At 43.7% G+C, this 144,179-nt stretch overlaps 1 protein-coding gene across 1 annotated transcript; it reads right to left on the reverse strand.

Annotated features, from left to right (window-relative positions):
- Positions 1-3,644: 3,644 nt before the first annotated feature.
- On the reverse strand, positions 3,645-98,914 carry PASD1 (PAS domain containing repressor 1). The gene is given in 22 exon segments (XM_030209849.1): positions 3,645-7,221; positions 11,714-11,909; positions 14,232-14,509; positions 16,197-16,406; positions 21,879-22,010; positions 22,012-22,038; positions 23,041-23,127; positions 24,988-25,094; positions 25,990-26,113; positions 29,617-29,698; positions 35,384-35,531; positions 37,295-37,401; positions 47,504-47,586; positions 51,143-51,261; positions 53,997-54,110; positions 60,507-60,627; positions 62,338-62,427; positions 65,515-65,606; positions 65,922-66,076; positions 76,921-76,977; positions 83,067-83,229; positions 98,704-98,914. Coding segments are annotated over 22 exon segments (2,862 nt in total). The 3' UTR covers positions 3,645-7,062.
- Positions 98,915-144,179: the final 45,265 nt, after the last annotated feature.

Below are 144,179 nucleotides of genomic sequence, written 5' to 3' on the forward strand. Positions count from 1 at the left end.
CTTCTGTGTGCATGTGGGAGTGTGTGTGTCCGTGCCCTCTGGCCTCTCTCCCCTCCCCCCTCTGAGTCCTTCAGTGTTACAGAGCCAGCGATTTGATTTCGTGCTCTGCTGTTTTCCTTCACTGACTGTGTTACAGAGAGGGCGGGGCAGACACTCATAGGGAAACCGGATATCTCGCCCCCTTCACACTTCCGGCTGGAGGCTTCATAGAACGTTGGTGTTGCCTTTTATATAGAGAGATATACAATGGGTGTAGGCAGACCTTTAAAATGACTACTGCTAGTGTTTTGCTCCTGTCAAAGAAATTTGCAGTGATCGCGATGCATTGTTGAAATAGCAGTATTAAACACTATTCTAAATACACTCAATACATTTCAGACCAAGAACATGCATTATAAATGCTTTTCAAATTATTCTTTTATTTTCTGGCAAAATACTATGCAGAGTCTGTTAAAGCTTGTAAGGATGCAATAGATTGCATCCGTGGCTGAGTTAAAAAAACAATCTAATTGCCTTTCTTCATAAAATGAGATACTTTATTCATTACAAAATGTACAATAGCAACATTTATAAACAAAGCAATACTGGACATCATATAAAATAAACTAATATTCCTTTCTAGGTTTTTACAGCACTATCTTACACTATATACATTTGTGTTCTGCAACCAGTCAGATTTTACATATACAAATATGCTGAAAGTGCAAGGGTTTGTTAAAGCTTCCTCTACTTAAGGAGTCTAGAATTTTCTTTTTAACCTTTTATGCTTAAAAAAAAAAACCCCATAGCGAGTCTCTTAGCTTTTTTAAAAATCAGAGTGATGCAATTTGGCTATTTATCATAATAAACATATCCTGGTTTCAAGAACCAAACTAATCATCTGTCTGAGAACTATGCTGGAGCAATGGCCAGCGAACAACATACAAGATCTTAGGATTCGATGGGAAAATTAATATGACAGTGAACCTTGAGCCTTGGCCCCTTTGGATGGAAGCTCCAGCCTAATAGTCCAAACAAATGTATTACAATCTACACAATTCAAAACAGCAATACAACATAGAAAAATAAATAGAAATAAATCAACATTAAACGAATGGTTAGAGCAAAGGGCTGAGAACCATGGCAGCCTAGTTCAAATCCCATTGCTGTTCCTTATGGTTTTAGGGAAGTCACTTAACTCTCCATTACCTCAACTATAAACTCATATTGTAAGCCCTCTGGAAAAAAGACAATACCTACTGTACCCAAATGTAACTCACCTTGAACTACTGAGAAAGGCATGATCTAAATCCAAATCTGAATAAATACACACTAACATTACATTTCTCAATGATTGTCTAACATACAGAATCAAAGTGCAATGCTCTTGTGCAAACAGTTTTGAAGTCTACGTTAGCACAGGTCACTTCTTCATTATATTCTTGTATAAGTGACTTAACAAACCTACGTATTTCTCCTTCATTTTGTAATTATGTATTTATATCTGGATGAATATTTGAGAGGCAAGGCATGCCTCACTTCATTGCTTTGCCCTAAACAGGAAATAATATCAGATGTTGAGTTTGCCTGTACTCTAATTATTAGTGCAAGTAAAACTTGTTTTATGGTAGTAATTGCTGTGGCCATTATAATGTTCTTTGCTTTGCTGTAATGGATTCTTTCTGTCCCAGTCAGTGTTAAGTCAGGGATTCTCAAGTTTGCTCATTGAGAACTACAAACAGGTCAGATTTTCAAAGTAATCAAAATTGGCCAGATTTTTGTAGTTGGTAGACCCAATCCATGCAGATAAATCTGATGACTATTTCATTGTGGACATCCTGAAATCTAGGCCTGTTTGCATGCCTGCAGCATGGGAGTTGATGTCCTTGGAACAATTGACTCTGTTTGTATCCTGTGACAGCAGTGCATGCAGCCTCTCCCCTACAGCCAAACCTGGCACTTCTATACCACAGTGGCCGTTTGACTGGCCTGTTAAGGTGATAATGAAGGATTATTTGTTTAGCAAAGCAACAAGCAATGCAGTCATACTATGAATGTTACAAAAAGCACCAAGCCGGTGCAGGATCTGGCCACAAACACTTTTGGGACATTTGAATTACAGTCCGGAACTAAAGCAATCGTTTACTAAGGTGAACCAGCTGATTTTTAGCGTGAGCTAAAAAAAAAAAAAATCTAGTGCTCCGTAGTAAAAGACCCCCCCCCACAAGTCTTCCCTGTGGAAGCTGCATACTGTAGTGTGCTTTTCAAAGACTTTTGTTTTCACTGGATTATTGTAATTTATTATTCGTATTATAGGTACTCTTGGTCTAGAATATTTCCCTAATTATCAACAATTGTAATTTATTATTGTCAAAGAAAGAGTTTTAGAGTTCCCTTACTACCTAGTTTATACTAAAACACAAATAACCCACCAAAAAGAATGTGCATGTTTGTTTCTAGAATATCCAAGTAACTTTTTTTAAATGGCCAAGGTATACAGCTTGAATAATTAAACTCTAAAAGAAGTATGCACTGAACTTGACCAGACTGTTACGGAAGATTTACAAATCTTCAGGAAAGTAATTCTCACTATCTTACTGGTGCTTTTGTCAGTGAAACAAAAAAAACTTCTCTCCTGCAATCAGTAAGGTTCACTATTATAAAGAGAAAATTGGATTCATGAGGGCTGTGTGGTAGCCACCATCTGCTGTCATAATTGCTGCTTAATAGGGCCTGTAAATGGTTTCTAGAATACTGAGCTTACTGTGTAAATTGACAAAACCCTGAGTCTTGAGCCGAAGGCCAAGGCACATTCTGGATGTCAAAGGTCAGGTCAGAAATGAGTATGTCAGAACCGGATTTTTCAACTCCAGTTTCCAAGCATTGTGGGACCTCCTCAATAGGGAAATTTTAGAAATCTCAATTCAAATAGGATTCACTTGTTGTTTTTTTTTTTAAGAAGGTGGCCAACCTCCAGTAACGCTTGTAATTAATTGTACTGAAAGTTCTAGAAATAGACAAATGTCATTACCCCGCTTAATCTAGGCAGTGACTGCTGCTAATTTTGACCAACTCATTAAATGAATTAGTATTTTCTGATGCTCACTGTCAACTGCTGGCAGTGTTCTGGCAGCAGTGGCGTAGCGAGGGGGGCTGCCACCCAGGGCGGGGCAGTTCGCCATTGCACCCCCCCGGGTGATGACATACCCCCTCAGCGCATCGACAACCCCCCCCCCCCGACCCAGTGCCCACCCTCTTCCGTCCAACCAGCTCCCTACCTTTAAAAAAATATCGGAATCCGAAACGAGGCACAGCACCTCGCGCCTGCACGTAAAAGAAATATGCACCCTCATCGGGCCTTCCCTTGCTCTGTTTGTCCCGCCCTCCGCTGACACAACTTCCTATTTACGCAAGGGCGAGACAGACAGAGGGAGAGAAGGCCTGATGAGACGTGCACATTTCTTTTACGTGCAGGCGCGAGGCGCTGCGCCTCGCATCGGATTCCGATATTTTTTTAATGGTAGGGAGCTGGTTGGACGGAGGAGGGTGGGCACTGGGGGGGGTGTCGATGCGCCGAGGGGGGGGGAGCTGGCAGGGAGCACCCCCCGAGCTGCCACCCAGGGCGGACCGCCCCTCCTGCCCCCCCCCCTTGCTACGCCACTGTCTGGCAGTGCCATTTAAAAAGAGGGACTCAGAAAAATTTTCTCTATTACATAGATACCACCTTGCAAAGCACGGAATCTGCTGGACGTACACATTTCAAATATGCAGCCACCGGCTGAGGTTTCTTTCAACATTTCCATCTCAACATTACCATTAAGATTTTCCAGAGGAGGAAAGAAACATCTGCTACTAAACATGTCATCTGTGTACTGGCTTCAGCGATAAGGCAATTATGTTTTGTTTTTCTACATGGTATATTTGGAAAAGTATAAAACAATTAACTCATTTCCACACCCTTCACAATAAAGCCATCCATCCCAGGTCACTTATGTACAACTCATTGGAAAACCTGTGCATCTTAGACCTAATCAAAAGTAATAACAGACAGTTAACCCTTTGGTGCCTGGAGTCAAACCTTTCCAACTAGCAACATGCATTACATACACTGGTGAAAGAACAGAACCTACAGCAGGCCACATGCTACGCTCTGATAGGACGCTAAATTAGATTAACTTGATGAGATAGGATGGAATGCTTTGCCCCCAAGCTGGGGCACACTCAGAAAAGCCCTTTTATACCTGTTATTGCGTTGTGAATGAGACGTAAGATGAACATGTTCTGTTCTCTACAAGGAAAGACAGATCCCTTGTCTTAACAAGATTGTAATAGCCATATAAAATATCTTCTAAGTCTGGAATCTTATTTTTCCAATATCGAACACATTTTCTGAACACCTAGAAATTAAATAAGACATTTCCTTTGGAAAAATACAAACAGTAGGGACACCTGATTATATACCCACTGAAGAATAAATATATAGTTTATAAATATACAATAAAAAAGGGTAAAAGGGTCATGGATTTGATATACCACTTTTCTATGGTACAACCAAAACAGTTTACATGTGCAACAATTAAAAGAATGACAATTTACAAAAATAACAATTTATTGCTAACTCTATGGTCCTATAATATCATCCCTTGTGTCCACAGTGGATAGCAATGGGTGGGGGAGAAGAACAATGAAATCCATATCGCTGGATGTCTTGGAGGGGTTTGACTCCTGTTCCTTTCTGTTTCATGTGTATCACTACTCCTGGTAGGGTGCTTAGCTCAGACATCTCATTTGACGAATCTACAGAAGAAATGTGACTTTTAAGGACTGGGTAAAAGCACAAACACAAGGGTCAATATTCCACGGAACTTGTCTGGATAGCACCAGCTCCTACCCGGATTAACACTGCTCACCAGGGCTGACTGGTAATTTCCAGTGGCATTATCCAGATAATGCCTTCCAGCACGATCCAGATAGTTTTCTAAAATGCTGGCAGGTGTGGGTTCTTTATACTCGGCTGTACCAAGATACCAGTGCTCAATATCTGAAAGTAAAGCAGCTGCTGGCACTCATCCAGAGAGTGGAAAACAAATAGAGCAGATCAGTGGTAGATACAAACAAATCTTTAATGTAGAGTTTAAGCCTTATACACTACCCGACACAGGCCGTGTTTTTTGCCCAAAGGGGCTGCTTCAGGGGCTATGTTGTGATCGTCACCACCAGAAAACTAAATGGCGTATTAACTAATTTCCATCATACAAGCTCAATGCTCAGTGATACTGAGGTGTGTGTGAGAGCACGCTGCTATCTCCTGGAGAACGCCTTTGACTTTTGAGTAGAGATTGTACTGTTTTTTTAAATCTACTATGGTGCTTTATTCATTTGGGCATTGACCTTGTATGGTGGAAATTAGTAAATACACTATATAGTTTTCTGATGATGAGATCACAACATGGCCCCTGACGCAGCCCCTTTGGGTGAAACATGGCCCGTGTCGGGCACTGTATAAGGTTGAAACTCTACAATAAAGATTTGTTCATATCTACCACTGATCTGCTCGGTTTGCTTTCCACATTGGAGTTTGCGGATTGGCTGCCTTGTTGTTTTTTTGGGACTCATCCAGAAACTGCCAGGGAGGTCCAGGGGCACAGTCGGGTACCAGCAATTTTCAGACTGGTACTCAAATAACTTCCTGGGTAAAGGCTGTGCTAACTTTATCTGGACACTGGTTTAAATATAGGCACCAGCAGTCACTTTACACTCAAATATTCAGCACAGGTCTATGGATACTGCCCAACGCAGAATATCTAGCGATAAAGAATTCTCGGCGGCCAGCGTTAACCTCCCCCAACAAAAAAAATGTTGACTGCCATGGGATGAATATGGGGGCGGGGAGGTGGGGATAGAGTTCTCAAAAACCTCCTCAATAAAAATAGAAGTGTAAACAAGTCATTATTTCTTCCAATTTTTGATATAAAGTGAGGCCAGAGTGGTGTTACATTAATTAGCAGCATAATCTGATCAACTGAAACAAAATTAGGGGCCCAACGTACACAAAAAAAGATAAACAGATGATCCCCTACAACTAAACAACAGACAGGATTACGACAACATAACCATATGACCACTGTTATCCTGAATCCAGCTGACTGTTAAAACTTTAGTGATTCAAAGGTAGATTGTCAATTCACAGTGAATTTCAGTGAAAAAATTTAAAACTGTTCTTCAGCCTATGAAGGAGACCGATTTTTCATCTGAGTGGTTTATACTTTTCTGCTTATTAACACATTGATACAAAGACATCCGTATTCCAGTTCCAAAGGATACTAGCATGGTGGGGGATAATTTTAAGTCCATGGCTCCTGTTTACCCTGAATGAAAGATGTATGCTTCCACTTTGAAAGCCATCTAGGGAAAAATAGCCTGCACACAATTGTGCCAGTAGATTTCCCCCAGAAAAAAAAATGCATGTATACTTTTGAAAATCCAAAAGTACATGCATATTTCCAAACTTCACCTCAACCCTAGGAATGGCTCCCCCTTGCTGTGGGTGAGACTGCATTCGGAATGGACCTATGCACATATTGTTTAACCTGTGTATAGAGTGAGTGGTTTTCTAAAAGCCCATTTCCATGGGTAAAACAATTTTACCCATCGCAGATGGCTTTAAAATGATTGTCTGTATGTATGGCTTGAAACCAACACTATGCTGCTTGTGACATACCGCTGTGTATGTCCAGAATACAAGTCTCTGGTCAGCTCTTTTTACATACATTAGTTTTTGGAGAGAGAAGGTTCCAAAATCAATAAATCTCTCTCATCTTACACCTGTTCTTTACCATAAACCTTTTGTATAAAACTCTGTGCACTCATAGTTCTCCAGCTTCCAGACTACTGCATCCAGTGTTACTGCTGAACCGTATCCAACAATGTCGCTTTAACCATTGTGGGCCAAAGTGCTGGGCATCTTGATCTTTGACGAATTCTCCTCTGGGCACTGAGGCTCGGGCTCCCTGCAGAGTCTGGCTTCCTTTCCCTCCTGCAGTAACTTTTACATTCATGTTCAAGATTATTTCTTCTTTGGCATCATGGCAGCTGCATTTGTGGCAGGTCAGGGGGTAAACTGCTGCTCTGATTTTGCTGCTGCGGATGGAGGAAATAGTTCATGGTATTCTGTGGTGGTATATGAGGCTGCTGGAAAAGTCGAGGCGTTTGCCCTCTCTGGATAGATTCTGCTGCTGGCATCTGCACAAAGAAACGTGCATTTTTTAAAAAAATTGCAGTATGTCATCTCTTTTCCCTACGCTTCAGAATAGATAAATGAAATTCTCACATTTAACTGGAGTACCTGGTCCCGGGATTAAACGTTAAGTATGAGACAACGGTACTAATCTGAATGGTTCATTCTCAGTTTGTTGGGTCCTGCCTATTATTACACTTCTTGATAATTCTCTGGACTAAGTTGCTGAAGGCCCTGACTTCAAGCACAGCAAGGTACGATTGACCAGAGAAGAAGGTGATTACACTAAAGTTTATAACCTTTGTCTGTTTTCACGTTATTTCTTGACTTTAAGTTGTCCAGATTTGTTGAATAGTGTGTGAAAAATAACAAAATATCAACTGACAACAAAAACTATAAAAGACTATAAAAACTTAAAAACCCCTTATAGAGTAAAATAAAGCATACGCATTAATTATATCTTGTTTAGAAGTGGAGAGGGTTTTTTGAAACCAGTTTTTCTCCAATAGCAGTTTTTTTGCACTGGTTCTTTTTTTTTTTTTCCTCTAAGGCAGTGTTTCCCAAGTCCGGTCCTGGAGTACCCCCTTGCCAGTCAGGTTTTCAGGATATTCAAAATGAATACGCATGAAAGAGATTTGCATATAATGGAGGCAGTGTATGCAAATTAATTTCATGCATATTCATTGTGGATATCCTGAAAACCAGACTGGCAAGGGTTACTCCAGGACTGGATTTGGGAAACACTGCTCTAAGGAACCAATGATAGGAATTGATTCCCAGTGTGGTAGAAAATGTATTGTAAATTCCCCTATCAGGAAATTTGAGGTTCCAATTATTTAATATATTATATACAGGAAGAATGGATCTATAGTAGCTTTATTATTCATCAGATTTTGAAGTTTGTTATCCCTTTAGGTTGTGTGCCCTACCCTTCAACCATACAGCAAGATAATCTCTCTGCTCAGACAGCCTGGAATTTATATTTCTATCCATTCATATATGTAGGTGTCTTTACTACTATTTAAAAAGGGCTTGAAGTGTTTTCATGTTTCCTTCTGATTGTTAAGATGTGACTTTGTGTTTTCTAATTTCATATATACTACCTTGAATGGGGTTTCCCCAAAGAGAGGGTAAATAAAGTTTTAAAATAATATCTACGCGTTGTACAGAAATGTAAATAAAAGGGTGGAGAGAGGGTGGGCCAGAAAATTATCTGTATAGTGACAATATTCAGAAAGGATCAGTGATATATTTAGTTTAGAACTGTGAAGATGAGTGGATGATAAATGTTTTAAATAAAGTGTAATGCTGGGTTCATTTGTGATACTCTAAAAATATGCCTTATTCTTTGATCGTAAACCACCAGCTAGTTTTATCAACTATTCCAACAGGAAACAAACCTGCCATATTTGTGTAATTCTGAAGCTGTGCATTTATATATACTTTCCGTTGTGGAATACTAGCGTAATTTAATATATACACATATGTGCTTAAGCTTCAGCATTTATCTGGTGAAAGTAGTTCTTGTGATACGCACATAATGTTGTAATTCTATAAGTCACGTGTGTAAATGTGCGTCTCACCCACGAGCTTCCCAGACTCTCTGTCTGTACACTGTCCCTCCTCTCTCTCTTTCTCTGCACATACCAATAGACTTAAAACCTGTCGTTTCTTTCTCTAGAATATCACCAAAATTTGTCCCTTCCTTTCTGAGTACATTACCAAAACCCTTATCCACACGCTTATCACCTCTTGCTTAGACTACTGCAACTTGCTTCTCACAGATCTCCCACTGAGATATCTCTCTCCCCGTCAATCTGTTCAAAAATATGCTGCACAATTTATATGCCACCAGTGTCACTATGCTCATATTAGCCTTCTCAAGTCACTTCATTGGCTCCCTATCTGTTTCCATATACAATTCAAACTCCTCTTATTGACTTACAAGTGCCTTCACTCTGCAGCTCCTCAGCACCTCTCCACTCTTATCTCTCCCTACACTCCTCCCTGGGAACTCTGTTCATCAGGTAAATCTCTCTTATTTGTACCCTTCTCCTCCACTGCCAACTCCAGACTCCGTTTCTTTTATCTTGCTATACCATACACCTGGAATAAACTTCCTGAATCAGTATGTCAAGCGGACCAATGACTTCAGGACGCCAAGACTAAAGTGATATAAAGTAGAATAAACTTTATTGTAGACTTGACACAGTGCTGTGTTTTGGCCACAGGCCTAGGCCTGCCTCAGGAGTCTTGAGCAGTGTAAATAATTTTTTGAATCACTGACTCGTCTTGAATGTTACCGAAAAAAAATTTGTATCCAATGCTGGATGGTCTGAGCGTGCATACAATGTCTGGCATCTCACAATGGTCTGAAGGTTAGTTCTCTCTACACAGTAATCCTCTATTGTCAAAACTTTTAGTAGATATATGTGTGGGGTTTTCATCAATACATATATCTACTAAAAAGTTTGACAATAGAGGATTACTGTGTAGAAAGAACTAATATTCAGACCATCGTGAGATGCCAGATATTGTATGCACGCTCAGACCATCCAGCGTTGGATACAAATTTTTTTTGGTAATAGCCAAGACGAGACAGTGATTCAAAAAATCATTTACACTGCTCAAGACTCCTGAGGCAGGCCTGTGGCCGAAGCACATTACTGTGTCAAGTCTACAATAAAGTTTATTCTACTTTATATCAGTTTAGTCTCGGCGTCCTGAAGTCATTGGTCCACTTCCCACTTTGTTTTTCTATATTTGTATCCCGTGAGATTTTGTGTTCATCCACTCTGTGGAGAGCCTTCCTCAGTATGTCAAGCTCCAGCTCTGACCATCTTCAAATCTAGGCTAAAAGCTCACTTTTTTGAGGCTGCTTTTAACTCCTAACTCGTATTCACTTGTTCAGTACCCGTGTCTGTTTTATAATTTCAATCTTAAGTAATTCCCTTATCCCTTATTAGTCTTGTTTAGATTGTAAGCTCTGGCGATCAGGGACTGTCTCTTACATGTTCAGTGTACAGTGCTGTGTACGTCTAGTAGAGCTTTAGAAATGATTAGTAGTAGTATATAGTGCGACTTAAAGTTGTGCGTTCAAATTTGGTCATATCCCAGATTTGCGCACGCAACTTAATTAGCTAACTAGCCCATCGACACCGATTTAACTGCCACTTAACAAGCAATTATTGACACTAATTGACATTAGAATTGACAAGCACAATTGTCTAAGTGTATTCTGCAACATGATGAGCGTAAATTCTAAGTTGCATAGTTGAAAAGGGGGTCTGGCCATGAGTGTGGAACGGGTGGGTCACTGGTGTTTCTTAAATCTATGCACGTTGTTATAGAATACACCCAATCCGTGCCTAATTTAAGCGTAGGGATTTACACCAAGTTTTACATGGCGTAACTGCCTGCCACTAAGTTTAGTTGTGCGGACAGGGGCTTCATGAATTCTATATTCTGCACAGAAATTTAGGCTTATTCTATAAGGTACGCCTAAATTTAGTTGTAATTTATAGAATATGCTTAGGCATATTTTTTTCAGTGCATATTTTTCAGGCATAATATTTTTATTTTGTTACATTTGTACTCCGCACTTTCCCACTCATGGCAGGCTCAATGCGGCTTACATGGGGCAATGGAGGGTTAAGTGATTTGCCCAGAGTCACAAGGAGCTGCCTGTGCCTGAAGTGGGAATCAGTTCCTCAGGACCAAAGTCCACCACCCTAACCACTAGGCCACTCCTCCACTGTTGCTACTATTTGAGATTCTACAATGTGGCCACGCAGGCTTCTGCTTCTGTGAGTCTGACGTCCTGCACGTATGTGCAGGACGTCAGACTCACAGAAACAGAAGCCTGCGCAGCCTTCTACATGGAATGTTGCTAGTGGAATAGCAACATTCCATGTAGAATGTCCAATAGTAGCAACATTCCATGTAGAATCTCCAATAGTATCTATTTTATTTTGTTACATTTGTACCCTGCGCTTTCCCACTCATGGCAGGCTCAATGCGGCTTACATGGGGCAATGGAGGGTTAAGTGACTTGCCCAGAGTCACAAGGAGCTGCCTGTGCCTGAAGTGGGACTTGAACTCAGTTCCTCAGGACCAAAGTCCACCACCCTAACCACTAGGCCACTCCTCCACATAGAACGTAGCCCTGTACCTGTAAAATACACACTATTTAATATATACACATATTCACAGAAGAACATATAGGAGCATATCTGGCACATACACGCATATAGGCTAGTATTCTGAACAGTTGTATATGTAGCTGGTGCGTAAATATCACCTACTTTATAGAATTACCCTTATATTTCGTAAAAAAAAAACTAAAAATGCAGTACTGCACATGTGGCTTTTCTAGCGAGAGATGCATTCAATTTTGCATTTATGCATGAACTGATGGGTAGAACAGTGCGAATAGTTGGACAGATCACTGAACTGCCTGGCTGTAGGCCTCTATGAAGTGCTCCCTTTCTATGTTACCTGGAGGTAGAGCTGGTGCTGCTGCTGTTGAGACTGCAGGTGGACTGTGGGATGAGTCTGTTGGGAGGGGAAGGTGGAGCGCGGGAGCATGACGGAGGGCGTGTACGCAGGGGGTGGTGGAGGAGCTATGACTGTGCTACTGGTTATTGGCTGCATCTGTAACGAAGGGGTCAATAATGGCTGTTCTGGAACAAATCTGTAAAGGAATGAGATAAAAAAAAAATCAAACCATTCATCCCTCACAGCAGGGTCTGTGAAAAGACGTTCCTTCTTCCAACTGAATAACAAAGCCTCAGGGCATGACAGACGTAGAATCCACTGTGTTCAGAGCAGATTTACAGGGCTTTTTACCAGCCATCTAAGAAAGACCTACACATTGATAAACAAGCAGTATAACTTCCCTATCATGGATTTTCAGCTCTTATGGGGATAGTATAGGGTCAAATCTGAATAGCCTGCTACTATCTGTATAGTAAAAAGGCGGGTGAAGGCAGGCCACAAAATTATCAATAGAGTGGTAATATTCAGTCACCATATGGATAAAAGCAATATATTTAGCTTAGGCCTCCTAAATATCAGGCAGAAACCAAACGTATAGGGGGAAGTTCTATAAATGGTGCTATAGAAATCAGTGTTCAATGTTATTCCATAAAGGGTGTTCTTGGATGAGCTGCAAATTCCACACTCAACTTTGGGCACAAGGACTCACGCCAGCTGAAACTTGGTGTAAATGCTGGTGCAGATCACCGCTATTCTGGAACACTGCGTGCATCTTTTGCGAATGCCCCAATCCGCCTATGCCCCTCCCACAGCCACACCTCCTCTTGCGTTGTGTGTGATCAAATTTAGGTGCCCATTGTTACAGAATATACACAGCCAGATCGGCCCCCAAATCATAATTAGTGCCAATTAAGTGTTGTTAACTCCAATAATTGGAGCCCATTAATTAATTATTTTGGGCACTGATCTGGGATCTGCACCTAAATTTGGGTTCCCTTTTTAGAATCCAGGGGACAGTGACAGTGTGGTGACTGCATAGTACATATAATCAATAACACTCCTTATACGAACAGTGGCACTGACATTTAAATTATTATGGGGTCCTTTTACTAAGCTGCATAAGTGTCTATGCGCACCCAACATGTGCCAAAATGGAGTTATCACCCAGCTACCACATGGCTCTTGCGATAATTTCATTTTTGGTGCGTGTCAGGAAAATAATTTGTTTTTTTCGGACGCACGTAATGGCCATTTTACGCGCGTAGACCATTACTGCCCAGTTACCGCTTGAGACTTTACCACTAGGTCAATGGCTGGCAGTAAGGTCTCAGACCCAAAATGGTCGCACGGCAATTTTCATTTTGCCGCATGTCCATTTTCGTCAAAAATTTTAAAAAGGCATTTTTTGCAGTTGCGCCGAAAAATGATTCTGCGCGCGCCCAAAACATGCGTCTACACTACCACAGGCCATTTTTCAGTGCACCTTAGTAAAGGACTCCTATGGTTGTTGCCACTGTCCCTGAATATTGATCCTTATGGAGATAATCTTACAAGTAACCCTACCGCATTTAACCTAAGCAAATCAGACAAGCTTTATCAATTCTGAAGACTTTGGTTCTATTTCGAATTTTTGCAGGCCTTTTGAACTGTATCTGAGGTTCGTGCTATAGCATTAGCAATCACCAACTGCTGGTAAATCTATATACTTAAAATAATGCAGGGTTAACTCAGAAGGACCTATGTATGAAATGAGAAAGCCGGTGTCTCCTTCATACACTTCTTGTTGTGCTTGTTGCTCCACTGACTATGGCTGAAAATGCACCCCTGGAGACCCCAGTTCCAAATAGGCAGGTAGTTGACACTCGTGAATGTAGTTATCAACATGGGCTATTGTTAAGACGTGTTATTTTACCACTAACTCATGCTATTCTGGCACAGGTCACATTTTATGAAATGAGGCCTAATTACTAATAACAGGGGTTAACAGTAAAATAACAGTTTTTATGGTAGCCCACATTGACAACTTCCCCCCTAAATGGTACTGATCCAGATTATTTAGTATGTCATCTGAGTAATTAAGTTCCAAGAAATCAAAGAAGTAGGGAAGGGATGTAGGCCAACCAAAACACCAATGTGTTCCGTGTCGAGTCGGTATGTACCTTGATTCGTTGCAACCTCCTTCTGGAATACATTGGTGTTTTGGTTGGCCTACATGTAATGAGAGGAACAGTGTTTCGGCAACAAGATGCCTGCTTCACGAGTCAGTATATCTGATGTATGATATCTGTAAACATACATAGCTCAAGTAAACGTTCTATCTGTGCTTATTAAAGCCTTAGTGGCTATAAACGTTTACAGGAATTTGCCAATCGGTTTCCTTTCGAAAATAAGCTTCAGGTCAGCGAGTACAAAGTACCTGTGGGACTACAAGCTCCATATTCAATCTTAAAATAGCCCTCCCCATGTGAAAGCGTGAAACCTTCATCAATGGCACGATCGGTCTCTTCTTGTTACACACCTTAACTGCCCTTCTTGGCTGTAACTGGAAGAATGTTGCCCGTCATTAATCTCGGTCGGCATCTGAGCAGAGACTGTAGTGGGATGCGTTTGGGAGAGCATCATAGAGGTGCTGTAGAGTGGCATGGCAATGCTTGTGTGGGTCTGCACAGGCAGAGTTGCTTGCTGGGTCTGGTTTCCTCTCATTACATGTTGCTGGTGGTGTTGCTGTTGCAGCTGTTGATGCTGATGTTGCAGCTGTTGCTGTTGCAGCTGTTGCTGTTGTTGCTGTTGCTGTACCTAAGGTTAAGAGGAGTTATTAGTGATGGAATAAAACTTACAATTAACGATTCAAATTTTCTCCTGCTGCTTGGATTGTGAAGAGCAGCTCAGTGGTTACAGCAGTGGGTTATGAATTAGATAAAAAACAAAACAAACAAAAAATGTTCCACTCTAAAAAAAATAGAAAGCAAAACTTACATCAAAAAAGGAAGGAAAAGCCTCAAAGAGCTCCAAGCCAAAAAAAGACCTAAAGAGCTAGGTTGATCAAACAGATCTACTCTTCGTCATCGGAAGTGTACACGCAAAATGAAGAACACCCGCAAACAGTGGTGATTAATAACGTCCAACTTCTTCTTTTCAAAAATAATAATACTGTTCGCTAAAGCCATTAGCTTAGTGCACACTTACGTTACCAACTTTATTTTTCATTCCTCATATATGAACCAGCTTCTTAGTCACGGGGGATTTCTGCACTAAAAGCTGGCTTATATATGAGGAATGAAGAACAGAGTTGATAATTGTGCACTAAGCAAATGGTTTTAGCAAACAGTATTACTATTTTTGAAAAGAAGAAGTTGGACATTAGTTAACACTGTTTGTGGGTGTTTTCGATTTTGTGTGCACACTTTATTTTGGAAGGTTTTTGCCGACGATGAAGAGTAGATCTTGTTTGATCAACCTAACTCTTTAGGTCTTTGTTGACTTGGAGCTCTTTGAGGCTTTTCCTTCCTGTATTTGATTTACGTTCTGCTTTCACTTTTTCTGAGGGGAATGTTTTTTGTTTTTTGATTTAGATTTTGTATGTGTCCACAACCTAGTTTGAGTTGATTATGAATTAGATAAGCCAGGGATTAAATCACGCTTCTTTCACTAACACCCCTTGTGACCTCAGGCAAGTTACCTAACCCTCCATTGCTTCACTTATTAGCTTAGGAACAGTTTTACTAAGCTGCAGTAAGTACTAACATGTGCTTACCACAGCTCTAAAATGGCTTGCCACAGGATGTGCTCAGGTGTCCTGTGGTAAGTTCCAAATCTGCAAGCGCTAATGGTTGTTGGAGGAGGCGTGTCTGAGGATGGAGCGTGAGCATTCCTGCGCTACTTAGGACAGCTACATTACCGAACACTGTTAGCACAGGATTACCTCTGCAAAATAGGTGTCGGTAAGTGCTCACATGGTAATCTTTTTAATGGCTGTGCACTAATGGCAACATTAGAAAATCGTCAACCAAAAAAAAGCACCAAGGGCCTCCAAGATTGGGTAACCATCAAACCTTTAATGAAGGACTCGACACGGGCCGTGTTTCACTCCATGTGTCCCAAATAGGACAAGCGCAACACAAACTGATAGTAGCTTCTGTTGAGTTGCACTTGCCCTATTTGAGGCACATCACTAAACCTCACTTAAGATGTATCACGATGGCTGACCCCTGACGTAGATGCTATGCCAAACACAGCCTGGGTCGGGTCCTTCATTAAAGGATTGATGGTTACCCAATCTTGGAGGCCTCTGGTGCTAGATAAACACTTTTATGTACTGGTCCCTGTCTGTCTTAGTAAGAAAGAGGTGAGAGAAATTATTGATTCTTCATAGATTGAAATAAAAAGAATAGGCCATATAAAAATGATTCTCCTTTTTCCTCTTTTCCTCAAAATATAGTTTCTGTTTTTATAGTTGTTTTTTTTTTTTAATTATTATTATTACCTGGGAGGATGTCAAACAAGGTTCCCTGAGGAACTGATGTTGAGAGGCGATGTGAGGGCCACAAAACCGCTTGGATCCCATGTGGCCCGGAGATTGCTTGCCTAGGTCTGTACTTTGCCTGGTGGTCCCAGTTGGTTGTCGGGATGGCCGCCTTGGGTCCTGGTGCTGCACATTGTTAAAGCCTACAGACATAGGCTGAAGCAACAGCATCTTTAAAACAAAGAGAGAGGGGCTGTTAGTTTATAAGAATAATTATAACCTAATTTAACAGTAAACTCCAGCTCAATAAAGGATGTTCTCAAGAGGGATAAGGAAAAAGATCAGATCTCAAATGAAAATCCCAAAATACAGTTCTTTATTAAGAACTACCTGAATAAGAGACTGATACAGCATCGAAGTGCTCTTTAGAGAATTTTTGAAGACTTCAATTTTTTTTGTATTACAAAGACCTATTATCCCCTGGAGAGGAGGAGATGTTGACAAATTGTTGATAAGGATTGAACAGAAGGTGATCTTTGAATTCAGAACTGTGAGCCCTTGTGATTTAAATAAGAAGCTAGATCTTCTTGCTTTTTTCTGATATGCAAATTTTAAATCTGCTGTTTTTTTATATATGTACATTTGTTTTATTCATCCCTGCTTTTAGTTTATTCCGTCCCTCCATTTTACTCCTTTCCCCCTTTATTTATTCCCTTTTTATTTCTTATTTATTTTTATTGCTTATTTATTGATTTGTATTTCACAATAGTGCTTTGAGAGTCATGTTACATTTATTCCATCTATAAACAAAGTCCATCTAGGCTTTTATTTTGGGTTGGATTACCCACAGAATTTTTTAATTTTATGTGTTTTTATGCTTTAAATGCTGATTTTAAAACATTTTGGAGACGAGTCTGTGCTTTTCATACATTTTATACCTGTTTTATTGTCTTTCGTGCTTTTCATACATTTTATATCTGTTTTATTGTCTTTCTGGTTCTGCCAATTTTTGAGCAATCTGATTGGCTGATTCGTAGTATGACATCATTGGAACACAGATGCATTCTACCATGGAGTTAACACTTTTATATTTTTGCTATTTTGGAGGTATTTTGAGTGTTTTTAACAGTTTCTGCCTATCTATTAGAGCTCTGTCTTTTCCTCTTAGACAATCATGCTTGAACTTTGACCTGGAAGTTCCTTATAAACAGTCCTCCTGAGTCCCAGCACAAAGTGTTCTTGATGCTACTGGCTGGCAATGAGGTGGCTGTGTGGTTGTTGCTGCTAAATTTGGTGAGTCTGATATTGGGAATTTTGTTTCTCATTTTGTTTTTTTAAACTTATAAGTGTTGGTAATCTGCTTTAAAAAAAAAAAAAGGTTATTGGCTGTGTGATTTAACAGTTTTAACAGAACATAAGAAGCTATTTTTACACCTTTAAACCTTTGTTTGTGTTTTTAGAGCTCTACTGAGCATTTTCACAGTGACCCTGCAGGTCTGGTACATCTCCAAGTGTGGTATGCAATGTCTTAATATTTTGTTTGCTTGAATCAAGCAAAGGCATGCCTTTTAAATATATGAATACACTTAGGGTTACCATTTTTTGTCCTTAAAAAAAGAGGACACTTGCCCCGCCCTTGCCCTGCCCCTTTCATGCCCTATCCCTGCCCCTTGTCGCACCTTGCCCCGCCCCCTGTCGCATTTTCCCCTCCCCCTGGTCACCCCCTCACGTCACCTCCCCTCCGCCCGGCCCCGTCACCGCCACTCCCCTTACGATCTTCCCTGGTGGTCTAGTGACTTCGGGGCAGGAAAGAGCCCCCTCTTTCCTGCCCGGAGCGCTGCTCTGCATCCTGTATGCTGCCTGTGACGGTCTCGGCGAGATTCAAAATGGCCACCGAGAATTGAAGCGGCCTCGCAAGACTTCAGTTCTTGGTGGCCATTTTGAATCTCGCCGAGACCGTCACAGGCAGCATACAGGATGCAGAGCAGCGCGCCGGGCAGGAAAGAGGGGGCTCTTTCCTGCCCCAAAGTCACTAGACCACCAGGGAAGATCGTGAGTAAGGGGAGGGGAGGTCCGCCACCTGCACGCACGTCAGCGTCAGCCCGCCCATTTGTCCAGAAATCCGGACAAATGGGCAGGCTGGCCAAAACCCGTCCGGATGCCCGGACACGTCCTCAAAAAGAGGACATGTCCGGGTAAATCCGGACGTATGGTAACCCTAAGTACACTAAAACACTGATTTTAGATGAGTTGCCAGTTTGGGGTTTGTTTGTTTGTTTGTTTGTTTTTAGCATGTTCTTACAGAAGGATAGCAAACATCATTAGGAAATCCTTTTGCTTAGATAAACCCTGCTATGAGTGAGATCTGTGTTTTGAACTTTAAAAGCCAGTGGTCAGTGCACCAGAATCATTGCAAGAAGTGAAAAAAAATGGCCTTGACCTATGGACACAAGAGAATCACTGCTGAAATAATGGATCCAAAGGATTGGACAATAAAATAATTTGTGGAGAAAAACCTTGCTTGTTTAGAAAAGCAGTTCTGGAAAATATGTCCTTGTCAAAGTGGAAGTTGTGCTCATGAACCCATTTGTCCAAAAAAAAACAAAAACCCCAAACATTTTTCCTAGTTCTGTTTTGCCAAATATTCTTTTCTAATGTATCCAACTTGTTAAAGTCACTATTGGGCTCATTTTCAAAACAGAAAAACATTTAAAAAGTGGCATAAAGCAGCATTTGGATGTTTTTCTCACAAAAACGTCCAAATCAGTATTTTCGAAACCTATTTTTAGACGTTTTCTTTGAAGTCCGTCAGAAGTGCATCCAAATCTCAAGGGGCGTATCAGGGGCATGTTCAGAATGGGACAGGCGTTCCTGAGACTTAGACTTTTTCAGCCATAACGGAAGAAAACAAAACCGTCCAGGACTAAAACTAAGATGTTTTGAGCTAGACCTGTTTTTATAATGAATAAGGCACAAAACGGTGCCCTAAATAACCAGATGACCACTGAAGGGAATCAGGGATGACCTCCCCTTATTCCCCCAGTGGTCACTAACCTTCTCCCCCCCCCCCAAAAAAAATGTGATGAATAACATTACTTGCCAGCCTCTGTGCCAGCCTCAGATGTTATACTCAGGTCCATTAGAATAGCATGCAGGTCACTGGAGTAGTCTAGTGCTGGGTGCAGTGCACTGCAGACATGTGGACCCAGGTTCCTACCTCCACCTACCTGTTACACTTGTGGAGGAAACTGTGAGCCCTCCAAAACTCACCAGAAACCCACTGTACTCACATATAGGTGCCCCCTTCACATGTAAGGGCTATGATAGTGGTGTCCAGTTGGGGATAGTGGGTTTTGGGGGGCTCAGCACACAAGGTAAGGGAGCCATGGTAAGATGTCTACGCTGCCTGTAAAGAACAAATCATCAAGAAACTCCAAACAGCCCAGAATACCGCAGCCAGACTCATATTTGGAAGGAGAAAATATGAAAGCGCTAAAACCCTTACAAGAGAAATTACACTGGCTCCCACTTAAGGAACGTATCGCGTTCAAGATCTGCACGACTGTTGATAAAATCATTTACGGAGATGCCCCGACCTACATGCTAGATCTCGTGGACCTGCCGCCCAGAAACGCTAAAAGATCTTCTCGCACCTTTCTTAACCTATACTTCCCCAGCTGTAAAGGATTAAAATACAAACTACCGTATTTTTCGGACTATAAGATGCACTTTTTTCCCCCAAAATTTGGGAGGAAAATGGGGGGTGCATCTTATAGTCCGAAGGTAGAGATTTGGCTGGCTGGCTGGCCGGCTGGCAGGCCGCCCTTCCTCCCTCCCTCCAAGTTCGGGATCGCCCTCAGGGTTACCTCCTCCCCCCTCCCCCCCTGTCACCACCTGTCCCCTTACTCATGCGATCTTCCCTTGTGGTCTAGTGACGTCAGGGCAGGAAAGAGCCCCCTCTTTCCTGCCCAGCGCGCTGCTCTCCATCCTCCTGTATGCAGCCTGATGGTCTCGGCGAGATTCAAAATGGCCGCCGAGACTTCAATTCTCAGCGGCCATTTTGAATTTCGCCGAGACCGTCAGGCAGCAATGCATACAGGAGGATGGAGAGCAGCGCACTGGGCAGGAAAGAGGGGGCTCTTTCCTGCCCTGACGTCACTAGACCACAAGGGAAGATCGCATGAGTAAGGGGACAGGTGGTGACAGGGGGGGAGGGGGGAGGAGGTAACCCTGAGGGCGATCCCGAACTTGGAGGGAGGGATTCGGACAAGACGCACCGGAGCACCTAGGTTTTAGAGGAGGGAAAAAGCAAAGTTTTTTTTTTCCTATTTCCCTCCTCTAAAACCTAGGTGCGTCTTATGGTCCGGTGCGTCTTATAGTCTGAAAAATACGGTAATACATGCGACCAGCTTCTCCTACATGAGCACGCAGCTGTGGAATGGACTACCAACACACTTGAAAACGATCAACGAATTAACTAACTTCCGCAAATCTCTGAAAACCTATCTCTTTAACAAGGCCTACCACGATACTCATAACTAACTATAACACAACACCCACCTTTATTCAGAATGTCTTGTTCTATAAGTGCTCGACCAGATACGCTTGTTTTACTTGATTTCTTTGTAACACCGACTGTACTCTTTACCCTGATATGGCGATGCCATAACAGGTCTTTGTAAGGCACATTGAGCCTGCAAATAGGTGGGAAAATGTGGGATACAAGTGCAATAAATAAAAATAAAAAAAATGTGTACCTGGGAGCAGTTTATGAAGTCCATCGCAGTGCCCCCTAGGGCTTCCTATTGCTTTTCTGGGATGTCTGGGGGACCAGTGTACTAAAAATGCTGGCTCCTGCTACATCCCAATGGCTTGATTTTGTGCGTTTTGTACTTGGACTTTTTTTTTTTTTTTTTTTTGAAAATGGACCAAAAAATAAAACGTCCAAATCACAAAAACGTCTATTTTCGAACACAAAAGATAGACGTTTTTCTTTTTTGAAAATGACCTTCTTTGATATTCAGATTTTGGATGTTTTTTGCAAAATGTCTAAAGTCGGACTTAGACGTCATATCGAAAATGACCCTCTTTGTATTCTTGCCTGACATGAGTTCCATTAAACTGTAGTGATCTAGGTTTAAAGGTGCTCCACAATCCCAGGACTTCGGAAATAATCAGACTTTGCTGGTACGCCAACTGCTACATGTGGCTAAGCTTCACCTTAGCAGCTGCTTGGAAGACACCAGGGGTTTCACTTATAGCTAAGTGGGCTAACGGCTATCAGGCAAAATCCCTTTTAAGACCTGAGTAAAGGTTTGGGGATCTGTGCGTAATTTGAGTTTTGTGGCTAAGTGAGACCTGGCCTGGTTTTTCTTGTGTGGTTATACTTTTAGGGCTCCAGTGTCTGAGTTTTTCTTTATCTTTGTTTTCCCCTTTCCCCCTTCTCCTCCTTTCTATATTTTCCTTTTCTTTAGTACTGTTTAATTAAAACAAAACTATACATATTAAAGGTTTACTTAGCTTCGAGAATATGTTGTGTTTTTCCTTGAGCAGATTGTACATTGTATTTGGATGTATGCCTCTTTGTTCACTGTAATAAAGACCTCGTTAAAATAATAATAATAATAATAAAAAGGTGCTCTAAAGTCTACAGACATAGCTGAAAATTTCTTTGTTGAAGGTAACATTTATTACGATAGATACCTGCAGGTTGGAGTCTTGCACTAGCTGAAGTTGTTCTTTGATAACATCCAGCTCTTTTTGTTGCGTCTTGATGTCGGCCTGCAATATGCGAGTCCTTGCTTCTAGCTTCTCTTTCAGCTGGTTCATCATCCCCTAACTGAGCAGGGAAATGGTACACCGGCTGCACAGATCAGAAAGAAAATGACCTGTATTCAATGCCACAGCCCAACGCACTGACTTAAGAAAATTAGAACCAACAGGTAGTTGATTTTCAGCATATCTTATCTAAGAGAAGCCTTCAGTAAAAAGCAATAACAATGACGTTAGCGCTCGCTGAGTTCCAGTGATGGAAAACTGTGGTGTAGTAATTTGAGCTCATCATAAACCTTGCTGGATCCTTGCTTCCTGCTGCTCTTCCTTAATCCACTGAGCTGTTCGAGTGCTTAGCTTCCTCTCCTCCCCAACATGGAACTTGACATCTAAATATCAGTTGACTTGCTTCTAGAAACAGGGGTATCCACTTGGCTCTCACCAGGTCGGGTTTTCAGGATTTCCCCAATGAATATGCCTGAGTTCTATTTGCATACAATGGAGACAGTGCATGCACACTGACCTCATGCATATTCGTTGGAGAAATCGTGAAAACCTGACTGGATTGTGGCCCTAGTGGACCGAGGTTGGACAACCCCGTTCTAGAAGCTTAGGGGGTCGATATTTAACAGGTGCTGCTAATCAATTAAGTGTCAGTGAGAGAGACATTCAGTTGCAAATTGTCCTCCAACCAGCTTGCCATTTTCTGGACAATGCCGGGGCGGTCTGTGGGCGGAGTTTGGGCAGAGCCAGAGGTTATATGGTCAGCAACCATATTCAGTTTACTAATCGGATGACTATCCAGATAAAAAGACAGCAGAAAGGTTGTTAGCTATCTGGTTAGTGGTCTGAACATGGCCACTAACTGGATTGCACTTCGGATTGCTGCTGAATATTCCGTTTCAATTTAACCGCAGTGACTGGCATTTTGACTGAAGAATTGAACACTGACCACCACAATTCAATATCGGCCCCTTAATTTTAAACCATTTACATCCTCTAGAGGACCATGCTCTTAGTCTTGCTTTTTTATAATATGAAAGCTCTGAAAAATAAAATAAAACCGGTAATGCAGAGCTATTTGTAGACATACCATTAGCGTTTGCTGAGAGGAAATTGTCGGTTGAATCATGTGATGTTGAGGAAGATGCTCAGCAGGCGCTTGCGGTGTTATTATAGCCTTGGACAGAAAGGAACAGAGCAGGTGAACTAAATGCCACGGTGCTTAGGCACGATTCCACTCCCAAGTCAAGATGTTCCACAAGGGTGAACAAATAGAAGAGGGAAGTTGGAAAAATCAAAACATTCTGAGGTCCACATTCGGGTGCACTAATCCATGCAGGAGTGCTCCCACCTAGAGTAGAACCATTCACCAGGGCCAGCCACTGAAAATCTTTACTGACTGCCCTGACGTTACCTGGATAGAAATGGGGCGGAGCCATAAGCCGATATTCGGTGCCGGTACACGGATAACTGTCTGGAAAGGTTAAGCAGTACAGGAAGGTGGGCATTCCCATATGAACAAAAATGAAGAGAAAACCCAATGTGCACTGTCTTTATCACTGCAGGCTTTGCTTTTTTTTTTTTACACATTATCTATGCAAAAGTGAATGGGCGGCGTCAGCATTAGCATACGGCAGCCACTAGTGCGGCTTAGTAAACGTGGGGTGGGGGGGGGGGGGGGGGGGGGAAGCTTGCCTAAATCTACTCGGCTGGTTTTCCACAAATCAAGCATTTTCTCGCCCCTAGCTACTATAAGTTCACATTTCTATGACATTCCAAATATTTTGCTCAACTTAATAAGGCCTGTTACACATTTCCTTTGTTTACATCAGTTCCATAGGCTTCAATAAACAAATGAGTCTGAATTGCCCTATATCTACAGTCGTTCTAACTTTCATTGGTAGTTGATTCCACAGAATTGGGCCCGAACTGCAGCTCCTTCTGACCTGGGTAAGTCGCCTAACCTTCCATTAACCCCAGGTACAAAAACTCAGATTGTGGGGACAGAGAAAGCACCTGCCTATAATATGGAAAACCACTTTGGTTGTGCCACGGAAAGGGGTATGACCCTTACCTAAGTGCTATTCTACAAATACCGACTTAACTTACAGACGCGAGGGGGGGGTGTGCGGTACGTATGGGTAGGGCTATCACTTACGCTTGTAAATTATAGAGTGGAGGAATAGCCTAATGGTTAGAACAGTGGGTTAAGACCCAAGGGGAGCCCGGTTCCAATCCCACTAAAGCTCCTTGTGATCTTGGGGAAATCACTTAACCCTCTATATTGGCTCAGGTACAGGCTTCGATTGTGAGCCCTCCAGGGACTGAAAAATACCTATTCTTCCTGAATAAACACTGCTTCGATAGCTTTCCAGCTTGCAGGTGGCATATCAGGAACTAAATAATTTTGTTTTTTAAATTTGGTCATTATATGTGTCCCTGCTGCCTTAACCTCTTGCACTTACACCAGGTCTGTGGTTGATGTAAATATGAGGCACCCCGATACTGGGTTACATTTGTATTTTATAGTGTTATCAATAGAAATCAAACAAAATAAAACATGGAAAAGAAAATAAGATGATACCTTTTTTATTGGACATAACTTAATACATTTCTTGATTAGCTTTCGAAGGTTGCCCTTCTTCATCAGATCGGAAATAAGCAAAACAAGCTAATCAAGAAATGTATTAAGTTATGTCCAATAAAAAAGGTATCATCTTATTTTCTTTTCCATGTTTTATTTTGTTTGATTTCTATTGATAACCTTAAGAGTGGACTAACACGGCTACCACACTCCTCTATTTTATAGTGAAGCCTAGGTGCCAAGGTTCTGTTACAGAATGGGCATCTACCATGCAGCCTCAGGGGCCTAATTGGAGGTGCCCACTAATAGAAATGCTCGTCTTAATGTTTATCGTATACAGGCTGATTGAATGTTTTAATTTTAGAACCTTCGTGTTTCGTTTATCGCACATTATACACGGGATGCAAACCCTTGCAGCTGAAAATGAAGCTCAGTGCAGCACGTGAAAGGTACCTGTGTATTGCTTGTTGCCATCCTCATGGTTGTTTTATCTTGCTGGGTCATTGGCAGTGACTGTCTTGATGGGGTACTGGCTTCCGTAGGCCGCATTGATGATGTAGCTGCAAAGCAAATACATATATATATATATATACATAAAAACACGATCAGTATGTGGAATAAGGAATACTTATGTAAATCAATCTATACATGGTACCTCAGTGCAGGTAAACACCAAGAGAAAGAAAAATAAATAAATAAGGTAGCAGCAAAACTCAGAAGAGATGGATTCCAGTTTGATTCGCAACTAACATTCATAGTAACATAGTAACATAGTAGATGACGGCAGAAAAAGACCTGCATGGTCCATCCAGTCTGCCCAACAAGATAACTCATGTGTGCTACTTTTTGTGTATACCCTACTTTGATTTGTACCTGTGCTGTTCAGGGCACAGACCGTATAAGTCTGGCCAGCACTATCCCCGCCTCCCAACCACCAGCCCCGCCTCCCAACCACCGGCTCTGGCACAGACCGTATAAGTCTGCCCAGCACTATCCCTGCCTCCCAACCACCAGCCCCGCCTCCCAACCACCGGCTCTGGCACAGACCGTATAAGTCTGCCCAGCACTATCCCCGCCTCCCAACCACCAGCCCTGCCTCCCAACCACCGGCTCTGGCACAGACCGTATAAGTCTGCCCAGCACTATCCCCGCCTCCCAACCACCAGCCCCGCCTCCCACCACCGGCTCTGGCACAGGCCGTATAAGTCTGCTCAGCACTATCCCCGCCTCCTAACCACCAGCCCCGCCTCCCGATCTTGACTAAGCTCCTGAGGATCCATTCCTTCTGCACAGGATTCCTTTATGCTTATCCCACGCATGTTTGAATTCCGTTACCGTTTTCATTTCCACCACCTCCCGCCATGCCTTTGCTTTCACAGAAAAGCAAACATTTGCTAGTCAAGTGCATTGCCATTCAGCTCAGTAGGCAGACAGAGCTATCAATCTTATACGTACAGGCAGAATCCGAGAGCGCAGTGTGTGAAGACCTGCGGGAACTATGAGATGACACAGACACTCTGTCCCGGCTCGATTCTTGGTTTGTTGGACATGCTCTGATGTCAAGATAATTACTGTGTTTCTGGGGGGGGGGGGGGGGGGGGAGAAGAAACAAGAATCAAGAAAATAAGCAGAAATATTATTCTAAGAATTTGTGGTTTCCATGTTAGTCAACTTGGAAAGAAAGAAATAGAGGTGAAAAGAAAAGCTGTAGGTAATATTCTATTGGCTTAACTGAATACATTTCTAACAAGCTTAAATTAATCCCATAAAAAATATTGCTTATCATTTTCTACCGACTTATGTATGAGCATTCCATTCATTCATTCATTCATCAAAACCATCATTTTATGTATCTGATAACAATTTGGTTTGACAGGTATCTGCAATGAGCAAATGAGGATATCTATGTAGGATGAATGGGTCAGAATAGGGTTGTTTATGTCTGTGCTTTCAAAAATCCCATAGTACTTTATAAAGTGCTTCCTGAATGCATGTTTTATAAAATATGTTATACAGTACAGCCAAAAGCAATCTATATATAGAGACACCTAAAGCTCTGCCTTACATAGATGGCAGAGACATCTAGTGGCCCCACAAGGGGAAAGGGAAATGATATACCGCCTTTCTGAGGTATTTTGCAACTGCATTCAAAGTGGTTTACATATATTCAGGTACTTATTTTGTACCAGGGGCAATGGAGGGTTAAGTGACTTGCCCAGAGTCACAAGGAGCTGCAGTGGGAATTGCACTCAGTTCCCCAGGATCAAAGTCCACTGCACTAACCACTAGGCTACTCCTCCACTAGCAACATTCCATGTAGAAGCCTGCCCTTGCAGATCTGCAATGCGGCCGCGCAGGCTTCTGTTTCTGTGAGTCTGGGTACGTGCAGGACGTCAGACTCACAGAAACGAAAGCCTGCGCAGCCACATTGCTGATCTGCAAGGGAATGTTGCTAGTGGAATAGCAACATTAGCATTCCATGTAGAATCTCACTAGTAGCAACATTCCATGTAGAATCTCATATAGGGAAAGGGAAATGGGACTTGATATACCGCCTTTCGGAGGTTTTTGCAACTGCATTCAAAGCGGTTTACATATATTCAGGTACTTATTTTGTAACAGGGGCAATGGAGGGTTAAGTGACTTGCCCAGAGTCACAAGGAGCTGCAGTGGGAATTGAACTCAGTTCCCCAGGATCAAAGTCCACTGCACTAACCACTAGGCTACTCCTCCACTCCATTCCTCCATATACAAAAGTAGTATATGATGATTTATCCTGCCATTCATAATTTCCAGAACCTGGAAGGGCTTTCTGTAGCAGTGAAATAATGGTGAGAGGGGATTTGAAGTGGTATAAGAACCGTCCCAGCCCAAAGGCAGTTTCTATCTTTGGCTGGCTAAGCCACTGCACAAAAAGGAGCAGCTTGTCTGGTGAGGTGACGAGGGTTTCTTAGGCCTCTTCACATCATGCGATCTGTGCTCTGGTTAACCAAGCTACCCGAGTGAAAGGCTGCCACTGATTACGGAAGAGAAGAAAAGGCTACAGCAGATGACCTCTGCAGCCGAGACAGAGAGGGGCCTGGTTCTGCAGGAGTGCAGTGCACGTGATCACATCGGAGTCCAGACTCCAGATTCCCACTTGTGACCTTGGGTGTATTCTATAACAATGCGCATAGATTTTAGAAACGCCCATGACCCGACCATTCCATGCCCATAATCACGCCCACTTTTCAACTACCTGACTTATATTTACGCGTACCATGTTACAGAATACGCTTAGCAAGTAGTGCACGTAAATTCTAATTAATGCCAATTAGTGCTGATAATTGCTTGTTAACATTCAATTATCAGTGTTGATTAGCTTGTTAACTAATTAAGTTATGCGCATTGCTATGGAATACGCTTCAATTTCTGCGCAGAAATCTCAATGCAATATATAGAATCCTGGGCTTAGCGCTTATTTTGTTTGGTGCTGAAATACAGAATCTAGCCCTATATGTGACTCAAGAAGGTGTAAATGATGGCATGGAAATTTCCAAGGTATATGTGTAGTCTGTACTCTATGAGGAAAGGCTAAAGCGGCTAGGGCTCTTCAGCTTGGAGAAAAGGTGGCTGAGGGGAGATATGATAGAGGTCTATAAAATAATGAGTGGAGTTGAACGGGTAGATGTGAAGCGTCTGTTCACGCTTTCCAAAATACTAGGACTAGGGGGCATGCGATGAAGCTACAATGTAGTAAATTTTAAACGAATCAGAGAAACTTTTTCTTCACTCAACGTGCAATTAAACTCTGGAATTCGTTGCCAGAGAATGTGGTAAGGGCGGTTAGCTTAGCAGAGTTTAATAAAGGTTTGGACGGCTTCCTAAAGGAAAAGTCCATAGACCGTTATTAAACGGACTTGGGGAAAATCCACTATTTCTGGGATGAGCAGTAGAAAATGTATTGTACATTTTTGGGATCTTGCCGGGTACCTGTGACCTGGATTGGCCACTGTTGGAAACAGGATGCTGGGCTCGATGGACCTTTGGTCTTTCCCAGTATGGCAATACTTATGTACTTATGGTAGTACACATATACTTTGAAAGACAGCCCAGAAGCTGCCCTCTTAAAATGTCTTTATGCTGCTGCTTCCACATATATGTAACATGTTTTCTAAAATCATTATGTGTGCTTGTGTGTGTGCCAATTTTCACATCAAATCAGGGTTTTTTTTTTAAATGTATAAATGGTGCTTAACACTTCTAAAATCATATTTAAAAGATAATTTATTTTCACTCCATTGAACTACCTAAGATTTAATAAAACTCGCTCATCAGTACCAGGTCAACTAGAATGATCTTGAAAGTGAAATGACGATGGGATAATTACCATTCAAAGAGAGTTTTCTAGCTTTCTACATTATTATTTTATTACCCATGGAATCAGTTATTAAGAGTATTTTGTATTCTCTGCAATTCTTTATAGAACTCTGGTTGACTAAAGTGTAAATTGATTTAAGCAATAATAACATTAACCTATCTGACTGTTCAGTAAAAGATGTTAAGCAATTCTTGTTTTTCTCAACTGTTTTTCTGCTACACTTTAGTATTAACACTACAGCCCCCAGCCCACCACTGAAATCTTGAAGGCCATTTAATAGCAGCTACCAGTGGCGATCCTAGGTCGGCTGCCACCCAGGGCGGATTGCCGCTGCGCACCCCCCCCCCCCCCCCCCGATGCAATTACCCCCCCTCCCCGGCGCATCAAGCCCCCCCCCCCTCGGGTGCATTCTTGGCTGCTGGAGGGTGCAGAGAGCAGCCGCGCGCCTGTCAGCTCCACTGGCTCCCTGCTCCCTCTGCCCCAGAACAGGAAGTAACCTGTTCCGGGGCAGAGGGAGCATGGAACCAGCGGAGCCGACAGGCGCGCGGCTGCTCTCTGCACCCTCCAGGAGCGTGCACCCAGGGCGGACCGCCCCCACCACCCCGCCCTTCCTACTGTAAGGCTGATGAAGAGAGGGGTCTCCAATTATTTACAAGTTCATAGAGCAACTACAGCTTATGTTCTCCAGCTGAAAGGTCCCGTTCCCAATCTCAGGGTGTTACCTTCAAGGATGCTGCTGCCAGTTCTATTGATGTTTCCTCCAAGCCAAGGTCTCGCCTTCTCTCTGCCCGAACTTCTGCATAACTGCAAAAAGAAAGCATTTTTCTTGTTTGTAAGTTACTCCATGTTAAGACACTGAGATAAAACTAATGGCAATCTCTATTAATAGTACAAACAGAAAATCAACACAAGACTAAGAAAAGGCTATAGATCATTTTAAATTTCAGGCAGGCAGTACAGTGCTTCTGCTGCACAAGATGAAATTCTGCTCACTACCATAAGCTAGAATTAAGCACTGAGGAGCTTCTGAGCATTTCCAACAGTTTGTATCACTTTAGTTTGGGCTGACCTTTTTGTATTAGTAACACAGAAACATAATTTAATTTAAAAAATGGATATTTTGCACCTTACTATCATTTGAGCGAATAAGATGGACTACATTTAACAAATGCAAAATATAAACAAATGAACACTTACCAAAACAGATACAAACAATAATATTTTAACACAAGGTATAACAATAAAACAAAATCGACACACTGATAAACATAAAATAAAACACAATACAATACAATGAAACCACTTCAAAACCCAACACATCAGACAAGTCCAGCCTAAACCTCTTGGCAGGGATAAGTTTTCAGTTACTCATGTCTTCAACACTGACGGAATTGCCCGTAATTTGACATTTCCCTGGAATTGCAAAGGTAAACTATTCCGTAAAACCAAAATGTTCCAGAACCCCCACTTTTCTGCCTTTATTAATTGAAAATCCTTACCTGATGGTCACTCAAGCTTCCATGTCTAACTTGATCTATAAATTCTCTGTGGTCTATAACTTCTAAGTTTCTCTCTAAGATAACCAGTCCAGTCTGAGGAGGTAATTTTTTATATAATTTTTTCATGTGTATAATATCTTTAATAAAATTATTGAAGCTAGTAAATACATAAAAGTACATGTGATGTCAAATACGTGTCTACTTTTATGTGGCCCGCGTGTAGGTGTGTTCTGGGGTGGAGATTGGGTACTTTACAGGTGAAGTTACAATTTACATTAAGTACATTATAAAGTACGCAGTATGCTTGTCCTTTGTGCACTAATATTAACACCCGGGAGAAGCTTTTTGTCTAGTTTTGAAAACTTGGCTGAGTAGGGTCAGCACTCAAGATCAGAACGGTGGACTTTCAGGACATAAACATATGAATAGCAAAAGCAGTCAGCTTTCCCCTCTTCTTTGTATATAGGATATATTATTTTTTCACAATCATCAGTCCAAAAACCTCCAGTACTTTCTCTATGAATATGTGCAAGTGCAAACAACAACCAAAAATGTGTCAAAACACTTATCTTAAACAGTGCTTTTTTTGAGGGGGTACTTGGAGGTACTGAGTTCAGGCACCTTTTCCATTGTCTGCTAAAATTGACCCATTGTTCCCAAGTTTTAACGAAAGAGCTTAGGCTCTACACACCAATTCAGCGTTGTCATAGATTCTGTGACTGGATGCAGGAGGCCTGGCAATTGTGGGGTGGGTCCCTCAGTGATCACCCCACCCCTGAAGGGTGGCCTGGCATTTGAATATCGGCACCTTTTTCGCTAGAAAAAACTCACTGATCTTAAATGAAAAAAACCAGCAGTGCCAGTGATTCACAATGGATTCCGCAGGGATTTTTTTCAGTTGCTTAGAAATTCAGCTGCATCGAACACAGTCAGTCAATGCCGCGGGTCAAATTGTGGCTGCAAAACGTCTGCAATTTCTTTTTTTTTCCCCATTAATGGCCATACATTAATTTCCCAATTAGCACATGGCCATTACTGCTTATTTAAGTAAGCACTAAGGGCTCATGTGCTAACCCGGCGGTAATCGGACAGTGCACACCGATGACCAATTACCACTGGGCATGCTCACTCCCCCCCCCCCCCTGCCCCTGTGCTTGAAAATAGAAAAATATTTTCTGGTGTGGGAAACTGCAATCACAGGACTACAACAGGGTGCCACGGTGCACCATGTGGTAATGCTGTATTGCTGGGCACTACCCATGCAATAGCCCTACCACACCTTTGTAAAAGGGCCCCTTAGCTAGGTGTAGTTAACCCTTTAGTGTCCAATGTTCCCATCAATCTGTTCCCATATGGCTTATTACGGGAACATTGAACACTAAAGGGTTAACTTTTTTTAAAAGCCTTTGCTTTTTCACAAAACTTATTCCCACAAAGCAATCATCATCTGATAGAATTCTATCTATTGCCAGTCTATTTATGCAATGCCGTTCCCTGCTGTGTGCCTCGGCTTCTTTCCTTTATAAGAAATATTTTTAAAAATCTACCACTAGAGGGTGCCAGATGCTAATGTTAGTGGATTTAGCATTTTTCACCAAGGCTAATCTCTATAGATTCAAGGAAATATATCCCCTATCCCTCCGGATTCTATATAGCACGCCTAGAGTTACGCATGGTTCTGCGTGTGCGTAGATTAATTGTTTTAACAAGCTGTTAAGCATTGTTAACAGCTCGTAACAAGCAATAATGAGCACTAATTGGCAAAAATTAGAATTTATTTTTTATGTTACATTTGTACCCCGTGCTTTCCCACTCATGGCAGGCTCAATGTGGCTTACATGGGGCAATGGAGGGTTAAGTGACTTGCCCAGAATCACAAGGAACTGCCTGTGCCTGAAGTGGGAATCAAACTCAGTTCCCCAGGACCAAAGTCCACCACCTTAACCACTAGGCCACTCCATGAGTATTACTAAGCATACTCTGTAATGTACCACGCCTAAATTCTAATATGTGCAGGCAAAAAGGGCTTGGAAATGGGTGTTTCATGGGTCTTCCAAAATCTACTCAATATAAATATAAGGGTAGCATTATCAAATCACTAGATTATATATATCCTATTAATCGATGATAACATTTGTTAATTTATCTGCAAAATATTCCCCAGTTTTAGAGTTTTAAAGAAGGAAAACGGCCTCAAAGTGCTCAAGGATGTGTTTAATCTCTATAGAGCTGAATCGGATCCAATTGATCCTCTCTTCATCATTGGCCGTGAAAAACCTTCAAGAAAGGAGTGTTGCTTGCTCTATACGCTTAATCATTTCATTGCTTCATCAGGTGAGCTCAAACAGTTAAAGGACACTTATCTTCATTCGAGTCAGTTGGTTCTTTCTGTACTCGTGCCCGTATATAAGCTTTGAGAATGTTGATTTCTTGTATTTGGTTCACTACAGCAGTCCACTCTTCATAGTGTTCCATTTTATCTAATAGTTTCTCATTCTGTTGGAAATGCAGGTTCTGTGTAGGAAGCTGTAGCAGTCTGACTTGTTCTGTTTTCTAAACTGGATGTGCATTGGGGTTTTAAAATATTTTCAGTGCTGACTTTTCACAGGCAGGGTTGGTGCAGTTTGAGTTCTTGGGCTTATTGTTGGTATGGTGTAGTAAGCTTCTGAGTGACCGTTCTCAGCTGCTACATACTGTGTGACCACTGTTGTTTTAAGTGGCAAAACATTTTCAGCCCGAAACCAGCCCAATATTAGTATAAATATTAATAAGGTAAATGTGAATAGTAATAAGATCTATATGAATATTAATGAGGTCAATACAAATAATATATTAAATATTATTAGCATTTGTATAGCGCTACCAGATGCACGCAGCGCTGAACACCTGATACAAAGAGACAGTCCCTGCTCAAAAGAGCTTACAATCTAAATAAATACATAATCTTACTTTATAAATAAATATTAATAAAGTAACCACAATCATAAATGGACCCCCCCCCCCCACGAAGAAAAGAACTTACTGAACTCACCGCACATGGCAGACTGAAGAGGTAGAGAGTGACTGTGTGTGAGACTTTAAAAGGCTTCCCGCAGGCACACTCAGGCATTTAAAAGAGGCCTGCAGCCCGCCTCGGCGGGGCTTCTATTGGTCCGCGGGAAAAAATATCTAACCCATGGCCGTGGCCGCAAAAAGTCGCCCAATATCCCATGACCTGCGGCTTTTAAAGAAAACTGCGGTGGTCTCGTGAAACCTGCCCAAAGGTGTGGCCGAATCGTGGAATTGGCAGCTTTGTGTGTGACGTTTGCTAGGGAAAGGGGAGGGAGGGTGAGAAAGTTCCGGGGGGGGGGGAGAAAAAGAGAAAGAAAGAGTGTGTTAGGGAGGGGAAAGGAGAGAGATAAGAGGAGAGGGTGAGAGAAGGGGGAGATAAAAGTGGGAGAGAAGGTGGAGGGAAGAGAGATGGAAAAACAATTGGGTGGAGAAAGGGGGAAAGGTGAGACAAGAAGGGAAGAAGAACTGAAAGAAGGGTGGGGAGGGAAGAGTGGGAAAGGGCAGAAGTGGAAAGAAGGAATAAGGGAAAGAGGGGCCCTTTTACTAAGCCACGTAAGCGTCTACGTGCGCCTAACACACGCCAAAATGGAGTACTGCCCGGCTACCACGTGGCTCTTGCAGTAATTTCATTTTTGGTGTGTGTCCGATACGCGTGTCCGAAAAATAATTTTTATTTTCAGACGCACGTATCAGATGCGCGCCAAACGCGTGTTGGTCATTACTGCCCGTTTACCACGTGAGACTTTATCGCTAGGTCAATGGTTGGCGGTAAGGTCTCAGACCCAAAATGGACATGCAGCAATTTTCATTTTGCCTCACGTCTGTTTTCGGCAAAAATTTTAAAAAGACATTTTTTTTTGGGCCCAAAACACGCATCTAGACTACCGCAGGCCATTTTTCAACACGCCGTTGTAAAAGGGCCCGGGAATGGAGTAGAGGAAAGAAGGGCAGGGAGGGAGGTGTAGAGGAACAGAATGGAAAGAGGTGGCAGATAAGGGAATTATGGAAAGATGGAGCAGATGGAAGTATGAATGGAGAAGAGGATGAAGGGTGTGTGTGAGAGCAGAAAGGGAGCGAGAGGAGAATGGAAGAGTATAGGCAGGATATTTTGAGTTAGAAAAGGGTGGAGAGCAGGGAGTGAGAAAATTTTGGGCCCACCCAAAATTGGAGATCTGGCTATGTCACTGCTTATAAAGCCAACATTATTTATTCAAATACAGCATAGTTAAAAAAAAAAAAAAAAAACCTTCAGGTAGCCTTGATGAAAGATAGCAATCACTTTATAAGTGCAGGATTTCTTATTTTCTTTAAATTTTCCTGATTCTCCTCAAAATTTAGAATCTTGGATCCCCCCTTTTTTAGGACTTGAGTGTTACGTCAGAAGTATACTTACTTTGAATAATGTTAGTATTATTATTGGTTTGTTAAAGTTATATTCCTATGATGTAACACTATCCTTCAAGATTTATCTTGAATTAATGTTTGTAAAATGCATAAAGAAATAAATAAAAAAAACAAAAACACTTATGCCTTTGAATATGAACATCCTTATACAGCAGCTGTAAACACAGAAGAGGCTTCTAGCCCTCCCACTCCGCCTCTGCTTACGATGTCACCATAGATCCCATTCAGTCTCTGTCCTTGCCCTACCCTCTGTGCTCTGCATCGGTCTGGAGCGTGCTTATAATTCTGTTCTGCTTACTACCGCCACAGATGGGAAATGATTCCAAACAAGCACTTCCCTCTCAGGACAGCAGCATTTCCTCTCAACCGCCCCCTCTCCCATTTTCTGATCATAACCCTTGGTTCTCGATCTTTTCACCCCTCAGCTGCAATTTAGTTAATGTTTGTCGGGAACAGGGGGAATGGGAAACATCATGAACAAGTGTATAACCAGCAACGAGGTCTGAACGCACAAAGCGTCCACCCACACACTCACCTAACCACAGTATGTGTGCAGACAATGAATTCGGGTTTTGAATTCCACTGATGGTAGGTAATGTAGTAGTGAGTCTGCAACCAAATCCACTGCTGGCCCTTAGTCAAGAATCGGTAGTAGCAAGACTTCCCTTTCCCAAATTGCATCACTGTAACAGGCAAGAACAGAATTCATTAATAGTATGAATGATGGCATCAAAATATTGCTGCAGCCTTGATGGCCAGAACCTGGAGGAAAAGTCCATATAGTCTGCTATTGAGACAGACATGGGGAAGCAACTGCTTGCCCTGGGATTGGAAGCATGGAGTGTCGCTACTCTTTGGGATTCCGGAATCTTGTGACTCTTTAGGATTCCAGAATCTTTCTATTCTTTGGGGTTCTATATGGAATGTTGCCACCATTTGGGTATCTGCCAGGTACTTGTGACCTGGTTTGGCCACTGTTACGTTCTTATATAACCTCAATAGTGTAATATCACTAATGGCATCATGGATCATCCAAAAACTTAAAAGGTCAGTGTTCAAAAGATGTAGGTGGTACAAGCAGATGTTAAACACACACCAAATCAATTAAAAATTCCACTCTCCTTTCCCAATCTGGCTTTAACTCTGCCTGTGCAGAGAGGATGGTCTGGGTTTTCAAATTTAGGGTTTAGCGTTTTTAGTGCACGCTAAATGCTAGAGATGCCTACAGGACTATATGGATGTCTCTAGCATTTAGTGCACACTTAGTTTTAGCATGGGCTAAATGGGCCACTTAGACATTTGCCCCCTGTTTACAAAGCCACGCGGCATTGCCGACACAGCCCATTCACTTTGAATGGGCTGCGTTGGCAGTACCGCACAGCCAGCCGCTAGTGCGGCTTTGTAAATAGGGGCCTTGGTATCATATTTAGTACAGCAGTAAAATTAGGTGTCCAGAAGGCACCTGGTAGGAGTTTATTCTATAAAGGAATGTAGATGCCAAATACTTAGCCTATCTAGGATAGATGTGCCCAACTGTTAGGCATCACCCCCTTATACTGCTTTGAGATAAGCACTAATGCGTGCTTATCGCAGCTTAAAATGACAAACCGCAGGGTGCGCTGAGGTGTCCTGAGCTAATTTCGATATGTGAGCAGTGGCGTAGCTATGTGGGGCCACGGGGGCCTGGGCCCCTGTAGATTTGGCCCTGGACCCCCCTGCTGACGATCCTCTCGACCCCCCTTCCACCGCCAACCCTCCCCTGCCGCCGCCGCCTACCTTTGCTGGCGGGGGACCCCAACCCCCACCAGCCGAGGTCCTCTTCTTCCGGCGCAAGGCTTCATTCTGTTTCTGTGAGTCTGACGTCCTGCACGTATGTGCAGGAGCCGGAAGAAGAGAACCTCGGCTGGTGAGGGTTGGGGTCCCCCGCCAGCAAAGGTAGGCGATGGCGGCGGCAGAGAAGGGTTGGCGGTGGGGGGGACAAAGTTGTTGTTGTTGGTGGTGGTGGTGGCGGCGGCGGGGTCAGCAATGGCGGGGGGGGGGTCTGCGGCACCATGGGGGGGGGGGGCTAAAATGTGCCCCTCACCTCGGGCTCTGGACCCCCCCCTCCCACCGAAGTCTGGCTACGCCCCTGAATGTGAGTGCATTACCGGTGCACTAACAAATGTATTTTTTTCAACGAGGGGGCAGGTCTGGGGGCAGAGAGTGGGCGTGTCTGCACTAATCAGTTAAAACATTGTTTTTTTTTTCCAAATGGAAGCCCATTTTCTGAGTGAGGCCTGAGCCATTAATGGAACTTGCAGGTGGTCTCATTTCATGCCAGCCATGCCTTTGAAATTGTAAGGTGACTAGCATGCTTGTTACATTTAAAAAAAAACACGTATGCAGTAAATTACAAAACAAAGGAGAGGAGACTAAAGACAAAAAGTATGAGTAATAAAGTACTTACATTGTTCATGGCATCTAGCAAGAAGTTCTAGATCGTCAGCGTGATAGTAATCATACCCTGAAGTTCCCAGAACCTCGAAGGGTAGGTAACCAATGATAGGTGGAGCCCTACAGCAAAACAAGGAAAGTCAGTTTGTAACATTATGGAACACCATGTACCAAGCAAAAATAAATACATCACTCAGTTTCCATCCACAGCAGTTTGTGTATGACATTGATACAGAAGTCATGCTTCATAAATGTATTTACTTTATGCTTTATGTCCCTAGGCAGGTGGGTCAATGAAAAAGTCAGCCGCAGGGAAGGTTTCAAAGAAAAGAAAAAGAACTCCACACCATAAACAACTGTGCACAGAGTAATAAACCAGAAGCTAAACTTTTTAGATGTTTGCTCAGAAAAGTCATTTTGGGGCTAGCTGGCAAATGACGGCAGAAAACGTCGGTCCTGCTGATCTTAAATATATAGCTGAGAAAGGTAACAATCGTAGAAAAGGAAGAGGTGCACACAAGTTACAGCAAGTAGATTAGCAGCATTACCAGAAAAATTGCATAGTGTGACATGTCAGTAGCCAGGACTTGCCACGGTAGTGGGAAAAGGCCAACTACAGGTCCCAGAAGGCATTGGGATCACCAGCTCGGAGTAGGGGGTTGAGGAAAACCTGGGGCGGTGCCTCCTTATTGGAAGGGGTTTTGCAGCTGCTCTTTGATGGCGGAATGAAATGTGGGATGAGGCAGTTTCAAAGAGCCCCTCTAGAGGGCAGAAACCCAGTAGAACAGCCCTTTGGAACAAGACTCCCAACCTTGGAACTATGGGGAGAGAAAGGAAATACCGGAATGCCCTCAGGAAGGGAAGTCAGGGTTAGTCCCTCTAGAATAGAGGTGAAACTACTCCATTTGGCAGCCAGGGGGAGTCCAAGTTCCCTGGTTAGGAAGGTAATATGTGATGCCTCCTCTGAAAGCAGGCGAGAAGAGACCCAGAGAGAAGACCAAGGGGCGCTCTTCCCAGAGCCTGAGGCCATGGACCGTGTGGAAGTAGAAGCAGCCAGCCCTGCTGGAGGAGAAGGAGAGATGGAATGGGAAGCTTGCCAAAGGATAACCCCAAGGCAGGGCCGTCGAGAGGGGGGAACAGGGGGGGACAAAAGTCCCGGGGCCCGAGCCTCCAGGGGGGCCCGGCGCCACCGCCGCCTGGCCCACCCTCTGTCGCCGCCTGGCCCGCCCTCCGTCACTCCCAGAACTAACCTTAAGCCTCCTTTCACTTCGCAGCAAGCAGCAGCAGGTCAGGCCACTCCATCCTTCCATGTCCCGCCCTCGCCTGACGTAACGTCCGCGAGGGCGGGGCACGGAAGGAAGGAGGAGAGGTCTGCCCTGCCGCTGCTTGCTGTGAAGTGAAAGGAGGCTTAAGGTTAGTTCCGAGGGCCCGGCCCGATAGCGGGTGGAGGGGGGCCTTGCGACCTCGGGTGGGTGGGCGGCGGGGGGGCCCGGCGATCTCGGGTGGGCGGCGACCTCGGGTGGGGGGGCCCGGGGGCGGCCTTGTCCCAGGCCCGGCTCCCGGCGGCCCTGCCCCAAGGTACTGGAAAGGCAGCTGTGGGAGGTTTCTCAGAAAGGCATAAGGTTGTGCGATGGGAGGTGAGCTGCCAGCACCTCAGTAGTGGGGCAGTCAGCTAAGCAAAGAGTATTCTGAATCACAAAACCTGAGCTGTATACTCTTTAGGGGAAGGGTCAAGTTGAGAGGACCCTAGTTATGGACTTTCCCAGAGACAACCGCCTGCATCCAGCACGGTACTCTAATCACAGGGCAACTTGCTACATCTTTTAGTGCCATGAGACGATCATTTTGTTCGGGATCCATTAGAAGGAACCAGAAATGAACTTTCCTGTTTACAGGAAAGTAAGCTATAAGCTCTTTATTTGGCAACTTAAAATCAAAATTACGAGAAGCAGCAAACTCTTCAGAACTATAAAGTAGTGAATGACAGATATAAAAAAAAAGATAAAGCAGTTAAGAAACTTTACAAAAGATAATTATCACCTCAGCCAGAGTCAGAAGCACAGGACGGGAAGGGCAAGAACGTTACATCCTTTGAAATTGGTTTGTGGACAAAGGGATGCAAATAATAATACACCTACACTTTGATCTGATTTAGTTTTCCCGTTGCCGCCCTTATTGTTTTATGATACCAGAATGACTGTGTAAAAGTTTATGCGCCTGGTAAGGTAAACCACACTTTCAGCCTATGTTTTATACCCTCTATTTGGGATCCAGCAAAATAGAAGGAGGTGTTGCTATAATGGAGAAGAGACCAAGGGGTTAATTCTAGAAATAAGACACCAACATTTAGGCACCAAGAATACATGTCAATGATCAAAATACTGGCATCTAGATGCACATGTAATCCAGCTACATACTATTCTGTAACACACCACCTAAACCTCAGCTGTGCAATTTGAAACTAATAAAGGTTTTGTTATAGTTTCAAGCACGTGATTTGTCATTCTGTATTTATTTTTGTTACATTTGTATCCTGCACTTTCCCACTCATGGCAGGCTCAATGCAGTTTACATGGGGCAATAGAGGATTAAGTGACTTGCCCAGAGTCACAAGGAGCTGCCTGTGCCTGAAGTGGGAATTGAACTCGGTTCCTCAGGAACAACATCCACCACCCTAACCACTAGGCCACTTCTCCACTAACATTTGTATTTTATAGTTATCTCACATATCATGTCCTTTAGACTTTATTCAAAAGCTTGCAAATCTTTAAGTAGAAAGACTTAGCTTTGTCGGCTCAGGGGCAAAAGAGTCCGACATGGCACATGTTTCGTATAAAGTTGTTTCAAGGACATACTCCCATTACTACTCAGCTTCTCTTGCTGCCAGTCGGGTTTGTCCTTGAAACAACTTTATACGAAACATGTGCCATGTCGGACTCTTTTGCCCCTGAGCCGACAAAGCTAAGTCTTTTTTTATTAAAGATTTGCAAGCTTTTCATTAAAGTCTAAAGGACAGTACATAAGTGCATAAGTATTGCCATACTGGGACAGACCGAAGGTCTATCAAGCCCAACATCCTGTTTCCAACAGTGGCCAATCCAGGTCACAAGTACCTGGCAGAAAAACAAAGAATAGCAACATTCCATGTAGAACCCCAAAGAGTAGCAAGATTCTAGAATTCTAAAGAATAACAAGATTCCATGCAGAATTTCAAAGTGTAGCAACATTCCATGTAGAACCCCAGAGAGTAGCAAGATTCCATTCAGAATCCCCAGTACATAAGTATTGCCATACTGGGAAAGACCAAAGGTCCATCAAGCCCAGCATCCTGTTTCCAACAGTGGCCAATCCAGGTCACAAGTACCTGGCAAGATCCCAAAACAGCGCGATACATTTTATACTGCTTATCCTAGAAATAAGCAGTGAATTTTCCCCAAGTCTATTTTAATAATGGCTTACGGACTTTTCTTTTAGGAAGCTATCCAAACCTTTTTTAAACCCCACTAAGCTAGCAGCTTTTACTACATTCTCTGGCAACGAATTGCAGAGTTTAATTACACATTATATGTGAGATAAGTATAAAATACAAATGTTTAACGTTAACAATACAGAGAGACTGATGACAAATCAAGTACTTGATTCTTGAAACTATCCAAAACTTTTATTAGTTTTGAGTTGCACTGCTGAGGTCTGCTATAATTGTTAAATCTATTTCGCTAATGCAAATTTGGACTCTAGCATATATTTAAAGCGTTGTAGATCCGTTGCCAGAGTTGGAATTAATACTGCCATAATTATTGAAGTAAATTATAGAATGTGCATTTTTCAGTCATCTAGACGCAAACACACCCGCTCTATGGCCTAAAATAGAGGTATGACTTTGACCTGTTAAACTAGTAATCTATAAAGAAAAGGAGGTGCCTATTTTTATCTATAGAGTAGGCTCCCAATAGGTGTCTGAAAATAGGGGCCCCTTTATGGGATCTCCATCCAAAAGTATAGATGCTTCAAACAGTTTGAGAGAAATAGCCAAATCTCCATCTTTCTCCCTCCAATGTATCTTGTGTTGTTAGCGTTAGAAAGTTCTAATTTCCTGAGACTGCTACAAAAAATGTAACCATTTCAGGAAAAACATCCCCTGCTGGTCTCTCTCTTTTCACAAGCCTATCGGCTTTCAGACCTCACAGCATTTCCTGAAAAGCAAAGTAGAGAGGTGTGGTAGCCGTGTTAGTCCACTCTTAAAGGTTATCAATAGAAATCAAACAAAATAAAACATGGAAAAGAAAATAAGATGATACCTTTTTATTGGACATAACTTAATACATTGCTTGATTAGCTTTCGAAGGTTGCGATCCGATCTGAGGAAGAAGGGCAACCTTCGAAAGCTAATCAAGAAATGTATTAAGTTATGTCCAATAAAAAAGATATCATCTTATTTTCTTTTCCATGTTTTATTTGGTTTGATTTCTATTGATAACCAGAAAAGGAAAGGAACAACTAAATGCACAACTCAGATGTTCAGTTATCAAACTCGATATTTCTGAAATGCTAAAAAAAAAAAATCTTCAAAAAGCGAGATGAAGACTTGCAACAAGGTGGAGAAAAAGACAACAGTCCCTAGCTGGGAACTTGAGTTACATTGGGGTGTATATTCAAAAAGGTGCCTGAGCACCTGACCTAGTCAGTGAAGATTTTGCTGGCTGAGTTAGATGCAACTTAGCTGGTGGGATCCTCATTCTGTTTTCCTCTTTTTCTATAGGGCTTTTTTTTTTCTGCTCTCACATTCCTTCCCTTTCAGTCTTACATCTGAAGCTTTTTTTCCACCCCCTTTCCACTCTCTCCATACTGCTGCCTAATGCCTGTTTTCACCTGCTGAACTACAAACCTGAACCAAACTTATGATCTCTTTCTTGGTAAACATAGCGCTCCACACCAACCACTTATGATTGCAAAAGTGTGGCACACAGTGTTCCACACCCTAAAGGCTGGGACATCTGCAATAATCCAGTCCTTAATTAGTCATAGTGGCATGAATCTCCTGGTTACCTCCCACATAGCAACATACTGAGTTATTCACCAGGACATCCAACAGGTCAAACATCTTATAACCTTTGATTTCTATTTCATGCGATTCCTTCTCTAGGGTGTGTGTATATACCTTTCCAAATCGTTGCGAAGAAATCACTTTTCTAGATCATCTGGAGGGGCATAATCGAACGGGGCGCCCATGTTTTCCTGAGGGCGTCCTCGCAGGACGTCCCTGCGAAGGGGCGGGGAAACCTGTATTATCGAAACAAGATGGGCGGTCATCTTTTGTTTTAATAATATGTCGGGGACGCCCAAATCTCAACATTTAGGTCGACCTTAGAGACGGTCAACATAAATGTTGAGATGGTCAACCTTAGAGATGGTCGTCCCTGGTTTTCGGCCTTAATGGAAACCGAGGACACCCATCTCAAAAACAACCAAATCCAACTCATCTGGTCGTGGGAGGAGCCAGCATTCGTAGTGCACTGGTCCACCTGACATGCCAGGACACCAACCGGGCACCCTAGGGGGCACTGCAGTGGACTAACTGATGCACTAACTGAACGGAAAAAGCCCTTCCCTTACTGATCCCTTAGCAATTCGGAAAGGAAGAGGCATGCATGCAGGAAATCGCATGCAAATGAGCTGCTCGCTTTTAGCTCATTTGCACACAATTTCCTTCCTAAGGAGGGGAAGCCAGTGCAGAGCAGCCAAGCGTTATGCGTGGCTGCTCTGCGCATGCCAAAGACAACATCATACACGCAGACAAGCTGCATGTATAATAGCCGTCCACAACCTTAAAAAAACACAAGTCCAGGTGAAAACGTCCAAGTGCTCATCAGGGACGTCTTTTTTTTTTTGAGTATGGGTGAAGGACGTCCAAGTGTTAGGCGCGTCAGACTGTGAGATGTGATAGGGGTTAAAAGGGGTAAGCCAGGTACCTCAGCCTCTTTCCCTTTACTGCTTCCGTCTGCCCGCCCTTGCCAGGTGAAGGAAGAGATGGGGACAAACTAGAAAGAAGCAGGATGTTGCAGCTTAAGAGAGGTGGATGCTTGAGCCAGTGAGTTTGGCCCCAGAGGGGTGGTACTTCAAGGAGTACAGTGCAAGGAAAGGCTGGGAGGCATGCCCTAAAGGCATGTGGGCTGGCTCCAAGTTGCTGGGCAAACTATGGTGAAGAAAACATCCATCTGCTGCTTTGTGCCGTAACATAGCAGATGATGGCAGATAAAGACCTATACGGTCCATCCAGTCTGCCCAACAAGACAAGCTCATATCATGAGGTATGTTTTGGGTGGGCCTAAAAGCAAACGTGCATTTCCCATTTCAGAAGGGAAATGCATGTCTTTGTCCATAAAGAGATGCCAGGATTTAGACCTGCTACCCACAATGTTTTGGGTTTCAGAAAAGAGTTCCTATTGAGCAGGGAGGGATTAGGGAAAGTTGCCCACTTAATCTCCCAGTGGTTGATGTCCCTCCTAGAAGCAAAACTGGCAAGGGATACTGGGCTCTGTGATCACTTTGTGGAAAAGAAATGTTTATGTTTTGAAAACAGCTGACATAAATGTTTGTGTTGATATTTCATAACATAAATGTGTATGCATTTATGTGCCCATGTTGATCCATTGATATTTTAGTTCAAGAGTGTCCAACCTTGGCCCTCGCTCAGTTGGGGTTTCAGGATTTCAACAATGAATGTTCACTTGTCTTTAGTTTGTTCTCTTGTCTTTTAGATTGTAAGCTCTTTGAGCAGGGACTGTCCTTCTATGTTTGAATTGTACAGCGCTGCGTAACCCTAGTAGCGCTTTAGAAATGATTGTTGTTGTTGTTGTTGTTGAATATGCATGAGATCTATTTACATACAATGGAGGCAGTGCATGCAAATAGATCTGACCGGGTTGCGGCCTTCAAGGACTGAGGTTGGGCACCCCTGGTTAAGATGTTTATGATTCTAAAATAGACGCTCCTTCTGCAGGTATCTGGTACATAAATCTCCATTTGTCCATGCATTTTAGGAAAGGCTCTCTCCCTAATTCTATAAAAGTTGCCAAAATTTGTGCATGCAAATTCAGGTGCGTGCTCAATTTGCATATGCAATTATATTAAATAACGAGCTAATTACCACCAATAATTGGCTTTTTAAGAAGCAATTATCTGTTATCGTTTATTAATTTTCCTATACCATATCTATTTACCAAGCAAATCAGAATGGTTAACAATACATTAAAAATCAAACATAATAAGAAAATGCCATAAAATCACAGGACAGATTCTATCCATAATCATTTGTACAAGGTGACCCAGAGATCAAACAAACCATGCACACAAAAACAAACATTCAAATTTCTGGTATTTAAACAAGTCCAGAAAAGGCAAGTTTACAATATTTCTCGTGACACTAATTAAATTTAATTGAACTTTACATGGGTAAATTTAGGTACAGGGGATGCATAAATGGGAGGGTCATGAGCGGAACAGGGGAGTTCTAGCATTTACACACATTGTTATAGAATGATGGAGGATACACACCTAATTTAGGGACGTACATTTGCACCACATTTCAGTTCATCTAAAGTTAGGCGTGATTCTCAGGCATAAGTGCTATTCTATAAACCGTGCCTAATTTTAAGCGTGCCTTATAGAATAGTGCTTTTTCCAGCACCGATTTTTTTCACCACCGTATGTAGAACTCACCTCTCTGTCTACCTGAATGTCTCAATTCCAATTTATAAGTTCTTTCTAAAATCCACATGGAAATGTTTTAAGAATGTGAAAGACAGTTCTATAAAGGGCACCCAAATTTAGACGCCAATCGCACATGCTAATTTAGAGAACAGGGGCACTTACACGTGGGAATGACATCACAAATTGGCATTTATGTGCATGTATGCTAGGCATTATTCTATAAAAGCGGTGACCTAGTTGTATAGGGCAGATTCAGTATATGGCACCCAAATTTAGGTGCCAGGAGAAATTCATGCTAAGTGCTATGCTATAAAGGGCATTCCAGGCTGAGCACGTTTTACAGAACAGTTCTTAGTGTAGATTTCTTCTGCCCATCTTTCAGCATGAGAACTTATGCCAGCTGAAACCTGGCGTAAATCCAGGCTCATGTTGGAAGTATAAGACTAGATTATTTATCTTATGTCTAAAAGATGGATGCCAAAACACAATATGCCTAGGCGTATTCTATAAAGAACACCTAAATTTAGGCGTACTTTATGGAATAAGCCTAAATTTCAGCATGGTTTATAGACTACGATGAGTGCCCATAGCGCATGACTATATTTAGCTGCAGGCAATTACGCCAAGTAAAACTTGGTGTAAATGCCAACACCTAAATTACATGTGGACTGGGTATATTTTATAACAATGTGCATAGATTTTAGAAATGCCCACGACCCACCCATTCCAAGCCCCCTTTTCAACTATGCAACTTAGAATTTATGCACATCACATTATAGAATTCGCTTAGACAGTTCTGCGTGTAATTTTTAATTAATGCCAATTAGAATCAATTGCTTGTTAAGTGGCAATTATCAGCACAGATTGGCTTGTTAACTAATCAATTTACATGCACAAATCCAGAATATGATGGGATTAGCGCACAGGAGTTGCGCTATATAGAATCTGAGGGATAACCCCTGTATTCTATAACACTGCCTCTGACCCACCCATACCCCTCCCTTTTGGGTTGCATGTAAGATATTTTGGGCACCCAACGTTATAGAATAGTGTGTAGGCAGATATGCGTGTAATCCAAATGAGTTCCAATTAAGTGCCAATTAACCTCAATAACTGGTTGTTAGCATCCAATCGACTGATTAGTTTACATGCCCAACTGAGCTCCGCATCCAACTTTGGGCAACCTCTATAAATCTGGGAGATGGTGCATAACAACAAATGGGTGGCGCATGGGTGCGTCATGGGTATTCTGCCATGCAATGCCCGCATCTTCTACTACTACTTACTACTACTTAACATTTCTAGAGCGCTACTAGGGTTACGCAGCGCTGTACAAATTAACAAAGAAGGATGGTCCCTGCTCAAAGGACGAAATGTCAAGTTGGGGTAGTCTAGATAGTACTAGAATAGTACCAGATGTGTACTTTGCAAGGTGCACTTAGACATGCCAGCTTATGCTTCCCATTGACCTGGCTGCTATCGTGTCTAAGTTTCAGCATGCCAAAAAAGCTGGCGCAACTATTCTAAAACAGGTTAGGCGTACCTAAATTCCATTACAGAACCAGCACTGTGTGCCTCTTCAGGTCTACCTTTAGGTGCCACTTTATCGAATTGCCCCCTCCTTGGTCTTTCTTGCCCATTAGCAGTCACAAGCCTTTGGAACTGTCAAGCCCCCTCTATTACTTCGATGAGTTGTAATATAACTTGCAATTTCCAGGCTTCTGCACGCAACGTCATGTCTAGCTGATTCTCTACTAGTGAAACCCATTTTAACTGCACTGTATCTTCATTGACCTAATGGAGGGAACAAAACTCTTGAAACCTAGCCACGTATGTATTTGGTGCAACGAAAGGTTGGTACCTAATACTTGTTTGTTAATCCTTATTTCTACACAGCAATCTGAAGATAGAAAAGGACGTTGTCATTTGTTACACAAGTGGAGGAGTAGCCTAGTGGTTAGTGCAGTGGACTTTGATCCTGGGGAACCGAGTTCAATTCCCACTGCAGCTCCTGGTGACTCTGGGCAAGTCACTTAACCCTCCATTGCCCCTGGTACAAAATAAGTACCTGAATATATGTAAACTGCTTTGAATGTAGTTGCAAAAACCTCAGAAAGGCAGTATATCAAGTCCCATTTCCCTTACATTTAACATTGTGATTCTTTTAAGAAATAAGCTAGGGATCAGAGAACTGCTCAATGTTTTTGTTTCCAGCACAAATCGTTTGGCGCGGTTTCACAGCGGGAAGCTCCGCACTCTGACGTTTTGACTTTCGTTTCCTGATGGAACTCTCTGTGCGTTTTTGAGCTACTGCTCATGATTGATACTGACACATTGAATTGACCCCTGATGCGCAGGCGTTGAACCACGCCAAAACACGGCCCACGCTGGATCATCAATAAAATACACTTGTACCAGTCTTGAGAGCCCTTTGTGCTGTTTTCTTTGACCCAATGTTTCTGTTTTGTAATGTTGCTCAAGGTTAACAGTTCATGTCATAAAACTTCCTCACCTGTGGTCCAAAAATAAGAATTTCCACTCCAAGCTGTGCCTTGATGTGAATTCTTCACATGGTTCCTCCACGTTACACAGTTCCTGAATAAACAATAGATATATTGTAATATCTCATCCTTTTACCTAGTTTTACATTTATGGAAAGAAAAACCAGCATGTGAAAGAAAAAACATACTTTGGGGTAGATATTCAGTCAGCGTTTTGCTGACTGCTGCTGCCATTATATCCAGAAATTCAATGCCGAGCCATGTTCAGGCTCCTGTATTGAATTTCCAGGCTAGTTTAGTGTGATATTCAGCACTCAGGCCCGATGCTCAAAACTCTGGTGCTATTCTGAATAGCGCTGTAAAAATAGCACTGGAACAGCGCAGAACAACATCCTAATACTCAATGCTAATGACATGCAAATATAGGCGTACTCATAGTATTAAGCACTAGGGAGTTCGGCGGGAGGATTGTGCTTGGTGCATGCACAGAAGAGTTCCGCGGTAAGCTTGGCTCCTGTGCGCATGCGCCTGTTGAAACCTTAAAGTGAAGCCCATATCGGCATCTACTTTCTGCGGCCTAAATATACGTGTTTATTGTTTTTTGGGTTTTTTTTTTTAGCTTGGGTTCTTATATTTAGACGCAGGAAACAGACGCCAATGTGTGTTTTCACTTTGGGCGTTTTTAATTATTTTTAGCACGGATGCTTTAAATTTAGACGCAGGAAACAGATACCAATGTCTGCTTTCGCTTGGTCTGCTGTTTCTAACGATCAAAACCAGCAGGGTTTGCAGAAAGAAGCATGAGAGAAGCATGAGAATCATGAGGAATCCTCTCTTCCAACACCCTGCTCCCACCTGGTGTTATTTTTTTTGTAGCGGTAAGGCAGTTGTGTTTCGGGCGCTCTTTTCTGAGCATTTGGGAGGAATGCAAAATGACCTCATTTCCATGAGCTTGATTACATTTGCATACTATCTGAAGTAGTGCCTGGTGCACTCGTCGTTTCCTGTGCTAGACCCTCTCTGAACATTCTGCGCAGGTAAATGCGGGTGCTGGTACGGTGCTAACGGTCTCTAGTGCCTGCATTTATTTTGGAGCTTCGGGGCCTTAACCAGCTATGGAGAATCACATAAAGATAGGGCTGACTTTTATGTGGTTATGTTGGCTGGTTAAGTGCTGAATACCGGCACTTCACCGATCAAGTGCTGACTCCGTCCTTGGAATGCCCCCAAGATAGCTGGTTTGAGTTGGGCGCTAACTGGTTAAATGCTGCTGAAAATGACCAGTTAGCTCCAAACAAGCGACTTAACCAGCCAGGAGCCACTTCTTGCCAGTTAAATCGCTGTGAATATCGACCCCTTTGTTGTTTGGAAACTGGGTCCTCGTTAGGAAACCAATATGTAAGAACAAGAAAAGGAAAGCAAGGGCAGCATCAGCAGAGCAGCACACCTAAACCAAGATTAAATACAACACAATAACAACATAGCTAAAAAACAAACAAACCAGGGTCCCCAGACATGGACAACATGGATTCAGCTAATTCGGTTGCATTCCTAATGCAAACGTCTCATCCTTTGCAATGAAGTAGTCTGCTACAGAATGTACTATACCAGGGTCACAAGGATATGTGGCCCATCTGTTCACTCTGGCGTTTGACTCCTGTCCTACTTCGCCACCCTCTGGCTTGACCTGTTCACTCTAGCCTTTGACTCCTGTCCTACTTCGCCGCCCTCTGGCTTGACCGAGGACACATCATGGTGTTTTCTCTGCTTATCTTACTGCTTCCTTTCTGCTGTTTAAGTTGTTGTCTTATGTCTTACCTTTGCCTTTCCTGTTCCCATTGTAGTTCCTTTTCACTTTCTGCTATTAAGTTTAAACTTTATAATGTTATCAATAGAAATCAAACAAAATAAAACATGGAAAAGAAAATAAGATGATACCTTTTTTATCGGACATAATACATTTCTTGATTAGCTTTCGAAGGTTGCCCTTCTTCGTCAGATCGGAAATAAGCAAATGCTTATTTCCGATCTGATGAAGAAGGGCAACCTTCGAAAGCTAATCAAGAAATGTATTAAGTTATGTCCAATAAAAAAGGTATCATCTTATTTTCTTTTCCATGTTTTATTTTGTTTGATTTCTATTGATAACCTTAAGAGTGGACTAACACGGCTACCACACTCCTCAACTTTATAATGTAAATCGCTTTGATAGAATTTCCCCTTCGGTGATATATCAAGTGTTAATAAACTTGGAAAACTTGCAATTAGACCCCGCTCAGTGTTCGAACTACAGACTGGTGGCTAACACTCTTTTCATTTCTAAGAGATGGTTGAGGCAGTGGTGAGGATTCAATAGCAGAATTTTCTTGCTCAGTTCAACATTCTGGACAATGGCCAATCTGGATTTCAACCTGGTTTTAGTACAGAGACTGTGCTTATTATGGCTATAATAACTGAACTGAGATGGAATCTGGATGTTGGTACGCCAACAGTGATTATGCAATTGGGTCTGTTGGCGGCCTTCAATCATTGTTGAAGAGACTGTCTGATATGGGAATCGTGGGTCTGGTTCATAAATGATTTCTGGGATTTTTGTGACATTGTAATATATAAGTGGTCTGGACATTGTCCCCTACTTTATTTAATGTTATTTGAGCAAATTTCATCAGCTACTGAGACCATTTAGGATCAATTATTTTTCTTATGCTGTTGACATCAAACTATTATTTCCACTTTCGCATGATTTCTCTGAAAACTGCTAGGCGAATGTCTCTCATATTTGATGAGATCTCACATTGGATGTTAATGAATGACTTGAAGATCAATCCAAGTAAAAATAATATTCTGTGGGTTGGAGGAAGAGATGAAACGATCCCTAGCACAACTGTTAGGTTGACAGGTGTAGATATCTTCCTTCAGTCTGGTATCATAAAATCCTCGGGGTTACCTTAGACTCCAATTTGAGTATGGAGCTGCCTATAAATGAAGTTGTTCGGGAAAACTTTTTTAAAGTTAAAGCTACTTCATAGATGAAAACCATTCTTGGAATTCTCATCTGAGAAGTATTCTGCAGGTCACTATTACTAGCCAATTGGACTACTGCTATATAGTTCAAATTTGCCACTTGCAACATGTTCAAAACGTGGCTGCTACTTGTTCAATCCAGTTGGAATCCCATGACAACTTCTTCCATACCCTCAGGATTCCAACAATCCCCATTCCCATGCAGCTCTCTACTGCAGACTCTGTGGTTACATATGTAAACGCAGCCTGGACTGGGTGGACTGGGCTATCATTGTTTAAAAGGAAACACCATGATGCGTTTCTCCTTTGAAATTCAGCTTGTAGGTCCATACCTACAGGCCTGGATGCTCCATGGAAAGGCCGGAAATTGATCCTCTTATGCTTACACACTTCTCTCTATAGCCAAAAAGATTCACAAATATGCTTTGCACTTAAAACAAGCAATGTCACATAATTAGATCTGAGAACTATAATTAAAAAAAAACTTGTGAGTGTCTCCCCTTTGCTTCAACTTCTACAACTTGAAATATATTACCATATATTTAGACATATTACAGAATTATAAGCACTTCTAAATTTAGCACAGGATCTTAAAATGAACCAATGGGAAGTATGCTACCACTCACCTTTAAAAACTGTGGTGTAACAAGACGGACAGTGGCTACAAGGCAGATCTGCTCCTCGGTGGCTGACTTGAAGGCCCTTGCAATGGCCGACTCAAAACCATTACACGAGGGAGTAGGCACTAATGGGAGCAAGGAGGAGAAATGAAAATGAGCCTTTATAAAAAGATGATTTTATCGATGAGAAAGCAGACCGTTCAACTAAAACTGAAACAGAGTAGTCTGATTCTGAACAGTAAACCTTCTTTAATCTGCTGCCCGAGCCCCAAACATCTCTTGGGCAGTTTTCCTGCTCAAAAAAGGTGCACGACACACAAGGCAAAAGAAGAAAAGATGCATTTTAGAGAATAAATAAAACTTTAAAATATCAGTTTTCCTGACTTTTCTCCAAGGCCATCTTGTGATGTTAACATTTTACTTCCTGGCACATATAACAATCCTATCAGCTTGTCATGGCTGCTCCCCTTTATAGCAGCTGATAGTTAGTTCCCATGTTTTTACATTACTCTGAAGTTCTTGAGTTTCCTGTTAGTTGGTTATACTTTTAATGTATTTTATTTTTGTTACATTTGTACCCCGCACTTTCCCACTCATGGCAGGCTCAATGCTGCTTATAGGTACTTATTTGTACCTGGGGCAAGTGACTTGCCCAGAGTCACAAGGAGCTGCCTGTGCCTGAAGTGGGAATCGAACTCAGTTCCTCAGGACCAAAGTCCACCACCCTAACCGCTAGGCCACTCCTTCACTGTTGCTACTATTTGAGATTCTACATGGAATGTTGCTATTCCACTAGCAACATTCCATGTAGAAGTCAGCCCTTGCAGATCATCAATGTGGCCGCACAGGCTTCTGCTTCTGTGAGTCTGATGTCCTGCACGTACGTGCAGGACATCAGACTCACAGAAACAGAAGGCTGCGCAGGCTTCTACATGGAATGTTTAGCAACATTCCATGTAGAATCTCCAATAGTATCTATTTTATTTTTGTTACATTTGTACCCCACACTTTCCCACTCATAGCGGCTTACATATTTTATACAGGTACTTATTTGTACCTGGGGCAATGGAGGGTTAAGTGACTTGCCCAGAGTCACAAGGAACTGCCTGTGCCTGAAGTGGGAATTGAACTCAGTTCCTCAGGACCAAAGTCCACCACCCTAACCACTAGGCCACTCCTTGGCTGGTGCAAGGAAATGAAGTGCCCTAGGCAAACCTTCAGCCATGTGCCCCCTCCTCCATTAACCTATAGACCTCTTGTCTCCCATTTACTCCCAACAATCATGATCACCCTCATGTCACCCCTCCCAAAATAATTATTAGTAAATGGGTTATTTGAAAACTGCCCACTCTCTCTGCTGCTAAAGTACCTGATATCGTTCCTTAGAGTTAGCAGCTATCGGAATCTATTGTTTTGGTTTGACTGCAGCCGCTTTTTGGTGCCTCCTAGAAGCTGTTGCCCTAGGCAACTGCCTAGTTTTAATCAAGCTGTTCCTAAAGTCTGGCACTAAACTTTGATCTCATAAAAGGTACTTCTGACACTCTGAAACAAGGTAAAACGACAAACACAAACCTAAAGGTCTTAAAAAGATGTCCACAGCCATCCCCCCACATACAAATCCCCAATCAAATTTAAAAAAAAAATAGTCACCACTATCCTGTAAGTTCATTGCAGTGTGCACATTTTCATATTTATAGTTTGTGCAAAGAAGAAAAATAAACCAACCCAGGGTTTTATAACACTATTGACGAGTTTAATACTTTCATTTCATAGGATTTTTTTCATATATTTTATAGAAGCTTTTATCAAGCTGTCTGCAATGGGATAAAGTCCATTGCTTATTTCTAGGATAAGCAGCATAAAATCTGTTTTACTGTTCTGGGATCTTGCCAGGTACTTGTGACCTGGATTGGCCACTGTTGGAAACAGGATGCTGGGCTTGATGGACCTTTGGTCTTTCCCAGTATGGCAATACTTATGTACTAGGGATTCTGAATGGAATCTTGCTACTCTCTGGGGTTCTACATGGAATGTTGCTACACTTTGAAATTCTGCATGGAATCTTGTTATTCTTTAGAATTCTAGAATCTTGCTACTCTTTGGGGTTCTACATGGAATGTTGCTATTCTTTGTTTTTCTGCCAGGTACTTGTGACCTGGATTGGCCACTATTGGATACAGGATACCGGGCTTGATTGACCACCTTCGGTCTGTCCCAGTATGGCAACGATTTTGTGCTTATGTACTTGTAAACTTTGCGTCTGTTTTCCAAGTGAAAGCACCTGAGTTTTCTGCAAGAAAATGTGTAGATTTGAAAAATCCTCATTATTGCCTTTAAAGTCATGCAATGATATCTGCCCTCTTCAATGCTCTGATTCCTCAGGCTTCTCTTTTTATTTAGGTTTTGTTCACACCTTTTTCAGTAGTAGCTCAAGGTGAGTTACATTCAGGTACTCTGGATATTTCTCTGTCCAAGGGGGGCTCACAATCTAAGTTTGTACCCGAGGCAATGGAGGGTTAAGTGACTTGCCCAAGATCACAAGGAACAGCAGTGGGATTTGAACTGGCCACCTCTGGAGTTAGCGGTGGAGGTGAAGGGTGCAGATAAGAGAGATTTACCCAGTGAACGGAGTTTCCGGGGAGGAGTTTAGGGAGAGATGAGAGTGGAGAGGTACTGCTTTGATAAACGTTTAAATTGTGGTATATCAAAATTGGTAATAAACAAACAAAAATGTAACAGATTTTAGGATAAGTTTAAAGGCTGATAATATGGAGAGTTTGGATTTTTTTTCTGGTTATTCACACACATGCCAATATATACGAGTAGAAAACCATGTATTGTATAACTTGTAATAACTTACCGTGAGTAAAAAATTTAAAATCCACTACAAATTTGACATATTCATAAGTCGGGGGCTCGTTGGGATCTAAGCTTCCTCTTGCTAAATGACAACAAAACTCTATTTGTTTTTCCGCTGAAAAAGAAAATGAAAAGGTATAAACATCTAGAAAATCCTACGTTCGTACTTTATCAGATTCTGAACCTCAGTAACCGTCCCTACATTATAAGCTCCCTTTTTGCACAGGATATATAGACAGGAATTGGGACATCCAAGTTAGGCCATTTCCCATTCTCCGAGTATTTTACAAAAGGTTTGGCTAATGTAGAGCCTTTTGTAAAAGACGTATAAGGATACATTTGTGTTTGCCGGTACATCAAGTGGCAACAGTCATTTCAAAAAGACCATGTGCAGAAAGGTGACATTACTTATAAGCACCGGTAACTATATGTAAAGGATGTCGGTCTTGCAACATACATGTATATTTGCTGACATTTACCCATGTGAGTGTCAGATTTTACAAAACAATATATACGGTTAAGGCATTGGCGTAGGAAGGGGGGGCGAGAGGGGCGGTCCACCCCGGGTTCACGCGCTCGGGGGGTGCCGGCCCCGCTGGTTCCCTGCTCTCTCTGCCCCGGAACAGGTTACTTCCTGTTCCGGGGCAGAGAGAGCAGGGAACCAGCAGGGCCGACGCAGCTCCGAGTGACATGCACTCGGGGCGGATCGGCCCTCCCGCAGGTAAGAATGCGCTCTGGGGGGGGGGTTGCACTCCGGGGGGGTGCGCCGCAGAGGGGGGGTCACGCCGTGCTGCACCCGGGGGGGTGCGCAGCGGCGACCCGTCCCGGGTGCCATTATCCCTCGCTACGGCACTGGGTTAAGGAGCCAAGAGAATTAACTTGTTTTGTACTTTTTGAAGTTGTGGTAGATACCACTGAGGTAAGCACAATTGCCCCCTTCATAGGAGCCGGCTCTGTGGGTGCCTGAGCACCCCCGACATTGAGAAAATTCCTTGTATGTGTCCAGGAAGGGGTTATTTCCATTGGGCTTAGCACCCCCAATAATTTTGAAAAGTTGGCTTCTATGGTCCCTTAATCACTGGTGGAGACCCCATATCCAAATGAGCAAGTAGCTGACACACGTGCCTCGAAGCAGGCAGGGGTGTCCCATGGGGATATGATGGGATGCAGGGCCATATGCACTGTCACTTTATATAAGTCAGAAGAGGCTGAAAAGCAGGGTTATGTCAAAAAAAAAAAAAAAAGAACAATCGCACAATGGTAGGCCCAGCCCTGGGAAGAGCTGTACATACTGACAGGAAAACTGCTAAAAATATACACACATATAGCCCCACTGTGAACTGACTAGGACTGCTCAAACCATGCTTAGACAGTCACAAAAAAGAGGGAAATCAGCATACAAAAACAACCAGACAAACAAAAAATGCAAACACTGGGCCTTCAGGATTGGGAAAAATGTAATCCTTTATTACAATGAAGACCCGACACGGGCCGTGTTTCGGCATACAAATGCCTGCATCAGGGGTCAAAAAACTGCTATAGGTCAGCTTATGGACTAGTAAGCAAGGATGTGAAAAGAACAATCAGGAAATATTGAAGGCATTTTTCTGACCATATACAAGTTGTTTCAACAACGGGGAATATTTCCTGATTGTTCTTTTCACATCCTTGCTTACTAGTCCATAAGCTGACCTATAGCAGTTTTTTGACCCCTGATGCAGGCATTTGTATGCCGAAACACGGCCCGTGTCGGGTCTTCATTGTAATAAAGGATTACATTTTTCCCAATCCTGAAGGCCCAGTGTTTGCTTTTTTTGTTTGTCAAACCATGCTTAGAACACACTATTTTGAAATCTGTGATCCCTGGGCATCTACACATGTAAATAGTAGCATGGTAAAATTGCATTTACACATGTAAATACCGCACAACCTTTCCAAAATGACCTCATTGAAGAAAAAAGAAATAACAGAACAGCCCCAAACTAATCTAAGGTTGTTTTTCGTGGTATTGTGCTTTTTTGTACCTTGAATGGCAAATATATTTATCCCTTCTCATATACATAAGCTGTCATAGACTTTACTACCACATTATTGTAACCTTTTCAGAAAACAAGCTGAGATTATTTCAAACAATTTTTATGAAGTACTTTTTAAAGTTGTTTTATTAAACTAGACATAGGTGGAGACCCGTGGCATAAATATCACCGCAGTATGGGCAGGGCCCAGTCCAGAAGCAGCCCCCCCAATCCCCGAAGGAGGCCGAGCACAGCAAACACCAGACCTACATTTAACAGTATGGTCATGAAGTCTCCCAATATTTGTATTCAATTAAATTACCTGAACTCTATCCTCTCTCTCCCCCCAGCAGCTGGAGAAGCACTTAATGACATCATTGCTTGCAGCAGGGCAGTGGCGTACCAAGGGGGGGGGGGGTGCTGCGTGCCGGTCAGCGTCATTCGTTTCCATGCTCCCTCTGCCCCGGAACAGGTTACTTCGTGTTCCGGGGCAGAGGGAGCATGGAAACGAACGACGCTGACCGGCGCGCAGCACCCCCCAGCGGCGTGCACCTGGGGGGGTTCTTTCACCGGGGTGGGGGGTGTCCTTTCACCAGGGGGGGGGGTCACGCTGCACGGGGGTGCTGCACCTGGGGGGGCGGGGCACATCGGCAATCCGCCCTGGGTGTCAGCGCCCCTAGGTACGCCACTGCAGCAGGGCCAAGTCTCATGATAAGAGCTGCACTCTGTCTGAATTTAAGGGGGGGGTATGGGGGGATGGAGTTTACCCTATTCCCCCAGCTATGAGGAGGGTCTTCAGCAAAATTTTACTTCTGGGGAAATTCTGATCAAAAAAACTGAAAAGTGTGGGCACCTTATTTTAAGATTCTGCAGCCTTTAGGGGGAAATTTCACAACTGGTCGCCTACATGCTTATATACAGGGACTATTCTAATTGAAACCCACCAAAAATAGAAGGTGTGGGGACTAACGTCTACATGTAATTTTGCCAAGTGTCCCAAACATCCAAAACTTCATCACAAATTTCTTATAACTGCAATGACATAAATAATTTTTTGGGTTTTTTTTATGGGGATCATCAGATCTAACTGCAGCTCACACCATATGAACAGTCCTGTTCTTTCTTCTCCGAGAAAAATGGTTGTGGTGCAAATCTTCATAAGATCACCCTTATTTTCTCATTTTCTATTTCTTTCTTTTCTTATTTTGCATTTCTCAATATACCATAGCTGTGCAGCGTACCAGCATTCTTCAAATATAAGAAACGTGCATTCTAGCACAGACTTATCTTTGTAAGGCGGTTAAAATACAATAGCATTGGTCATACAACAAAACACCAAAAGCAATTACCAAAATTGAAATACAACACAATGGTACATAACAATGGTACAAAAAAAAAAAAGAAAAAGAAAAAACCATCACCCCCCCCCCCCCCCCCCCCGCACTGGTGGTCTCTGATTGCCCCATACAATTGTATAAAGAAGTAAGGTCTCAGGCCGAAAATGGATATGCGCTGGTTTTCATTTTGCCGCACGTCCATTTTCCAGCACACGCACAAAAGGCCTTTTTTCAGGCGTGCTGAGGAAATAGACCAGCTGGCGTCCAAACCACATGCCTACACCAGCGCAGGCCACTTTTAGGCATGGCATAGTAAAAGGGCCCCTATGTATATGTCCGCCTTGTAAATCTGGGTTATTTAAGCTACGCGGGTATTTGCAGAATGGCACTTAGGTGCCCTGCTGGCAATTTCATGGGTAAGTGAACACTTACATAAGTGCTATATTTTTGACATTTACACACGCAAGGGGCACATAAAGAGGGGACTTCTATAAATGGTGCTCAAATTTTGGTACCAGGAAAAAAATCATCATTAAGCATGATTCTATAAGAGGCGTGTCCCCTTTATAGAACATATAAAATAATGAGTGGAGTGGAACAGGTGGATGTGAAGCGTCTGTTCACGCTTTCCAAAAATACTAGGACTAGGGGGCATGCGATGAAACTACAGTGTAGTAAATTTAAAACAAATCAGAGAAAATCTTTCTTCGCCCAACTCGTAATTAAACTCTGGAATTCATTGCCGGAGAACGTAGTGAAGGCGGTTAGCTTGGCAGAGTTTAAAAGGGGGTTGGACGGTGTCCTAAAGGACAAGTCCATAGACCGCTAATAAATGGACTTGGGAAAAAGCCACAATTCCAGGAATAACGTGTATAGAATGTTTGTACGTTTGGGAAGTTTGCCAGGTGCCCTTGGCCTGGATTGGCCGCTGTCGTGGACAAGAAGCTGGGCTCGATGGACCCTTGGTCTTTTCCCAGTGTGGCATTACTTATGTACTTATGTCCTCTACTTGGCTCACTTACATAGAGCAGTGATTTAACCTATTGTGATGTCATAGTGGCTCATTCCACCAATAAGAGCCAACCTCATTAGTGATGTCACAATGGCTTGATTGTATAGAATGTTTGTACGTTTGGGAAGCTTGCCAGGTGCCCTTGGCCTGGATTGGCCGCTGTTGGGGACAGGATGCTGGGCTTGATGGACCTTTGGTCTTTTCCCAGTGTGGCATTACTTATGTACTTATGTAGGTCTTCAATTCTCTTTTGATCTATTTGATCTCTTATATTTTCTTAAGTCTCAATGGTAAACTGTTCCACAAAGTGCGACCTGCTATATAAAAAATAGCTGCTCTATATTCATTTAATCATACAGCTCCGCTCCATGCAGGTTACATACCTCTATGTAATTGTTTTCCTTTGATCCCATCCACTTGCTAGATAGGGATCCCCTGTATTTATCCCTTTTATTTCTTTTTTTTTTTTTTCAAAATGTGTCACCATTTCTGCCCCAACCACCTCCACTGGGAGGGTGTTCCACCACCCTCCCACCACCCTTCTGGTGAAAAAGTACTACTGTACTACATATATTAAGGGTAGCGCTCAGATAGAGCTGAACGTGTGTAGTTGTCTGTATCACGGTGTAGATTCAGTAAGTGGCAGCCCAAGTTGGGCCACAGAATGATGCGTGCTAAACACAAATTCTATAAAGGCAGTTTTGCACGGATCTGTCTTTATAGAATAATACTAGCTGAAGTCATTTTTGCACCCTAACTACTGCCAGTTAGGTGCAGAAATGGAAGTATTCTGCAACTCCGTGCCTAAATCCTAGGAACCCTAGGACCCGCCCATGACCCTTACTTGGCCACATAGCTCCTTTGAAGTGGTACCCAAGATGAATTAAGTGCGCATGTTATAGAATACATGCATGGGGGAATTCTATATATGGTGACTGAAAAAAATCTGCGAGGAAAACATTTTTGCCTAAGCGTATTCTATAAGCGGTATACAGAATACACTTAGCTGATATCCCAGTGCCTAAAACTAAGTGCACTCATTACACCAACGAAAAACATGGCGTAAATCCTGGCATGTAGATTTAGGCGCATTTGCTCATATTCTATAACTATATGTGTAAATTTTGGAACCCCCATTTTCCCACCCATAACCACTTCCAATTTTGTCTTCGCAAGTTAGAAGTTAGGCACATTGTGTTACAGAATATGCTTAGCCAGTTGTGTGCATAAATTCTAATTATTGTTAATTAGTGCTCATTATTGCTTGTTAAGTGCTCTTATCAATGCTGATTAGCTTGTTAAGTCAATTAAGTTCTGTACATTGATACAGAATATGCTTGGATTTCAGTGCGGATCTCTAGGCATGCTATATAGAACCTGGGGATAACTGATAATTAGTTCCAATTAACCCGTAAGACCATAGCCGCCGAGAGGGGGGGGCAGGGGGGACAAAATTCCCTGGGCCCGGGCCTCCAAGGGGGGCCCGGCGCCGCAGTCCCACCCGTCCTCCGTCGTCGACTGTCTGTCCCCTGCATTGAAATCTCAGTCTCACCTCAGCGAAAGCAGCGCTGTAGGCAGCAGAACGCCTCCCTTCGGCCCTCCTTCCCTCCTTGTGTCCCGCCCTCGCAGAAGTTACGTCAGACGAGGGCGGGACAGAGGGAGGGAAGGAGGACCGAAGGGAGGCGTTCTGCTGCCTGCAGCACTGCTTTCACGGAGGTGAGACTGCGATTTCAATGCAGGGGGCCCGGCCCGGTGGCGGACGGAACGGGGGAGCGGTGGCTGTGACCTCGGGGGGTGGTGGAGGGGTGCGATGGTGACCTCAGGGGGCGTGGAGGGGGGAACAGCAGCGGCGACCTCGGGGGGGGGGGGGGCAGGGGCGGGGCGGTGAGGGCGGCAGGGGCGGGGCCCCGGGCTTGGCCCAGTCTCTCGGCGGCCCTGCGTAAGACCAATTATTGATTGCGATCACCAATTTAGCCAATTACTTTGGGTAACCTATACAGAATTTGGGGGCCTAAGCGCAATTCAATCAAGTTCCTATTGTACTTGCCGAATGACTTATTTCTATTTACTATAGTTTTCAAATGAAATGAAAAAAAATTGAAAATCCAAACTAACCCTGCCAACAAAATAGTGAGCAAGGAACTTACTGCTGAGAAAGTCCGTTGTAACAGGGTCCGTCATGAGCATATGTGGTGCGAGCAGCTTGTAAACTTCACTTTGCTCCCTCTCAGGCAAAAAGTTTAATATATTTTGGTCCACCAAATCTGACTGGTACAAAAGAATGCTTTGTCATGTTCAACAATTTGCAATGAGACGGTTATACAGTGCTTAACAATGAGATTGATTACTTACACAAGCAGTGTCTTTGCATATTCAACATCCAAAGAGGAGAGAACTTTCAAAAATGTTGTATACTAATGAGAATATGTTCTGATAAGCAGAAATAAACTTATAGCTTGCCCTATGTTGGGATCTCAAACCCAGCCATCTCTGACATTTGGCCGGCCCCAACCGTATTATCGAAACAAAAGATGGCCGGCCATCTTTTTTGATAATACGGTTCGGCCCCGCTGTTTGCGGCGCCGGTCATATAGATGGCCAGTGCCGCTTGATTATGCCCCTCTAAGCGCATTCTGTAACTCACAGTGCCTACATTCTAATGGGAAGAGCCAAAAAGGGATAGGGAAATGGGTGTTTCATGGGCGTACCAAAATTTACACGCACTGTTATAGAATATGTCCCTCTGTGCCTAAATTTACACTCTGGTATTTATGCCACATTTTCCTTGGTATAAATGGATGTGTGTGTAGTTCTAAGCGCTGGGATATCAGCTAAGTGTATTCTATATACTGCGCCTACATCTAGGTCCCGCTTATAGAATAAGCTAAGGTGGAAATTTATTCCACGCAGATTTTTCAGGTGCCAAATATAGAATCTGGCCCAAAATGAACAACCACTACTACTACTACTACTACTTAACATTTCTAGAGCGCTACTAGGGTTACGCAGCGCTGTACAGATTAATAAAAGGACAGTCCCTGCTCCAAGGAGCTTACAATCTAATGGGAGTAATGTCAAATAGGGGCAGTCTAGATTTCCTGCATAGAGGTATGGTGGTTAGGTGCCGAAGGCGACATTGAAGAGGTGGGCTTTGAGCAAGGCTTTGAAGATGGGCAGGGAGGGGGCCTGGCATATGGGCTCAGGGAGTTTATTCCAGGCATGGGGTGAGGCGAGGCAGAAAGGGCGGAGCCTGGAGTGGGCAACCATGCCCGCAAATACACGTGCACTCCTGGAGGTATTTTTAAAAAGGGTTTGGAGTGGGCAGAGCCTTTTCTAAAATCCCACCTGAACTGACCACATCCTAACCTGGATGTCTCAATTCCGATGTCTTTAATAATTATCCCCAGCCCTTAATTGTTTATGGTCAGAAGGCCGGTGGGGATGTGCAGTTAATGTACTTAAAAAGTACACACTGGAATTCACCACCAGTGAATGGAAGATTTGTGACTGCGATTGTCTGGGCTCCTTTTGCAGCTTGGGCACAAGCAAATCTTTCAAAAAGGAAGAGCGTTTTTGGACAAGAATCTAAATTCAGTATCTGGGAGTTAGAGGTTAGGCTTTTGTTGCTAGATTTTGCTTTCTGGCTTGCTTGTTCAGGTTTGGATAGAGTGAGCGTTGGGGAGGGCTGAAGCTGTAGTGAGTATTCAGTACAATGTGATTCTTGCTTTTCCTGGGATTTAAAAACAGAAAGGCTAGTGGGATAGGTGCCAGGTTAGTCAGAGCAGCCAATTTCATATCCTAATGGAAAGAAAGGCCAAAAATGAAAGAGGATTACCATGACACACTTATAGAATTACCCAACGTAGTAGATATCCCAACATACTAGAACTAAGCAGGAAGGAATTTTACTAAAATGCTAATGGATTGGACGAAAACAGTTGACTTGTGGAATGATGACCAAGTGATATCATAGCTTACCGGTAAATGCCCAAGAAGAGATGAGACGCTGTCGGAAACATAAATTATAATTCCATCAGTGGTAAGCGCAATCAGAAAACCATCTAGTGCCTGAGGATAGGCAGAGAGAAAAACGAGAAAATGAAGTGTTATGAATATCAATAGTTACATAGAACTATAACAACCGAGAGAACACATCTCATGCATATTCATTGTGGATATCCTGCAAACCTGACTGATTGGGCGGATCATGAGAACTGGGCTGAGAACTTTTGCTATATATGCATGGAGGTACCTATTTTCCTTTTTTGAATACTAGCCTAACCAGATAATAACGTGTCTAACATTTGGATGTATGCCATAGAGCTGGTGTGCTGGCACCTCAATGTTCGACACTCATACATTTAGACTTATTGTCAACTCTGGATTCCAGTAATAGCATCTACGCAGGTTGCCAAAAGAACCTTGTGAAAAAATCGAAACAGTTCAAAATACAGCAGCATGCTTGATTTTTTTTTTTCAGCTCATAAAAGCGATAGTTTCACCTTTGCTGCAGGACCTTCACTGGTTTCCAGTGGAGACACACGTTTATTTTAAAGCGTTGCACAATGGTTTTCAAGATTTTTTACGGGACAGCCCCAGCTTATTTATATCAAGCACCTGCTATCTGGAATTCAGTTCCATTATATTTAAGAAGAATTCAAAATGATGTTGATTTCAGGAAGTCATTAAAAACATTTAAAGAAAGTTTTAGCTTTACTATTGAGTATTTTTTTGTTATTTTATGTTGTATTACTTTATACCTTGATCTTTATTTATTTATTTGTTACATTTGTATCCCACATTTTGCCACGTTATATTCGCTCACAGGGTTTGCCTGCTTTTTCTTCTTTGTGATCTGCACTAAACCTCTCGGATAGTTGTGGAATACAAGAACCAAAATAATGTAATGTAATATGCTATGTACTGGATACTGGATTTCTTTTTTTGCTGACATGGTCCTCACTACAAAATATAGTGCTTTAGGAGGAGAATGTTTGAAGCAGCACAACAGCAAAGGGACACAATAAGGGAGTTTACAGAGATGTCGGCAACACCCCTGCCAGTCTTGCTCAATCACTGGAATTAAATCCTTTTCACTTATTTACGTCCCTAATTCTTATGCTTTCAAAATATTTTTGTCCTACTGCATTCATTCTGATCTTGTCCTCCATTGCTAGGAGTTTATGTACTGTATAGTTTCGTTTCTTTTGTGTTTCTATGTTGGCTTTTTGACAGACATCTTGAATAAAAGCATCTTAAGAAACGTGCTAAATAAATAAAGTCTATTTTATCTCATTTACCTCATTAGTTTCGGGGTTAGGAAAAAAAAACCCTCAAGTAGTTTGTGTCGCAGCAGGAGAATGACTCAGACTTCCTTCTTGCTAGTACCACTCTGACTAGGTCATATATCACAATTCATGCTCTAAACAGTTTTCTTAATTAACTTGCATTGTGATGCAATACCATAGATTACTTCAAGAACGGAAACAGAGCGCTGTCTGCAGTAAATCAACGTTTCTAATTCTCTACCATGATCCCTGAGGTTAATATTCAGTGGTTTCTTGTCCAGTTAAAGATAAATATACTAGAGCTGTACTGAGTAGCCTATTCTACTCTTCAGCCAAATCCGAATAATAAAAAATATCATTCAGTTTTTACATAAATAATCAATAGAAATCAAACAAAATAAAACATGGAAAAGAAAATAAGATGATACCTTTTTTATTGGACATAACTTAATACATTTCTTGATTAGCTTTCAAAGGTTGCCCTTCTTCGTCAGATCGGAAATAAGCAAATGTGCTAGCTGACAGTGTATATAAGTGAAAACATTCAAGCATTACTATGATAGTCTGACAGGGTGGGAGGATGGGGGTGGGTCGGAGGTATGCATGGGGACATCAAAGCATATCATTGATATTCTAACAGGATGGGTGTGGATAGGTGAGGGGTGGGGTGATCAACAGAGAAATACTGTCAAGAAATGTATTAAGTTATGTCCAATAAAAAAGGTATCATCTTATTTTCTTTTCCATGTTTTATTTTGTTTGATTTCTATTGATAACCTTAAGAGTGGACTAACACGGCTACCACACTCCTCTACATAAATAATAAAAGAACCAATGTGAAATCGGAGATCAAGTGTTTATTTCAGTAGGATTTAGCATAGTAGAGCCCTGCATTATTCATATTCAAATTGAAATCGCGATTCGGCCGAATACGAATAATGTGTTCGGGACACTATTCGGGGCCAAATCGAATACAAATATTTGGTACAACCCTATAAAGTACAAATAATTCTGTTATCTTTAATTAGATATTTAAAAAAATAACCAGTTAAGTTGATGCTGCTGATTGTGAGTTAAATTTAACTGGATATTTTAACAAATTAATTTAAACCTGCTATTTATGTCAACTAACTTAACCAGTAAAGTAGATAGCATTGAACATTGATGTTACCTAGTTAAAAATCTAACTCCTCCCTATCCACACCACAACTCTTCATTATTTTAACCACTTCATTTCTGAGTTGTCTGGCATAAAGTTAATTGGCTAGGAGCCTAAGTAATTCAAATTTGAAGAAATATTCAGTTATCTTGCAAAATTTATGTTGTGGTTGGGAGGCTGGACTAGTGCTGGGCAGACTTATACGGTCTGTGCCGGGGCTGGTGGTTGGGAGGCGGGACTAGTGCTGGGCAGACTTATACGGTCTGTGCCAGAGCCGGTGGTGGGAGGCAGGGATAGTGCTGGGCAGACTTATATGGTCTGTGCCAGAGCTGGTGGTTGGGAGGCGGGGTTGGCGGTTGGGAGGCGCGGATAGGGCTGGCCAGACTTATACAGTCTGTGCCAGAGCTGGTGGTGGGAGACGGGGTTGGTGGTTGGGAGGCGGGGATAGGGCTGGCCAGACTTATACTGTCTGTGCACTGAAGAGGACAGTACAAATAAAAAAGTAGCACATATGAATTTATCTTCTTGGGCAGACTGGATGGACCGTGCAGGTCTTTTTCTGCCGTCATCTACTATGTTACTATGTTACTATGTGATATTGATCTCTTCACTGAAGAGTTATAGCCTTTTGTGGAACCCTGAGGGTTTCTCTTTCTAACGTATTGCATGCAAAAATATTCGGACTGTTTAGTGTGAAGCATCTCTTACCTCTAACATCAACTGCGTGAACTCCTCATTGCTGAGGAATGAAGGCTTCCAGTCTTGTCTAATTTCACAGGCTTCAGACTGTGCACTCATCTCTAAAGCAAAGCAATAAAAAGGGTGGTTAATAATGTAGCTGAGGCTAGCTGAAGAATTCTTGGTTTTGTTTGCTTTAAATCATTGAAGCAAAAAGTATCTGTAGAGACTTTTATGACAAGCTTTGAAGAGCTGTGCTCTCTTTATTGAGAAAAACAGGGACAGTGGACTAGCTGGAGGGGCCAAACAAACCAATCCCCTGCCCCTTCCCCAAACTTTCTAGGGGCTGAGTCTGTGATGGGCAAAATATTGGTAGGATCATGCCTCCTGTATGGCTCACCCCATTCCACTGGAGAAAAACGTAAGTTGATAAATACCTTTCTGCTTCTGTAAAAAGTCAATTGTCCTCTGCAGTATTGTTGACTTGTCCATCTTAAGAGGGTGTCCATGTCCCTGCAGCATTGTACAAAGCTCTTTAATGAGAACATTGAACTGGTCTCGCCTTTTCTTTTCAGATTTGTTGCGTGATGCCCTGTTTAAAAAAAAAAATATATATATATATATTTATATATATGTAAGAGGTCACTGTATTCACACAGAGCAAATTAGTATTTCAAAAAATGCAGATACTCATGACATCCAACTTGCTTGATTGTGTGGTTCGACCCGTAACAGGGCCTCCACATAGTTTCACCAAGGGTACAGGAAACAGATGTAGTTTGTCAGGAACAGATCTGTTGGGATTTTTTTTTTGGTCCCATATGGGGCGATCCCTTTCCTCTTCCATCTTTATCAATCACTATTCTTTATTGCCCACCGGGCAGTTTGGGAGCCCATTATCAAACCCAATGATGACAGTGGTATAGATCATGAAGAATGTTATATGACTGTTATTGTCTCCATCCATTCTTGGAGGCTATCAGCGGCATAATCGAAAGAGAAGGACGCCCATCTTCTGACACAAATCGGGAGATGGGCGTTCTTCTCTCAGGGTCACCCAAATCGGCATTATCGAAAGCCGATTTGGGGTGTCCTCAACTGCTTTCTGTTGCGGGGACCAACAAAGTTCACAGGGGCATGTCGGCAGTGTACCGAAGGCAGGACAGGGGCGTGGTTAAGAGATGGGCGTCCCTGACCGATAATGGAAAAAGAAGGCGTCCCTGACGAGCATTTGGCCGACTTTACTTGGTCCAATTTTTTCACGGCCAAATCGTGAAAAGGTGCCCGAACTGATCAGATGACCACTGGAGGGAATCGAGGATGACCTCCCCTTACTCCCCCAGTGATCACCAACCCCCTCCCACCCTAAAAAAAAAATATTAAAAAACATTTTTTCCAGCCTCTATGCCAGCCTCAAATGTCATACACAGCTCCATCACAGCAGTATGCAGGTCCCTGGAGCAGTTTTTAGTGGGTGCAGTGCACTTCAGGCAGGCGGACCCAGGCCCATCCCCACCTACCTGTTACACGTGGGGTGGTAAATGGGAGCCCTCCAAAACCCACCTGAAACCCACTGTACCCAAATGTAGGTGTCCTCCCTTCTTCACCTATGGCTTGGGTAGTGGTGTACAGTTCTGGGGAGTGGGTTTTGGGGGGGGGGGTTGGGGGGCTCAGCACCAAAGGTAAGGGAGCTATGCACCTGGGAGCAATTTGTGAAGTCCACCGCAGTGCCCCCTAGGGTGCCTGGTTGGTGTCCTGGCATGTGAGAGGGACCAGTGCACTACGAATGCTGGCTCCTCCCATGACCAAATGGCTTGCATTTGGTCGTTTTTGAGATGGGCATCCTCGGTTTCCAGTATCAGCGAAAACCGAGGTCATCCATCTCTAAGGTCGACCATCTCAACATTTAGGTCGACCATCTCAACATTTAGGTCGACCATCTCTTAGGTCGACCTAAATGTTGATATTTGGGCGTCCTCGACCGTATTATCGAAACGAAAGATGGATGCCCATCTTGTTTCGATAATACAGCATGCCCCGTCCCTTCGCGGCAACGTCTTCAGAGATGGGCGCCCTTAGAGATGGGCGTCCCCGTTCGAAAATGCCCCTCCACGTGGAAAGAAGTAACAAAGATGTTACAGATACAATTAACATTTACACCCAAATTGATCTTCTATAGATCTTTTCTCAAGGATTTATACATCCCCCTACATAAAACAGGACTGCGAAACATTGAGGGGCATTTTCAATGTGATGTCTAAATCTGACTTTGGACGTTTTGTGGAAAACATCCATAAATCCAGTAGCGAACATAGCCATTTTCGAACCTGAAAAAGTCTCTCTTTTTTTAAAAAATGGCCACTTGCTAGACGTTTTTGTGCTCACTTCGTCTATCTTTTTGGATCGTTTAAAAAAATAAAAAAGATCCCAAGTGAAAAATGCACAAAATCAAGCCATTGGGATGTAGGAAGAGCCAGCATTCTTAGTAGACTGGCCACACAGACATCTCAGAGCAGTGGAGCACCCTAGGGGGCACTGCAGTGGACTTAACATAAAATGTCCCAGCTACACATCTCACCATTACGCCCTTATGTTGTAAGGGGAGCCCTCCAAAACCCACCAAAAACTTGCAGTATCCAACTGTACAACAATACAATAGCCCTGGAAAAGGTGCAGCGAAGGGCGACTAAAATGATAGCAGGGATGGGACGACTTCCCTATGAAGAAAGACTAAGGAGGCTAGGGCTTTTCAGCTTGGAGAAGAGACGGCTGAGGGGAGACATGATAGAGGTATATAAAATAATGAGTGGAGTGGAACAGGTGGATGTGAAGCATCTGTTCACGCTTTCTAAAAATATTAGGACTAGGGGGCATGCGATGAAACTACAGTGTAGTAAATTTAAAACAAATCGGAGCAAATTTTTCTTCACCCAACTCGTAATTAAACTCTGGAATTCATTGCCGGAGAACGTGGTGAAGGCGGTGAGTTGGCAGAGTTTTAAAAGGGGTTAGACGGTTTCCTAAAGGACAAGTCCATAGACCGCTACTAAATGGACTTGGGAAAAATCCACAAGTCCAGGAAGAACATGTATAGAATGTTTGTACGTTTGGAAAACTTGCCAGGTGCCCTTGGCCTGGATTGGCCGCTGTCGTGGGTAGGATGCTTGGCTCGATGGACCCTTGGTCTTTTCCCAGTGTGGCATTACTTATGTACTTAGCTCTTTATGCCTGAAAGTGTCACCTATATGTGGGTACAGTAGGTTTTTGGTGGGTTTTGGAGGGCTCACATTTTCCACCACAAGTGTAACAGTTTAAAGTGGGTTATGGGCTTGGGTGTCCTTCTCCACTGCACTGACCACTAGGCGACTCCATGGACTTGCTTGCTGCTCTAATACGACTGACCATAACATCGGAAGCTGTTATAGAACCTGATATGTACAGTTTCTTTTATATCTTTGGGTGGGAGGGGGGTCAGTGACCACAGGGGGAGTAAGGGGGCCATGCCTTAATCCTTCCAGTGGTCATTTGGGGCACCTTTTTGTGACAACCATTATTAAAACAGTTTCATTAACACGAGCATGCACAGCGACTGAAAACAGAACAGGGCGCCAAGCAATGTGAGACCAGTGCAGGACAAACACTTTAGCTGGGTGGGGGTTGGGAACCCCCACCAGCCAAAGTACTTTCGCAGTGGGGGGGGGGGGGGGCAGAAACAGTGGCCGGAAAATGGTGGCGGGGAGGCGGTAGCAACCATGGGGGGGGGGAGGGCAGCCACGAGGAGGTGAGCAAAAATGTGCCCCCCAGCTTGGGTTCTGGTTCCCCCTCCTGTCGAGGTCTGGCTACGCCCCTGTTAGCAAGTAGTGCGCGTAAATTCTAATTAATGCCAATTTGTGCTAATTGCTTGTTAACATTCAATTATCAGCGCCAATTAGCTTGTTAACTAATTAAGTTATGGAACATGCTTCAATTTCCACGTGGCAATCTTGGCGCGATATATAGAAATCGGGGGATAGTTTCTGCTCTTGCCATTTGAAGAGCTCTGTTTTAGTACATTCCCTCATCATTTTTATTTATTTGTTAGGACGCCCCTGCAGTTTATTGCTTGTTTTTTCTTGGGGGGGGGGGGGGGGAAGGAGGTTGCACAAGATTTAATCCTCCTGCTTTGGCAATGGTCATTACATCATTATGGTCCTAACTGGTCAGTAGGAAGGCATTTGAATCCTGTACTGCCCAGGTTCTTGGTTTTGAAAAAGCCCACATCGCCTCAAGAGTCCAGACCTTGCACTTGAATCCTATCCAGAAGGGATCAAGGGCGGTTTCAAAGCAGCATTTCAGGATGGTTGTCTCCAAGGTTAGCCACGCTCCCTACCGGGTTATTGCATTACGTGGAAGTGTTGCATGCTCTCACCAGGGGCATATCTGCGTGGGGCCACAGGGGCCTGGGTCCCCGCAGATTTTGCCCTGGACCCCCCTACCGCCGTCAACCCTCCCCCGCCGTCACCTACCCCCGCCGAGGTCCGCTTCCTCCTGCCTGCCGGTGCCTTTTACTTCAGCTGGCAGGGGACCCCAACCCCCGCCAGCCCAGCCGAGGTCTTGTTTAAGTTTTCTTCCTCGTGCTGTGCTGTTAAAAGCTGCATCCCTTCCTTTCCAGTTTCGGACGGAGTCTGACGTCGCAGCACGTTGTTTGTACGTGCAGGACGTCAACGTGCTGCGACGTCAGACTCCGTCCGAAACTGGAAGGGAAGGGATGCAGCTTTTAACAGCACAGCACGAGGAAGAAAACTTAAACAGGACCTCGGCTGGACTGGCGGGGGTTGGGGTCCCCCGCCAGCTGAAGTAAAAGGCACCGGCAGGCAGGAGGAAGCGGACCTCGGTGGGGGTAGGTGATGGCGACGGTGGGGGAGGGTTGACGGCGGGGGGGGGGAGAGTTGACGGTGGTGGGGGGGGTCGTCGTTGGCGGCCGGGGAGGCTATAATGTGCCCCCTCACTCTAGCCCCTGCCCCCCCTACCGCTGAACCTCAGATACGCCCCTGGCTCTCACAAAGAAAAGAAAATTCAACTAACTTGTTTGAAATTGCTACTTTTAACATTACACAGTACCGTATACCCACACAGGATCTTATAACATAAATGTACTTTGAGCAAACTATAAGCATGTTAGGTGCTCAACATATATATTTCTGAATGTGACATCATTTCTTGGGATGTTATGACCGTATGTAGCGTATGGATAATATTATAAACAACGTTGTATAGGAATGGGAAGGGAAAGGAGTTTGGATTTAGCTGATGCTGACATCATTTCTTGGGATGTTATGACCGTATGTAGCGTATGGATAATATTATAAACAACGTTGTATAGGAATGGGAAGGGAAAGGAGTTTGGATTTAGCTGATGCCTTTCAGGAGTACAGTACGTCAAGGTGAGTTACATTCAGGCACACTAATTTAGGCTCACAATTTACATTTGTACCTGAAACAATGGAGGGTTAAATAACGTGCCCAAGATCAGAAAGTACGACAGTGGGATTTGAACCCTGGCTTCCCTAGTTCTTAGTCTGCTGCTCTAACCATTAGGCGTGATTCTTCTGTTTTCAAAACAAGGTCCAAATGATGTCACAACAGACAAAAGGCCCAATTTACAAATGTGTTTCATATTGATATTTTGGATCATGTGATACTTGTGTAAATTTCCGTTGGGCAGGAACCCACTATCAACATGATGCTAGTTGTTGTCTATAAATCAATGAGAGAGAAGGATGTTCCCGAGCTTGCCTAGCCAGGAGGCAAAATGTGGCAATATTTTCACGTGACAGAAAATTAGTTTCATGTAGTAGTTTATATCGGTTGCTTTGCTTTTCACTGATATAAACATTTTATGTTCTTTACTTACAAAATATCAGGGCTGAAATTTAAAGCAATTTAAGCATTCACCAGTGTGAGGCAAACAAATAATGGATTTATTTCTCTCTAAAGCCAGATTTTATGCATACAAAAGGGGTCTAACACTGGGGGAAGCACAAAGGCAGTGTTAATGCTTACAGGTTTAGAAATGATATTTGGATAAATTATGCATTTAAAGCTACTCCTTTGAACTTTTGGATTCAATACCTCTTTATGTATAAAACACTGACTTCTATTCCAGGTGCAGAAGGAGTAAACAGAAGTCAGTAGGCTTGTTCTTCAGTTGCATACTGCTGCCATTCACAGAGCAAACAGAAGCCTCTAGATTTTCTCTTACTGTAGACCATTACACCAGTGGCGTTCCTAGGGTGGCTGACACCTGGGGCAGATCGCCGATGCGCCCCCCCCGGGTGCAGCGCGACCCCCCCCTCAGCGAAAGGACACCTCCCCCCGGGTGCAGCGCAACCCCCCCCCTCAGCGAAAGGACACACCCCCCCGGCGAAAGGACACCTCCCCCCGGCGAAAGGACACCTCCCCCGGGTGCAGCGCGACCCCCCCCTCAGCGAAAGGACACCCCCCCCGGCGAAAGGACACCTCCCCCCGGGTGCAGCGTGACCCCCCCTCAGCGAAAGGACACCCCCCCGGCGAAAGGACACCTCCCCCCGGGTGCAGCGCGACCCCCCCTCAGCGAAAGGACACCCCCCCGGCAAAAGGACACCTCCCCCCGGCGAAAGGACACCTCCCCCCGGGTGCAGCGCGACCCCCCCTCAGCGAAAGGACACCCCCCCCCGGCGAAAGGACACCTCCCCCCGGGTGCAGCGCGACCCCCCCCCTCAGCGAAAGGACACCCCCCCCGGCGAAAGGACACCCCCCCCGGGTGCAGCGCGACCCCCCCCCCCTCAGCGAAAGGACACCCCCCCGGCGAAAGGACACCTCCCCCCGGGTGCAGCGCGACCCCCCCTCAGCGAAAGGACACCCCCCCCGGCGAAAGGACACCTCCCCCCGGGTGCAGCGCGACCCCCCCCTCAGTGAAAGGACACCCCCCCCCCCGGCGAAAGGACACCTCCCCCCGGCGAAAGGACACCCCCCCGGGTGCATTTTTACCTGCGGGGGGGGGGGGGGTGCTGCGCATCGGAAGTAACCTGTTCCGGGGCAGAGGGAGCACGGAACGAGTGGAACCAACAGGCGCGCGGCACCCCCCCAGCGGCATGCACCCGGGGCGGACCGCCCCCACCGCCCCCCCTTGGTTCACCACTGCATTACACACAAATGTGAGACTATGAAGGTAGATGACCTTGAAGAGCATTTAATCTGCCTAATGATCTTCTTATTACAATACAACAGACCTCAGTTGCTCTCTGGCCACCGTTCCCTTTAAGCTGAGCAGGAGTCCTCCAACTGCATTGCTGCCAGTAGGGGGTAGTGTTTCAATATTGTGTTTTCAATCAAGAGGGACAGGCAGGTTCCATGAATTTCTGCAAAGCTTGTATGTGTTTCATGACTGATAGTGATATGTGATAGTGATAGTGATAGTGATAGTGAAACAGCAACCCCTACTGGCAGGACTGTAGGTGGAGGACTCCTGCTCAACGTAGAGGGAACACAGTCTCTAGCTCTCCTTTCATGTAAAAATAAAGATCTACAAAAGTCTATTGCTGAAATTTGTTTCTTGAATTAACATAATATGTTTGTGATGAGCTTTCAAAAGATACCCCTCCCTTCATCCAGTCTGTGTAAAATCACCTAAAGATCAGGGGGATAAGTCTACAATAGGGTGCCTATAATATAGTTATGTAACAGGTCGCATGTGTGTTATTTCAGGTGCAAACACTTTCACCAGCTGTACTCATAAGAACTTAAGAATAGCCATACTGGGTCAGACCAGTGGTCCATCCAGCCCAGTATCCTGCTTCCAGCAGTGGCCAATCCAGGTCACAAGTACCTGGCAGAAACCCAGTTAGTAGCAACATTCCATGCTGCCGATCCCAGGGCAAACAGTGACTTCCCCATGTCTGTCTCAATAGCAGACTATGGACTTTTTCTCCAGGGACTTGTCCAAACCTTTTTTTAAACCCAGATATGATATAACCACCTTTACTACATCCTCCGACAGCGAGTTCCAGAACTTAACTACTCTTTGAGTGAAAATAATATTTCCTCCTATTTGTTTTAAAAGTATTACCACGTAATTTCATTGAGTGTCCCCTGGTCTTTGTACTTTTTGAATGAGTGAAAAATTGATTCACCTCCACCCACTCCACACCGCTCAGGATTTTGTAGACCTCAATCATATCCCCCCTCAGTCGTCTCTTTTCCAAGCTGAAGAGCCCTTACCTCTTTGGCCTTTCCTCATATGGGAGCTACAAACACATGAAATGTGTAGTATTCCATAATTTACATGAGTTATGTGTGTCCAACCACACTCTGCACATGTGTATGCCCACTTTCAGAGTACACGCCATTGCACGTAGGTGCCGTGTTATGGAATAGTATGTAGCTGGAATATTGGCATGTATGTGTAACCCCCCCCCCCCCCATCCATCACCCTCATTGCTGTCCATTTGCTGATCCCGTTAGTTCTATTACTGCTTTTACTTCCATCACTTCTAGTTTAGTTTAGTTTAGTTTATTCAAATTTGATATTTTATTTATTTATTGGGATTTATTACCCTCCTTTATGAAGAGATTTACCAAAGGTGGTGTACAGCAGTTTAACATACAACTTACAATTTTGTTAACAGCATAACAATAGTAAAATAACCAAGAATAAACATAAATACAATAAATGAGATAAACTTGAAAACAGTAAATTGAAAACAGTAAGATATACAATAAATAAGTAAAAAGAGAAATAAAAACAGTAAGAGAAGGGTAAATTGCAGTGGTCCACTCGCCGCTGCCTGCCCAGTCCATCCATTGCTCTAAGTCACTGCTTCTCAAGTCCAGTCCTGGAGTACCCCTTGCCAGTAAGGTTTTCAGGATATCCACAATGAATATGCATGAACTTGATTTGCATGCACTGCATCCATTATATGCAAATCTCTTTCAAGCATATTCATTCTGGACATCCTGAAAACCTAACAGGCCAGGGGTACTCTATGGCCAGACTTGTGAAAGACTGCTCTAAGACAGGGGTTCTCAACCCAGTCCTCAGGACACAACCTAACCAGTCATGTTTTTATGATATCCACAATGTATATGCATGAGCTAGATTTGCATGCACTGCCTCCATTGTAGCTCACACTTATTCATTGTGGATATCATGAAAACCTGACTGGCTAAATGTGTCCCGAGGAGCCCCCGCTCAAAGAGCTATCTGAGAAGGCTTTACTAAACAAATAGGTCTTCGAGGCAATTTTGAAGTGCTGGGAGGATTGTTCCGAGCGAAGCATGAATGGAAGGGAATTCCACAAAGATGGACTAAGGGAAAAGAATGCAGAATGACGAGTAGACTGGTATGAGCAAGTGCGGGAACGGTTAACTGTTTACTAGCTGATGAACTTCTATTGCAGCTTCCACCCTCTTTCTGTAATGAAATATTTTCTCACTATTTCTGAGAGTCTACCCACTTTCATTCTCATACCTATTCAAGAGCTTCCTTTCCTTAAAAGAGCTACAGCCAATAAGATAGCAATGCGCTATGCTGGTCATGTAAGAAGTCTACATGTACCTTTTTACACATGGAAATTTGGGGAACAGATTTGGGATCACATCTGCAATGCAATATCTTGCAACCGATGAAGAGTTAAAATTGTAATATGGAAATCATTAAGCAACTTGGAAGAGCTTATCTGTCGAGGAGGCCCAGCTGCTCACTCTGTCATTGTTACTAGCAGTCAAAACAATTCTGAGCTGCTGCTTGTTGGAAAGGTAATTCTAACATTGATTTTGCTTTACGGTGGAGCACGGGCTGACTTACACGTAAATACGAAAGAGCAGTGGTCAAGAAGAGAAATTTATTGTTTGTGCATAATAAAGCTTGGGCAGCTATAGAGAGTTGTTTCTCCTAGCATGGACCAGGGGGGGGGGGGGGGGGTAATGAGGTTATTGCTATCCACCCTCTTTCCTCTCCTCTAAAGTAGGACATTCCCAGGCTTATGTTTGAGGTCCAAAACTACCAACACTGGTGCTAGCTTTTTTTTTCTCCTCATATCGGGGGTTGGGAGGCGGGGCTAGTGCTGGGCAGACTTATATGGTCTGTGCTGGGGCTGGTGGGTGGGAGGCGGGGCTAGTGCTGGGCAGACTTATACGGTCTGTGCCAGAGCCGGTGATGGGAGGCGGGGCTGGTGGTTGGGAGGAGGGGCTAGTGCTGGGCAGACTTATACGGTCTGTGCCGGGGCTGGTGGGTGGGAGGCGGGGGATAGTGCTGGACAGACTTATATGGTCTGTGCCAGAGCCGGTGGTGGGAGGCAGGGCTGGTGGGTGGGAGGCGGGGGATAATGCTGGACAGACTTATATGGTCTTTGCCAGAGCCGGTGGTGGGAGGCAGGGCTGGTGGTTGGGAGGCGGGGATAGTACTGGGCGGACTTATACGGTCTGTGCCCTGAAAAAGACAGGTACAAATCAAGGTAAGGTGTACACAAAAACTAGCACATATGAGTTTATCTTGTTGGGCAGACTGGATGGACCGTGCAGGTCTTTTTCTGCCGTCATCTACTATGTTACTATGAGGGGGTACAGATTTTACGACATTTTCCATGAACATCCACCCATGTTCATGGAAAGCTTGCTGAAAATCTCTTCCTGGATCTTATTTCATACGGTTTTGGTACAGACTCTGCTATTTTGGTAGTCATTCTCTGAACTGTTCTCTTGAAACTATGTTTTTGTATTTTTATCCCATCTCCATCTTTTCAGTCTGCACACTCCCCCCTTCCAGGTACCGAAAGACACCATCCACAGTTTGAAGGTGGGCCTTTACAAAGCACTGGCTGACATGGGCTGCTATCATACTCTAAGATGGCACTAGACCTGGACAGGCTAGCCTAGGAACCAGTGGTGTGGAGCCAGGAACGAGTCAGGAACCAAAGGTCACTGAGTAAATGTTGAAAACTAAGCAAGGATCAGGAAAACAGATTAAACTGGGAGAAACTAGGTGTTGAACAGGAACCAGGAAATCACTGGGTAGATTGGAACAGGAACCAAAGCAGCAGTAAAGAACTAGGCATGGCACGAGAACGACTATCCACAGGGCAAACTAAATGGATTGCTGGACCAACACTTGTGTGTTTTTCTTCTATTCAGTTCTCAATCAAGACATACCCAATGCTTGTCCTATGGCATCTTCCAGGAATGCACCTGCTTTTTCTGCTGCCCAGAGGAAAATTTATCTCCTGCAGATTCTATCTTGGTTTTACTGCAGGTTTCCAGCCTTGGCTCATGAGGATCATGAGTTCATCCATGCCAACTCCACCACCTTTTCTTCCTCCCCTGCTCCTAATACACTCCTCCTCGGTGTACTTAGAAACTATTCTTGTAACAACTTCCAGCTAAATGTTTATATTTGAATTGAATGAATTGATTTGAGCTTACCTCTTTGCCCTATCCTTCTCATCTTCGTCCATCAGCTCGTTTACACAACACAGGGTTCTGCACAGGAAAAACAAGAAAAAAATGCAAAATTCTACTTAGATTTTGTAGTGTTTTTAAAAAAACTTTTCATTGAATGCGTTCTGGTTAACTTTAGTAGGGCAAGTTTCACAATCATGACTGACTTTACACAACAATAAACTATAGGGGTCCTTTTACTAAGCTGCTAAGGCTATTTTTAGTGCAGCAGTAAAATGGCCATTAAGAAGATTAGCGTGTGAGCCCTTACCACCACCTATTCGGGAATTGGAGGAGGAACCTGATGCTCTCCCGCTGGAAGGGGGGAGGAGGGGGGAGAGCATGGTCCTGAGTTGAGGGAGCTGATGCTCTTACAGGGTGGGGAGAGAGAGAGGTATCTGAGTGGGGCTCCTGGTACTCTTCCCATGGGGAGAGAGAGGGGGGATAGCAGCGCTCTTTGGGGGGGGGAGGGTTAGGTGGGAGAGGAGATCACTAGGACCTCAGGCTGCTACCTGGACATTATTTGGGCACTGTCCAATATTTAGTGCCAGTAACAGTGCAAAAATAGGATTGCTTCTTATCAGGTCCTATCTGCCTAGTCAGCTCCACCCAGACTCCACCTCCAGACCCCCTGTATTTTATAGGTGATATGGGCTCACGAGCTAATTAGCTAATGCACGGCAATATAGTTGCTATGCTGATTACCGCAGACACGCCCACTGTCTGCCCCAGATGCCTCCTCCACAGTACTAACTCAGAACTTACCGCAGTATGCCTGAGAAAATCCCACAGAAAGCCCTTTTAAGCTTCGGTAAGCATGCGCTAGTGCTTTCCACCGCTTGGTAAAAGGACCCCATAGTATTTGCAAGGGGACATACACAGGGCTGCAGCATGAGTGAGACACAGGTATGGCTCCCAGTTATGCACATATCTTTCGGAATACTGTAAGTTACACGTATTCCTAGCGCATTTAGATGGGTGCAGCGGCGTACCAAGGGCGGGGCGGTCCGCCCCGGGTGCACGCCACTGGAGGGGTGCATAAAGTAGCCACGCGCCTGTCGGCTCCGTTGGTTCCCTGCTCCCTCTGCCCCGGAACAGGTTACTTCCTGTTCCGGGGCAGAGGGAGCAGGGAGCCAGCGGAGCCGAGAGCCGCGCGGGTGCTCCCAGCAGCCAAGAATGCACCCGGGGGGGGGGGGGGGGGGGGGGGGTTGATGCACTGGGGAGGTGTTATTGCACTGGGAGGGGGGGTGCACATTGGCGATCCGCCCCTGGTGGCAGCTGATCTAGGATCGTCACTGGATGGATACACTCACAGTAGCTCTATGGCTGGTGAAAGTGCGCACTCCTAAATTGTAGGTGCGTTGATAGCTGGTTACGCTAGTATTCTCTAATAGAACGCAAGTGCCTAGGTTTCATGATAGAATAGACTCCTACCGCGCCTCCCAGGTGCCTAACTTGAGACTCCCAGTTATAGAATTGCCACCCTAGTGGTGAAAATCAGCGTTAATCCCCTAATTCTCTAAAACACACTTTGAAATGCATGCATGTCTTAATTGAATGAGCCAAATAGCGCCAATAATTGGCTTTTTAACAAACAATTATTGGCGTTAATTGAACACAATTAACATGTAGGGGCACAAATCTAGGGGCCGATCCACATCGAAATTTTACGTGTCCCGGAAAAGGGGGCATAGAAATGGGAGGGTCATGGGTGTTTCGGGGCAGAGCGTGGGTGTGGATTCCAGTTACATACATAATTATAGAATAAGGGTTCTCCACGTGTAAATTTAGGTGCAGGCATTTGCACCACATTTTCATTGGTGCAAATGGACCTGCCTAAATTTACATGTGATCCCTGCACTTAAGCGCTGTTCTATAACATTAGGCGTGGCTTATAGAACACTAATTTCTTAGCCACCATTTATTGAATCTAGTCATAGAGGGGCGTTTATCTCCGAGAATGGGTCCGTGAAGGGGCGGACCGAATCGTATTTTCGAAAAAAAATAGACGTCCATGTTTTATTCAACAATGTGTGAGCTGGGCGTTTTTGTTTTTCAGCGATAATGGAAAATGAAAGCGCCCGGCTCAATAACGAATAAATCCAAGACATTTGTTCGTGGGAGGGGCCAGGAGTCGTAGTGCACTGGTCCCCCTCACATGCCAGGACACCAACCGGGCACCCTAGGGGGCACTTTTACAAAAACAAAAAAAAAGGTAAAAGAGCTCCCAGGTGCATAGCACCCTTCCCTTGGGTGTTGAGCCCCCCAAATCCCCCTCAAAACCCACCGCCCACAAGTCTACACCATTACTATAGCCCTAAGGGGTGAAGGGGGGCACCTACATGTGGGTACAGTGGGTTTGGGGGGGTTGGACGAATAAGCATTAAGCAGCACAATTGTAACAGGTAGGGGGGGATGGGCCTGGGTCCACCTGCCTGAAGTCCACTGCACCCCCTAATAACTGCTCCAGTGACCTGCATACTGCTGTCAGGGAGCTGGGTATGACATTTGAGGGTGAAAATAAAAAGTTGTGAAACATCATTTTTTGTGGTGGGAGGGGGTTAGTGACCACTGGGGGAGTCAGGGGAGGTCATCCCCGATTCCCTCCAGTGCTCATCTGGTCATTTAAGGCACTTTTTGGGGCCTTATTCGTGAAAAAACAGGGTCCAGGAAAAGTGCCCTAAATTCTAGCTAAAAACGCATACTTTTTTCCCATTATCGGTGAAATGCGCCCATCTCTGTTCGGCAGATAACCACGCCCCAGTTCCGCCTTCGCCACACCTCTGACACGCCCCCATCAAACTTTGTCCGCATCCGCGACGGAGTGCAGTTGAAAACGTCCAAAATTGGCTTTCTATTATACCGCTTTATTCGTTTTTGTGAGATAAACGTCCATCTCCCGATTTAGGTCGGAACTTGGGCGTTTTTCTCGTTCGATTATAAGCAGGTTAAGCTCCTAAAAATTTTTCCCCATAAAAATGAATTTAGGAGCCATTTTACTAAAGTGTGTTAGGTACTTAACACACAAATTGGAACTTGTTAACTATTACTGCGCAAACATAGGAACTACTTTTCCATGATTTTTACCATTAGTGTGTGCTAATTCACATGTTAAGGGTATTTGTGTTGGGAAAGTAACTAGGCAGTGCATGGGTAGAGAATGGTCATTGGCAGTACATTGCAATTAGTACGTGGTAATTACCGAGCGTTAAATGACAATTTTGTAGTTAGTGTTGGTCCACCACATACTAATGAACATGTTAACCCGTGACCTGCAAAAGAAATGCTTGGCCACTCCCCCTAATCAGTGCCATGTCAAATTTACACTTACCGCATCTTAATGTCTTATGTTAAGGCGTGGTAATTGCAAAATTTAACACCCTTAAAGGACACCAAATTAGGCACAGAGACTAATACATTTTCACAGAGACCAATTTAGGATCATAACTCTCAAAATTAGAAGCATAAATCCTTTGACTATTGGGCCCTTATGATTTGGGCCATTTTGCATATGTTGCCTGTTTGGCAAAATAAGTAAACAAATAAATAAATAAAATTGCATTTCAGTACATTGATCTCAAAGTCTGAATTTAGGTGGTCTGCTTCACAGAAAATAATCATGACACTGGAAGGACTGAGGAACCGCAGACTGAGCCGCCATTTAAAGACTGATCAGACCTGTCGAAAGGTTCTCATTGCAGGATTTTGTTATTTTGTTAGTAAATGTAATCATTTAGAGCAAAGCAAATAAAAGGCAAGAACAGTTACCTTCATAAAGCAAATCTTCCTTATATTTTAAGTATCTAAAAAGTACGGTATACTATAAACCTGATATTTACTTTATTTATAAAGATTTATGTAATGCCTTAATGGCCTGCAATCCAAGCTCTTTACAATTCAAATAAAAACGCAATAAAATGGTAAAATACATATGTACAATTAAAGAAACATAAAGGCAAATACAAAAAAATTATGGGGTCAATATTCAGCTGGAGTGGAATGAAGAGGCTTAGAAATATCTGTGCTGGTCACCCAGGAACGCCAAAAAATCATCCTGCACATTCCTTAATCTTCACTTCCCTAACTGCAAAGGTCTAAAATATAAATTAATGCATGCATCAACCTTTTCCTATATGAGCACACAATTCTGGAACGCGCTACCGCGCAACCTGAAAAAGATCACTGAACTAGCCAGCTTCCGCAAACTACTGAAGACCTATCTTTTCGACAAGACATATCACAAAGATCAAAACATGTGAAAACCCACATGTATCCAGAACTGTCTTGTAATGTTTCCTTGCTATCTCACTACTATGCTTTATCATTATCATGTAACCCAAAATCCTTCTGTAATACCAACTGTTTATTCTCTTCTCATTTCCACTATTCATGATGTATTGTTAGCCACATTGAGCCTGCAAAGAGGGGGGAAATTGTGGGATACAAGTGCAACAAATAAATAAATAAAACAAATAAATTAAAAAATTGAACATGAAATTATTGATTGCCATGGACTGAACATTGGGCAGTAAAATGTCTTCACCCCAATCCAAGGTAGTAATCCAAACCTGTCCAAAGACTGTCCTCATATCACAATATCAACTCAAGGTGAGTTGCATTCAGGTACTCTGGATATTTCGCTGTCCCAGGAGGGCTCACAATCTGAGTTTTGTACCTGAGGCAGAAAGATTATTGCTATTAAATTACTATATTTATAAATTCATATCAAGCCCTTCGAGCATCTTCTATAATGGGGAACTCTAAACTTACTGTTCTGTTATATCAGCAACAACCGTGCCCAATGAAGTTTCAAAGCTAAATTACGTACCATGAACAATGGTCCCAATCTACCAGTAGAAGAGGGATAACACAAACCAGTGGTAAGGGTAGCTTGAAAAAGGTATACCTTACTACTTTTAATTTAGCAAGGTTCTTCTCCCATTCTATGTCTATGGGTAAAAGCCTGAGCCAATCAGTCTCATAGCTGATACTGTGCTTAAAAGTCTCTCTCAACCACCACATAAGGACATAAGGAAAGCAAGCCCGAGTCAGACCAAGATCTCTAGAGCTCAGCATCTTGTCTCTAACGGTGGCCAAGTACCTAGCAGATCCCTAAAGGTAGATTGCTTATCCCTGGAACATATCTATGAGTAGTCAATAGCCCTCCTGAGTCTACCTGCCTAATAACTTTTTTTATGGACTTTCCCTCCAGGAACCTGTTATGTTACTGGTTGCCTTAACCACATCCTCTGAAATAGATTCCATAGCTTAAATGTCTCCTGCATGAAAAGAAAGCATCCTCCGGTTTGTTTTCAATCTGCTGATGAATAGTTTCAAGGAGTGTCCTCTTGTATTCATGTTGTTTGAAAGCGTAAACAACCATTCCTTATTTAATCATTCACTCCGCTCACGGTTTTTTTAAAGTTCTCTCATTTCTCCTCTCATTCAGCTTTTTTCCAAGCTGAAGAGCCCTAACCTGTTTAACCTCTCTTCATAAGAGAGGCGTTCGATCCCCTTATCATTTTTTTGTTGCTGTTCTGTGAACCTTTTCTAGTTCTGCTATATCCTTTTCGACATAGGGAGGCCATAACGGCATAGAATGCTCAAGATGTTGTTGGACCATGGATCTATCAGAGGTATAATGGGCCAGATATTCAAAAACACTTATCCATAAAATAGCAGCAGCTATGGGGGCAATTCTATAAGTGGGCACCTCCATTTATGCAGTGGGTGCTGCAAAGTGAGACCCTATTCTATAATTGAAGAACACTTTTCCAGAACTCGCTTAGTCCATTTTCTTGTCAGTTTTAAGCTATGCGATTCAGTTCATTCATCAAGGCAAGATTCATCTACTGTAGCTTATTCCTGTGCCAAAACTCATGGACTCTAAGCTACAGTAAATGAATCTTGCCTTGATGAACGAAATGAATCACATAGCTCAAAACTGACCAAGAAAAATGGACTGAGTGAATTTTGGATAAGTACTTTTTGTTTATTCTACTTGTGAAGGGGTTTATAGAACTCTGCCCTCATCCTTAAGAACAGACCCTTAGACGGCCTGAGCAACCTTAAGAGCATTAGTCCTGCCCAAGAGGAAGTGAACCGGGAGGAGGGAGTGGAGCTTGGCTTACCTGAGGTTAAGGAGGGCCAAGGAGAGAAGAGTGGAATCCCCAGCATATGACGCTGAAGCTACAATTCCATAATCGCGACCCGGCTGAAGTAAGCCAATTGTTATTGCCAGACTAAACCTTGTAAAGTTTGCTTTGAGGTCTGGCTGGAGCCAGATCTGAACCTCTGCAGAGAACGGAGAACTATTCAGCTGCGTTTGGGGCGTGTCAATCTCGGCAGTCACAGATTGTGTTTGGCCTACCACCAGAGGTTTGCCAACAACTGAACGTACTGGACTGCAGAAGTTTCCTATTCTATATCTCGGGCCCTGTGAAAGGAACAGGCCCAAGGATTCCTTGGAATAAATACCTATTTTTGTTTTCACCCTGTGACCGGCTGTGTTATTTACTAGCCAACTCCCCAACCCTCGCTCGGGGTCTCACACTACTGTAGAATACTAGTGCAACCCAGTACCGCATGCCTTACATTTACATGACCATAGTTAAACCACCCATTGAGCTAGAGTAACTGAAGTCATGTAAATGTGGGAGCTTGCGTGTCCTGCTAACACTTAGTGCGAGGCTGCTGCTGGAGGTTGTGGCAGCCATTTTGAAGTAGGAACCACAATGGGTAGGAGAGAATAGGCATTGCTCCTGTCCTTTGTTCGCTAGACCACCAGGAATCATAATGGTAGACCTGGGGGGGGGGGGGTCCTTGTTGGGGGAGCTATGATCTTGGGGAGAGGTGGAGGAAGAGAGAGAGGAGGAGCCCGATTGGGGGGGGGGGGTCCTTGTTGGGGGAGCTATGATCTTGGGGAGAGGTGGAGGAAGAGAGAGAGGAGGAGCCCGATGCTGTTCTGGAGGGGAAGGGAGGGGAGGGAGGAAGCAGGGATCTCAGTTTAGAGGGCTGATTCTCGTAGGGGTGGGGGAGAGAGGTGGATCTGAGTGGAGGCCTGATGCTCCTCCCAGGGGGAGAGGGGGGGATGGGGGATGGCAATGCTCTTCAGAGTAGGAAGGGTGTCAGGTGAGAGGGGAGATCACAGGAACTCAGGCTGATACCCAGACATTGTCTTACACTGGACATTATTTAGGGCCAGTAACAGGGCAAAAAAAAGAAAAAAAAAGGATAGCTTTTTATGAGGTTCTAGCTGCCTAGTTAGTAATGCCCAGATTCCACCTCCAGACCACTCCAGCACTACCCTCAATGCTGATATTCAGCTGTACTACCTGGTCCTGTGCCACTGACTATCAACAAATAGCTAGGTAGGAGCCTCTCCTGCCTGGTTAAACCCCTTTTATTGGATCCTAGATTTTTACACAGTTGTACCAGTTTACCAGATCATTTATCATATGTACATATAAACCCCCTGATTCTGTAAAGGTCGCCAAAAATTGCACGTGCAAATTTAGGATAGGTTTCTGATTTGCACATGCAACTTAATTGAATAACAAGCCAATTATTGCCAATAATTGAATTTTTAATAAACAGTTATTGGCACTAATTAGATTTAATGTATTTATTTGGAGACTAACAGGCTTATTTTCGAAAGAGAAGGACGCCCATCTTTCGACACAAATCGGAAGATGGGCGTCCTTCTCCCAGGGTCGCCCAAATTGTCATAATCGAAAGCAGATTGTGGGTGTCCCCAACTGCTTTCTGTCTTGGGGACGACCAAAGTTCAAGGGGGCGTGTCGGAGGTGTACCAAAGGTGGGACTTGGATGTGCCTAACACATGGGCGTCCTCGACCCATAATGGAAAAAAAAGGGCATCCCTGACGAGCACTTGGACGAAAAGGTGCCTGAACTGACCAGATGACCACCACAGGGAATCGGGGATGATCTCCCATTACTCCCCCAGTGGTCACTAACCCCCTCCCACCCTCCAAAAAATTATTTAAAAATATTTTTTGCCAGCCTCAAATGTCATACTCAGGTCCATTGCAGCAGTATGCAGGTCCCTGGAGCAGTTTTAGAGGGTGCAGTGCACTTCAGGCAGGTGGACCCAGGCCCATCCCACCATACCTGTTACACTTGTGGTGGTAAATGGGAGCCCTCCAAAACCCACCAGAAACCCACTGTACCCATATCTAGGTGCCCCCCTTCACCCATAAGGGCTATGATAGTGGGTTTTGGGGGCTCAGCACACACGATAAGGGAGCTATGCACTTGGGAGCAATTTCTGAAGTCCACTGCTTTGGGCACCAGGATGGCACCACAATATGCTAACCTCTTCATGGCAGAACTGAAATTTGTTAAAAATAGGCAGTATAGTGTAAAATAGAATGGACATTTCTCTAAAAATTGGTGTCCAACTTATGGCGTCCCTCAGGGCTCTCCATTGTCACCTATATTGTGTAGCATTTTTATGAGCTCTTTGGGGGCTACTTTAACACCATCCTTATGTCTGTTCATATGCAGATGACATCTTTATTTTAGACCCTCTAGAATCTGACGGTGTTGGCAGGGAATGCTTAATTACAAACTGTATGAAAAAGCAGAATTTGCTGAAACTTAATGCTACAAAAACTAAATTGTTGTATTTTGGTACTTCTCTTGCAAATGTTCCACAGAGCTTTATGCTCAAGACAGGGGACTGTTTGGGATCTGAAACTTCAGCTAGAGTTCTTGGTTTTATTCTAGACTCACAATTAACAATGGAGAATTGAGTAAAAAGCTTGAGTAGGAGGATTTTTTGTAACTTGCGACATCTCAGGGCAATAAGAGTATTTTTTCCAGATTGATTTAGAATTATAGTACAAGTGATTATTTTGCCTCAAATAGATTACTATAGTTCTTTATATGCTGGTATTCACCAGACTCTTCAGGTTCGGCTACAGCTTTTACAGAACTGTGCAGCTAGGCTTATTTTTTGTCGGAAGAAGTATGATCATGTTACCCCACTGTTGAGGGATCTATATTGGTTGCCTGTAAGGGCCAGAATTGACTTTAAAATGACCTGCCTAATATACAAGATCTTTCCTGGATATTGCCCTTTGGATCCTATATCTTTGTTAATCTTTCTGACAGTTCGTTCATCAACTCGATCCAATTATCTATTAAATCTGGGCTTTCCAACTGTTAATCGGATTCGCTTTAAATGTTTCCATGCTAGCTCTTTTAGCTACATTGCAGCTAAATTATACAACAGTATTCCTGTACAAATTTGGAGCATTGATTCATATTATCAATTTAGCCAGTTTTTGAAAACTTTACTGTTTGAAAAATATTTTTGAATATGTGAGTCTAATATTGGTATCTGAATCTTGGTGTAACCCGCTTTGATTCCAGTTGGATTAAGCGGGATATAAGAGCTGGAAATGGAATGGAAGAGCCGTTTTTGAAAGCGTATCGGACTAAACCCTTAAAATACTACCGGTACATTGATGACATTTTCATGATTTGGACTGAGGGAGAAGATGCACTCAAACAATTTTACAGTTCCTTCAATACGTACTATCCTACAATCAAATTCAAAATTGACTATTCCCTAGAGAAAGTCAACTTTCTAGACACCACAGTTTCCATCAGCAATGGCTATATTCAAACATAGCTACATCTGTTTGTAGGTTTCCTGTATATCAATCACCACAACTCCAGCTTCCACCCTTCACATACAAAAAAATCCATTATACACAGCCAAGAAGGGCTTTTTTTGAGGGGGTACTTGGGGGTACTGAGTACTGGCACCTTTTTCATTGTCTGCTAAAACTGACCCATGGTCCCCAAGTTTTAATGAAAGAGCTCAGGCTCTACACACCAATTCTGCCTTGTCATAGATTCTGTGACTGGTTGCAGGGGACCTGGTTATTGTGGGGTGGGTCCCTCAGTGATCACCCCACCCCCTGAAGGGTGGCCTGGCATTTGAGTACCGGCACCTTTTTCGCTAGAAAATAGGCACTGTAGCCAAGTCACATGATATCATCATATCTGCTCTGACCCAAACAACAGAGATAAGCACCTCAAATTTCTGACTGAATCCTTCAAACAAAAAGGCTACAACCCCCAAATAATCTACAAGAATATTGCTTCTTCCCTTAAAATACCTAAACAAGACATAACCGAAATCACAAATGAAATCACACACAGCCTCCAAATAATGAACTCATGGGCGGACGCATTCCAACTAAAGCTAAACGCAGAAAAAACACAATGTCTCATCCTGTCCTCACAATACAACACAAACAAACCCAATACCATAAACACCCCAGACTACACACTTCCAGTCTCAGACAACTTGAAAATTCTGGGAGTCTCAATTGACTGAAATCTCACACTCGAAGACCATGCGAGAAATACAGCAAAGAAAATGTTCTACTCAATGTGGAAACTTAAAAGAATCAAACCTTTCTTCCCAAGGGAAGCATTCCGCAGCCTAGTACAATCAATGGTGCTAAGTCATCTAGACTACTGCAACGCCATTTATGCCGGATGCAAAGAACAAATCATCAAGAGCTTCAAACCGCTCAAAACACAGCAGCCAGACTCATATTTGTGAAAGCGAAATACGAAAGCGCAAAACCCCTAAGAGAAAAACTACACTGGCTACCAGTAAAAGAACGAATTGTGTTCAAAGTTTGCACCCTGGTCCACAAAATCATCTACGGGGAAGCCCCGAACTACATGTCAGACCTTATAGACTTGCCTATTAGGAACACAAAAAGATCATCACGCACATTCCTCAATCTCCACTATCCCAATTGTAAAGGGATAAAATACAAATCCACATACGCGACCAGCTTCTCATACATCTGCACGCAGCTATGGAACGCACTACCGAAGGCCATAAAAACAATGCAAGACCTAACCATCTTCCGAAGGCTATTGAAAACAGATCTCTTCAAGAAGGCATACCATAAATAGCCATCTTAAAAACTAAATAATAACATTATACACGATCTATACAAAACCAAATTTTTATTGCATGACTGCTTAACCTCTTTGCTATTAATGATCAAGCACTACCACTTTAAACCTTATGTCGAATAGGGTCTCTCTATAGTCGATGACCTATTGTCTGTTACAATCCAATTTATTACTCAGGAACCTTCTTGCAATACCATAATGTATTCTTCTTTACCATGCATGTATGCACATGGTATATATATATACCATGATCCGTTCCATATATATTATGTTCCATGTATGTTACCATGTATGAATGCACCTTAACGCAATACCATTTGGAATTCTGTTACCCGGAAATGGCAACTGCCATTACGGCAAATGTAAGCCACATTGAGCCTGCAAATTGGTGGGAAAATGTGGGATACAAATGCTACAAATAAATAAATAAATAAATAGAAAAACCCTACTGCACTACAAAGAGAAGAGAGCCACGGTGAGAATTCCTCTTACACTGACATACAATCCAGAGCTAGAAAAATTGAATCATAAAAAAATCTACAGCCTCTACTCCAGGAGGATGAATTACTGAAAGAAATATTCCCAGCCCCACCAATGCTGGCCTTCCAACTGCCACCTAATTTGAAACAGAGATGAGTGAAAAGCAAGCTCCCAAATCAAGCTCAAAAAGAAGAGAATGGCACATGTCCCAGCAATATACCAAGCTGCAAACTGTGCCAACACATCTCACAGGCTCCTATAGTCACTCACATGGGAAAAACATTCAGCATAAGGAGATCCTTCACATACTCATCCTCAAATGTGGGATATATCATTCAATGCAAAAAGTGTAAAGAAGGGTGTTATAGTGGAGAAACAAGTCAGATGCTTAAAATGAGGCTCAGTTTTACGTGGATACAATATTAAATATTCCAATGCTAACCAGGATGCCCCTTCTGTGGGGCAGCACTTTACAAAACCAAAACACTGCATCAATGATCTTATGGTAAGAATACTAAAAGGAAATGTTAAGACAATCCAGGATCATAAGACCTTTGAAGTCAAAGCCAGATCGTCAAGATCCTACCTAAACCTACACTACCCAAATTGCAAAGGACTGAAATACAAAACAACTTACGCAGCCGGCTTCTCCTACATAAGCGCACAACTATGGAATGGCCTCCCGAAAGCTGTGGAAACAATCCACGACCACCTGAACTTCAGGAAATTATCACTAAAAACCAACCTCTTCAAAAAGGCCTACCCCAACGACCTCACGTAACCCTCTTCACCTACCAACACAACATAACTATGATCAAACAGGACAACACGCAATCTTCACCCCTTCCGACCCTCCACTTATACCTCATTCGATCACTATACAGCTATGTATTTGTTATCAACCGACCGGGCAAACGCCTTTGACAGTACTATGTAAGCCACGTTGAGCCTGCAAATAGGTGGGAAAATGTGGGGTACAAATGCAACAAATAAAGATAAAATAAATAAAAATGATGAAATATTTTGACACCCACCAGACAGGACTTAACAAAGATCTGGGCTTTCTATCCCACTATAAACCATATAATTATACTGCTTTGTCACTCTATCAGCCATCCATATCTCACTATCTCTCACCCACCCAGCTCTCCCTGTTTCTCACCTAACCCACCCCACCCTCTTTCTGTGAAACTGTCATTGGAATGCTTTTGTGTTTCACTTATACATTCTGATATTTGCTTATTTCTGATCTGAAGAAAAAGGGTTACCTTCGAAAGCTACTCAAAAATGTATTGTTAGTCCATTAAAAGAAAGTATCATCTTATTTTGTTTTCTCTGTTTTGATTTCATTCTATTTATTACCTCTAAAAGTGGACTAACGGCTACCACACCACTTTCAGTAATTATTTAAAACGGCATACTTTGTATATATTTTTTTTGCTATTTTACGATGTTAATTATTTGACTACACATGCACTTTACAACATGGAAAAAAAACTGCACACAAATTTTTTGGCAAGGGAGGGGGTTATAAATGACTTCATATTTAAACATTGTCAAACAAACATAAATAAAAAAGCAAAAACGGACTTAGGACTCTGTTTACTAAGGTGTGATTGCATTTTTAGCGCATGCTACAAATTAGCATATGTTAACCGTGTAGACACCCATAGGAATATTAGGGGCATCTACACTCTTAGGGAATGCAAATGCTTTAAAGCGTGCTAAAAATGCTAACCCACCTCTAGCACAGCTTAATAAACAAGGCCCTTAAGGTACAAATACCTCACTTTAGATGTGGTAAGTGCCACAACTTTTTTAAAACCTTATTTTTGCATATTTAATTTTAGTCATACTGCAAAACACAGAAATCTCTCTTATCTGCACCCTTCTCCTCCACTGCTAACTCCAGACTCCGTTCCTTTTATCTTGCTGCACCATATGCCTGGAATAGACTTCCTGAGCCGGTACATCAAGCTCCATCTACGGCCGTCTTCAAAGCTAAGCTAAAAGCCCACCTTTTTGATGCTGCTTTTAAATCCTAACCCTAATTCACTTGTTCAGAACCCTTATTTCATCATCCTCACTTTAATATTCCCTTATCTCTTGTTTGTCCACTCCTGTTTGTCCTAATTAGATTGTAAGCTCTGTCGAGCAGGGACTGTCTCTTCATGTTCAAGTGTACAGCGCTGCGTACGTCTAGTAGCACTATAGAAATGATGAGTAGTAGTCTTTGGGATTCCAGAATCTTGCTACTCTTTGGGATTCCACACAGATTCTTGCTACTATGGGATTCCAGAATCTTGCTATTCTTTGGGATTCTGCATGGAATCTTGCTACTCTTTGTCCTAATTAGATTGTAAGCTCTGTCGAGCAGGGACTGTGTCTTCATGTTCAAGTGTACAGCGCTGCGTACGTCTAGTAGCGCTATAGAAATGATGAATAGTAGTAGTAGATTTGGGGGTCGCTAAATGCCTCCAAATTTTCTGGATAAATTGATCCAGTTCTAGTTTTATCCCACTGAATGCTAAGATTTGTTTTTCCCCATGAAAATCGAGACGACGGGTTTATGAATGCCATGCGGTGCAACCAAAACTGGGCTGCTTGGCCTGGAAATCATGAATGTAGAAACACAGAAAAATGTAGGCAGATAAAGACCATATGGCCTATCCAGTCTGCCCATCCATGCCAGTAAGTTGGTACCCCTAAGCAATGAATTTGCCCAAATAGATACAATATTTGATCAACCTTTGTTCTTTAGTAAACAGACCCTATGGTGCTTTATTTGAAGCAGTGATAAATTCATTAATTAGTGCTATACAGTCAAGTCTGTGTTAGGTGGGGAGAACCTGATAGACACAGAGGGGGGGAGGGATCTTGGGGTGATACTATCTGAGGACCTGAAGGCGATGAAACAGTGCGACAAGGCGGTGGCCATAGCGAGAAGGTTGCTAGGCTGTATAGAGAGAGGTGTGACCAGCAGAAGAAAGGAGGTTTTAATGCCCCTGTATAAGACGTTGGTGAGGCCCCACCTGGAGTATTGTGTTCAGTTTTGGAGGCCGTACCTTGCGAAGGATGTTAAAAAAATGGAAGTGGTGCAAAGAAAAGCTACGAGGATGGTATGGGAGTTGCGTTACAAGACGTATGAAGAGAGACTTGCTGACCTGAACATGTATACTCTGGAGGAAAGGAGGAACAGGGGTGATATGATACAGATGTTCAAATATTTGAAAGGTATTAATCCGCAAACTAATCTTTTCCGGAGATGGGAAGGCGGTAGAACGAGAGGACATAAAATGAGATTGAAGGGGGGCAGACTCAGGAAAGATGTCAGGAAGTATTTCTTCACGGAGAGGGTGGTGAACGCTTGGAATGCCCTCCCGCGGGAGGTGGTGGAGATGAAAACGGTAACGGAATTCAAACATGCGTGGGATAGGCATAAAGGAATCCTGTGCAGAAGGAATGGATCCACAGAAGCTTAGCTGAAATTGGGTGGCGGGGTGAAGAGGGGTTGGTGGTTGAGAGGCTAGGATAGGGGAGGGCAGACTTATACGGGGTCTGTGCCGGAGCCGGTGATGAGAGGCGGGACTGGTGGTTGGGAGGCGGGAAATACTGCTGGACAGACTTATACAGTCTGTGCCCTGAAAAAGACAGGTACAAATCAAGGTAAGGTATACACATATGAGTTTATCGTGGGCAGACTAGATGGACCGTGCAGGTCTTTTTCTGCCGTCATCTACTATGTTACTATGTAAGTCAAGTCAGACCCTTAGTTAAAAGGCCAGTCCTGCAGAGTGTTTGTAGTGAGTCTTTTCCAGTGCAGTTGGTCCTGAGCACCTGCAGTAAAATCATCCATAGTGGCAGGGAGGATGGGGGAGATCCTTGTTGGAGGGAGTTTTAAGGTACCTGGGAGTAATGGTCAATTGGAAAGCTATTGTTTGTGGTCAAAGTGACTGCCATCATTACTGGTCAGAATGTATTTATTTGGATTTTGCTCATACCTTTTCAGTAGTAGCTCAAGGTGAGCTACATTCAGGTATGTTGGGTATTTCTCTGTCCCTGAAAGGCTCACAATCCAAGTTTGTACCTGAGGCAATGGAGGATTCAGGGACTTGCCCAAGATCACAAGTAGCAGTGGTGGGATTTGAACCGGCCACCTCTGGATGTCAAGACCAATGTTCTAACCACTAGGCCACTCCTCTGCTGAGATGTTATGGTTGCCATCTGCCAAGTGGTGTAAAACTTATTGACATGTATCCATGCTAAAATGAGTCCCAAACGAATCTCAAAAAAATGCTTTTGTGTCTGGAGTAGCCAACACATTTGTGTCATTAGTTACCAGGACATCTTCAACAAAAACTGGTGCTAAATGCACCATCATGACAATTAAGCACTATTTGGGTTTGAGGTTCTTTTTGGCTGATTTATATTACCCATGCTTGCGGGTTTATACGGTTGAGTTTAGTTAGATTGTATCTTTGTATTAGTTATTTTGAGTTAATAGATATATAATTCATTGTTTTTTTTAAAGCTTTGACACCAATGTATCTCTTTGAAATTACTCTAAACATATAGATACAAAAAAATTTATTTTTAAAAAAATTTGCTATGCCTTTGTTTGTTCACGTGATATAATCGCTGCAATAGAGTGGAGGGAAGGATGTGATATAATGCAGCAGCAGCAGACTGGAGGGATGCACACAGAACATGAAAATAAGCAACGTTTTCCAAAAGTTCTATCTTTTCAAACGTATAAGTTCAGCATTGCCAGTGTTTGAGACAACTGATGATACAGAGCCTTTTATAGACATGGAACACAGCCCATTAATCCTACACTTCAAAATGAGCTTCATTTATGAAGAGCGATGGTGGTGAAGCTGACCTACATCAGAAGAATCACTTCAAAAAAACTAGATAACTGGGCCATGGCTCCCAGGGGTGCAAATTGGTAATGATGTTTTCACATGAGGGCTGCTGCTACCTCTATTTTCAGACACTCACACAATAATCACCGGAGATTGCAGAGGTGTGTTTAGAATTGACAGAAAAGAAAGCTATCATTGTGACAGTGTAAAAGCACGTTAAGCAAGTGGAAACATACATATTATCTGGTTTAACGTGTGGGCGTTGAAATGGAATTCTGAGGACAGCACACAAGATAATAATGACATTGTTGATGAAAAAAAAAAAGGCTCAGCTACAGGATTCTAGAATGCTACGGAGCACGGCATATCAAGCCATCAAACTAGAGCAATCAGGACACACAGTAAATCGAGCAACAGCAAACTTCTGAAGATGAGAGTCACCCAGAGCAAAGTTGCCAACTAAAAGGTCTAAAACAAAAGAAAATGCAGAAGAAGGACGAGATGAATTAAATGAAGAACACGTCATGTCATGAACGTTGAGCACAGCTTACTTACGGATCTCCTAGACCGCCGCTCTGTAATTACTTGATTTGGAACAATGTGTAAGTAGTGATGATCCGTCGTGCTCACTACGTTCTTGAGTGCTCTAGAGACATTAAATTCACAGAGACTAGTAAGAGAGCTTTTTCGCGTGCTGTTCCACACTGTCAGAATCAGCTGCCATTAGAGTTAAAGACGGAAGCGCGTTTACAGGCCCTTTTACAACGCCGCGGTACAGCTACCGCGGCATTGTTGCACGCCAATCCGGCACAGGAGCCGGCAGTAACGCCACCCTCAGCACGCACCATTTCCGGTGTGAGAAGAAATCATTTTAATTTTTAGCGTCGGGGCCTTACCCGGTGGTAACACTTCCGGGTTAGCGTGGAGCGCTTAAGGGTGACCCCTGGAAATGGCCATGCAACAAGTGTGCACTTACTGCATAGCTTTTTTTTTTTTTTTTTTGCCTTATACACACTGCGATAAAAAGGGCCTCGGCACATGGCATATCCACACGCCGACACTACCCCAGGGACCCCTTTACCACTGCTTTGTAAAAGGGGTGCTTAGTCCGTTTTTCTAAACAATGTAAGCCGTAGCAGTTTTCCGCTGCTTTTTTAGATTGACGTTTTATAGTTCAGGTTTTTTAAAATAAATTTTTATAATCATTTACAAGCTTAAATCTTGTATACAGAAACTCAGAGACCAACAATGAAAAAAAAAGGAATAAAGCGAAAACTTTTCAACTAAACAAATAATTCAGCTCTTTGTTAGACCACCAATTTGTGTACATGGGGGACAAACATTTTAAAAGGAGACTTTTATAGGTAAATTAAACAAGTAAAAGGCCTGGTGAGTCCACGATTTATCCTATACATTGATTAATCACAAATCTTCTTCATAGTCTAAGGTCTATTTGGTCAGCTTTTTAAAATCAAGAAAAGTTCTAAGTTGTTCAGATTCAAAGAAGAAGTATTTGTTATCCAAGTAACATATTACACATTTACACGGGTATGCGAGTAGAAATCTCGCTCCCAAAGCTTTTGTTTCTTCTCTTAATGCCAAAAAGGCTCTCCTTCTCTATTGTGTAGATTTAACTGCATCGGGGTAAATCCAAATTCTATCCCCATAAAAAGTTTTTAATGAATTTTTAAAGTATAATTTCAAAATGGAGTTTAAGTCCTGTTCAAAAACCAGGGCAACTAATAAGAGTCTGAAATAGTTTTAAGATGGTTTTGTTTGTTATTTTATGTGTATTATTGTTTTTTTAATTTTATTTGTTGTTCAGCTGCCCTGTAACTTATGCTGAAAAGGGAGATATAAAAATGATCATTAAATAGCTGTATTGTCATAATCTGCCTCGCTTCACAGATCAGCTCAAAACGAATTAAGCAACGCTGAGGGTGTGTCAAGATGGCACCATTATAGGAAATGTGTGACAGTTGCTCCTGCTGTACTCTTGTGCAAGAAGAAGACAAAAAGTAAAACCTCCTCTGTTAAATGAGATTCAACAATCCAAGGGCCAATGGACAGTCATTTTCAAGTGTTTTCGCCGATAATGGAAACCGATGCTGGCCATCTCAAACCCGGCCAAATCCAAGGCATTTGGTCGTAGGAGGGGCCAGCATTTATAGTGCACTGGTCCCCCTGACATGCCAGAACACCAACCGGGCAGGCACCCTAATGGGCACTGCAGTGGACTTCACAAATTGCTCCCAGGTGCATACTTTCCTTACTTTGTGTGCTGAGCCCCCCAAAGCCACCCCAAAACCCACTACCCACAACTCTACACCACTACCTTATGGGTGAAGGGGGGCACCTACATGTGGGTACAGTGGGTTTTTTTTGGGGGGGGGTTGGAGGCCGCCCATTTACCACCACAAGTGTAACAGGTGGGGGGGGGCCTGGGTCCACCTACCTGAACTGCACTGCACCCACAAAAAAACTGCTCCATGGACCTGCATACTGCTGTCAGGGAACTGGGTATGACATTTCAGGCTGGCATAGAGGCTGGCAAAAAAATATCTATTATTTTTTTTTTTTTTTTGGTGGGAGGGGTTTGGTGACCACTGGGGGAGTAAGGGGAGGTGTTCCCCGATTCACTCTGGTGGTCATTTGGTCAGTTGGGGCACCTTTTTGAAGCTTGGTCCTGAAAAAAAAGGGACCAAGTGAAGCCGGCGAAATGCTCGTCAAGGCCGCCTTTCTTTTCTCCATTATTGGGCGAAGCCGGCCATCTCATACCATGCCCCCGTCCTGCCTTTGCTACCCTACCGACACGCCTCCTTGAAGTTTGGCCGGCTCCGCAACAGAAAGCAGTTGGCGCCTGCCAAAATTGGCTTTCGATTATACCGATTCCATTTCTCAACATGCTGTTTTTTTCTGGAGGTTCTGTCGTGAAATTGGAAGAACATGATGGGAGACCTTGACGCTCTGAAATGGCTTCTTTGCAAGCTGTGGGGAGTATCCATATCAAGGAGAGTTTATCCACAATCAGAGTTCATACTGATCCGGCATAAATAATAATTCAGGCATTCTAACAATATTTATCTTGTGGTACATTTCCCTTATATAAGATCCCTAAACTGAGTGCTAAAATTAATGCATTACCTGTGCAGTAATGTAAATAAACTTGTTCTGTACCCGAGAATAAGAATCTAATCCTTCCTTAATGTTCTGAGTATATTTCCTTAAACATTGTACAGTGCAGGTTAGTGTAATTCCGCAACACAAATATTAAATTCTTACATAATTAACATCTATCAAATCAAAAACATATATTACACTACCACCAGTCCCTTTACCAGATAGTGGGGTTAACTTGAGGCCAATTGTCTGGGTTTCTGCAGCCAGTAACCTGCAAAGGTAAAAGTTGCGAGATGGGGTTGTCCCATTTCTGAAACTGCTGCTCCTGCTGGACATGCCGGCAAATGGACAACTCTTCTGCAAGTCGTTCTAGGTATTTTATAAAATGCTCAGCATTCAGCAGAGTCTTTTGTTAAATGCAGGGGGAATCTAGAATGTCCTGACCTGGACATCTCAATTCCAGTCTCAACTTTTCTGTAAAATGAGGATTTAACTTTTAGGACACAAATAGGAAGAAGTGCACCCTTGATAAGGCAACATTGTAGATAGAGAATGCGAGGAGTGGCCTAGTGGTTAGAGCACCGCTCTTGCAATCCAGAGGTGGCCAGTTCAAATCCCACTGCTGCTCCTTGTGATCTTGGGCAAGTCACTTAACCCTCCATTGCCTCAGGTACAAACTTAGATTGTGAGCCCTCCTGGGACAGACAAATATCCAGTGTACCTGAATGTAACTCACCTTGAGCTACTACTGAAAAAAGTGTGAGCAAAATCTAAATAAATAAAATAGTACACCTCCTATTTCACAAACTGAGTACATTGGACTGCTCGATATCCCCACACCTCTAGTCTACATGCGAGTAGAATCACTCAGCTGGGTCACACATGCAGAACAGCTTTCACTAATTACAGAATAAAAGACCAAAAATTGGAAATGGAGACCCCCAAAAGACACTATCTCTGAGTGGTACAGCACAAGCAAGGCTGGCATTAGGGAGTAGCAAACAGGGCAATTGTCCTAGGCCTCCAGGGGGCCCCCAAACCCACCTCAAGCTGAAGGCAACATAGGCTGAAGACCAGCTTTGGGTCCCCCCCAGTTTCTGCCCTGGGCTCCTGCAAGTCTAATACCAGCCCTGAGCACAAGAGAAATTAAAATAGATACGCATTTGCTCCTGTTCTGAGCCAAATACAAAGGTGTAAGAAATGCAGATTCCCAAAAACTGAAATTGCTTTTTTTTTATATATTTATTTATAAGTATTAACAATATTACAAGAAATCTCTTGACATGAAAAAATGGAGTAAATTGTAAAACATTTTCACTCAAAACAAATATAAGGAAATACATATTTAACTCGTCCATTTCAAGTCCACAATTTAGAAAGGAGACAAGGTACAATTTCATGAAATATTTTTTCCCACTAAGTAAACTTAGGTAATAGAAGAGATACATTATATCCCCAACTTATCCATTACAGAGTAGATATAGATAATACTGTTAGCTGTTGATTAGCGGTAGCAACCATCTTGGAATCTAGAAAAGTACTCAGTTGGGTTGGATCATAAGAAATATATTTAACTGAATTAATTTTTAACACACATTTGCATGGAAAATTTAACCAAAATAATCCTCCCAACTGCAAGACCCTAGGATGGAGCTTTAAAAATGCTTGACGCCTCTTTTGTGTTACTCTAGCAATATCAGGAAATATTCTAGTTTTACTATTCATAAAGAGTTCATCTCCATGATGAAAAAATTGTGTAAGAACCCAATCTTGCGCAAACAAAAGAGACTATTAATGTAGCTGGTGTTCCCTTCTCATCTTCTTGAATTATTTGTGTTAAGTTCAATATGTCAAATGAAACTTCTGCGTCTTGTTCGATTTGGTCCAGTCTTTCTTTTGGTTTCTCCTTCTTATATGGTGGTAGGTAATACATTTTTGACACAGGTGGATAAGCTTGTTCAGGAATTTTAAAATTTCTGACAAATATTTCTTAAAGATTATTAATGGAGCCAACGATGAAATTTTCGGAAAATTAATCAACCTAAGAGTCTTTGCTCTCAATTGATTTTCCAAATTTTCAGTCCTTAAATGTAATAAAGTATTTTCTTTTATCAAATTACATTGTGTCTGCTGACATGGTTTTTTATTTGACAATATATCTTTTCAATGTTTCTTGTTCTTATTTCTAAGTTTGCAATTTTTTTCCATAGGCAACTTTGTAGTTTGGGCCACCAGAGACAACTTCTGGGAAAAAGAATTTCTAGCCCTAGTAGGGCCTCCCAAATTGAGTCCAAAGTTATAATTGCAGGTTTAACAGGCAAAAAAGACTTACTGGTCTCTGTTACCTCAGAAATATTCCTTTCAGATGGCTGTTTCCCGTCTATTGCAGTTGAGTCTGCCGAAACGCTGGCTCTCTCCATTGTCTTCTCTCTGACAGCAAAACTTGACGCTTTCGGGCAGGCAATGGACCCCTCGGCAGGAAATATTCCTAGGTCACTGACGCTGGGTAATTCCTGCCCCTGCTGCCGACCCCACACTGGCATTGTCGGAGGCCTCCGTTCTTCGGGGCTGAGAGTTGTTTCTACCCCAGGCTGGTGGGGCGAGGAACCTCCTGTCACCCCTACCAGCAACGAGGAACTTGACCCCGCGCTTCCTCCAGGCATAGTAAAGCGGTCCATCGGACCTGAAGATCTCACAGCTGTGGAGGGGATCACTCGCTGCTTGCCCCTCCGTTTCGGCATGAGTCCAGGTAAATTATTTTAAATTGAAGGGAAATCAGGCGGAGAACCGCTTAACAGCGTTCTCTTCAGGATGCCATCTTCTGAAATTGCTTTTTAAAAACAATGTTTTTGTATAAATAATTTATTTGTCTTATGGGGACCTGGTCTCTCTTTTCATTCTCCTTTTGTTGTTCTAAATCCTTTATCAAAGTCTCTTCCATTTTTTATTTCTTTTCTTTGTATTCTTCCTTCCATTCCTGCCTCTGTTTTTGATATTGATCTCTCTCTTTCAACTTTGTTCTCCATTTCTTCTCTCCTTTCACCTCACCTCCATCCTTTGATCCTCAGTCTCATTTTTGTCACCTCTTACCTACCCACTCTCACTCCTCAGTCAGCTCAGCTTTCTATACCCCATCTATCTTTCACTAGAACTCCATTTCAACCCTCCCCAGCCCTTATCTACCTCTCTCTGACTCTTGTTCCCCCACCAGCCCTAGTTCTGTCCCCGCCAATGAATCTCTCCCTGGTTTCCAGTCCTTTATTCTGTCTCTTATCCCCTACTTAGCTTCTCATTCACTTCCTCCTCAATTCCTCTATTTCCACCTTCTGCCACCCTTTCACAGGTCTATCTCTCAACCCCTCCCTAGTGCCTCCACGTCCTTCAGTTTCACACCATCTCTCTGCTCTACCTTACATTTTTATACCTTGTCTCAAATACTCTAACATCATCTAACTCATCCCCTATACACAAACCCATTGAGTTTCCTTTTGCTCACTACCACCCAATTCCTGAGTCTGTACTCAGTCTCTCAGTCTGAACTCTCAGCATTTCCAAGTCCCCTTTCAACCACTAAGCCCCCACAATCCCACTTAATGCCCATCTCTATTTCCCTCATTCTTGAGTTCTCACCTAATTTCAGGTTTCCTTCTTGTAGGTTCATCCCTTCTCTTTCTCTCTCTTCCCTCCCCCCCCCCTCCAGCCTGACCCCATCAAACTCCACAGAGTGCTCATCCCTAGACTTATCCCTTCTCTCTTTCTCCTCTCCACATTTCTCTCCCATCGGACACTCTTTTACAAAGCCATCTCTCCACCCAATGATCAAATTTGCCTGAAGAAGAAAGAAAGCAGGAAGGTTTCCCCAGGTAACTTCCCCTTCTCCGTAGCCAGCAATGGCTGAAATTGCTGCCACAGGTGAGGGAGCACAATGCAGCGCAGGAAGATGCAGGATGCAATGGTGCAATAGAGGAGTGGGGGGGGGGGGGGGGGGGAGGGAGGATGGAGGACTGCATACCTGCAACATTTCCAACTTGGGCTGATGGCAGCAGTGATCCTTGGGGGAGAGAGGAGCAGAAATAGAGAATAATTATAAGTTCAAGTACCTAATTCCCTGCTCTGCTTTCCCCAACCAGCAGACATACATGGTTTATAAGCAGAGCATGAGCTTGCTGTCAAACGTCAAAACTTTTTATGACACACCTGCCAGTTGTTGGTGATGACACACTGGTTAAGAACTACTATCCTAGACCAATCTAATGAGCTACACATTGTGATGAATGGAATTTGCAGTGTTAAATCCTGCAAATAGGTGAGAAAAATGTGGGATACAAATGTAATAAATAATAATAATAATTATTATTATTATTACCACTACAAAATGCTCAATGTGCTACTGCTACATGTTGTGTAAGTACCTGAAATATTAATGTATTTCAAGTCAGATCTTGAAAATAATAATTGTATTACTGTATTATCTCCTCAGACCCTTGCTGAATTCTTTCACGACAAGGTTCAAAAGATAAACCTTGAATTCTCTACCTCGTCACCTCTCCCTCCAATAGTCCGTTCCCCTCTATCTCCTTCCCCTCATTCCTTTTCCTCCTTTCCTGAAGTTACTATAGAGGAAACTACACTTCTCCTTTCTTCCTCAAAATGTACCACCTGTTCCTCTGATCCCATTCCCACCCACCTTCTTAATGCCATCTCACCTGCTCTTATTCCTTTTATCTGTCACATTCTCAACCTCTCACTTTCCACTGCAACTTTCCCTACTGCCTTTAAACATGCTGTGGTCACACCTCTCCTTAATAAGCCTTCACTCGACCCTACTTGTCCTTCTAATTACCGACCCATCTCCCTCCTCCATTTTCTCTCCAAATTACTTGAGCGTGCTGTTCACCACCGCTGCCTTGATTTTCTCTCCTCACATGCTATTCTTGACCCATTACAATCTGGTTTTCGCCCTCTCCACTCAACCAAAACTGCACTTACTAAAGTCTCCAATGACCTATTACTGCCTAATCCAGAGGTCTCTATTCCATCCTCATTCTTCTTGATCTTTCCGCTGCTTTTGACACTGTCGATCACAGCATACTCCTCGATACCCTGTCCTCACTTGGATTCCAGGGCTCTGTCCTTTCCTGGTTCTCTTCCTACCTCTCCCTCCGCACCTTCAGTGTTCACTCTGGTGGATCCTCTTCTACTTCTATCCCTCTGCCTGTCAGCGTACCTCAGGGTTCTGTTCTTGGTTCCCTCCTCTTTTCTATCTACACTTCTTCCCTTGGTTCATTAATCTCATCCCATGGCTTTTTCTACCATCTCTATGCTGATGACTCCCAAATCTACCTTTCTACCCCTGATATCTCACCTTGCATCCAAACCAAAGTTTCAGCGTGCTTGTCTGACATTGCTGTCTGGATGTCTCAACACCACCTGAAATTAAACATGACCAAAACCGAGCTTCTCATTTTTCCCCCCAAACCCACCTCCCCACTCCTCCCATTTTCTATTTCTGTTGATGGCTCTCTCATTCTCCCTGTCTCCTCAGCTCGAAACCTTGGGGTCATCTTTGACTCTTCTCTCTCCTTCTCTGCTCATATCCAGCAGATCGCCAAGACCTGTCGTTTCTTTCTTTACAACATCCGTAAAATCCGCCCCTTTCTTTCCAAGCACTCTACCAAAACCCTCATCCACACCTTTGTCACCTCTCGTTTAGACTACTGCAATCTGCTTCTTGCTGGCCTCCTACTTAGTCCCCTCTCCCCTCTCCAATCGGTTCAAAACTCTGCTGCCCGTCTTGTCTTCCGCCAGGGTCGCTTTACTCATACTACCCCTCTCCTCAAGTCGCTTCACTGGCTCCCTATCCGTTTTCGCATCCTGTTCAAACTTCTTCTACTAACCTATAAATGTACTCACTCTGCTGCTCCCCAGTATCTCTCCACACTCGTCCTTCCCTATACCCCTTCCCGTGCACTCCGCTCCATGGATAAATCATTCTTATCTGTTCCCTTCTCCACTACTGCCAACTCCAGACTTCGCGCCTTCTGTCTCGCTGCACCCTACGCCTGGAATAAACTTCCTGAGCCCCTACGTCTTGCCCCATCCTTGGCCACCTTTAAATCTAGACTGAAAGCCCACCTCTTTAACATTGCTTTTGACTCATAACCACTCGCCTCCACCTACCCTCCTCTCCTCCTTCCTGTACACATTAATTGATTTGATTTGCTTACTTTATTTTTTGTCTATTAGATTGTAAGCTCCTTGAGCATGGACTTTCTTTCTTCTATGTTTGTGCAGCGCTGCGTACGCTTTGTAGCGCTATATAAATGCTAAATAGTAGTAGTAGTAAACTCACAATCTTGCTCAACATGAAAACTCTAGCAGACTAAACCTCATCATTCATTTCTCAACTGCCTTTTATTAAGAGGGAATCTCTCATTTCAGACATCAACGCAAATTTATTTTCAGCCCACACTTTCTTAACATAAATTATTGCTTGTAGAAATGCTGAATCATAAATCTAAAGTTACTAGATTGCTTCAACGAGTTTATCCCTCCATAAACTAGTAAGACATTAGTAGTACAGTACATTTTAAAGGGCTATTTTCCCATATTAGAAAATAGATGGGCTTCAAAATAAAGCTCATTAAGGGGGAAGTTATCAATGTGGGCTACTGTTAAGAAGTGTTCTAATTAGCACGTGCTAATTGGTTAAACCAGAGCTAACATGGGAGCACCTAGCTCCTCCTAATTAGCAGGCTGTAAGTTCTCCCGCATTAATGTTTTTGCAGGTCTCATGTGCTAATCAGTGGCGTAGCTACGTGGGGACACAGGGGCCTGCCCCCCCTCAAAAAAATTTGCATGTCTATCTCAATAGCAGACTGTGAGCTTTTCCTCCTGGAACTTGTTCAAACCTGTTTATAAACCCAGATACGCTAACCACTGTTACCACATCCTCCGGCAATGAGTTCCAGAGCTTAACCATTCACTGAGTGAAAAAATATTTCCTCTTATTTGTTTTATAAGTTTTTCCATGTAACTTCCTTGAGTGTCTCCTAGTGTTAGTACTTTTGGAACAAGTCAAAACTCAATTTACTTCTACTTGTTCCACACCACTCAGGATTTTGTAGACCTCAATCATATCTCCCCTCATCCGTCTCTTTTCCAGGCTGAAGACCCAACCTCTTTAGCCTTTCCTCATACAAGAGGAATTCCATCCCCTTTATCATTTTGGTTGCTGCCTTTCTTTGAAGCTTTTCTAATTCCACTATATCTTTTTTGAGATATGGCAACCAGAACTGAACATAATACTCAAGGTGCAGTTGAACCAAAGAGCTATACAGAGTCATTATAATATTTTCGGTCTTATTCACCATCCCTTTCCTAATAATTCCTAGCATCCCGTTTGCTTTTTTGGCCACGTCTCACACTGAGCAAGATTTCAGCGTATTATTTACAGTGACATGTAGATCTTTCTCTCAAGTGCTGACCCCAAGGTGGACCCTAGCATCAGGTAACTATGATTCAGATTATTCTTTCCAATGTGCACCACTTTGCATTTGTCCACATTAAATTTCATCTGCCATTTGGACGCCCAGTCTTCCAATTTCCTAAGGTGTTCCTGCAATATTTCACAGTCCGCACGTGTCTTAACAACCTTGAATAGTTTTGTGTCAGCTGCAAATTTAATCACCTCACTCGTTGTTCCGATTTCCATATCATTTATAAGTATGTTAAATAGCACCGATCCAAGTACTGATCCCTGTGGCACTCCACAGCATAGGGCAGATGCGTGCATAACTTCTAATTAGTGTCAAGTACCAATCAATGCCAATAATTGATTGTTAGTGCCTAATTGACTAATTGACGAATTGATTTATTAACACTGTTATGCTTTCTCCTATGCTCATGGTATGTCCCTTACCTTTCTATCTTTGTATTTTCACAGGTTTTGCAATATTTCACACCAGGGGCATAGCCAGACCTCGGCGGGAGGGGGGGCCAGAGCCCGAGGTGGGGGGGGGGGCACTGTTTAGCCGCCTCCCCCGCCACCAATCCCCCACCCGCCACTTTGGACGCTGCCACAACCGCAACCCCACCACCACCGCCCTCCCACCCCCTGCCCCTCCACTGCATCAGGTACCTTGTTTGTTGGCGGGGGTCCCCAATCCCTGCCAGCCGAAGAGTCTTCTTCAGTGCTGGTCGACTCCGGCGCCTTCATTTTGTGATCATCTGTTTCTGATGCCTTACGGGGCTACATGAACGGTGCAGGACGTAAGGTGTCAGAAACAGTTGATCACACAACGAAGGTGCCGAAGTCAACAGGCACTGAAGAAGACTCTTTGGCTGGCGGGGATTGGGGACCCCCGCCAGCAAACAAGATACCTGATGATGCGGCGGTGGGGCGGGGGACAGGCAGAGGCAGGGGGGGTGTCAAATGTAGAGGGGGCCAGGGCGTAATCTGTGGGGGCCCATGCCCCCGTGGCCCCACGCAGCTACGCCCCTGTTTCACACTAACCCATTCCCTTTGACTGCCCTCCGAAGTTGATGTCATCTTCTACTGTCTATTTCAGCAATCTTGCTTTTAGGTGCTTGCACCTCAGGTACATGCCGAAGGAAAGCAACCAAGAAGCAGGTCATTCTCCTTGGGGCATCTCCAGGGGCATCTGTTTTTTTCTTTTCATGTTTATTATAAGCCTAATTTTAAACATTTTCTTTAGTTTTGATTTTAACGTCTACATTACTTCCACTATGTTTGCCATCCCCTCAATATGGGGCCGTAGCCTGCTTCACTTACTTTAGTTGGTAAATCTTGTCCTCAATTCCTTTGTCCCACTTCTCTTTCATTATGTCACTCAATGCATACCAAGTCTTCATCTTTTTCTGTTACTATTGGTTTACTTAATGCCTGATCTCTTAGGCACAAAGGCCCTCTTGTAGCTGATTTGATCATCCGTCATAACTTCTCTATTTTCTGCATTACTGAATCTTGGCTGACACAGCCACAATGATCAAAGCCTGCCCACCTAATTATTCTTTCACTCATTTTCTGTGCTTTTCTCATTGTAGTGGTGGAGTGGCTTTCTTCTATTTCTCTGCTCTGAAAGCTTTTTCCTGTCCCTCTAAAACTTTATCTTTTACTGAGATTGGTATTCTTCGCTTCACTTCCCTGACTAACTTTTACTTAGCTCTAATCTATCACCCTCCAACCTCACTTACGGCGTCTCTCAACGAGCTATCTGCCTATATACATGAACTTAGTGTTGGGTGATTTTATTTATTTATTGCATTTGTACCCCACATTTTCCCACCTATTTGCAGGCTCAAAGTGGCTTACATAGTACCGTCAAAGGTGTTTGCCCAGTCGGTGGATAACAAATACAAAGTTGTATAGTGATCGTATGAGGTATAAGTGGAGGGTCGGAATGGATGAAGATTGCGTGATGTCCTGTTCGATCATAGTCATGCTGTGTTGGTAATCTTCCTTTTTTAGGTTCCTCATCGGACTTTTTCTCTTTTACTGCTAAAATTGGTATTTCACATCATGTCAATTTCCCTACACACTCTCGACAGTACTCTTGATTTGGTGTTTCCCATAATGCATGACTTCTCTCTCTCTCTTTGACTTTACTCACTTTTCCATTCCTTGCTCTGATCATGTTTATCTTTCATTTCAACTTCCCCTTTCTCTTCCCCCCAGGTTCTTAGAACCTACTCCCATTCATACCAGGATATTAGGTGATAAAGAAATGTCTGATATTAATGCTGCTTCACAAAATCTTACAGCACCAATTACGCTAACTCTATCTCAACAAGTTAAGGATTTTCAGAACTCTCTTGCCAACGTTCTTGATTCTGCTGCTTCTATTAAAAACAGTTCTGCCTTTAGCAGCCTTTTCCCCCTTAGTCTCACTCTGGCTTACGTACGCTCAAGCAACAGTTATGTGGTAAAGAGTGCAAATGTCGTAAGCAACGCTCTGCTTCTCCATGCCCTTGATACAAAGCTAAGTGCACTGAATATCGTTCAGCAACACATGCTGCAAAAAGCAAATATTTTTCGGATACCATAAAATATGCTACCAATAAACCTCAAAAATTGTTTCAGTTGTTAAGATACCTCCCACACAACTTTCTTCTCCGTCAGTTTTAGAATACTTTCATTCACTAGATATACATTAACTTTAGCCTGGAAACAGAACATCTCTAATCTTGGGCTCTAACCACTAGGCCACTCCTCCACTCCACTGCTGCACTAGGGAAAATAGCTAGCTATTTTATAGCATGGCACTAACCCGGCGGTAATCAGGCAGTGCCGCACACTACCTGGTTACCGCTGGGTTACTGCGGGAGTCCTTACTGCCACTTGATGGGCGGAGCTAAGTGCTCCCCCTTGCATGGCTATGCTATAAGAGCAATCTTACTGCATGGCCATGGCTATTTTCAAACATTTTTACCTGCTAAGGGAAAAAGGGCCGCAGCGCATAGCAAAGACAGCCCATGCCACTAGCGCGGTGCCCTTTTTACAGCATCTTAGTAAAAGGACCCCCTTAGACTACTGTAACGCCTTGTTTTCTGATCTTCCTCTTGCATCGCTTAAATGTCTTCAACTTGTACAATCAACTGTCATTAAGCTTTTATACAAGGCCTGTAAATTTATATCACGCGATGCCTTTATTAAAACGGAACACTGACTGCTCACTTCAGCGTGCATTCAATTTAAATACTTGATACTAGATTACAAAGGTTTACAATCGCCTGCTCCTGATTACATTACTAATGTATTACTACCATATCACTCCTCACATTCCCTTCGCTTCTCTCAGCAATCCCTTTGGACCTTCCTCCTCCATCTATTATACATCTCAACCTTACCTGAGAAATAACATTTGCCTATGCTGCACTCAAACTCTGGAATTTATTACTACATGAATTAAAACTGGAGTGGAGGAGTGGCCTAGTGGTTAGGGTGTTGGACTTTGGTCCTGAGGAACTGAGTTCAATTCCCAGCACAGGCAGCTCCTTGTGACTCTGGGCAAGTCACTTAACCCTCCATTGCCCCATGTAAGCTGCATTGAGCCTGCCATGAGTGGGAAAGCGCGGGGTACAAATGTAACAAAAATAAAATAGATACTATTGGAGATTCTACATGGAATGTTGCTATTCCACTAACTAGCAACATTCCATGTAGAAGGCTTCTGTTTCTGTGAGTCTGACGTCCTGCACATACGTGCAGGACATCAGACTCACAGAAGCAGAAGCCTGTGCGGCCACATTGGTAATCTGCAAGGGCCAACTTCTACATGGAATGTTGCTAGTGGGACTCTGGGCAAGTCACTTAACCCTCCATTGCCCCATGTAAGCCGCATTGAGCCTGTCATGAGTGGGAAAGCACGGGGTACAAATGTAACAAAAATAAATAAACCGTCCTACACCTCTTTAAAAAAAATCACTCAAAACCCAACTCTTTCAGCAAACATTTTCTTTTTTTTTCTCTATCTCTTCAGTCCCTGGTTCTCTCTCAAGCGTTTTATTTGTAAACTGCATTGCTGCTATGTTTCCAAAGGGTGGTATATGAATAAATAAATAATTAGTTTACGCATGGATCTGTGATCTATGCCCAAATTTGGGTGACCTACACAGAATCTGGGGTTTATTAAATCAAATGCTGATTCTCATATCGCACATTGTTGGGGCATGCTGGGGAGAGCTTTACGGGTATATGATAGTCTTGGGATTAATTTTATTTGGAATTTCTATTTCTTGGAGCCTTTTCACATTTATTGTGGGCGAAAGAATATTATTTTTCTCCTGTTTGGTTAAACATTTACATTAACTGTTATTTATATTTCTTCATTTCTGTTTTATCTCATTTGTTGGGATATATTGAAAAAATTAAAAAAGATTAAAATTTTTAAAAAAATCAAATGCTGATGACAAATCTAGATGAGTCACTCCCCGGCATTCCTAAAATGCAATAGTAACATAGTAGATGACAGCAGAAAAAGACCTGCACGGTCCATCCAGTCTGCCCAAGATAAACTCATGTGTATACCTTGCCTTGATTTGTACCTGTCTTTCTCAGGGCACAGACCGTATAAGTCTGCCCAGCAGTTTTTCCTGCCTCCCAACCACCTGTCCCGCCTTCTATCACCGGCTCTGGCATAGACCGTATAAAAGTCTGCCCTCCCCTATCCTTGCCTCCCAACCACCAACCCCTCTTCCCCCCACCTGCTCTGCCACCCAATTGTAGCTAAGCTTCTGAGGATCCATTCCTTCTGCACAGGATTCCTTTATGCACATCCCATGCATGTTTGAATTCCGTTACTGTTTTCATCGCCACCACCTCCCGCGGGAGGGCATTCCAAGCATCCACCACCCTCTCCGTGAAAAAATACTTCCTGACATCTTTTCATCCAGCACAACATCCAGTCGGGAAACAAGTTATTATTATTCTCCAAGAAAGATAATTGTTAGGAAACAGAATGCTCTACAAGTTTAGTTAGAAAAGGGACACAAACAGCATTAACACACAAAGCAGCATTCTACTCAGGTTTTTCAGTGGAGTAGTAACAGTAGAGTGTGAATAATAAGGTGTGACAAATCTCTAATCCAAAGACCTATTTACAAATGTTCTCAGAATTTCAAAGCCAACATTGGAAAGAAACCATCAGTATTCAAGGACGACCAGGATCCGGAAGACAAACCTGCTTATTTTCGAAGGAGAAGGCCGGCCATCTTCCGACACAAAATCGGGAGATGGCCGGCCATCTCCTGAAGCCGGCCAAATCGGTATAATCGAAAGCCGATTTTGGCCGGCTTCAACTGCTTTCCGTCGCAGGGCCGGTCAAAGTTAAAGGGGGCGTTTCAGCAGGGTACGAAAGGCGGGATGGGGGCGTAGTTACGAGATGGCCGACTTTGGCCGATAATGGAAAAAAGAAGGCCGGCTCTGACGAGCACTTGGCCGGCTTCACTTGGTCCATTTATTTTTAGGACCAAGTCCTCCAAAAAGTGCCCCAACTGACCAGATGACCACTGGAGAGAATCAGGGATCACCTCCCCTTACTCCCCCAGTGGTCACCAACCCCCTCCCACCCCCAAAAAAATTTTAAACATTTTTGTGCCAGCCTCTATGCTAGCCTCAAATGTCATACCCAGCTCCACCACAGCAGTATGCAGGTCCCTGGAGCAGTTTTTAGTGGATGCAGTGCACTTCAGGCAGGTGGACCGAGGCCCATCCCCCCCTACCTGTTACACTTGTGGTGGTAAATGGGAGCCCTCCAAAATCCACCTGAAACCCACTGTACCCACATGTAGGTGCCCCCCTTCACCCCTTGGGGCTATGGTAGTGGTGTACAGTTGTGGGGAGTGGATTTCGGGGGGGGATTTGGGGGGCTCAGCACACAAGGTAAGGGAGGTATTCACCTAGGAGCAATTTTTGAAGTCCACTGCAGCCCTAGGGTGCCCGGTTGGTGTCCTGGCATGTGAGGGGGAACCAGTGCACTACAAATGCTGGCTCCTCCCATGACCAAATGCCTTGGATTTGGCTGGGTTTGAGATGGCCGCCATTAGTTTCCATTATCGCTGAAAACCAATGCCGGCCATCTCTAAAGCCGGCCCAGACGTTGAGATTTGGCCGGCTCCGACCGTATTATCGAAACGAAAGATGGCTGGCCATCTTGTTTCGATAATACGGTCGGGACGCTGCTTTACGGGGCCGGCCTTGAAGATGGCCGCCCGTATAGATGGCAGGCCCTGTTCGATTATGCCCCTCAAAATAGCCTAATACTAATATTAGCAAAATTGTTGTAAAAGCAAAAGATGCTGTCGATCAAAATTCAATAGGTCCAACAGAACCACCGTTCCCTCTAAGCTGAGTGGGAGTCCTCTAACTGCATTGCTGAAGGTGGGGGGTAGTGCTTCAATATTGTGTTTTCAATCAAGAGGGACAAGCAGGTTCCATGGATTTCTGCAAAGCATGCATCGCCTTCACGACTGAAAATGTGATAGTGAAACAGCACCTCCTCCTGGCAGGTCTGAAGGTGGAGAACTCCTGCTCAACTTAGAGGGAAGAGTGAACAGAACCCTGTGAAGCCGTAGAATGTGCCACCAAAGGCACAGGGTCACAACCTTTATATATGTGCATTCTAAGTTCTAACTTCTAAGTCAAATGACTTTTTCACACAAAGGTGATAAATAAATCCTAATAAATAAATAAATACAAATGGTGAACAAGGGCAGCACAATCTGGAGTGGCTGGATCTGTGTGCCCACTTTAGTGATCCTTCCTTATAGCTATTGACCGTTATGATGAGTGAGCTGCCTCAGTCACTTCCCTGTTCTTCCTCATCACACTGCCAAGAAAGGCTCCTTAGATCTCAACAGTCAAAATCGAGGCAGAGAATTATTATTTTATTGCTTTCAAAACAGCCACGTATCTATTGGCCATAACCTATTAAAGTAGGTGGCTTAATCCAATGCAGTTCCAAGTATCTAAACTTCCTTTAGAGGCCACAAAAAATCAACTACCCCAAAGACAAGGGATGATAAAAACAATTATGTATCTTAGGGACAATTTCATCCAGTACCCTAGTGAATTTATTATATCAAGAATCTAACAAAACCTCAGCTGAAGAATCCTCATCTATTCCAACATGGTCAGACATCAGCTCAGTGAAACATTCTATATCTATCTTCACTTGTGCTGCTCATGCTGTTCATAACTCCCCAGTCGCTGCTGCCCCATTCAAGTCCAGATTCAGTATGGTACTGGTCAATCCTTAGTGGTAGTAGACTTGGAGGGGCATAATCGAACGAAAACGTCTATCTCCATGGGCGTTTATCTCCGAGAACGGGTCCGTGAAGGGGCGGACCGAACCGTATTTTGGGAAAAAATAGACGTCCATGTTTTATTCGACAATTTGTGAGCTGGGCGTTTTTGTTTTTCAGCGATAATGGAAAATGAAAGCGCCCAGCTCAAAACCGAATAAATCCAAGGCATTTGTTCATGGGAGGGGCCAGGAGTCGTAGTGCACTGGTCCCCCTCACATGCCAGGACACCAACCGGGCACCCTAGGGGGCACTTTTACAAAAAAAAAACAAAAAGGTAAAAGAGCTCCCAGGTGCATAGCACCCTTCCGTTGGGTGTTGAGCCCCCCAAATCCCCCTCAAAACCCACCACCCACAAGTCTACACCATTACTATAGCCCTAAGGGGTTAAGGGGGGCACCTACATGTGGGTACAATGGGTTTGGGGGGCGGTGTGGAGGGCTCCCATTTACCAGCACAAGTGTAACAGGTGGGGGGGATGGGCCTGGGTCTACCTGCCTGACGTCCACTGCACCCCCTAATAACTGCTCCAGTGACCTGCATACTGCTGCCAGGGAGGTGGGTATGACATTTGAGGGTGAACATAAAAAGTTGTGAAACAGCATATTTTTGTGGTGGGAGGGGGTTTGTGACCACTGGGGGAGTCAGGGAAGGTCATCCCCGACTCCCTCCAGTGGTCATCTGGTCATTTAGGGCACTTTTTGGGGCCCTATTCGTGGAAAAACAGGGTCCAGGAAAAGTGCCCTAAATTCTCGCTAAAAACGCATATTTTTTTTCCATTATCGGCGAAAGGTGCCTATCTCTGATCGGCCGATAACCACGCCCCAGTTCCGCCTTCACCACGCCTTTGACACGCCCCCATCAACTTTGTCCGCATCCGCAACGGAGTGCAGTTGAAAACGTCCAAATTCGGCTTTCGATTATACCGCTTTATTCATTTTTGTGAGATAAACGTCTATCTCCCGATTTGGGTCGCAATATAGGCGTTTTTCTTTTTCAATTATAAGCTGGATAGGCGCCCCATATAAGAGGCTTGGGGAGGCTGCCGATCGTGAACTTCCATTTTTTCAGACCCCCAGCCCGCCCTCCCACCTTCCCCGCGCATTTTATCTTTTTTACTTCCTTGGCAGCGACATGACGTCACTTCCATGGAGAGAATGGAGGTAAGCTCCGCCCGTGGCAGCGACGTGACATCGCTTCCATGGAGAGTATGGAGGTAAGCTCCGCCCGTGGCAGCGACATGACGTCACTTCCATGGAGAGTATGGAGGTAAGCTCCGCCCGTGGCAGCGACGTGACGTCGCTTCCATGGAGACGGAGGTAAGCTCTGCCCCCTTTAGCCTCCCCAAAACAGTTGGCTACTGACTATGGTAGTAGAAGTTGACCAGTGATATTTTGAAGCTGGGGCTCAATGGGGTGGGAATGACGGTGAATCACTCCTACCTGCCATTAAACACCAGAGGAAGCTCCAGTAGGTGGAGTGGTGGTGGGTGGGTGAGGGGGGGGTGAGGAGAATTATGTTTTGTGATGGGGGGCAAGGGTGTTAATTCAGTGAGGTAGGGGCTTGGAAGGAGATGGTTTTCGTAAGATGCACTGAGTCCTTTATGAGGCTCCCGGAATCATTGGATACAAGTTAGTGGCTCAGTGCTCCTAGGAAAGAAAGAAAATGCCAGCTCAAAGCTGACATTATCTTTCTACAAACAAAGAAGCTTGCAAAGTTAAATGCAAACTGTGTTATTTGATTTACATAATTTTGCATGCCATCTCATTATTATTTAACTCACATTACACAAAGAATGTGTTAAATAATACATAATTATTCCATGTAACGAGCTTTATTTGGCCAAAATTGTTCATTATTCCTTTAAAACATGTTAGTAACTACCCCTTTCACTCAGAACCAGGCTGGGATCTAGGGTGCTACCTGAGGACTTTTCCCCTCTTCTATAACCCTTCTTTCCACATACACATACTGTAAGTTGGGCTACAATAGTAACAGTCTTGGGCTAGAGGACATGTAGCCTAGATTCCCTCAGAACTTGACAACAATAAGCCTTCAACTGGCCACCCAGGCCAAGCAATGACCACCCCTGGCATTGTGAATGCTGTCTTTGCCAGCCTTTGAATTTGCGAGCCTTCTACATGGAAGGGCCCAGCACTTAGCATCTGAGCCACAGGCTGGCCTCATAATAATACTTTCTAACTGCAGAGCATATCCTCAGTTAACTTTGAGACTGATATACTAAAATGAGACTTTTTTCATGCATTACATTTTAAATAAACATTTGCATGTAGTCAACAATGTACAAAAGTTTACCACTGCAAAAGAGAGTTTAGCAAAATGGAGCAATGGGCAAAAATCATTAAAAATGCTGCAATTTCAGAGTTTTCTGCAATAGTCCAGATTACTAGGTACAATCACTGGTACTTAGTCATCTGGACTATTGTAATTCACTCTACGCCGGCTGCAAAGAGCAAATACTCAAAAAACTCCAAAAAGCCCAGAACACGGCAGCCAGACTGATATTCGGCAAACCAAAGTACGAAAGCGCAACACCCCTTCGCGAAAAACTACACTGACTCCCACTCAAAGAACGCATCACGTTCAAACTCTGTACCTTGGTCCATAAAATCATCCATGGTGACGCCCCAGCCTACATGTCAGACCTAATAGAACTACCACCCAGAAATGCAAAAGAATCCTCCCGCACATTCCTCAATCTTCATCCTCCCAAATGTAAAGGCTTGAAATACAAATCAATGCATGCATCAACTTTTTCCTATACAAGCACACAGCTCTGGAACTCACTGCCACAGAACCTGAAATCGGTCTACGAAATGACCAACTTCCGCAAACTCCTGAAAACTTATCTCTTCGACAAAATATATCATAAAGAACAACACGCGTAACTCTAATTTCTTTAAGATATCCAGGAATGTTCTTTAATGTCTTTTGCTTTCACACTATCATGCACCTAACGTCTATGGCTTTAACACTATCATGTATTTCACCATCATGTACCCAAAACTTGCTGTAAAACCAATGTACATTCTTTTCTATTTCCAGTATCCAAGATGAATTGTAAGCCACATTGAGCCTGCAAAAAGGTGGGATAATGTGGGATACAAATGTAATAATAATAATAATAAAAATTTTTATCTTGCTGCCTCTTTTTGCAAAGTTATTCCCTTCTTAAAAGGTAAAATTTCATTTGTAGTCCATTACACACAAAAGTTTATTTAAAGTTCATAAATATATGTAGTGATCTTTTTTTTTTCTGGCCCAAGAGCAAACTTTTGTGCAAAGGTTTCTATCCAGCTCATTTGCATGGATGGAAAACGTCTGCATGAAGAGATCACCAACCAATGAGAAATCCTTCAGGCTAGTATATCAATCTCTTTTGTTGGCCACATTAGCACCTGCTGCTTTTTAAAATATATTTCTTATCAGTTTCTGTAATATCAGGTGAAGTGCTACTATTTAATTTGACAATACTCATGTCGACTTTTCAGTTGAAAAAAAAAATGGCCTCTCCATTAAAAATGAGTGATGAACGATGAAGTGCTGGAGTGAAGAATTGGTTCCCCAAGCTTTACTCATGTAATGAGATGTTTTGAGTACCACCTTACAGTGACTTATAGTGTATAATTACACATACTTTCTGACAGTGCTCTGTGAACACCCAACAGATTCAAGGGAGAGGAAGAGACCACACCCTAAGGTCAGCCGAGGATACCAGTTAGGAAGCACACAGAGTTCCAACACGAACAGAACTGGCAGACAGATGAAATCACAAAAGACAGCACTGACGAGTGTATATAATTCAAATGTACAAGAAAGCCAGGCACTAGTCTTCAAAGATTTACAATTCCTTTTTCCAAAAATAAACATTTCCACTAGTGGTTGGGCTGCTTCTGCCAATGACGTTGAATCAAACGTAGAAAAACCAAAGATCTTTCCTTTTTGTTCTCTACTTAACCCTCCATCGCCCCTGGTACAAAATAAGTACCTGAATATATGTAAACCGCTTTGAATGTAGTTGTAAAAACCTCAGAAAGGCGGTATATCAAGTCCCATTTCCCTTTCCCTAGTTGAGATTCTACATGGAACGTTGAAACTATTTGTAGATTCTACATGGAATGTTGCTACTATTGGAGATTCTAGATGGAATGTTGCTACTATTGAGATTCTGTTGCTACTATTGGAGATTCTACATGGAATGTTACTACTATTGAGATTCTGTTGCTACTATTGGAGATTCTAGATGGAATGTTGCTACTATTGAGATTCTGTTGCTACTATTTGAGATTCTACATGGAATATTGCTATTCCACTAGCAACATTCCATGTAGAAGCCTGCCCTTGCAGATCAGCAACGCGGCTGCACAGGCTTCTGTTTCTGTGAGTCTGACATCCTGCATATACGTGCAGGACGTCAGACTGTATGTGCAGGACATCAGACTCACAGAAACAGAAGCCTGCGCGGCTGCATTGCTGATCTGCAAGGGCAGGCTTCTACATGGAATGTTGCAAGTGGAGGAGTAGCCTAGTGGTTAGTGCGGTGGACTCTGATTCTGGGGAACTGGGTTCGATTCCCACTGCAGCTCCTTGTGACTCTGGGCAAGTCACTTAACCCTCCATCACCCCTGGTCCAAAATAAGTACCTGAATATATGTAAACTGCTTTGATTGTAGTTGCAAAAACCTCACAAAGGCAGTATATCAAGTCCCATTTCCCTTCCTTAAACACCGACTGGTCATTGTGTGTGTAGCGCATCAGTCCTTACTGCTAAATCAATGGGTGGTGTTAGGGGCTCAGGCCGTAAATAGGTGCACACTGGTTTCAATTTTACTGCAGGCTTTTCCGGCCCATTGAAAAAAAGCCCTTTTTCCCAGATGTGGTAAAATCTGGCCTGGCGTGCACCAAATACACGTGTCCACACTACCGCAGGCCACTTTTTGCCACAGCTTAGTAAAAGGACCACTCTATAAAGTTGGGCGCCCAACATTATGCTTACCGTATTTATAGAATAAGGTCAGTTATGCACCTAACTTAATGGTTTAATGAGATACTGACTGGCTTCAATAACCAACAATTGTCAAATACTGTGTTAATCGGTGCTAATTAGCAGTTAGGCACATAGGGGTCCTTTTACAAAGCGGCGGTAAGCCCAACGTGAGCTTACTGCATGCTAATCTGGAGCTACAGCTGGCCCAACGCAAGCGCCAGTGGTAGTCAAACCAGGGGTGGAAGAAGACCAAGATCAAATGACCAGCCGAACAGCTGAGTAGGAGCTTCAGAACGAATTTATTAGGACCCGACACGGTCTGTGTTTCGGCCAAAAAGCCTTCTTCAGGGGTCTAAAAGCATAAAATCGATGTACAAAACTTTTTAAAAAACAAAATTAAACAATATTTAAAACATCAGATAATGATAATAGTAAAACATATAAAGAAAATGTAAACATATTAATAATAACACACAAAATTCTAAAAGGAGTGGCCTAATGGTTAGAGCACCAGTCTTGCAATCCAGAGGTGGCCAGTTCAAATCCCACTGCTGCTCCTTGTGATCTTGGGCAAGTCACTTAACCCTCCATTGCCTCAGGTACAAACTTAGACTGTGAGCCCTCCTGGGACAGAGAAATATCCAGTGTACCTGAATATAACTCACCTTGAGCTACTACTGAGAAAAGTGTGAGCAAAATCCAAATAAATTGAGATTCTGTTGCTACTATCTGAGATTTTACATGGAATGTTGCTACTATTTGAGATTCTACATGGAATGTTAATGTTGCTATTCCACTAAGCACATTCCATGTAGAAGCCTGCCCTTGCAGATCAGCAACGTGGCTGCACAGGCTTCTGTTTCTGTGAGTCCGACGTCCTGCACGTATGTGCAGGACGTCGGACTCACAGAAACAGAAGCCTGCGCGGTCACGTTGCTGATCTGCAAGGGCAGGCTTCTACATGGAATGTTGCTAGTGGAGGAGTAGCCTAGTGGAACATGGAATGTTGCTACTATTTGAGATTCCACATGGAATGTTGCTATAGTGGAGGAGTGGCCTAGTGGTTAGAGCACCGGTCTTGCAATCCAGAGGTGGCCAGTTCAAATCCCACTGCTGCTCCTTGTGATCTTGGGCAAGTCACTTAACCCTCCATTGCCTCAGGTACAAACTTAGACTGTGAGCCCTCCTGGGACAGAGAAATATCCAGTGTACCTGAATATAACTCACCTTGAGCTACTACTGAGAAAAGTGTGAGCAAAATCCAAATAAATTGAGATTCTGTTGCTACTATCTGAGATTTTACATGGAATGTTGCTACTATTTGAGATTCTACATGGAATGTTAATGTTGCTATTCCACTAAGCACATTCCATGTAGAAGCCTGCCCTTGCAGATCAGCAACGTGGCTGCACAGGCTTCTGTTTCTGTGAGTCCGACGTCCTGCACATACGTGCAGGACGTCGGACTCACAGAAACAGAAGCCTGCGCGGTCACGTTGCTGATCTGCAAGGGCAGGCTTCTACATGGAATGTTGCTAGTGGAGGAGTAGCCTAGTGGAACATGGAATGTTGCTACTATTTGAGATTCCACATGGAATGTTGCTATAGTGGAGGAGTGGCCTAGTGGTTAGAGCACCGGTCTTGCAATCCAGAGGTGGCCGGTTCAAATCCCACTGCTGCTCCTTGTGATCTTGGGCAAGTCACTTAACCCTCCATTGCCTCAGGTACAAACTTAGATTGTGAGCCCTCTTGGGACAGAGAAATATCCAGTGTACCTGATTGTAACTCACCTTGAGCTACTACTGAAAAAGGTGTGAGCAAAATCCAAATAAATAACAAAATAATAGTTCCAGTACTAGGGAAAATTGGTCGACATTTTTTAGCATGGTGGTAATCTGGCAGCGCCACATGCTACCCGCTTTCTGCCAGATTAGCGTGGGAGCCCTTATCGCCACCTCAATGTGTGGTGGTAAGTGCTCCCTCCTGCATGGCCACACGGTAAGAGCAATCTTACCACATGGTCATGGCTATTTTCAGCGTTTTGTACCCGCTGCAGTAAAAATGGCCGAGGCGCGTGGCAAAAACGGCCACCACCACTAGCGCTGGGCCATTTTTACCGCAGCTTGGTAAAAGGACCCCTAATCTAACCTTACTCAGTATTCTATATCTAGGCAGGCTATTTAAGGGGGGGCATGGACTTGGGAGGGGTATGAAAGGGTTAGGAGCATGCCTAGGAGTTACATGCATGGGTTACGGAAGACAATCAGTTACACGCCTAACTGCCCATGGTGCATGCTGCATGCAGTTGTTATATCATGTTACATTGGATGCAGGGGCGTAGCCAGACTTCAGCGGTAGGGGGGGTCCAGAGCTGAGGTTAGGGGCACATTTTAGCTCCCCCCCACCGCTGCCGCCGCTGACAACAACCCCCCCCCCCCCCCCCCCCCGCTGCCATTGCCGACACCTCCAACAACTTTGACCCCCCCGATGATGACCATCTCAACCCCCTGCCCGCCGTCGCCATCGCCTACCCGAAGTCTTCTTTCTTCATTTGGTTTCTCAGAAGATCGCAAGGCTTCATTCTGTTTCTGTGAGTCTGACGTCCTGCACGTTGTACGTGCAGGACGTCAGACTGAGAAACCAAATGAAGGAAGAAGACTTCAGCTGTCCCCGCCAGCAAAGGTAGCAGGCAGCGGGTTGGCGGCGGGAGGGGAGGGTTGAGAGGGTCGCCGGCAGGGGGGTCCAGGCCCAATCTATTGGGGCCCAGGCCCCCGTGGCCCCATAGCAGCTACACCCCTGATTGAATGTATCCCTCAATAGCAGATTTGGGAAGCAGTGCTATAATTACTTCTTGATGACCCTTGACACAGGGATTATGCAGAAACACAGCTGTGTCAGGACCTCAGTAAACATCACTTTCTCATCCTCTTCTTGTGGCCACTAAACTCTTCTTGTGTAATCTAAAGACACTGTTATGAACACCAGTTATGAATAGCCACACTGAATACAGTCTTGCTGCACAGCATTCAGGGGTCCTTTACAGAGGAGTGGTAGCATTTTTAGCATACGCTGATTAGCGCGTGCTAAATGCTAGAGATGCCCATAGGAATATATGGGCATCTCTAGTGTTTAGTGCACGCTTACTTTTAGGGCACACTAAAAGAATCTAGCACGCCTTTCTAAAAGGCCCATTTAGAGCCTTTCTTTGGACCAAGTTCCCAAATCTTTTCAGTTCATGGCACCCTTAGTGTCTGAGCAATTTCTCATGGTACCCTTTCCCCCGGCCACATAGCTCTCCGCACCCCCCCCCCCCCCGGCCACATGGGTCTCCACCCCCTCTCTACCATATAGGTTTCCTTTTCCCTGCAGCCCCTCCTCTCACTCCAGCACACCTCTCCGTTCCCTGCAGCCCCCTCCTCCCAGAAAGTCCAGCACACATCTCCCTTCCCTGCAGCCCCTCTCCGCCCATACGTCCAGCACACCTCTCCATTCCCTGCAGCCCCCCTCCTCCCAGAATGTCCAGCACACCATTCCCTGCAGCCCCCCCTCCTCCCAGAATGTCCAGCACACCATTCCCTGCAGCCCCTCTCCGCCCATACGTCCAGCACACCTCTCCATTCCCTGCAGCCCCCCTCCTCCCAGAATGTCCAGCACACCATTCCCTGCAGCCCCTCTCCTCCCATAAGTCCAGCACACCTCTGCCTTCCCCAAGTCCAGCATCGCTCACTACCTTCCTTCCCATAGGTCTAGGATCGCTGCCGCTTCCTTCTGCTTCCCCCGCTGCCGCTGCAGTGCCTGCAGCTTACATTTTCAGGCTGTCCGTGATTCACACAGGCACTCTGGGGCCTTCTGCGTTCAGCCCTATCTGATGTAGTTTCCTGTTGCGAGGGCTGGGCGCGGCACAGGGAAGTCCCCGCAGTGTCTGTGTGAATTGTGGACAGCCCAAAAACATAAGCTGGAAGCATGCAGCAGTGGCGAAGGAAGCAGCAGATTCCAGACCAGTGGGAGGGGGAGGTAGGGAGTGATACTGGATTGTGGATGGCGGGAGGGAGGTCAGGATTTGCCGCGGCACCCCTGAAAGTTCGCTGCGACACACCAGGGTGCTACAGTGCACAGTTTGGGACCCGCGGGCCTAAAACATTAGCCACAGCAAAATCAGATGACTCAGTTATGTAAAATTGAACCTGGCCAATCATCAAGCGTCAAAAAGTGGTAGCAGCTGATAAAAATGAGAAAAGAGAAAAAACTTTAAGGTCAACCAGATGGTTAAGAGTAAAAAAAAGGGCAACCCATGATGACAAATTAACACAACAAAAGCTATTTTAAATAAACCGAGATTTAAAAAAAAAGAACTTACCTCCCCTACCTTTTACAAAACAGCTGCCGTGCAGCAATGCTGACACAGCCCGTTCGCTTTGAATGGGCTGTGTCGGCATTACCGCACTGGCAGCCACTAGTGCAGTTTTGTGAAAGGGGGGGGGGGGGGTTAGATTGTAGAGGCAAGCATTCTAATTCTATATATGGTGCTCAAAATTGCACATGCAAATCCATGACCCTTTACTCAAGTTGTGCTCGCAATTTAATTAACGAGCCAATTAGCGCTGATAATTGGGTGCTAATAATTGATTATTGGTACTAATTGGCATTAATAAAAATTTGCGTGCACATCTTTAGGCACTGGGATTCACGCGTAAATTTTATGCATGGATCAGAAAAGGGGGCGTGGTCATAGGAGGGGCATGGGTGGAATTTAAGAGCAGTTTTATAGAATAAAGGGAGATTTGCACCTAATTTAGGGGCAAGAATTTACATCAGGTTTTATTTGGTGTAAACTAGATGCCACTCTATAAATGGTTCCCAACTCTGAACACCGTTAATAGAATAACGCTTAGCACCAATTTTTAATCGGTGCCCAAATGTAGGTGTCATTTATAGAATTGAGTCCAAGATGTCCATCAGCCTCCATGCAGAAACAAAAAACGGATGCAGGAGGAGTGTGGCACATGACCAGTGAGTTGGTCAAAAGCTTGTAGAAATTCAGCTAAGTTCTGAAAGTCATTTCTTGAGTGCACATCCACTGGGTGACGGCACCTCAGTGTGAGAACTTGCTATCCTGCTTGTTCTCAAAGGACCAACGTTTGTTTACAACTGTGATAAAGCAGCAAAGATACAGAAATTGATAGTGGTTCAACAGGAACTTGCTAGGCAGGACGGGGCTGAATTTGTGGCATCAACAAGCAAACCCAGTCATAAGGGTGGAAAGCTGAGCAGAGACAAATTTTAACTTTTCTGGAAGCCTAAAGCTCAATATTTGTTTCCAAATGCTGCACAAGTAAATAGCAAACAAGTATTTTGGGGGGGTAGCCCTGCTGAAATGCTGCTTTATGATGTCCGCCATGACTACAGCTATTCAATTCAGTCATTTTTAAGTTTCTTTTATCTCAATCGGTCAGCTGCAAAATCCAACAGGACATATGAGGGAGGTATGCCTACCCATAATCCCCCAGATTCTATATTTTATTTATTTGTTGCATTTGTATCCCACATTTTCCCACCTATTTGCAGGCTCAATGTGGCTTACATTATGCCGTAATGGCGATCGCCATTTCCGGAATGAGAAATGCAAAGTGGTCTTGCATTAAAATTCATAGGTGACAGGTTAGATTAAACAGTCAGGTATAGAGAGTTCATTTCTGAATGAAAAATAAAGTGGAATCGCATTAAAGTTCATTAGAGATCGCGTAAATGAGGCATTCAAGTGTAGAGAGTTCGGTTTTGTCCAGTTCCGGTATACGTTTCATTGTCAGGTATTTAGGTTGGATCATTGTGGTATGCCTTTTTGAACAGATTGGTTTTTAGCGATTTTCGGAAGTTTGTTAGGTCATGCATTGTCTTTATGGCCGCTGGATGTAAAAAGGGTTTCGGAACTGAACTTAATTCACGTGGTAGACATCACCACACAGCATATTAAAATGTATGGTAAGGAGCTGTGCACCGATGTCTACTGCACGCCTAGAGGTCCGTGCCAAAATCAGTGCAGATTCGAAAACAACATGTTCAACTTAATTGGCTTAATAAGCTAATGAGCGCTGATAACAGCACTTAACAAGCAATAATGAGCACTAATTGGCACTAATTAAAATTTAGGCACACAACTCGCTGAGCGCATTCTGTAACAAAGTGCGCCTAACTTCTAACACGTGCAGGCAAAAAGGGGCATGGTTAGGGCAGGGAAATGGGCGTTTTGAAATTTACACGCATAGTTAAAGAATATGGCCCAGTGCGTGTAAATCTACACTCTGGGATTCGCACCATGTTCTCATTGGTGTGAATGGATGCGCATGGAATTAGCCACTGAAATATCACCTAACTGTATTCTATAAATTTAAGCGCCGATTATAGAACACACTTAGTCAGCGCTGATTTCAGCACCGCTTTCTTAGGCACCATATATAAAATCTCCCCCAATGTCCACGGACGAAAGATTACAAAATAAAAGACCACAGAATTGCGCTTTTTTTTATAATTCTGTTTTATATTTCCTAAAAAATATGTTAGTGCCATCATTTGCACTCTCTACTACCAAAAAGCACTCTTTCATTCTATTCATCGCTATTGTTTTCATCTCAGGACGCCCACATAATTCCAGCCAGCCGCAATTATCTGAAGTTAGATGGGAAGATTATGTCTCACAAACAGCAGCGTAAGTCTCTCATTTTGCTTTATTTGCATTTCACTAAAAGTCCTTTTCCTAAGGACACCATTTAAAGGCTGTGGGAAGGAAAATGGAGTACGGCGACCTATGCAGGATAAAAAAGCCCCCACGTTTGCTTTCATCTAATAATTAAAGTGCTGTTCCATGCTGTGTGTAAATTGCCCAGTGCAATCATCCTAAAGCAAAATCAACACATGACTTCAGAGAGATTTCAAAGAAAGGAACTCTGTGCTAACTCCCTGTATGAATCACGTGAGATGGGGCTTTTTTTTGTTGTTGCTGATAATATTCAATCTGTGGATGTATTTTATCACTGCCTGTCAAACCACAATTCCCCAAAAGAAATTGTTACCTTTAAGAATGACTAATTGTTCCTGGTTTCCAGTTTGAATAAGTGCATTTACAGCAATGTGTGCCAATTATAGATTTAAGATTGTGGTTGTATGTACTGATGTTATTCAACACACAGCTTGGGTTGATATATGGCTCTTCAGAACCATGAATTTACTCCCATAAGAACAAGATTATTTTTAGTGCCACTTAAGGCAGCGGTTCCCAAACTGTGTGCCATGACACCCTGGTGCACTGCAGCGAACTGTCAAGGGTGCCGCAGCAAATCCTGACCCTCCCTCCTGCCGCCACCCAAATCACCTCCTCTCTGCTGAAAACATGCCTCACCTGCTCCTCCAGCTAGTATCTCCTATCCGCTACGTGTCTCCCCTCCCTCTGCCCCAGGTCCGGCAAACCCCATCTTTGAACATCTGGGGAGAGATGCTACTGCTGCTGGGGACCTCTGGAGGGAGACATGTTTGCAAGCAGACATGGGGGGGGGCCATGTCTGCTTGCAAACATGTCTCCCTCCAGAGGTCCCGAGCAGCAGTAGCATTTCTCACACCGCGGTTGGCGCCACTCCCGAAGTCCTCTTTCTGCTGCATTCATCCCCTGCGGCAACAGGAAGTTACAACACAGGGAGAGGAACATGGCAGATTGAAGGTTTCAGGACTGTTGCCGGCAGTGCTGTGTAAAATTCTGCCACTACTGGGGACCTCTGGACATGGGGAGGGGGTGTTGAAAGAGGAGGAATCTCGATTTGGGGATGGAGAGGAAGGAGAGAAACATGCTTGGAAGAACCAACAGCAGTGGAGCTGAAGCCTGCAGAGGAGCCCTCCCCCCAGCTGCTCCAAGTGAAGGTGAGCAGTGGAAATAAAAAATGTGTGGTGTGGGGGGGGGGGGGCAGTAGAGAGATGTGTGGCCGGAGATGGAGACCTGTGTGGCGGGGGGGGGGGGGTGAAGACCTATTTGAACGGGGGAGGTGGAGACCTGTATGGCCGGGAGGGTGGAGATTTATATGGCAGGAGGGGTGTCGATCTATGTGGCCGGGGGGGGGGGGAGGGTGCCATGAAAAACTGCTTGAACACATGGAGGGGCATAATCGAATGGGGGCCCAAGTTTTCCTTAGGGCGTCCTTGCAGGACGTCCCCACAAAAGGGTGGGGAAACACATATTATCAAAACAAGATGGGCAGCCATCTTTCATTTCGATAATATGGTCGGGGACACCCAAATCTCAACATTTAGGTCGACCTTAGAGATGGTTGTCCCTAGAGATGGTCGTCACCAATTTTCGGCGATAATGGAAGCACCACTACCATAGCCCTTAGGGATGAAGGGGGGCACCTAGACGTGGGTACAGTGGGTTTGTGGTGGGTTTTGAAGGGCTCACATTTACCACCACAAGTGTAATAGGTAGGGGGGATGGGCCTGGGTCCGCCTGCCTGAAGTGCACTGCACCCACTAAAACTGCTCCAGGGGCCTGCATACAGCTGTCATGGAGCTGGGTATGATATTTGAGGCTGGCATAGAGGCTGGCAAAACATTTTTTTAAAGTTTTTTTTATGGTGGGAGGGGGTTGGTGACCACTGGGGAGTAAGAGGAGGTCATCCCCGATTCCCTCCGGTGGTCATCTGGTCGGTTCAGGCACCTTTTTGAGGCTTGGTCGCAAGAAAAAAATGGACCAAGTGAAGTTGGCCAAGTGCTCATCAGGGACGCCCTTCTTTTTTCCATTATCGGCCGAGGACGCCCATGTGTTAAGCACGCCCCAGTCCCGCCTTCGCTATGCTTCCGACACGCCCCCGTGAACTTTGGTCATCCCTGTGACGGAAAGCAATTGAGGACGCCCAAAATCGGCTTTCGATTATGCCGATTTCTGCGACCCTGGGAGAAGGACGCCTGTCTCCCGATTTGTGTCGAAGGATGAGAGCCCTTCTCTTTCGAAAATTAGCCTGAAAGGGTGCCATGAACCAAAAACGTTTGGGAACCACTGTCTTAAGGTGTAACGGTCCTGCCTTTCTTGGAGGACCACAGTGATGCTTAGCATTTCTGGATTTGGATTGTGAGTTGAGGAACATTTCCTAAAGCAGCACAACGTCATGATCACAGTAAATGGAAAATGTGTGCAAATGGAAAGGCTACTTTTACTGTGAACAGAGGTGTTTTTTTTTTGTTTTAATAAAAAGATTTCCATGTTAGAAAAAAAGACATCTGTTAAAAAGCGTAACTATTGAACAGCCTGCTATGCCCCTCTTAATTTTTTTTCATCATGCTCTTAACAACCAACTTAATATTGCTGGAGGAGTAGCCTAGTGGTTAGTGCAGTGGAACATGGAATGTTGCTACTATTTGAGATTCTACATAGAATGTTGCTATAGTGGAGGAGTGGCCTAGTGGTTAGAGCACCGGTCTTGCAATCCAGAGGTGGCCGGTTCAAATCCCACTGCTGCTCCTTGCGATCTTTAACAAGTCACCTAACCCTCCATTGCGTCAGGTACAAACTCCTGGGACAGAGAAATATCCAGAGTACCTGAATGTAACTCACCTTGAGCTAAAAAAGGTGTGAGCAAAATCTAAATAAAAAAAATATGGGAAAAAAATGGACACATTGAATACTTCCTCATTTACCCCCCCCCCCCCCCCCTTTATAAAGCCATGTTTGCAGGTGCAGTAATGCTGACACAGCAGCCGCTAGTGTGACTTTGTTAAAGGGGGTTAGTTAATTTAACAAATACTGTACCACATACTGTTCTAAAATGAGATCAATACAGAAAGCAGTTATTGACTTGTAGCATGTGTTTTTCGAGGACAGCAGAATACAAGTTCCCAGAAAGCAGAGGTCAACAGAGAAAAGCTTGTTGGAGAGGGATAAACAAAGCTCTCTGACTTTACACAGCTTTTCAGAGCGGCCTGCCACGGTGTGGAGTCCCATGCTGGTGATATCTTGCAAGGCCATCTGTGTTAGTATTTAGTTAAAAGAGTTCAAAGAAACTGACTCTTCAAGAGGTGGTTGGTTCAATAATGTGAGGAGTCATATCCTCCTGTCCTCAGAGAACAACTGCTATAGGTAAGAAACTTTGCTTTCTCCGAGGACAAGATGTTCTCACAGATGTTTGTTTTTCTTTTATTCGCTGTATCGCCATTTGTCTTGTGGGACAACAAGAGGGTTCACAAAAAGATACAGCATCATCTCGATATCGAACAGGGCAGTTTGCAGTAACATATAGGATCAAACAGAATCAACTCAGTATTCTATGTATACAGCAATTGACTGAACAGGTTTACCCAGTATATAGAAAAAAAGGTGATTAAAAAAACATACAAACAACGGGACACAAATCATAACACAAAATGCACATAATTGCCAGCCTCCATCCACCCTGCAGCACCTCAGGCCTACTCAACATGGTCCATCAAAAGAGGAATGTCTCATGATGACCTTCCTCAATGTTTTTGTAAGAAGTTTCAAAGACCAAAAAAGCAGAACATCTAGTTGGGTTTAGGCGATAGAATGCATATTAAATTCTTGTGTTGCAAGAAAATGGAGCAAGAGGGTGTGTACAGAATAAGCACCGCAGATAAGTAACAGAGAAGACCTATATAGAAACTCTTATGGGCTAATAAAAGAATCGTAACTCTTAATCTGCAAAATGGGAGTCGGTGTTCTGGCTCAATTCTTGCCCCAATTCTTTTAAACGTCGTTTTGGCACATCTTGTAACTGCGGCCCTTGAGCAACGGCCTCAAAGGCTGCAACCCAGTCTGTTTTTCAGGATTTCCCCAATGAATATACATATCTCCTTCCCCAGTAACTTATCATAAACGTTTTCAACGTTTATTCACTGTTTTTATTCATTTTTATAAACTTCACATTAATACACATATTCTTGATCATACACAAACTTATGCTACCACCTTCACTCATACTCCACTCGTACTCCACTCATACCTCCAATCATACCTCCAAGGCCACTACACAGTGAAATTGTCTGAACCAACTGACTCATAACAAAAAAACAAACAAAACGCAAAAGAATATAAGTGTTCATCTAGCTTAAGATTCTCGGGACACTAATGTCTTAAATACATATCTTGTATATTATGCTGATGAAAACATCCATTATGAACTCTTTTGTTCGGTCATTTTATATCCCTATGACCTCCGAAATACTGCAGTTGTTCTGATAGTTCCTTCAAATGTCCTATGAAGAGCTACCGCAAGTCAATTGGAATCCCGTGTCTTGGGTCGTTATACACCACTTACAACCTCTGAAATGCTGCAATTGTTCTCAATACTTCCTTCTAGTGTCCTCCGGAGAGCTGCCGCCGCTACCGCCTCCTCTCCTCTACAATCTTATCCTCGCTGAACTGTACAATGTTTTCTTCCAACAACTTTTTCTTCACCACTATGTCCACCGATTACACTGTGCTGCTGTGGCTTTCCTTTCCGACTGTAACCAAGCCCAAGCCCAACACAATTGTGTTTCGCTCTAAGCGTCTTCAGGGGCGATGACTTTTAAGATACCAGATTCAATTCTACTTTTTCAGCTTTGTCAGGTCGGAACTCAAACCGACTTGCCTCAACACGGCGCTTGAACACTTCTAAGACGCCACGCATGCGTAATTCAGGTTCCAGGAATTGAAAAAGTTTATGATAAGTTACTGGGGAATGTGATTAAGTAAAGTAACTAATTGAAGAAGTTTCTCACGTGGGGAAGTGGTGCAATGAATATACATGAGATCTATTTGCATACAATGGAGGCAGTGCATGCAAGAAGATCTCATGCATATTTATTGGGCAAATTCTGAAAACCTGACTGGATTGCAGCCCTTGAGGACCGTACTATACTGATATACAGTATATCAGACAAACTTAAGTAGAGGAGTGTGGTAGCCGTGTTAGTCCACTCTTAAGGTTATCAATAGAAATCAAACAAAATAAAACATGGAAAAGAAAATAAGATGATACCTTTTTTATTGGACATAACTTAATACATTTCTTGATTAGCTTTCGAAGGTCGCCCTTCTTCGTCAGATCGGAAATAAGCAAATGTGCTAGCTGACAGTGTATATAAATGCTTTGATGTCCCCATGCATACCTCCTACCCACCCCCATCCTCCCACCCTGTCAGACCGTCATAGTATTGCTTGAATGTTTTCACTTATATACACTGTCAGCTAGCACATTTGCTTATTTCCGATCTGAGGAAGAAGGGCGACCTTCGAAAGCTAATCAAGAAATGTATTAAGTTATGTCCAATAAAAAAGGTATCATCTTATTCAGATAAACTTGAAACCAGTGCCATATCCTGATGGTTTCCCAATAGATAAGGTGCAATCCTTTTCCTCCCTACTTGTTTAAGTAATACATTGCTCCTTAATTGTCTGTTTGGACTAGAATGATTTTGTTGGCTAACTTATCCCTGAAAGCTTTTAGAGCTTTTCAAATTGCCTGTAGCAATAGGAAGTTTATCTGTTTAAGATTTTCCTGGCAGGCCTGTGGGAACAGAAGAGCTGGCACTTGCTGTTCTGATCAGAGGTGAGCTGGTCTATGCTGGGAACAACTCCTCCCCTCCCCCAGGCCTCCACCAGAAACTGAATGTGGCTTTCGCTGAGGCCCAGAAAGAGCGGAGGATGAAACAAATGACGATCAGCTGCGGGGGACGAGGTCTTCAAAGCTTTATTAAAAGCACCAATGAAATCAGACCCAACAAGGGCTGTGTTTCAGTGGGCACAGCCACTTGCCTCAGGGGTCACAAATATAACTCTAGACTAGAATCAAGCAGAAAACAGTGTCTTTGGTGCATAAAGCAAACAGGACTTGACAAGTCCATAAACCACTACTAAATGGACTTGGGAAAAATCCACAATTCCAGAAATAACATGTATAGAATGTTTGTACGTTTGGGAAGCTTGCCAGGTGCCCTTGGCCTGGATTGGCCGCTGTCGTGGACAGGATGCTGGGCTCGATGGACTCTTGGTCTTTTCCCAGTGTGGCATTACTTATGTACTGTGGACTGGTGGAAGGGAAGGAGAGACGTGTAAATTGAATAAATGAATCAGAGCTCTGACTGTACTGTGCACTCAGCATCTTCAGCCCTTTCACTTTACATACACTGTGTACTGAGTGCACAGGTACAGCCAGAGCTCTGCTTCGATTATTCAGTTTACCTCATTTAGGGATTCTTTTACCAAGCCATGCTAAAAAGTGGCAGGCACCGCTGTCAGCACATGGGTTTTCCACACGCTGTGGCCACTAGAGTGGTAAAATGGCCACCTTTCAATATTTTTTTTGTGATGGACACAAGCTAATTTCCCAATTAGTGTAGGCTCGCCTACTCTCCATCCATGGGCACATGGGATTAGCGTGAACTAAGCAGAGAACTACTGTGAGCTGCCTCAGTGCATCCCGTAGTGGTGCTCTTTTAGCACGTGGTAGGCCCATTTTAGGCCTACTGTGCCTTAGTAATAGGGCTCCTTACGGAAGGTCTTTTACACTACGTACGACAGTGTAGGGCTGGGAGACAGTGGAGTTAACCATCGCTAACTCCAGACTCCGTTCCTTTTGTCTCGCCGCACCTTATGCCTGGAATGGACTTCCTGAGCCGTTACGACTAGCTCCATCCCTGGCCACCTTCAAATCCCGGCTTAAGGCCAACCTGTTTGATGCTGCTTTTGCCTCCTAACTTGTCACTTACTCGTAACCTTTATCTTATCCTCCTCTCTTCAATAGTCCCTTTTCCCTATGTGCCCTTCTGTCTGTCTTACCCTTATCCTTATTGGTCCTGTCTGTCTGTCCTAATTTAGATTGTAAGCTCTTTTGAGCAGGGACTGTCTTTTCTTCATGTTCATTTGTGAAGCGCTGCGTACGACTGGTAGCGCTATAGAAATGATTTATAGTAGTAGTAGTAGTAGAGGGGAGATGTTGATGAGGGAGATTAGGATATCCTAAGAAAGGCAGGAGCCTGATGGAGGGGGAGTTTGAGGAGACCTTAGGGTGCTAAAGGAGAGAGGGGAGTTTAAAAGGAGCTGAGGTGGGGTGGGGGGGAGGATGAGTTTTGGGATCAACATCACCTCACATCTTGCACTCTCTCACAGCAACATACATACAAACATATGCTACTTACTTCCTGAAGCAACACAGACTGCACTTCCACATCACCGCAATAACACTAACACTAACACACACACACAGAGCACTCCATGGTCCTGCAGCAAATACATGCAACGAAGCCCTCATAGGGGCTTAATGCATTCTATTTAAAATATTACATAAAAAATGATAGCAATTACTTCTGCATAATTTAAAAAATTTTTGGCGCATTCTCCCTGCGTATAAATACATTTCTAACAGCAAGCAATGTCAGGAAGCTAATCCAGTTGTGAGACTTAAATACAGTAATTAAAAATTAGCTGCTCTGAAAACATTCAGTACAAGTCCTTTGGTAAAAATACTTCTGTACTTAGCATTAATCTCTCTGAGAATCACATGATCTTGAACTGATAAAACAGCAAGTCTAAGAATGCTGTTGATTTTTAACGGGTGATGTATACTGGGATAGTAGTACAATGTAAGACATTGCCATACTGGGACAGACCAAAAGGTCATCAAGGCCAACATCCTATTTCCAGCAGTGATTAATCCAGGTCACAAGTGCCTGGTGATCCCAAAAGAGTAAAATAAATTTCAAGCTAATTATGGCATGGCCTTCCCACAGGCATAGGAGGGAAAATAAAACAATTTTGGGAGGCAATTTTGAAACACTGAAGCATAGAAAAAAGTGGCAGATAAAGACCATACAGCAGTGGCGTTCCTAGGGTGGCTGACACCCGGGGCGGATCGCAACCCCCCCCCCCCAGCGAAAGGCCCCCCCCCCCCCCCCCCCGGCGAAAGGACACACCTCCCCCTGGCGAAAGGACACCCCCCCCCCCGGGTGCCCCGGTGAAAGGACATTCCCCAGGTACATTTTTACCTGCTGGGGGGGTGCCGCGTGCCTGTCTGCTTCGCTTGTTCCATGCTTCCTCTGCCCCGGAACAGGAAGTAACCTGTTCCGGGGCAGAGGGAGCACGGAACGAGCGGAGCAGACAGGCGCGCGGCACCCCCCCCCCCAGCAGCATTCACCCGGGGCGGACCGCCCCCACCGCCCCCACTTGGTACGCCACTGCCATACAGTCAGTCTATTCAGTCTGCACAGTCTTACCAACTGCTAATCTCTACGATCCTTTCTTCTCCCTTAGAGATCCTCTGTACTTATCTCCTATGTTTTCTTGAATTCAGATATAGCTCTCACCTCCACCACCAACCCAGGAGGCCTGCATCCACCTCCGTTTCCATAAAGAAATATTTCCTTAGGTTACCTGAGTCTCTCCCCTTTTACTTTCATCCTATGCCCCCCCTCATTCCATTCAGTTGAAATAAGCTTGCCTCCTGTGCACTTACGTTATGGAGATATTTAAACATCTCCATCATATTTACCTTCTCCTGCCTTTCTACCAAATTATACATATAGTCAGATCTTTAAGTCTGTCGTATACCTTATGATGAAGGCCATTGACCAATTTAGTAGTTGCCCTCTGAACTGACTGCATCTTGTTCATATTTTTTTGATGGTGCAGTCCCCAGAATTGTACATAGTACTCTAAATGAATCCTACCAGAGACTTAGAGGCCTATTACCTCCTTTTTTTTGCTGGCCATTCTTCTCTCTATGCACCTATGGCTTTCGCTGTCACCTTTTCTACCCATTTGGCCAATTTACGATCATAAGTACAAAAGTATTGCCATACTGGGACAGACCATAGGTCCATCAAGCCCAGCATCCTGTTTCCAACAGTGGCAAATCCAGGTCACAAATACCTGGCAATAGCCCCAAAATACAAAACATTTTATGCTCCTTATCCCAGCAATAAGCAGTGGATTTTTAATAATGGTCTAGGGACTTTTCCTTTAGGAAGCAGGCCAAACCTTTTTAAAAACCCTGCTAAGCTAACCGCCTTTACCACATTCTCTGGCAACGAATTCCAGAGTGTAACTACACGTTGAGAGAAGAAATATTTTCTCCGATTCGTTTTAAATTCACTACTTTGTAGCTTCATTGCATGCCCCTTAATTCTAGTATTTTTGGAAAGCGTAAACAGACGCTCCACATCTACCCGTTCAACTCCACTCATTATTTTATAGACCTCTAATCACATCTCCCCTCAGCCGCCTTTTCTCCAAGCTGAAGAGCCCTAGCTGCTTTAGCCTTTCCTCATAGGGAAGTCGTCCCATCCCCTTTATCATTTTCGTAGCCCTTCTCTGCACCTTTTCTAATTCCACTATATCTTTTTTGAGATGCAGTGACCAGAGTTGAACACAATATTCAAGGTATGGTCGTACCATGGAGCGATACAAAGGCATTATAACGTCCTCATTTTTGTTTTCCATTCCTTTCCTAAAAAATACCAAACATTCTATTTGCTTTCTTCGCTGCTGCAGCACACTGAGCAAAAGGTTTCAATGTATCATCAATGATGACACCTAGATCCCTTTCTTGGTCGGTGACTGCTAACGTGGAACCTTGCATGACGTAGCTATAATTCGGGTTCCTCTTTCCCACATGTATCACTTTGCACTTGCTCACATTAAACGTCATCTGCCATATAGACGCCCAGTCTCCCAGTCTCGTAAGGTCCTCTTGTAATTTTTCACAATCATCAGAAAAGAGCACCCCTAGATCCCACTCTCCTGGCTGCACTGGAAGAAAGATTGCATGTACTTCTGACCCCCCCCCCCCCCCCAGAGGACTTTGTATAATTCAAAACAAAAAGTATAAAATATTTTCACTTTTAAAGCTGAAGCAAGAGGGGCATTTTCGAAAGAAACATCCAAGTTGCGATTTGGACGTCTTTGCAAAACGTCCAAATCCAGGGGCAGGGAAACCCGTATTTAAAAAAAAAGATGGATGTCCATCTTTCATTTCGAAAATACCATCAGAGACGTCCAAATCCTTAAATTTGGACGTCCCTAGACATGGACGTCTTTGACTTTCGGCGATTTTCTAAATCAAAGACGTCCATGTCAAAAACATCCATATACGAGCCATTTGGACTTGGAAGGAGCCAGCATTTGTAGTGCATTGGTCCCCCTGACATGCCAGGACACCAACCGGGCACCCTAGGGGGCACTGCAGTGGACTTCATAAATTGCTCCCAGGAACATAGCTCCCTTACCCAAACCCACTACCCACAACTGTACACCACCACTACCATAGCCCTTACGGGTGAAGGGGGGCACCTATATATGGGTACAGTGGGTTTGTGGTGGGTTTTGGAGAGCTCACTGTTTCCTCCACAAATGTAACAGGTAGGGGGGATGGGCCTGGGTCCGCCTGTCTGAAGTGCACTGCAGTAACTACTAAAAGTGCTCCAGGGACCTGCATGCGCTGTCATTGACCTGAGTATGACATCTGAGGCTGGCATAGAGGCTGGAACGAAATATTTTTACAGATGTTCTTTGAGGGTGGGAGGGGGTTAGTGACCACTGGAGGAGTAACAGGAGGTCATCCCCGATTCCCTCTGGTGGTTATCTGGTCATTTCGGGCACCTTTTTGTGCCTTATTCGTAGTAAAAACACGTCCGGGTGAAGACGTCCAAGTGTTCGTCAGGGACGTCCTTGGTTTTTTCGATTATCGGTCAAAGACGTCCAAGTGTTAGGCACGTCCAAGTCCCACCTTCGCTATGCCTCCAACACACCCCCTTGAAATTTGGACGTCCTTGCGACGGACTGCAGTTGGAGACGTCCAAAATCAGGTTTGATTATACTGATCTGGACGTCTCTGTGAGAAGGACGTCCATCTTCCGTTTATGTCGAAAGATGGACGTCCTTCTCTTTCGAAAATGAGCCCAACAGCCACTTCTATCTGCTTCTTTTGCAAGCAGAATACTGCTGAAAAAGTATGTACAAATGTTTGACATAGCAATGTATATGTGGACTTTTCTTCCCCTGACCCATCACACATGCCCACATATATTTCCTCTCAATGTGGCTAAAAGTACTCAACATACAAACTTTTAGCTGCATTGAGCGGTTCTTTTACTAAGCCGCATTGGAGCTTAAGCATGCAAAATGCGTGTCAATTTGGAATTACCGCCTGGCTACCACATGGCCTGGGCAGTAATTTAATTTTTTACGTGCGTCCACTATGCATGCTGGAAAATATATTTTATTTTCTGGCGTGCGGCGCTAACCGGGCAGTAAAGGGCATTCTACGTGCATAGACCATTACCGTCTGGTTAACGTGTGAGACCTTACCGCTAAGTCAACGGGTAGCGGTAAGGTTTCAGACCCAAAATGGATGCGTGCCATTTTTACAGGTGTGCTGAAAAATGGATCTGCGCGTGTCCAAAATATGCGCCTACACTAGCGCAGGCCATTTTTCAGCGCACCTTAGTAACAGGACCCTTGAGTGAGGGAAATTTTCAGACAGCCAATTAACAACAGTAACCGCCTTATTTTCAAAAGAGAAAGACGCCCATATTTCGACCCAAATCGGGAGATGGGCGTCTTTCTCCCTTGGGCGCCCAAATCGGTATAATCGAAAGCCGTTTTTGGCATCTTCAACTGCAATCTGTCGCGGAAATGGCCAAAGTTGACGGGGGTGTGTCAGAGGCATGGTGAAGGCGGGACTGGGGCGTGTTTATCAGCCGAGGAGTGATGGGCGTCCTCGGCCGATAATCGAAAAAAGAAAGGCGTTTTTAGCGCGAATTTGGGTCACTTTTTGGACCCTTTTTTCTCACGAACAAGTCCCCAAAAAGTGCCCTAAATGACCAGATGACCACCGGAGGGAATCGTGGATGACCACCCCTGACTCCCCCAGTGGTCACTAACCCTCTCACACCCAAAAAAAACAACATTAAAAACTTTTTTTTCCAGCCTGTATGCCAGCCTCAAATGTCATACCCAGCTCTATGACAGCAGTATGCAGGTCCCTGGAGCAGTTGTTAGTGGGTGCAGTGCACTTCAGCCAGATGGACCCAGGCCCATCCCCTCCCTACCTGTTACACTTGTGGTGGCAAATGGGAGCCCTCCAAACCGCCCCCAAAACCCACTGTATCCACATCTAGGTGCCCCCCTTCAGCCATAAGTGCTATGGTAATGGTGTAGAGTTGTGGGGAGTGGGTTTTGGGGGGGGGATTTGGGGGGCTCAGCACCCAAGGGAAGGGAGCTATGAACTTCAGAGGTAGTTAAATTTTTTGTTTTAATTGTTACAAGTGCCCCCTAGGGTGCCCGGTTGGTGTCCTGGCATGTGAGGGGGACCAGTGCACTACGAATCCTGGCCCCTCCCACGACCCAATGCCTTGGATTTGGTCGTTTTTGAGCTGGACGCCTTCAGTTTCCATTATCGCTGAAAAACGAAACCGCCCAGCTCAAATCCGCACAAATCCGATGCATTTGGCTGGCACAAACCGTATTATTGGAAAAAAGATGGACGCCCATTTTTTCCGAAAATACGGTTTGTCCCGCCCCTTCACGTACCCGTTCTCGGAGATAGACGCCCATGGAGATGGGCGTTCGCGTTCGATTATGCCCCTCTAAATCACTTAGGGGCTCATTTTCAAAGCACATAGACTTACAAAGTTCCATAGGTTACTTTGGAACTTTGTAAGTCTAAGTGCTTTGAAAATGCCCCTATTAGGGCTCCTTTTCCTAAGCAGTAAAAAGTGGCTCGTGGTAGTGTGGGCATGTGGATTTGACACACACCCAGGCCACTTTTTGCTATGGCCGTAAAAACCCTTTTTTAAAATGGAAGCAGTAAATGGCTGAGCACTCATAAAAAGAACTCTGCATGTGGTCATTTACCTCCTGAGGCGTTACTGCCTCTTACTTCGCAGGTGGTAGGGGCTTACGCGCTAACCCCACGCGCTAACCCGGTGGTAACTGGTCAGCACGTACCGCTGCCCGATCACTGCCAGGCGTGCCTACACCGCAGGCCTGCGCTAGAAAATATAAAAAATATTCCCTGGTGCGGGAAACAGCGCGCAGCCAAATCAGAACTACAGCTGGGCACCTGGGCATGCCCCACGGTAGTACTGATTTCCCATTCGCTCCCCGTGCAGCAGTGGCGTAGCCAAGGGTGGGCTCAGGTGGGCCCAGGCCCACCCAATTTGGGCTCAGGCCCACCCAGTAGCAGCACGCCTATGAAATGGCTGGCAGGGATCCCCAAGCTACCAGCAAAAAACTCCCATAACTGTCCCTCCTGCATACCTTGTAAATAGCAGATCTTCGCCTGCAGCGAGCTGCAACTGATATATACTGTTCACACTGGTCCTACAGCCTTCTCTCTAATATATTCCCGCCTATGCGGAAACAGGAAGTTGCATCAGAGGGAAGGCTATAGGGCGAACATGAGCACTGTGTATCAGTTGCTGCTCACTGCCAGTGAAAATCTGCTACTTAAAAGCAGCAGCGTAGCCAGACCTGCCATTTTGGGCGGGCCCCGCATTAACCTGGGTGGGCTGTTCCCAACCCCACCCCTACACAGTAATTTTAAAATATTCCCTCCCCCCCCCCCCCCCCCGGCATTTTCTTCTGTCTCCCTCGGCCTACCTTGGCAGCGCTTTCTCCCTTCGCCATCCCCTCCCTCTCTTCTGACGGCTCTCCCCGTCCGCGTGGTCTGTTTTTTTAGTCCTTGAAGCACCGTTCTCCCTCCAGGACCGCACCGCCGATTCCTATAGCCTTTTGCCAGCGTGCGTCGTCGGGGATGGGGCCTCTCAGGCGCGTCCTGAGGTGGGATGCGCCTAAGGAGAAGCCCCGCCCCCGACGATGCACGCTGGCAGAAGGCTATCGGAATCGCCGGTGCGGTCCTGGAGGGAGAACGGCGCTTCAAGGACTAAAATTAAACAGACCACGCGGATGGGGAGAGCCAGCAGAAGAGGCAGGAAAAGATGGCTTGGGTTGGGGCTTGTTAGGGTGGGCGCTGGGCGGGCCTGAAGGAAAAGTGGCTGGGCCTGGGCCCGTCCAGGCCCACCCGTGGCTACGCCCCTGCTTAAAAGGTATGTGGGAGAGGGAGGATGTTTGAGAGACCATATAGAATACAGGCAAGAGAGGGAGAGATCAAATCACTTGTGGGACAGGGCAGAGTTCTTCTGCCCACCCATGTTGGGCCCAGGCCCACCCAAAACTGGGTGTCTGGCTACGCCCCAGCCGTGCAGTAGCCCTACCGCCCTTTAGTAAAAGAGCCCCTTCGACAATTGTCTTCCACATACATTTTACTGACTGAGGTCACACACTAAAAGCAAAAAAGAGTAAAAAAGCACTTACATCCTCAAAGAGTTTATCGAATCAGCTTCAAGTTTTTTCATTTCAGTTACTGAATCTGTGAAAAAAAAAAATCTTCCCCATCGACTCACAATGTGCTCCGTGCAGCTGTAGTGGCACAAGTGTAAATGCTGTGTCATTTCTTGTCTCCCAGAGGCAGCGCTTGGGAGTGAGGTAACACAAATGGAAGGATATCACATGAGGAGCTCTGAATTCCAATTAGTTTCATGATGCCGAGCCAGGCTTACGGTTGCCAAATAGACCTTAACAGTTTGTGATTACACCCATGAGCTGCTTTCATGTAGAGGAGGATCTTAAGTCATTTTAATTGTAGCAGCTTTTCTAGTTTCACGTTTCTTTCGGGCTTTATAAGAACAAAATTCTCCCCACCTTATACCATGCAAATGGTTCCAAAAGCGTGTTTGACAAATGTGAAGTTACTTTTGGTTATTTTATTTTGCATCTATGTTGCAGTTTCTCAACTCCTTGAAGAGCATCCTCACTAGAAAAAGCGTTATAACTATATTATTTCACAATGAATCTTATTGGTTTTCTTAGCGAAAATGCCACAAAGCAGCAAACACCATACAAAAATCATTGACTCACGTTACAATTACAAACTATTCAAAACACGGCCACTAATGATCATGTTTCTCCAAATGTCATTGGCTACCTATAGAACAACGTGCAATATGTAAATTGATCGCACTTACTTTTAAGGCCCATAGAATTGACCTTCCTTGCTGCCTGGCTAGCTTGACTATTCCATATTCTCCCACTTGTCTTCTTTGATCTATTAACAATCAGCGTCTGGTTCTTCCAAATCCCAAATCAGCTCAGCTAGAATTCACTAGACACCATGCTTTCTATTGTACCTCCCCTTTCTTTTGGAATTCACTTCCCTTGAAAACTCGTGCTGAATTTTTGTTTTTTTTTTGTACCCCGCACTTTCCCACTCATGGCAGGCTCAATGTGGCTTAGGTACTTATTTGTACCTGGGGCAATGGAGGGTTAAGTGACTTGCCCAGAGTCACAAGGAGCTGCCTGTGCCTGAAGTGGGAATCGAACCCAGTTCCCCAAGACCAAAGTCCACCACTCTAAACACTAGGCCACTCCTCCACTGTTGCTACTATTTGAGATTCTACATGAAATGTTGCTATTCCACTAGCAACATTCCATGTAGAAGTCGGCCCTTGCAGATCACCAATGTGGCCGCGCAGGCTTCTGCTTCTGTGAGTCTGACGTCCTGCACGTATGTGCAGGACGTCAGACTCACAGAAACAGAAGCCTGCGCAGCCTTCTACATGGAATGTTGCTAGTGGAATAGCAACATTCCATGTAGAATCTCCCATAGTAGCAACATTCCATGTAGAATCTGCAATAGTAGCAACAGAATCTCAATAGTAGCAACATTCCATGTAGAATCTCCCATAGTAGCAACATTCCATGTAGAATCTCCAATAGTATCTATTTTATTTTTGTTACATTTGTACCTTGCGCTTTCCCACTCGTGGCAGGCTCAATGCGGCTTACATGGGGCAATGGAGGGTTAAGTGACTTGCCCAGAGTCACAAGGAGCTGCCTGTGCCTGAAGTGGGAATCGAACCCAGTTCCCCAAGACCAAAGTCCGCCACTCTAAACACTAGGCCACTCCTCACCTCTATTATTGTTCAAGAATCTTAAATCAGCCAATAAAACCTGGTTCTTCCACCAAGCATTCAACACCACTTAAGTACCCGCGGGAACCCTGCACCAGACTCACTGCTTTTCCTTTCCTCCTTCTGCTCATCCCTCCTCCTCCCGCTGTTTTCCTCCTTTGCCATTTCCTTCCTCTGTATGTGGTTATCTTGGTTGTACGCAAGGCTCTTTTCTATATTTCTATCGTAGTTCTTTTCTTACCTCCATTATTTCAGTTTTGTGAAACTGCTTAGATCTGCTAGTTAGCTCAGGAGGTATAGCAAGTTTTTGGTTTACCGACTTGAAGGGTCAGAGCAATTATGGACTCGGCCTTTTGTATGTCTGCCTTGTAATCCTTTAGGATGGTGGTTTTACTTAAAATTTATACCAGACACAGCGAAGGTGATGACTGATGCTAGGTCCAACACCAAGGTGTAAAATTAGACTTTAATTGATAGGCAGAATCAAAACTCTACATGAACTGTATTTCGGCCATAGGGCCTTCCTCAGGAATCTCTGTGAAATAGCCACTGTCCTGCTTAACGACAGTAACATAGTAACATAGTAGATGACGGCAGAAAAAGACCTGCATGGTCCATCCAGTCTGCCCAACAAGATAAACTCATATGTGTATACCTTACCTTGATTTGTACCTGCCTTTTTCAGGGCACAGACCGTACAAGTCTGCCCAGCAGTATTTCCCGCCTCTCAACCACCAGTCCCGCCTCCCATCACTGGCTCTGGCACAGACCGTACAAGTACACTGCTGTGTTTGGAACAAATAGCGTCAACGTGAAGCAAGTGTCACAAAAAATACTTGAGCAGAATATCTGCAAGTGCAGCAATGTAACGGTAGTTTAAAGATTCAGTAAAATAGCTGAAGCTACCATTAAGCTACCATCACAAATGTTATGCTTGCCCTATGGCTGAAACACAATTCATGTAGATTCTTGATTCTGCCTATCAATAAAAGTCTAATCTTACACCTTGGTGTTGGACCTAGAGTCATTCGTCACCTTCGCTGTGACTGGTATTCTTTGTTCCCACGAAGGAATTTTCTTGTTGTGATTTCTTGTCCGTTTACTTACAATTTCCCATGTTAAAAAAATCAACATCAGGAGTGAGATTAGTATGTGCAAATTGGAAGTAAATTACTCCAATAAAGGGTATCACAGCTTATTAAATGGGTTCCTGAGAATGTGGTGCTTAAACTTACAGATTTGAGTTTTCTTGATGTTCCTTCATCCACTCATTTGAATTTGTTTAAAACTATCTGTGTGAAGTTCTAAAGGTATCAGAAGATGGGCTCTCACCTCCCCCAGTCAGGAGAAAAATGGTAGGGTCTGTGGGAAGTCTGCACTCGACAGGATTTTTCGATAAATCAGTGAAGAACGAGGGTGACAGGCCACTTTTACATAAGTACATAAGTATTGCCATACTGGGAAAGACCAAAGGTCCATCAAGCCCAGCATCATGTTTCCAACAGTGGCCAATCCAGATCACAAATATCTGGCAAGATCCCCAAAAAGTACAAAACATTTTATACTGCTTATCCCAGAAATTGTGGATTTTCTCCAAGTCCATTTAATAATGGTCTATAGACTTTTCCTTTAGGAAGCCGTCCAAACCTTTTTTTATACTCTGCTAAGCTAACTGCCTTTACCACATTCTCTGGCAACGAATTTAATTACACGTTGAGTGAAGAAACATTTTCTCCGATTCGTTTTAAATTTACTACATTGTATCTTCATCGCATGCCCCCTAGTCCTAGTATTTTTGGAAAACATGAACAGAGGCTTCACATCTACCCGTTCAACTCCACTCATTATTTTATAGACCTCTATCATATCTCCCCTCAGCCGCCTTTTCTCCAAGCTGAAGAGCCCTAGCCGCTTTAGCCTTTCCTCATAGGGAAGTCGTCCATCCCCTTTATCATTTTCGTTGCCCTTCTCTGTACCTTTTCTAATTCCACTATCTTTTTTGAGCTGCGGTGACAAGAATTGAACACAATATTCGAGGTGTGGTTGCACCATGGAGTGATACAAAGGCATTATAACATCCTCATTTTTGTTTTCCATTCTTTTCCTAATAATACCTAACATGCTATTTGCTTTCTTAGCTGCAGCAGCACACTGAGCAGAAGGTTTCAACGTATCATCAATGACGACACCTAGATCCCTTTCTTGGTCCGTGACTCCTAATGTGGAATCTTGCATGACGTAGCTATAATTCGGATTCCTCTTTCCCAAATGCATCACTTTGCACTTGCTCACATTAAACATCAGTGTGCGAAATGTGGCTGGCTCTCACACGATGGCCCTCAGAGCCATATATCTGGCAGGAAATAACAATGTCCTAACAGACAATCTGAGCTGTGAGCTTCACCCACATGAAAGAGAAAAACGTCTAAAAAGTGGCATAAAGCAGCATTTGAGCTACTGATGCCACCATGGCTCAGATACCATGATCTTCAAAGGTTAGGCATGCTCAGGCATAAATGAAGGAGATGCAGTCTGTTAGCCAACTGGATAGCATGCACTTGACAACCTCAGTCCTGGTTTTATCAGGGTTAAAAGAAATAAAAAATCAGGAAAATAAACCTCCAAGAAAAAATTCTAGGTCTGAGCTTGGCTAGACCTCAACACCTCAGTGGAGGTATGCCTCTGGGGGTATCTGGATACCTATGTTATCCTGTTCCCTGGGGCAGTTTCCTCTCCCACTGTGCTAGAAATCAACACTGGTATGGCAGACAAATTATGAAGGCCTTCAGGATCTCAGCATTGATGAACTTCCTCCAGGGAATGCATGGGTTTTGAGGATCAGTTGAAAGAACCTTTGCATTAACATCATCAAGCAAGGAACTGTTCCATCCTCTCACTGATCTTCCTGTCAAGTGCCTCCCCAGAGTGCCATTTCCAAGGTTGCGGAGGGTCCAGTGGGTGAAGTTATATCTTGCTGAATCACCTGTAGAGTATCAGTGGTCTGGTTTCAGGTCCCTGGAGACTGTCATAAGAAGGATGAGCGGTCCTTCATGTGAGATCAATTCACGGGAACGACAGTAGCTCATACCTCAGCAGTCAAGACGTCATTCTCTGATGGTACAATGTCAATATGTTTTGACCTCTTCTTAACATTGTGAGCCCCCAGCATCAATGAAGACAAGGTTGAATCTTTCCTCTTTTTCAGACAGGACTACCTCTCTACCCTCATCTCCCCCTTACTTTCCCGCCCGAAACCTCCACTCACAGGACAAATCCCGCCTCTCAGTACCCTTCTCCACCACCGCCAATTCCAGGCTCCGCCCATTCTGCCTCGCCTCACCCTATGCTTGGAATAAACTTCCTGAGCCCATACGCCAAGCCCCCTCCCTACCCATCTTCAAATCCTTACTCAAAGCCCGCCTCTTCAATGTTGCTTTCAGCACCTAACCTTTTACCTTTCAGGAAATCTAGACTGCCCCAGTTTGATGACCCCTACTTGTCTGACTGCACATTTGTCCTTTAGATTGTAAGCTCTTTGAGCAGGGACTGTCTTTCTATGTTAAATTGTACAGCGCTGCGTAACCCTAGTAGCGCTTTAGAAATGTTAAATAGTAGTAGTAGTAGGACTTGGCCAAAGTCCAGTCCCTGTGGGCTCTCCTGATGTAGAGGATGGTCGATGCACTTCCAATGTCAACACATCCTTCAGTCTCTCTAGGTAAAACCCATGGTTCTGCTAAGTATTTACCTAAATATTCATAGCAGTGCATGCCCATTTTGTGCTATTTCTGAACTTAATACAGATCTGTTTCTAAATATACTTGAGTGCGTTTAACTTTTATTCACATGGAGGCGGTTTCACAAAAGCTGCTACAGCAAGAGGCAGTTGTTTACATTCTGCTGTAGTTTTGAATGATAGTATTAAACCAAGTAAAATGATTTATAAGCCCCAGAATCCTGTAAAGTCTTTGTTGACATAGTCTAATACTGGATAAGCCATTAAAGTTTATATAGCAATTTTCACACTCAACTGAATCTTTTAAACCTATAGCAGGGATTTACACAGGACTATTTAAATTATTGTGTACTGTCTGATGCTGTGTACTGGTACAGAGGTAAAAAATATATATATAGCTAACATATAACAAAAAGCAGCTTCAATCCTTTGGAACCTTGAACCCTTTTTTTTTATTTTACTCAATTTGTTTTACACAATTCTTCCGTCCTTTGTACTTTTTCTCTTATGTCCTCATACGAGGAAAGGTTAAAGATGTTAGGGCTCTTCAGCTTGGAAAAGAGACGGATGAGAGGCGATATGATTGAAGTCTACAAAATCCTGAGTGGTGTAGAACAGGTAAAAGTGAATTGATTTTTCACTCTTTCAAAAAGTACAAAGTCCAGGGGACACTCAGGGAAATTACATGGAAATACTTTTTCACTCAAAGAATAGTTAAGCTTTGGAACTCATTGCCAGAGGATGTGGTAATGTTGGGTAGCATATCTGGGTTAAAATAAAAAAAAAAGGTTTGGACAAGTTCCTGGAGAAAAAGTCTACAGTCTATTTAAACATGGGGAAGCCACTGCTTGTCCTGGGATCGGTAGCACGGAATGTTGCTACTAATTGGGTTTCTGCCAGGTGCTTGTGACCTGGTTTGGCCACTGTTTGAAACAGGATACTGGGCTTGATGGACCATTGGTCTGACCCACTATGGCTATTCTTATGTTCTTATGTCCTTTTTTTTTCTCCCCATTTTTTCGGTTTTTAGTGTTTCTTTTCTGATTTTTGGTTTTGATTGATAAATTCTCATAAAGCACACCCAGTACCTGTCTTGGATCCGCCACTCTGTTTTTGTGCTTTCTCTGTGTTGACAACTGCTCGGCTACACAAATATATTTGTCTCAACCCTGCTATAGTACCTGTACTGCAAAAATGCTGATAAACACTAGGCTCAACGAACTCTTAAGTAGCTGAAAAATAAACAC

This window comes from Microcaecilia unicolor, chromosome 7 (assembly GCF_901765095.1).
Source record: "Microcaecilia unicolor chromosome 7, aMicUni1.1, whole genome shotgun sequence".
NCBI lineage: Eukaryota > Metazoa > Chordata > Amphibia > Gymnophiona > Siphonopidae > Microcaecilia > Microcaecilia unicolor.